The sequence below is a fragment of the Oncorhynchus keta genome, chromosome 25 (assembly GCF_023373465.1).
Source record: "Oncorhynchus keta strain PuntledgeMale-10-30-2019 chromosome 25, Oket_V2, whole genome shotgun sequence".
NCBI classification, from domain to species: domain Eukaryota; kingdom Metazoa; phylum Chordata; class Actinopteri; order Salmoniformes; family Salmonidae; genus Oncorhynchus; species Oncorhynchus keta.
In genome coordinates this window covers 46,878,386-47,022,564 of record NC_068445.1, presented here as the reverse complement: position 1 = coordinate 47,022,564, position 144,179 = coordinate 46,878,386, and the positions used below count along the sequence as shown (strand labels likewise).

The 144,179-nt window shown below is 46.1% G+C and overlaps 6 protein-coding genes across 14 annotated transcripts in view; 3 read left to right on the top strand and 3 right to left on the bottom strand.

Moving 5' to 3' along the window:
- Positions 1-9,411: 9,411 nt before the first annotated feature.
- On the bottom strand, positions 9,412-12,773 carry LOC118380480 (basic proline-rich protein-like). Its single transcript, XM_052479967.1, has 4 exons — positions 12,479-12,773; positions 10,497-12,397; positions 9,865-10,341; positions 9,412-9,687 (listed from the first exon to the last, which is right to left on the bottom strand). The coding sequence occupies exons 1-4, from the start codon at positions 12,771-12,773 to the stop codon at positions 9,412-9,414; spliced, it is 2,949 nt and encodes a 982-aa protein (XP_052335927.1).
- Positions 12,774-32,102: 19,329 nt separating this feature from the next.
- On the top strand, positions 32,103-44,948 carry LOC127911916 (uncharacterized). Its single transcript, XM_052479966.1, has 5 exons — positions 32,103-32,605; positions 43,184-43,618; positions 43,657-44,046; positions 44,406-44,495; positions 44,945-44,948. Exons 1-5 carry the CDS (start codon positions 32,103-32,105, stop codon positions 44,946-44,948), a joined length of 1,422 nt encoding a protein of 473 aa, XP_052335926.1.
- Positions 44,949-49,441: 4,493 nt separating this feature from the next.
- On the bottom strand, positions 49,442-54,372 carry LOC118376954 (activated RNA polymerase II transcriptional coactivator p15-like). 4 transcript variants are annotated; one of them, XM_052479745.1, is made up of 5 exons: positions 53,832-54,139; positions 53,590-53,665; positions 53,346-53,483; positions 52,349-52,457; positions 49,442-51,119 (listed from the first exon to the last, which is right to left on the bottom strand). In XM_052479745.1, the coding sequence occupies exons 1-5, from the start codon at positions 53,849-53,851 to the stop codon at positions 51,040-51,042; spliced, it is 423 nt and encodes a 140-aa protein (XP_052335705.1). In that variant the 5' UTR covers positions 53,852-54,139; the 3' UTR covers positions 49,442-51,039. The 4 variants fall into 4 exon arrangements, with proteins under 4 accessions (XP_052335705.1, XP_052335708.1, XP_052335707.1 ...); XM_052479748.1 differs by lacking the exon at positions 53,832-54,139 and adding an exon at positions 54,213-54,351 and having other exon boundaries at positions 49,448-51,119; XM_052479747.1 differs by having other exon boundaries at positions 49,449-51,119; positions 53,590-53,662; positions 53,832-54,135.
- Positions 54,373-60,519: 6,147 nt separating this feature from the next.
- LOC118376955 (zinc finger RNA-binding protein-like) lies at positions 60,520-108,318 on the top strand. Of its 5 annotated transcripts, none has more exons than XM_052479743.1 (21): positions 60,520-60,679; positions 60,884-60,965; positions 78,634-78,925; positions 79,659-79,839; positions 82,488-82,694; positions 83,294-83,445; positions 83,555-83,641; positions 86,664-86,867; positions 87,525-87,804; positions 93,556-93,731; positions 95,762-95,881; positions 97,773-97,918; positions 98,395-98,527; positions 98,952-99,166; positions 99,828-99,978; positions 100,442-100,601; positions 103,651-103,742; positions 104,677-104,772; positions 105,048-105,159; positions 106,080-106,177; positions 106,712-108,318. In XM_052479743.1, the coding sequence occupies exons 1-21, from the start codon at positions 60,643-60,645 to the stop codon at positions 106,901-106,903; spliced, it is 3,213 nt and encodes a 1,070-aa protein (XP_052335703.1). In that variant the 5' UTR covers positions 60,520-60,642; the 3' UTR covers positions 106,904-108,318. The 5 variants fall into 5 exon arrangements, 4 of the variants coding, with proteins under 4 accessions (XP_052335703.1, XP_052335701.1, XP_052335702.1 ...); XM_052479741.1 differs by having other exon boundaries at positions 60,521-60,679; positions 78,634-78,913; positions 98,395-98,569; XM_052479742.1 differs by having other exon boundaries at positions 60,521-60,679; positions 82,500-82,694; positions 98,395-98,569.
- Positions 108,319-118,624: 10,306 nt separating this feature from the next.
- Positions 118,625-121,160, bottom strand: LOC127911915 (putative protein TPRXL). The gene is made up of 4 exons (XM_052479965.1): positions 120,656-121,160; positions 120,129-120,154; positions 118,820-119,265; positions 118,625-118,643 (listed from the first exon to the last, which is right to left on the bottom strand). Exons 1-4 carry the CDS (start codon positions 121,158-121,160, stop codon positions 118,625-118,627), a joined length of 996 nt encoding a protein of 331 aa, XP_052335925.1.
- A 6,866-nt stretch (positions 121,161-128,026) lies between these two features.
- The window catches only part of LOC127911855 (Golgi phosphoprotein 3-like), a 47,519-nt gene continuing 31,366 nt past the window's right edge, over positions 128,027-144,179 (top strand). The window contains exon 1 of one of the 2 annotated variants that reach the window (XM_052479739.1): positions 128,027-128,542. In XM_052479739.1, the coding sequence (XP_052335699.1) occupies positions 128,321-128,542 (222 nt within the window). In that variant the 5' untranslated portion in view covers positions 128,027-128,320. The remainder of the gene's footprint in view (positions 128,543-144,179) is intronic. The other variant, XM_052479738.1, reaches the window with a different exon arrangement.

Below are 144,179 nucleotides of genomic sequence, written 5' to 3'. Positions count from 1 at the left end.
CTCCTATTGTAAGGGTCATGTACATTCCTCTCTCCAGAACCAGTAGAGAACCATGGTCTGGACTGAGAGGAGATAGTAGTGCAGGAGTTGTGGATGACTGTTTTCCTACCAGACAGACTGCTGGTGATGTGTTTGTCTGGACCAGAACAGACTGCTGGTGATGTGTTTGGTCTGGTCCAGAACAGAGGGCTGGTGATGTGTTTGGTCTGGTCCAGAACAGAGGGCTGGTGATGTGTTTGGTCTGGTCCAGAACAGAGGGCTGGTGATGTGTTTGTCTGGACCAGAACAGAGGGCTGGTGATGTGTTTGGTCTAGACCAGAACAGAGGGCTGGTGATGTGTTTGGTCTGGACCAGAACAGAGGGCTGGTGATGTGTTTGGTCTGGACCAGAACAGAGGGCTGGTGATGTGTTTGGTCTGGACCAGAACAGAGGGCTGGTGATGTGTTTGGTCTGGACCAGAACAGAGGGCTGGTGATGTGTTTGGTCTAGACCAGAACAGAGGGCTGGTGATGTGTTTGGTCTGGACCAGAACAGAGGGCTGGTGATGTGTTTGGTCTGGACCAGAACAGAGGGCTGGTGATGTGTTTGGTCTGGACCAGAACATAGGGCTGGTGATGTGTTTGGTCTAGACCAGAACAGGGGGCTGGTGATGTGTTTGTCTGGACCAGAACAGAGGGCTGGTGATGTGTTTGTCTGGACCAGAACAGAGGGCTGGTGATGTGTTTGTCTGGACCAGAACAGAGGGCTGGTGATGTGTTTGTCTGGACCAGAACAGAGGGCTGGTGATGTGTTTGTCTGGACCAGAACAGAGGGCTGGTGATGTGTTTGTCTAGACCAGAACAGATGTGTTTGTCTGGACCAGAACAGAGGGCTGGTGATGTGTTTGTCTAGACCAGAACAGAGGGCTGGTGATGTGTTTGTCTAGACCAGAACAGAGGGCTGGTGATGTGTTTGGTCTGGACCAGAACAGAGGGCTGGTGATGTGTTTGGTCTGGACCAGAACAGAGGGCTGGTGATGTGTTTGGTCTGGTCCAGAACAGAGGGCTGGTGATGTGTTTGTCTGGACCAGAACAGAGGGCTGGTGATGTTTTTGTCTGGACCAGAACAGAGGGCTGGTGATGTGTTTGGTCTGGACCAGAACAGAGGGCTGGTGATGTGTTTGTCTGGACCAGAACAGAGGGCTGGTGATGTGTTTGGTCTGGACCAGAACAGAGGGCTGGTGATGTGTTTGGTCTGGACCAGAACAGAGGGCTGGTGATGTGTTTGTCTGGACCAGAACAGAGGGCTGGTGATGTGTTTGTCTGGACCAGAACAGAGGGCTGGTGATGTGTTTGTCTGGACCAGAACAGAGGGCTGGTGATGTGTTTGTCTGGACCAGAACAGAGGGCTGGTGATGTGTTTGTCTGGACCAGAACAGAGGGCTGGTGATGTGTTGGTCTGGACCAGAACAGAGGGCTGGTGATGTGTTTGTCTAGACCAGAACAGAGGGCTGGTGATGTGTCTCTGTTAGATATCAGGGCATTCATTCTGCTATCTCTGTTAGTAAGCCTGGCATTCATTCTGCTATCTCTGTTAGATATCAGGAAATTCATTCTATTATCTCTGTTAGTTAGCTGGGCATTCATTCTACTGTCTCTGTTAGTTAGCAGGCCATTCATTCTACACTTTCTGTTAGTTAGCATGGCATTCATTCTACACTTTCTGTTAGTTAGCAAGGCATTCACTCTGTTATCTCTGATAGTTAGCCGGACATTCACTCTGTTATCTCTGTTAGTTAACATGGCATTCATTCTGTTATCTCTGTTAGTTAACCGGGCATTCATTCTGTTATCTCTGTTGGTTAACCGGGCATTAATTCTGTTATCTCTGTTAGTTAACTGGGCATTCATTCTGTTATCTCTGTTAGTTAACCGGGCATTCATTCTGCTATCTCTGTTAGTTAACCGGGCATTCATTCTGTTATCTCTGTTAGTTAACTGGGCATTCATTCTGCTATCTCTGATAGTTAACCGGGCATTCATTCTGCTATCTCTGTTAGTTAACCGGGCATTCATTCTGCTATCTCTGTTAGTTAACCGGGAATTCATTCTGTTATCTCTGTTAGTTAACCGGGCATTCACTCTGTTATCTCTGTTTGTTAACCGGGCATTCATTCTGTTATCTCTGTTAGTTAACTGGGCATTCATTCTGTTATCTCTGTTAGTTAACCGGGCATTCATTCTGTTATCTCTGTTAGTTAACCGGGCATTCATTCTGTTATCTCTGTTAGTTAACCGGGCATTCATTCTGTTATCTCTGTTAGTTAACCGGGCATTCATTCTGTTATCTCTGTTAGTTAACCGGGCATTCATTCTGTTATCTCTGTTAGTTAACCGGGCATTCATTCTACTGTCTCTGGTAGAAGTCAGTATCAAGAACACCTGAGAGAAGACCACATTACTGCGTACAAGGTTCCTCAGAGGACTTGTCCAACACTTTGAGGGACTCTTTCCATTTCTTCGTCAACCACCTAAAGAAAAGTGTACAATCCACAAAGTGTCCTTCTGTAGCTCAGTTGGTAGAGCATGGCGCTTGTAACGCCAGGGTAGTGGGTTCGATTCCCGGGATCACCCATACGTAGAATGTATGCACACATGACTGTAAGTCGCTTTGGATAAAAGCGTCAGCTAAATGGCATATATATTAATGTGCCTTTTCCTTGGGGCACATCACATAGCATACTGCAACTCCCTGTGTACTCGTGTATGCCCGTTTTGGGGAACACTGGCCTACTCTAATCTAAGTTAATACGTTGTCTGTCTCAACCGGTGTGAGACCATTAAGAGAGGAAAACGTCTCCGTCACAGACAGTGGTAACAGTAATAGTCGAACCTGGGGGCAGGCAGGCAGCCGTCAACACGGTGCAGCTATAATCATTGCCCTCCCTGTTCTATTCCCCAGCTCTATCTTTTTCCACTAATCAGGGAGTAGTGTGTTTCTTAGGGAGGGATGACGGCATGGAGTCTCGTGGAGGAATGTACTTTGCCTTCCACATCCCAGACAGTCCTCACCAGCACTGCTCCAGTGGTGCTGCGTTCACAGGGTCCAATTTGGCAAGAAACAAACAAAAAAAAATGTTTTGAGACGGTTTTGATGAAGATAGATTATTTATGACCTGTGACGATCTAATTGTAATAAGGTTACTGTTACTGTGAAGAAGACATTATTTCGCACAACAGCCTATATGGATCATTGGACTCACTGGCGTCGCTAAACTATTCTCGTCCCTCTCCTCAGCTCAGTCACATATATCCACGGGGCCTTGTTGTCTCTCTCCTCAGCTCAGTTACATATATCCACCGGGCCTTGTTGTCTCTCTCCTCAGCTCAGTCACATATATCCACCGGGCCTTGTTGTCTCTCTCCTCAGCTCAGTCACATGTATCCACCGGGCCTTGTTGTCTCTCTCCTCAGCTCAGTCACATATATCCACCGGGCCTTGTTGTCTCTCTCCTCAGCTCAGTCACATATATCCACCGGGCCTTGTTGTCTCTCTCCTCAGCTCAGTCACATATATCCACCGGGCCTTGTTGTCTCTCTCCTCAGCTCAGTCACATATATCCACCGGGCCTTGTTGTCTCTCTCCTCAGCTCAGTCACATATATCCACCGGGCCTTGTTGTCTCTCTCCTCAGCTCAGTCACATATATCCACCGGGCCTTGTTGTCTCTCTCCTCAGCTCAGTCACATATATCCACCGGGCCTTGTTGTCTCTCTCCTCAGCTCAGTCACATATATCCACCGGGCCTTGTCTCTCTCCTCAGCTCAGTCACATATATCCACCGGGCCTTGTTGTCTCTCTCCTCAGCTCAGTCACATATATCCACCGGGCCTTGTTGTCTCTCTCCTCAGCTCAGTCACATATATCCACCGGGCCTTGTTGTCTCTCTCCTCAGCTCAGTCACATATATCCACCGGGCCTTGTTGTCTCTCTCCTCAGCTCAGTCACATATATCCACCGGGCCTTGTTGTCTCTCTCCTCAGCTCAGTCACATATATCCACCGGGCCTTGTTGTCTCTCTCCTCAGCTCAGTCACATACAGCCACCAGGCTTTCTTCCTCTTCAACTTGGGCAGTGCACAGCGGAGAGAAAGGACACGTATTTCCAGCTACTGAGTGTGTTGGTTAGAGCTTTTTGCCAGTAACCAGCAGGAAGCCTAGTGGTTAGAATGTTGGACTAGTAACCAGGAAGAGAATGCCTAGTGGTTAGAGCGTGGGACTAGTAACCAGCAGGTAGCCTAGTGGCTAGAGCGTGGGACTAGTAACCAGCAGGTAGCCTAGTGGTTAGAGCGTTGGACTAGTAACCAGCAGGTAGCCTAGTTGGACTAGTAACCAGCAGGTAGCCTAGTGGTTAGAGTGTTGGACTGTTGGACTAGTAACCAGCAGGTAGCCTAGTGGTTAGAGTGTTGGACTAGTAACCAGCGGGTAGCCTAGTGGTTAGAGTGTTGGACTAGTAACCAGCAGGTAGCCTAGTGGTTAGAGTGTTGGACTAGTAACCAGCAGGTAGCCTAGTGGTTAGAGTGTTGGACTAGTAACCAGCAGGTAGCCTAGTGGTTAGAGTGTTGGACTAGTAACCAGCAGGTAGCCTAGTGGTTAGAGTGTTGGACTAGTAACCAGCAGGTAGCCGAGTGGTTAGAGCATTGGACTAGTAACCAGCAGGTAGCCAAGTGGTTAGAGCGTTGGGCCAGTAACCAGCAGGTAGCCTAGTGGTAAGAGCATTGGATTAGTAACCAGCAGGTAGCACAGTGGTTAGAATGTTGGGCCAGTAACCAGCAGGTAGCCTAGTGGTTAGAGCGTTGGACTAGTAACCAGCAGGTAGCCTAGTGGTTAGAGCGTTGGGCTAGAAACCAGCAGGTAGTCTAGTAGTTAGAGTGTTGGACTAGAAACCAGCAGGTAGCCAAGTGGTTAGAGCGTTGGGCTAGAAACCAGCAGGTAGCCAAGTGGTTAGAGCGTTGGACTAGTAACCAGCAGGTAGCCTAGTGGTTAGAGCGTTGGGCTAGAAACCAGCAGGTAGTCTAGTAGTTAGAGTGTTGGACTAGAAACCAGCAGGTAGCCAAGTGGTTAGAGCGTTGGGCTAGAAACCAGCAGGTAGCCAAGTGGTTAGAGCGTTGGGCTAGAAACCGGCAGGTAGTCTAGTGGTTAGAGCGTTGGGCTAGAAACCAGCAGGTAGTCTAGTGGTTAGAGCGTTGGGCTAGAAACCAGCAGGTAGTCTAGTAGTTAGAGCATTGGACGAGTAACCAGCATGTAGCCAAGTGGTTAGAGCGTTGGGCCAGTAACCAGCAGGTAGTCTAGTGGTAAGAGCATTGGATTAGTAACCAGCAGGTAGCCTAGTGGTTAGAGTGTTGGACTAGTAACCAGCAGGTAGCCTAGTGGTTAGAGTGTTGGACTAGTAACCAGCAGGTAGCACAGTGGTTAGAGTGTTGGACTAGTAACCAGCAGGTAGCCTAGTGGTTAGAGTGTTGGACTAGTAACCAGCAGGTAGACTAGTGGTTAGAGCGTTGGACTGGTAACCAGCAGGTAGCCTAGTGGTTAGTGTTGGACTGATAACCAGCAGGTAGCCTAGTGGTTAGAGCATTGGACTAGTAACCAGCAGGTAGCCTAGTGGTCAGAGTGTTGGGCCAGTAACCAGCAGGTAGCCTAGTGGTTAGAGCGTTGGACTAGTAACCAGCAGGTAGCCTAGTGGTTAGAGCGTTGGGCTAGAAACCAGCAGGTAGTCTAGTGCTTAGAGTGTTGGACTAGAAACCAGCAGGTAGCCAAGTGGTTAGAGCGTTGGGCTAGAAACCAGCAGGTAGCCAAGTGGTTAGAGCGTTGGGCTAGAAACCAGCAGGTAGCCTAGTGGTTAGAGCGTTGGGCTAGAAACCAGCAGGTAGTCTAGTAGTTAGAGTGTTGGTCTAGAAACCAGCAGGTAGCCAAGTGGTTAGAGCGTTGGGCTAGAAACCAGCAGGTAGCCAAGTGGTTAGAGCGTTGGGCTAGAAACCAGCAGGTAGCCAAGTGGTTAGAGCGTTGGGCTAGAAACCAGCAGGTAGTCTAGTGGTTAGAGCGTTGGACTAGAAACCAGCAGGTAGCCAAGTGGTTAGAGCGTTGGGCTAGAAACCAGCAGGTAGCCAAGTGGTTAGAGCGTTGGGCTAGAAACCGGCAGGTAGTCTAGTGGATAGAGCGTTGGGCTAGAAACCAGCAGGTAGTCTAGTAGTTAGAGCGTTGGACTAGAAACCAGCAGGTAGCCAAGTGGTTAGAGCGTTGGGCTAGAAACCAGCAGGTAGCCTAGTGGTTAGAGCGTTGGACTAGAAACCAGCAGGTAGCCAAGTGGTTAGAGCGTTGGGCTAGAAACCAGCAGGTAGCCTAGTGGTTAGAGCGTTGGGCTAGAAACCAGCAGGTGTATTTAGTCTCAGTGGATAGAGCGTTGGGCTAAAACCCCAAACAGAAACCAGCAGGTAGTCTAGTGGCTAGGAAAAGCGTTGGACCTAGAAACCAGCAGGTAGCCAAGTGGTTAGAGCTTCTGGGGCTAGAGAAACCAGCAGGTAGCCAGTGGTTAGAGCGTTGGACAGAAACCAGCAGGTAGCCATCAGTGGTTAGAGCGTTGGGCTCAGAAACCAGCAGGTAGCCATAGTGGTTAGAGTCCTCTTCTGGCTGTGGGGTGGAGATTATAACAGAACGTGGCCAAGTGTTCAAAATGTTCATAAATGACCAGCATGGTTGAATAATAGTAACAGAACAACTGGAGCAGCAAAAATCAGCAAAAAAAGAAACATCCCTTTTTCAGGACCCTGTCTTTCTAAGATAAAAATACAAATCCAAATAACTTGACAGATCTTCACTGTAAAGGGTTTAAACACTGTTTCCATTGCTTGTTCAATGAACCATTAACAATTAATGAACATGCACCTGTGGAACGGTCGTTAAGACACTAACAGCTTACAGACGGTAGGAAATTAAGGTCACAGTTATAAAACTTAGGACACTAAAGAGGCCTTTCTACTGACTCTGAAAAACACCAAAAGAAAGATGCCCAGGGTCCCTGCTCATCTGCGGAACGTGCCTTAGGCATGCTGGAAGGAGACATGAGGACTGCAGATGTGGCCAGGGCAATAAATTGCAATGTCCGTACTGTGAGACACCTAAGACAGCACTACAGGGAAACAAGATGGACAGCTGATCATCCTCGCAGTGGCAGACCACGTGTAACTGCACCTGCACAGGATCGGTAGATCCAAACATCACACCTGCGGGACAGGTACAGGATGGCAAAAACAACTGCCCGAGTTACACCAGGAATGCACAATCCCTCCATCAGTGCTCAGACTGTCCGCAATAGGCTGAGAGAGGCTGGACTGAGGGCTTGTAGGCCTATTGTAAGGCAGGTCCTCACCAGACATCACCAGCAACAATGTCGCCTATGGGCACAAACCCACCATCGCTGGACCAGACAGGACTGGCAAAAAGTGCTCTTCACTGCGAGTCACGGTTTTGTCTCACCAGGCGTGATGGTCGGATTCACGTTTATTGTCGAAGAAATGAGCATTACACTGAGGCCTGTACTCTGGAGCGGGATCGATTTGGAGGTGGAGGGTCCGTCACGGTCTGGGGCGGTGTATCACAGCGTCATCGGACTGAGCTTGTTGTCATTGCAGGCAATCTCAATGCTGTGTGTTACAGGGAAGACATCTTCCTCCCTCATGTGGTCTCCTTCCTGCAGACTCATCCTGACATGACCCTCCAGCATGACAATGCTGTGTGTTACAGGGAAGACATCCTCCTCCCTCATGTGGTCTCCTTCCTGCAGACTCATCCTGACATGACCCAGCCATACTGCCATAATGCCACCAGCCATACTGCTCGTTCTGTGCGTGATTTCCTGCAAGACAGGAATGTCAGTGTTCTATGGCCAGCGAAGAGCCCTGCTCTCAATCCCATTGAGCACGTCTGGGACCTTTTGAATCGGAGGGTGAGGGCTAGGGTCATTCCCCCACAGAAATGTCCGGGAACTTGCAGGTGCCTTGGTGGAACAGTGGGGTAACATCTCACAACAAGAACTGGCAAATCTGGTGCAGTCCATGAGGAGGAGATGCACTGCAGTACTTAATGCAGCTGGTGACCACACCAGATACTGACTGTTACTTTGGATTTTGACCCCCCCTTTGTTCAGGGACACATTATTCAATTTTTGTTAGTCACATGTCTGTCGAACTTGTTTAGTTTATGTCTCAGTTGTTGAATCTTGTTATGTTCATACAAATATTTACACATGTTAAGTTTGGGGTGAGGTGTGGTGTGAGAGGGAAGTGGGGTGAGGTGTGGGAGGGGAGGGGAGGGGAGGGGGATGGGGTGAGGTGAGGTGTGGCAGTGGAGAGAGAGCCAAGGCGGTCAACAAGCCCTCTACATTTCAATCCACACAGCTGTGACAAGGGCCAAAATCAACAGCAAGGCAGCCATGGAGAGGGGTTGAGAGAGAGAATGAGCGAGTGAGCGAGTGAGCGAGTGAGCGAGTGAGTGAGTGAGTGAGTGAGTGAGTGAGTGAGTGAGTGAGAGCGAGCGAGATGGAGAAAGAGAGAACTAGAGAGGAAGAGAGAGAGTCCCCATGGCTCTGCCCATTCTGGCAGGCTGGCAGCTCACCAGAATTACTGTGGACTGTGGGCCGGGGGCCTTGCTGCTGATGCCTCAGCCCACAGCGGGAGGAGCCACGCTGAGCCTCGGGGTTTGAGGTCTCCCCACAACCACCACATGTACCACTCGATGTACCACTGGGCCGTAGCTGGGCCGGAGCTGGGACGGAGCTGGGCCAGAGTAGGGCCAGGGGCTGGGCCAGAGGAGGGCCAGGGGCTGGGCCGGGGTAGGGCCAGGAGCTAGGCCGGAGTAGGGCCAGGGGCTGGGCCGGAGTAGGGCCAGGAGCTAGGCCGGAGTAGGGCCAGGGGCTGGGCCAGAGGAGGGCCAGGGGCTGGGCCGGGGTAGGGCCAGCAGCTAGGCCGGAGTAGGGCCAGGGGCTGGGCCAGAGGAGGGCCAGGGGCTGGGCCGGGGTAGGGCCAGGAGCTAGGCCGGAGTAGGGCCAGGGGCTGGGCCGGAGTAGGGCCAGGGGCTGGGCCAGAGGAGGGCCAGGGGCTGGGCCGGAGGAGGGCCAGGGGCTGGGCCGGAGGAGGGCCAGGGGCTGGGCCGGAGGAGGGCCAGGGGCTGGGCCGGGAGGAGCCATGCTGAGCCTCGGGGTTTGAGGTCTCCCCACAACCACCACATGTACCACTCGATGTACCACTGGGCCGTAGCTGGGCCGGAGCTGGGCCGGAGCTGGGCCGTAGCTGGGCCAGAGCTGGGCCGGAGCTGGGCCAGAGTAGGGCCAGGGGCTGGGCCAGATGAGGGCCAGGGGCTGGGCCGGGGTAGGGCCGGAGCTAGGCCGGAGTAGGGCCAGGAGCTAGGCCGGAGTAGGGCCAGGGGCTGGGCCGGAGGAGGGCCAGGGGCTGGGCCGGAGGAGGGCCAGGGGCTGGGCCGGAGGAGGGCCAGGGGCTGGGCCGGTATAGGGCCAGGGGCTCAGCCGGAGTAGGGCCAGGAGCTAGGCCGGAGTAGGGCCAGGGGCTGGGCCAGAGGAGGGCCAGGGGCTGGGCCAGAGGAGGGCCAGGGGCTGGGCCGGGGTAGGGCCAGGGGCTGGGCCGGGGTAGGGCCAGGAGCTAGGCCGGGGTAGGGCCAGGAGCTAGGCCAGAGTAGGGCCAGGGGCTGGGCCGGAGTAGGGCCAGGAGCTAGGCCGCAGCTGGGCCAGAGTAGGGCCAGGGGCTGGGCCAGAGGAGGGCCAGGGGCTGGGCCGGGGTAGGGCCGGAGCTAGGCCGGAGTAGGGCCAGGAGCTAGGCCGGAGTAGGGCCAGGGGCTGGGCCGGAGGAGGGCCAGGGGCTGGGCCGGAGGAGGGCCAGGGGCTGGGCCGGAGGAGGGCCAGGGGCTGGGCCGGAGGAGGGCCAGGGGCTGGGCCGGAGGAGGGCCAGGGGCTGGGCCGGTATAGGGCCAGGAGCTAGGCCGGAGTAGGGCCAGGAGCTAGGCCGGAGTAGGGCCAGGGGCTGGGCCAGAGGAGGGCCAGGGGCTGGGCCAGAGGAGGGCCAGGGGCTGGGCCGGGGTAGGGCCAGGGGCTGGGCCGGGGTAGGGCCAGGAGCTAGGCCGGGGTAGGGCCAGGAGCTAGGCCAGAGTAGGGCCAGGGGCTGGGCCGGAGTAGGGCCAGGAGCTAGGCCGGAGTAGGGCCAGGGGCTGGGCCGGAGTAGGGCCAGGGGCTGGGCCGGAGTAGGGCCAGGGGCTGGGCCGGAGGAGGGCCAGGGGCTGGGCCGGAGTAGGGCCAGGAGCTAGGCCGGAGTAGGGCCAGGGGCTGGGCCGGAGTAGGGCCAGGGGCTGGGCCGGAGGAGGGCCAGGGGCTGGGCCGGAGGAGGGCCAGGGGCTGGGCCGGTATAGGGCCAGGGGCTCAGCCGGAGTAGGGCCAGGAGCTAGGCCGGAGTAGGGCCAGGGGCTGGGCCAGAGGAGGGCCAGGGGCTGGGCCGGGGTAGGGCCAGGAGCTAGGCCAGAGTAGGGCCAGGGGCTGGGCCAGAGGAGGGCCAGGGGCTGGGCTGGGGTAGAGCCAGGAGCTAGGCCGGAGTAGGGCCAGGGGCTGGGCCGGAGTAGGGCCAGGGGCTGGGCCAGAGGAGGGCCAGGGGCTGGGCCGGAGGAGGGCCAGGGGCTGGGCCGGAGGAGGGCCAGGGGCTGGGCCGGGAGGAGCCATGCTGAGCCTCGGGGTTTGAGGTCTCCCCACAACCACCATATACATGTACCACTCGATGTACCACTGGGCAGTAGCTGGGCCGTAGCTGGGCCGGAGCTGGGCCGTAGCTGGGCCGTAGCTGGGCCGGAGCTGGGCCAGAGTAGGGCCAGGGGCTGGGCCAGAGGAGGGCCAGGAGCTAGGCCGGAGTAGGGCCAAGGGCTGGGCCAGAGGAGGGCCAGGGGCTGGCCAGAGGAGGGCAAGGGGCTGGGCCGGAGTAGGGCCAGGAGCTAGGCCGGAGTAGGGCCAGGGAATGGGCCAGAGGAGGGCCAGGGGCTGGGCCGGGGTAGGGCCAGGAGCAAGGCCGGAGTAGGGCCAGGAGCTAGGCCGGAGTAGGGCCAGGGGCTGGGCCGGAGTAGGGCCAGGGGCTGGGCCGGAGGAGGGCCAGGGGCTGGGCCGGAGGAGGGCCAGGGGCTGGGCCGGAGTAGGGCCAGAGGCTGGGCCAGAGGAGGGCCAGGGGCTGGGCCGGAGGAGGGCCGGGGGCTGGGCCGGAGGAGGGCCAGGGGCTGGGCCGGAGGAGGGCCGGAGCTGGGCCGGAGTAGGGCCAGGGGCTGGGCTGAAGGAGGGCCAGGGGCTGGGCCGGAGGAGGGCCAGGGGCTGGGCCGAAGGAGGACCGGAGCTGGGCCGGAGTAGGGCCATGGGCTGGGCCGGAGTAGAGCCAGGAGCTAGGCCGGAGTAGGCCCAGGGGCTGGGCCAGAGGAGGGCCAGGGGCTGGGCCGGGGTAGGGCCAGGAGCTAGGCCGGAGTAGGGCCAGGAGCTGGGCCGGAGTAGGGCCAGGAGCTGGGCCGGAGTAGGGCCAGGGGCTGGGCCGGAGGAGGGCCAGGGGCTGGGCCGGAGGAGGGCCAGGGGCTGGGCCGGAGGAGGGCCAGGGGCTGGGCCGGTGTAGGGCCAGGGGCTCAGCCGGAGGAGGGCCAGGGGCTGGGCCGGAGTAGGGCCAGGGGCTGGGCCGGAGTAGGGCCAGAGGCTGGGCCAGAGGAGGGCCAGGGGCTGGGCCGGAGGAGGGCCGGGGGCTGGGCCGGAGGAGGGCCAGGGGCTGGGCCGGAGGAGGGCCGGAGCTGGGCCGGGGAGTAGGGCCAGGGGCTGGGCCGGAGTAGGGCCAGGGGCTGGGCCGGAGGAGGGCCAGGGGCTGGGCCGGAGGAGGGCCAGGGGCTGGGCCGAAGGAGGACCGGAGCTGGGCCGGAGCAGGGCCATGGGCTGGGCCGGAGTAGAGCCAGGAGCTAGGCCGGAGTAGGCCCAGGGTCTGGGCCGGAGCTGGGCCAGGGTCTGGGCCGGAGGAGGGCCAGGGGCTGGGCCGGAGGAGGGCCGGAGCTGGGCCGGAGGAAGGCCAGGGGATGGGCCGGAGGAAGGCCAGGGGCTGGGCCGGAGGAGGGCCAGGGGCTGGGCCGGAGGAGGGCCAGGGGCTGGACCGGAGGAGGGCCAGGGGCTGGGCCGGAGGAGGGCCAGGGGCTGGGCCGGAGGAGGGCCATGGGCTGGGCCGGAGGAGGGCCAGGGGCTGGGCCGGAGGAGGGCCATGGGCTGGGCCGGAGGAGGGCCGGAGCTGGGCTGGAGGAGGGCCAGGGGCTGGGCTGGAGGAGGGCCAGGGGCTGGGCCGGAGCTGGGCCGGGGTAGGGCTGGAGGAGGGCCAGAGGAGGGCCAGGGGCTGGGCCGGGGTAGGGCCAGGAGCTAGGCCGGAGTAGGGCCAGGAGCTAGACCGGAGGAGGGCCAGGGGCTGGGCCGGAGGAGGGCCAGAGCTGGGCCGGAGGAGGACCGGAGCTGGGCCATGGGCTGGGCCGGAGTAGAGCCAGGAGCTAGGACGGAGTAGGGCCAGATGCTGGGCCGGAGCTGGGCCAGGGGCTGGGCTGGAGGAGGGCCAGAGGAGGGCCAGGGCTGGGCCGGGTAGGGCCAGGAGCTAGGCCGGAGTAGGGCCAGGAGCTGGCCGGAGGAGGGCCAGGGGCTGGGCCGGAGGAGGGCCAGAGCTGGGCCGGAGGAGGACCGGAGCTGGGCCATGGGCTGGGCCGGATTAGAGCTAGGCCGGAGTAGGGCCAGGTGCTGGGCCGGAGCTGGGCCAGGGGCTGGGCAGGAGGAGGGCCGGAGCTGGGCCGGAGGAGGGCCAGGGGCTGGGCCGGAGGAGGGCCGGAGCTGGGCCGGAGGAGGGCCAGGGGCTGGGCCGGAGGAGGGCCAGGGGCTGGGCCGGAGGAGGGCCAGGGGCTGGGCCGGAGGAGGGCCATGGGCTGGGCCGGAGGAGGGCCAGGGGCTGGGCCGGAGGAGGGCCAGGGGCTGGGCCGGAGGAGGGCCGGAGCTGGGCTGGAGGAGGGCCAGGGGCTGGGCTGGAGGACGGCCAGGGGCTGGGCCGGAGCTGGGCCGGGGTAGGGCTGGAGGAGGGCCAGAGGAGGGCCAGGGGCTGGGCCGGGGTAGGGCCAGGAGCTAGGCCGGAGTAGGGCCAGGAGCTAGGCCGGAGGAGGGTCAGGGGCTGGGCCGGAGGAGGGCCAGAGCTGGGCCGGAGGAGGACCGGAGCTGGGCCATGGGCTGGGCCGGAGTAGAGCCAGGAGCTAGGACGGAGTAGGGCCAGATGCTGGGCCGGAGCTGGGCCAGGGGCTGGGCTGGAGGAGGGCCAGAGGAGGGCCAGGGGCTGGGCCGGGGTAGGGCCAGGAGCTAGGCCGGAGTAGGGCCAGGAGCTAGGCCGGAGGAGGGCCAGGGGCTGGGCCGGAGGAGGGCCAGAGCTGGGCCGGAGGAGGACCGGAGCTGGGCCATGGGCTGGGCCGGATTAGAGCCAGGAGCTAGGCCGGAGTAGGGCCAGGTGCTGGGCCGGAGCTGGGCCAGGGGCTGGGCCGGAGGAGGGCCGGAGCTGGGCCGGAGGAGGGCCAGGGGCTGGGCCGGAGGAGGGCCGGAGCTGGGCCGGAGGAAGGCCAGGGGCTGGGCCGGAGGAGGGCCAGGGGCTGGGCCGGAGGAGGGCCAGGGGCTGGGCCGGAGGAGGGCCAGGGGCTGGGCCGGAGGAGGGCCAGGGGCTGGGCCGGAGGAGGGCCAGGGGCTGGGCCGGAGGAGGGCCGGAGCTGGGCCGGAGGAAGGCCAGGGGCTGGGCCGGAGGAAGGCCAGGGGCTGGGCCGGAGGAGGGCCAGGGGCTGGGCCGGAGCTGAGCCGGAGAAGGGCTGGAGGAGGGCCAGAGCTGGGCCGGAGCTGGGCCGGAGGAGGGCCAGGGGCTGGGCCGGAGGGCTAAAAACAACATATAAGATCCCTGGCTGACCCAACAACCTCCTAATACTGATGTGTGGTCACGCTCGGGGGAATGTGTTAGGTGTTCTGCCTGCACTGCAACTGGAGCCCCGAGTCCCTCGCTGATCCATGAAGGCCTCCGTGTGTGTGTGTGTGTGTGTGTGTGTGTGTGTGTGTGTGTGTGTGTGTGTGTGTGTGTGTGTGTGTGTGTGTGTAGTTGAGTTTAAGTTATCATTAGGTTTAATAATGTTAAGGCTCACCGAATGTGGATCTACCGTTTGTCTGCCAATCGCTCATCGTGTTTTAGAGCCGCTGTAGCTTGTGGGTTTCAGGTGGGTTTCAGGATGCTCGATGTGTGCAACACCCCTCATATACCAGTAGGAGTCACTGTTCAGGCAGGAATTGTTGGAATGTGACTTTTATACATTACCTCTTTATTTAGGTTGATGGCATGACGTTTGAACAATGACGTTGATGCAACAACCTGTCAGTCAGGTTTTACCCTAACTTAAAATTATTACAACGCTGGTTGAATTGAGATTTTTTTTTTTAAACAGTACCGGTTGATTTATTTTGTTGATTCCACGTCACAATACATTGACGAATTATGTTGAAACAACATTGATTCAACCAGTGTGTGCCCAGGGGTATGTTGCATGGATAGCATGTAAATCGATGTGACGGTGGGTGTTGAGCGGCGTGGGGAAAGCTAGCCACCACACAAACACCTCAGACAGGGTTGACTGGGGAATTTAACACAGTCGTGCAAAACAGAGACAAGCTCAGAGCTTCCTGTCACAGTAAATTCCACACTGGCCCACATGAAACACTCACAACACTTATCCAGCCAAACCATGACGGACTTATATGAAGTCAGGATGAACGTAATGCCCTCAGAAATGCCTCGGTTTCAATCATAAATAATAATAATTTTCCAGTTGTTTTATTCTGAACAGAACCATAAATAATTGTTCTGACCTGCAAAACAAAGTTCTGAACCGGTTCCAACCCCCAAAAAGTCCTTTATTTCCCTTTTTAAATCTCTAAAATCAACGTTTGACATTTTTTTACACCAATCAATGCGTATAGTGCAGCTTGCTATGGAGCAGGCCAGCTATAGTTGTTTTAACCTAGACAACCAGTAGAGCAGCTTGCTATGGAGCAGGCCAGCTATAGTTGTTTTAACCTAGACAACCAGTAGAGCAGCTTGCTATGAAGCGGGCCAGCTATAGTTGTTTTAACCTAGACAACCGGTAGAGCAGCTTGCTATGGAGCGGGCCAGCTATAGTTGTTTTAACCTAGACAACCAATAGAGCAGCTTGCTATGGAGCGGGCCAGCTATAGTTGTTTTAACCTAGACAACCAGTAGAGCAGCTTGCTATGGAGCGGGCCAGCTATAGTTGTTTTAACCTAGACAACCAGTAGAGCAGCTTGCTATGGAGCGGGCCAGCTATAGTTGTTTTAACCTAGACAACCAGTAGAGCAGCTTGCTATGGAGCGGGCCAGCTATAGTTGTTTTAACCTAGACAGCCAATAGAGCAGCTTGCTATGGAGCGGGCCAGCTATAGTTGTTTTAACCTAGACAACCAGTAGAGCAGCTTGCTATGGAGCGGACCAGCTATAGTTGTTTTAACCTAGACAACCAGTAGAGCAGCTTGCTATGGAGCGGGCCAGCTATAGTTGTTTTAACCTAGACAACCAGTAGAGCAGCTTGCTATGGAGCGGGCCAGCTATAGTTGTTTTAACCTAAACAACCGGTAGTGCAGCTTGCTATGAAGCGGGCCAGCTATAGTTGTTTTAAGCTAGACAACCAGTAGAGCAGCTTGCTATGAAGCAGGCCAGCTATAGTTGTTTTAACCTAAACAACCAATAGAGCAGCTTGCTATGGAGCAGGCCAGCTATAGTTGTTTTAACCTAGACAACCAGTAGAGCAGCTTGCTATGGAGCGGGCCAGCTATAGTTGTTTTAACCTAGACAACCAGTAGAGCAGCTTGCTATGGAGCGGGCCAGCTATAGTTGTTTTAACCTAGACAACCAGTAGAGCAGCTTGCTATGGAGCGGGCCAGCTATAGTTGTTTTAACCTAGACAACCGGTAGTGCATGGGCGCAATCGGTTGCCTAGGCTACAGTTGTTTACATGTGTGATTGACAGACAAGTGTAGGGTATGGGGTGGCAGGTAGCCTAGTGGTTATGGTGTTGGACTAGCAACCGGAAGGTTGCAAGATTGAATCCCCGAGCTGACAAAGTAGAAATCTGTCGTTCTGGCCCTGAACAACCCACTGTTCCTAAGCCGTCATTGAAAATAAGAATTTGTTCTTAACTGACTTGCCTAGTTAAATAAAAAAAAATAAAAAAATGACATGCGACTGAAATTTTTAGGGTGAGGGGAAAGAGGAGGCTTGATGCTCTGGGCATCTTGTTATGACATCATTATCTGAAAAAAAAAGGTCCACGGAGGAGCGGCTTCTATGGAGGAACCAGAACTAGAGTTGGACCAGAACTAGAGTTGGTTTATAGTTGGACCAGAACTAGAGTTGGACCAGAACTAGAGTTGGTTTATAGTTGGACCAGAACTAGAGTTGGTTTATGGTTGGACCAGAACTAGAGTTGGTTTATAGTTGGACCAGAACTAGAGATGGTTTATAGTTGGACCAGAACTAGAGTTGGTTTATAGTTGGACCAGAACTAGAGTTGGTTTATAGTTGGACCAGAACTAGAGTTGGTTTATAGTTGGACCAGAACTAGAGTTGGTTTATAGTTGGACCAGAACTAGAGTTGGTTTATAGTTGGACCAGAACTAGAGATGGTTTATAGTTGGACCAGAACTAGAGTTGGTTTATAGTTGGACCAGAACTAGAGTTGGTTTATAGTTGGACCAGAACTAGAGTTGGACCAGAATAGTTGGACCAGAACTAGAGTTGGTTTATAGTTGGACCAGAACTAGAGTTGGTTTATAGTTGGACCAGAACTAGAGATGGACCAGAACTATAGTTGGTTTATAGTTGGACCAGAACTAGAGTTGGTTTATAGATGGACCAGAACTAGAGTTGGTTTATAGTTGGACCAGAACTAGAGTTGGTTTATAGTTGGACCAGAACTAGAGTTGGTTTATAGTTGGACCAGAACTAGAGTTGGTTTATAGTTGGACCAGAACTAGAGATGGACCAGAACTATAGTTGGTTTATAGTTGGACCAGAACTAGAGTTGGTTTATAGTTGGACCAGAACTAGAGTTGGTTTATAGTTGGACCAGAACTAGAGTTGGTTTATAGTTGGACCAGAACTAGAGTTGGTTTATAGTTGGACCAGAACTAGAGTTGGTTTATAGTTGGACCAGAACTAGAGTTGGACCAGAACTAGAGTTGGTTTATAGTTGGACCAGAACTAGAGTTGGTTTATAGTTGGACCAGAACTAGAGTTGGTTTATAGTTGGACCAGAACTAGAGATGGACCAGAACTAGAGTTGGTTTATAGTTGGACCAGAACTAGAGTTGGTTTATAGTTGGACCAGAACTAGAGATGGACCAGAACTAGAGTTGGTTTATAGTTGGACCAGAACTAGAGTTGGTTTATAGATGGACCAGAACTAGAGTTGGTTTATAGTTGGACCAGAACTAGAGTTGGTTTATAGTTGGACCAGAACTAGAGTTGGTTTATAGTTGGACCAGAACTAGAGTTGGTTTATAGTTGGACCAGAACTAGAGTTGGTTTATAGTTGGACCAGAACTAGAGTTGGTTTATAGTTGGACCAGAACTAGAGTTGGTTTATAGTTGGACCAGAACTAGAGTTGGTTTATAGTTGGACCAGAACTAGAGTTGGTTTATAGTTGGACCAGAACTAGAGTTGGTTTATAGTTGGACCAGAACTAGAGTTGGTTTATAGTTGGACCAGAACTAGAGTTGGTTTATAGTTGGACCAGAACTAGAGTTGGACCAGAACTAGAGTTGGTTTATAGTTGGACCAGAACTAGAGTTGGTTTATAGTTGGACCAGAACTAGAGATGGACCAGAACTAGAGTTGGTTTATAGTTGGACCAGAACTAGAGTTGGTTTATAGTTGGACCAGAACTAGAGTTGGTTTATAGTTGGACCAGAACTAGAGTTGGTTTATAGTTGGACCAGAACTAGAGTTGGTTTATAGTTGGACCAGAACTAGAGTTGGTTTATAGTTGGACCAGAACTAGAGTTGGTTTATAGTTGGACCAGAACTAGAGTTGGTTTATAGTTGGACCAGAACTAGAGTTGGTTTATAGTTGGACCAGAACTAGAGTTGGTTTATAGTTGGACCAGAACTAGAGTTGGTTTATAGTTGGACCAGAACTAGAGTTGGTTTATAGTTGGACCAGAACTAGAGTTGGTTTATAGTTGGACCAGAACTAGAGTTGGTTTATAGTTGGACCAGAACTAGAGTTGGACCAGAACTAGAGTTGGTTTATAGTTGGACCAGAACTAGAGTTGGTTTATAGTTGGACCAGAACTAGAACCAGAACTAGAGTTGGTTTATAGTTGGACCAGAACTAGAGTTGGTTTATAGTTGGACCAGAACTAGAGTTGGTTTATAGTTGGACCAGAACTAGAGTTGGTTTATAGTTGGACCAGAACTAGAGTTGGTTTATAGTTGGACCAGAACTAGAGTTGGTTTATAGTTGGACCAGAACTAGAGTTGGTTTATAGTTGGACCAGAACTAGAGTTGGTTTATAGTTGGACCAGAACTAGAGTTGGTTTATAGTTGGACCAGAACTAGAGTTGGACCAGAACTAGAGTTGGTTTATAGTTGGACCAGAACTAGAGTTGGTTTATAGTTGGACCAGAACTAGAGATGGACCAGAACTAGAGATGGTTTATAGTTGGACCAGAACTAGAGTTGGTTTATAGTTGGACCAGAACTAGAGTTGGACCAGAACTAGAGTTGGTTTATAGTTGGACCAGAACTAGAGTTGGACCAGAACTAGAGATGGTTTATAGTTGGACCAGAACTAGAGTTGGTTTATAGTTGGACCAGAACTAGAGTTGGTTTTATGGACCAGAACTAGAGTTGGTTTTAGGACCAGAACTAGAGTTGGTTTATAGTTGGACCAGAACTAGAGTTGGTTTATAGTTGGACCAGAACTAGAGTTGGTTTATAGTTGGACCAGAACTAGAGTTGGACCAGAACTAGAGTTGGTTTATAGTTGGACCAGAACTAGAGTTGGTTTATAGTTGGACCAGAACTAGAGTTGGTTTATAGTTGGACCAGAACTAGAGTTGGTTTATAGTTGGACCAGAACTAGAGTTGGTTTATAGTTGGACCAGAACTAGAGTTGGTTTATAGTTGGACCAGAACTAGAGTTGGTTTATAGTTGGACCAGAACTAGAGTTGGACCAGAACTAGAGTTGGTTTATAGTTGGACCAGAACTAGAGTTGGTTTATAGTTGGACCAGAACTAGAGTTGGTTTAGATGGACCAGAACTAGAGTTGGTTTATAGTTGGACCAGAACTAGAGTTGGTTTATAGTTGGACCAGAACTAGAGTTGGTTTATAGTTGGACCAGAACTAGAGTTGGTTTATAGTTGGACCAGAACTAGAGTTGGTTTATAGTTGGACCAGAACTAGAGTTGGTTTATAGTTGGACCAGAACTAGAGTTGGTTTATAGTTGGACCAGAACTAGAGTTGGTTTATAGTTGGACCAGAACTAGAGTTGGTTTATAGTTGGACCAGAACTAGAGTTGGTTTATAGTTGGACCAGAACTAGAGTTGGTTTATAGTTGGACCAGAACTAGAGTTGGTTTATAGTTGGACCAGAACTAGAGTTGGTTTATAGTTGGACCAGAACTAGAGTTGGTTTATAGTTGGACCAGAACTAGAGTTGGACCAGAACTAGAGTTGGTTTATAGTTGGACCAGAACTAGAGTTGGTTTATAGTTGGACCAGAACTAGAGATGGACCAGAACTAGAGTTGGTTTATAGTTGGACCAGAACTAGAGTTGGTTTATAGTTGGACCAGAACTAGAGTTGGTTTATGGACCAGTTGGACCAGAACTAGAGTTGGTTTATAGTTGGACCAGAACTAGAGTTGGTTTATAGTTGGACCAGAACTAGAGTTGGTTTATAGTTGGACCAGAACTAGAGTTGGTTTATAGTTGGACCAGAACTAGAGTTGGTTTATAGTTGGACCAGAACTAGAGTTGGTTTATAGTTGGACCAGAACTAGAGATGGACCAGAACTAGAGTTGGTTTATAGTTGGACCAGAACTAGAGTTGGTTTATAGTTGGACCAGAACTAGAGATGGACCAGAACTAGAGATGGTTTATAGTTGGACCAGAACTAGAGTTGGTTTATAGTTGGACCAGAACTAGAGTTGGACCAGAACTAGAGTTGGTTTATAGTTGGACCAGAACTAGAGTTGGTTTATAGTTGGACCAGAACTAGAGATGGTTTATAGTTGGACCAGAACTAGAGTTGGTTTATAGTTGGACCAGAACTAGAGTTGGTTTATAGTTGGACCAGAACTAGAGTTGGTTTATAGTTGGACCAGAACTAGAGTTGGTTTATAGTTGGACCAGAACTAGAGTTGGTTTATAGTTGGACCAGAACTAGAGTTGGTTTATAGTTGGACCAGAACTAGAGTTGGTTTATAGTTGGACCAGAACTAGAGTTGGTTTATAGTTGGACCAGAACTAGAGTTGGTTTTATAGTTGGACCAGAACTAGAGTTGGTTTATAGTTGGACCAGAACTAGAGTTGATTTATAGTTGGACCAGAACTAGAGATGGACCAGAACTAGAGTTGGTTTATAGTTGGACCAGAACTAGAGTTGGTTTATAGTTGGACCAGAACTAGAGTTGGTATATAGTTGGACCAGAACTAGAGTTGGTTTATAGTTGGACCAGAACTAGAGTTGGTTTATAGTTGGACCAGAACTAGAGTTGGTTTATAGTTGGACCAGAACTAGAGATGGACCAGAACTAGAGTTGGTTTATAGTTGGACCAGAACTAGAGTTGGTTTATAGTTGGACCAGAACTAGAGTTGGTTTATAGTTGGACCAGAACTAGAGTTGGACCAGAACTAGAGATGGTTTATAGTTGGACCAGAACTAGAGTTGGTTTATAGTTGGACCAGAACTAGAGTTGGTTTATAGTTGGACCAGAACTAGAGTTGGTTTATAGTTGGACCAGAACTAGAGTTGGTTTATAGTTGGACCAGAACTAGAGTTGGTTTAAAGTTGGACCAGAACTAGAGATGGACCAGAACTAGAGTTGGTTTATAGTTGGACCAGAACTAGAGTTGGTTTATAGTTGGACCAGAACTAGAGTTGGTTTAAAGTTGGACCAGAACTAGAGTTGGTTTATAGTTGGACCAGAACTAGAGTTGATTTATAGTTGGACCAGAACTAGAGATGGACCAGAACTAGAGTTGGTTTATAGTTGGACCAGAACTAGAGATGGACCAGAACTAGAGTTGGTTTATAGTTGGACCAGAACTAGAGTTGGTTTATAGTTGGACCAGAACTAGAGTTGGTTTAAAGTTGGACCAGAACTAGAGTTGGTTTATAGTTGGACCAGAACTAGAGTTGATTTATAGTTGGACCAGAACTAGAGATGGAGCAGAACTAGAGTTGGTTTATAGTTGGACCAGAACTAGAGTTGGTTTATAGTTGGACCAGAACTAGAGTTGGTTTATAGTTGGACCAGAACTAGAGTTGGTTTATAGTTGGACCAGAACTAGAGTTGGTTTATAGTTGGACCAGAACTAGAGTTGGTTTATAGTTGGACCAGAACTAGAGTTGGTTTATAGTTGGACCAGAACTAGAGTTGGTTTATAGTTCGACCAGAACTAGAGATGGACCAGAACTAGAGTTGGTTTATAGTTGGACCAGAACTAGAGTTGGTTTATAGTTGGACCAGAACTAGAGTTGGCTTATAGTTGGACCAGAACTAGAGATGGTTTATAGTTGGACCAGAACTAGAGTTGGTTTATAGTTGGACCAGAACTAGAGATGGACCAGAACTAGAGTTGGTTTATAGTTGGACCAGAACTAGAGAGTTGGACCAGAACTAGAGTTGGTTTATAGTTGGACCAGAACTAGAGTTGGACCAGAACTAGAGTTGGTTTATAGTTGGACCAGAACTAGAGTTGGACCAGAACTAGAGTTGGTTTATAGTTGAACCAGAACTAGAGTTGGTTTATAGTTGGACCAGAACTAGAGTTGGTTTATAGTTGGACCAGAACTAGAGTTGGTTTATAGTTGGACCAGAACTAGAGTTGGTTTATAGTTGGACCAGAACTAGAGATGGTTTATAGTTGGACCAGAACTAGAGTTGGTTTATAGTTGGACCAGAACTAGAGTTGGTTTATAGTTGGACCAGAACTAGAGTTGGTTTATAGTTGGACCAGAACTAGAGTTGGTTTATAGTTGGACCAGAACTAGAGTTGGCTTATAGTTGGACCAGAACTAGAGATGGTTTATAGTTGGACCAGAACTAGAGTTGGTTTATAGTTGGACCAGAACTAGAGTTGGTTTATAGTTGGACCAGAACTAGAGATGGACCAGAACTAGAGTTGGTTTATAGTTGGACCAGAACTAGAGATGGTTTATAGTTGGACCAGAACTAGAGTTGGTTTATAGTTGGACCAGAACTAGAGTTGGCTTATAGTTGGACCAGAACTAGAGTTGGTTTATAGTTGGACCAGAACTAGAGTTGGCTTATAGTTGGACCAGAACTAGAGATGGTTTATAGTTGGACCAGAACTAGAGTTGCTTTATAGTTGGACCAGAACTAGAGATGGACCAGAACTAGAGTTGGTTTATAGTTGGACCAGAACTAGATTATAGTTGGACCAGAACTAGAGATGGTTTATAGTTGGACCAGAACTAGAGTTGGTTTATAGTTGGACCAGAACTAGAGATGGACCAGAACTAGAGTTGGTTTATAGTTGGACCAGAACTAGAGTTGGTTTATAGTTGGACCAGAACTAGAGTTGGTTTATAGTTGGACCAGAACTAGAGATGGACCAGAACTAGAGTTGGTTTATAGTTGGACCAGAACTAGAGATGGTTTATAGTTGGACCAGAACTAGAGATGGTTTATAGTTGGACCAGAACTAGAGTTGGTTTATAGTTGGACCAGAACTAGAGTTGGTTTATAGTTGGACCAGAACTAGAGTTGGTTTATAGTTGGACCAGAACTAGAGTTGGTTTATAGTTGGACCAGAACTAGAGTTGGCTTACAGTTGGACCAGAACTAGAGTTGGTTTATAGTTGGACCAGAACTAGAGTTGGTTTATAGTTGGACCAGAACTAGAGATGGTTTATAGTTGAACCAGAACTAGAGTTGGTTTATAGTTGGACCAGAACTAGAGATGGTTTATAGTTGGACCAGAACTAGAGATGGTTTATAGTTGGACCAGAACTAGAGATGGTTTATAGTTGGACCAGAACTAGAGTTGGCTTATAGTTGGACCAGAACTAGAGTTGGCTTATAGTTGGACCAGAACTAGAGTTGGTTTATAGTTGGACCAGAACTAGAGTTGGCTTATAGTTGGACCAGAACTAGAGTTGGTTTATAGTTGGACCAGAACTAGAGTTGGTTTATAGTTGGACCAGTTGGACAGTAGACTACAGCTACAGTATGTAACATCAGTAGACTACAGCTACGTAACATCAGTAGACTACAGTATGTAACTTCAGTAGACTACAGCTATGTAACATCAGTAGACTACAGTATGTAACATCAGTAGACTACAGCTATGTAACATCATTAGACTACAGTATGTAACATCAGTAGACTACAGCTATGTAACATCATTAGACTACAGCTACAGTATGTAACTTCAGTAGACTACAGCTATGTAACTTCAGTAGACTACAGCTACGTAACATCAGTAGACTACAGTATGTAACATCAGTAGACTACAGCTACAGTATGTAACTTCAGTAGACTACAGCTATGTAACATTAATAGACTACAGCATGTAACGTCAGTAGACTACAGCTACAGTATGTAACATCAGTAGACTACAGCTACAGTATGCAACATCAGTAGACTACAGCTACAGTATGTAACTTCAGTAGACTACAGCTACAGTATGTAACTTCAGTAGACTACAGCTACGTAACGTCAGTAGACTCCAGCTACAGTATGTAACTTCAGTAGACTACAGCTACAATATGTAACTTCAGTAGACTCCAGCTACAGTATGTAACGTCAGTAGACTACAGCTATGTAACATCAGTAGACTACAGCTACAGTATGTAACGTCAGTAGACTACAGCTACGTAACATCAATAGACTACAGCTACGTAACGTCAGTAGACTCCAGCTACAGTATGTAACTTCAGTAGACTACAGCTACAGTATGTAACATTAGTAGACTACAGCTACAGTATGTAACATTAGTAGACTACAGCTATGTAACATCAGTAGACTACAGCTATGTAACATCAGTAGACTACAGCTACAGTATGTAACGTCAGTAGACTACAGCTACGTAACATCAATAGACTACAGCTACGTAACGTCAGTAGACTCCAGCTACAGTATGTAACTTCAGTAGACTACAGCTACAGTATGTAACATTAGTAGACTACAGCTACAGTATGTAACATTAGTAGACTACAGCTATGTAACATCAGTAGACTACAGCTATGTAACATCAGTAGACTACAGCTATGTAACATCAGTAGACTACAGCTATGTAACATCAGTAGACTACAGCTACAGTATGTAACGTCAGTAGACTACAGCTACGTAACATCAATAGACTACAGCTACGTAACATCAGTAGACTACAGCTACGTAACATCAGTAGACTACAGCTACAGTATGTAACATCAGTAGACTACAGTATGTAACTTCAGTAGACTACAGCTTTGTAACATCAGTAGACTACAGCTACAGTATGTAACATCAGTAGACTACAGCTACAGTACGTAACATCAGTAGACTACAGTTACAGCTATGTAACATTAGTAGACTACAGTATGTAACGTCAGTAGACTACAGTATGTAACATTAGTAGACTACAGTATGTAACATCAGTAGACTACAGCTACGTAACATCAGTAGACTACAGTTACAGCTATGTAACGTCAGTAGACTACAGTATGTAACGTCAGTAGACTACAGTATGTAACGTCAGTAGACTACAGTATGTAACATCAGTAGACTACAGCTATGTAACGTCAGTAGACTACAGTATGTAACGTCAGTAGACTACAGTATGTAACGTCAGTAGACTACAGTATGTAACATCAGTAGACTACAGTATGTAACATCAGTAGACTACAGTATGTAACGTCAGTAGACTACAGTATGTAACGTCAGTAGACTACAGTATGTAACGTCAGTAGACTACAGCTATGTAACATCAGTAGACTACAGCTATGTAACGTCAGTAGACTACAGTATGTAACGTCAGTAGACTACAGTATGTAACATCAGTAGACTACAGTATGTAACATCAGTAGACTACAGCTATGTAACGTCAGTAGACTACAGTATGTAACATTAGTAGACTACAGCTACGTAACGTCAGTAGACTACAGCTATGTAACGACTACAGTAGACAGTAGACTACAGTATGTAACATCAGTAGACTACAGTATGTAACATCAGTAGACTACAGCTATGTAACATCAGTAGACTACAGTATGTAACGTCAGTAGACTACAGTATGTAACATCAGTAGACTACAGTATGTAACATCAGTAGACTACAGTATGTAACGTCAGTAGACTACAGCTATGTAACGTCAGTAGACTACAGCTACAGTATGTAACGTCAGTAGACTACAGCTATGTAACGTCAGTAGACTACAGTATGCAACGTCAGTAGACTACAGTATGTAACGTCAGTAGACTACAGCTATGTAACATCAGTAGACTACAGTATGTAACGTCAGTAGACTACAGCTATGTAACGTCAGTAGACTACAGTATGTAACGTCAGTAGACTACAGCTATGTAACATCAGTAGACTACAGCTATGTAACGTCAGTAGACTACAGTATGTAACGTCAGTAGACTACAGTATGTAACATCAGTAGACTACAGCTATGTAACGTCAGTAGACTACACTATGTAACATCAGTAGACTACAGTATGTAACGTCAGTAGACTACAGTATGTAACGTCAGTAGACTACAGTATGTAACGTCAGTAGACTACAGTATGTAACATCAGGTGATGACTGGTACAGCTATGTAAGGTCTTTAGTTCTAGACTACAGTTTTTGTAGACTACAGTTGTAGATGACTGGTCAGTAGACTACAGGGTTTTTAGTTGTAATGGTTTTCAGGGGAGGGGGTTGTAGATGACTACAGGTACGTCAGTAGACTACAGTATGTAACATCAGTTAGTATGTAACGTCAGTAAACTATGTAACATGTGACTTATGTAATCAGTGTCTGCATCTGGGTCTTATCCAGTAGAGTTCTGAGTATGTACAGTAGACTACAGGCCAGTGACTGTACCCAGCAGACTCAGACCAGCTACCGCAACACAGTAGATACACAGGAGTTTCTTCAAGGTCTTGTGTAGAAGGATTCAAGACCAGTATGTAACATCAGGTGTGACTGGTGGAAGGTCTTTACAGTTTTTACTGGAGTTGTAGATGACTGGTAGGGCTAGGGATTGTCTGTTGGGGGAGCCAGACATGACTGGTAACCTAGTTGTACAGGTAATTGTCATCTGGGTCTACCTGTTCTGATAGTAAATGACTGACCCAGCAGTAACCAGCTCCGCAAACGGCGTACAGAGTAAGGTCTTTGGAAGGATGTCAAGACCTGTCCATGGAAAAACAGCGACAGTAACCTAAGCCAGACATGACAGTAACCTTACAGGTGTCTACCTGTCCATTAAAACACGACAGTAACCTCAAAGCCCCTCAGTAACCCCACTTTGAGCAGCGTGTCTCTCCAGGCCACCCGAGAACCCCGCTTATCCCCTCCAGGACGCTTCGCGGGAGAGTCAGGAATCTGTCGGACATTTATCTCCCAGTGTTCCCTCATCTTCGAGTTGCAGCCCTCGTCCTTTCCCTCTGACCGCTCGAAAATAGCATACCTCATAACGCTGATGTCCGGGAGGGGCCCCGTCTGGGCTAAGGCGGTGCGGGAATAACAATCTGCTGTGTGCTTCAGTCCAGAGGAGTTTGTGGCTGAGGTGAAAAAGTGTTTTTTTTGTCCATTCTCTGCGAGAGAGGCTGCCCGGAAGTTACTCCAGCTTCATTAAGACTTTCGTAGTGTGGCAGACAATGCTGTTGACTTCCGCATGTTGGCTACCGAGAGTGCCTGGAACCCGGGTTCCCTGTTCAACACGTTTCTGCTCGGATTATCGGAGGAGGTTAAAGACGAGCTCCCAGCCCGGGAGCTGCCAACGGATCTCTACTCACTCATTGCATTGACCATCCGGATTGATGGTTGGCTACGGGAACGTAGGAGGGATCCCACCTCGCCTCCGAGGAATCCGAGGTCACCCGAGTTCCTCCGAGAGCCTCCGAGATCCGTCAACTCGCCTCTTCCGGAGCAGATGCAACTCAGCAGAGCTAGGTTGTCTCCAGCCCAACGTTTACGCAGACTTAACACCAAGAGTTGTCTGTATTGCAGGACTACAGGTGTCTACCTACGTGTCTACCTGTCCATTAAAAGTCATACAGAGAATTGTCCTTCTCTCCTTACTCACACCCCTCTCAAAGTCATCCTGCAGTGGGACGACCAGTAGAAATCTCTCCAGGTACACATTGACTCTGGGGCCGATGAGAGTTTCATGGACACAACCCTGGTGTTAGCGCTGGGCATCCCCACTCAACTCCTCTCCATTCCCATGGATGTTATCAACTCCTATCAACCTGCAAGTGTCAGGGAACCACAGTGAGACTATAGAGTTCATGCTCATCAAGTCTCCTCAGGCACCCGTGGTATTGGAGTTTTCATGGATCTTGCGTCACAATCCCCTCATAGACTGGACTGCTGGTGCTATCATGGGGTTGGAGCCCGTTCTGCCACACTCATTGCCTGAAGTTTGCGATGTAGCTGCTGCCACTCCGCTATGTAGCTGCTGCCCACTTCGCTATGAAGCTGCTGTCCACTCCGCTATGTAGCTGGTGCCACTACACTATGTAGCTGCTACCACTCCGCTATGTAGCTGCTACCCACTCCGCTATGTAGCTGCTACCCAGTCTGCTATGTAGCTGCTACCCAGTCTGCTATGTAGCTGCTACCCAGTCTGCTATGTAGCTGCTGCCCACTCTGCTATGTAGCTGCTGCCACTCCGCTATGTAGCTGCTACCCAGTCTGCTATGTAGCTGCTGCCCAGTCTGCTATGTAGCTGCTGCCCACTCTGCTATGTAGCTGCTGCCACTCTGCTATGTAGCTGCTGCCACTCCGCTATGTAGCTGCTGCCAAGTCTGCTATGTAGCTGCTACCCAGTCTGCTATGTAGCTGCTGCCCAGTCTGCTATGTAGCTGCTACCCAGTCTGCTATGTAGCTGCTGCCCACTCCGCTATGTCGCTGCTGCCCAGTCTGCTATGTAGCTGCTGCCACTACGCTATGTAGCTGGTGCCACTCCACTATGTAGCTGCTGCCCAGTCTGCTATGTAGCTGCTGCCACTCCGCTATGTAGCTGGTGTCACTCCACTATGTAGCTGCTGCCCAGTCTGCTATGTAGCTGCTGCCCACTCCGCTATGTAGCTGCTGCCACTACGCTATGTAGCTGGTGCCACTCCACTATGTAGCTGCTGCCCAGTCTGCTATGTAGCTGCTGCCACTCCGCTATGTAGCTGGTGTCCTCCGCTATGTAGCTACTACCCATTCTGCTATGTAGCTGCTGCCCACTCCGCTATGTAGCTGCTGCCACTACACTATGTAGCTGCAACCCACTCCGCTATGTAGCTGCTACCCAGTCAGCTATGTAGCTGCTGCCCAGTCTGCTATGTAGCTGCTACCACTCCGCTATGTAGCTGCTGCCAAGTCTGATATGTAGCTACTACCCACTCCGCTATGTAGCTGGTGCCCAGTCTGCTATGTAGCTGCTGCCACTCCGCTATGTAGCTGCTGCCCAGTCTGCTATGTAGCTGCTGCCCAGTCCGCTATGTAGCTGCTGCCCAGTCTGCTGTGTAGCTGCTGCCACTCCGCTATGTAGCTGCTGCCCAGTCTGCTGTGTAGCTGCTGCCACTCCGCTATGTAGCTGCTGCCCAGTCTGCTATGTAGCTGCTACCCACTCCGCTATGTGGCTGCTGCCCAATCTGCTGTGTAGCTGCTGCCACTCCGCTATGTAGCTGCTGCCCAGTCTGCTGTGTAGCTGCTGCCACTCCGCTATGTAGCTGGTGCCCAGTCTGCTATGTAGCTGCTGCCCAGTCTGCTATGTAGCTGCTGCCACTCCGCTATGTAGCTGGTGCCCATATGCAGCTATTTACATGTTGTACCCAGAAGACATGATCAACATGTTTGTACAAACTTGACTGTCTGTTGTAACAGTATTGCAAACATAAAAGACACAGACAGGCAGTCAACATAGTGATTTAACTATGTAGATTATCATCACCAATAGGAGACAGTCTAAAGCAGAATAACTATGTAGATTATCATCACCAATAGGAGACAGTCTAAAGCAGCATAACTATGTAGATTATCATCACCAATAGGAGACAGTCTAAAGCAGAATAACTACGTAGATTATCATCACCAATAGGAGACAGTCTAAAGCAGAATAACTATGTAGATTATCATCACCAATAGGAGACAGTCTAAAGCAGAATAACTATGTAGATTATCATCACCAATAGGAGACAGTCTAAAGCAGAATAACTATGTAGATTATCATCACCAATAGGAGACAGTCTAAAGCAGAATAACTATGTAGATTATCATCACCAATAGGAGACATAACAGAATAACTATGTAGATTATCATCACCAATAGGAGACAGTCTAAAGCAGCATAACTATGTAGATTATCATCACCAATAGGAGACAGTCTAAAGCAGAATAACTATGTAGATTATCATCACCAATAGGAGACAGTCTAAAGCAGCATAAATAACTCACCAATAGGAGACAGTCTAAAGCAGAATAACTATGTAGATTATCATCACCAATAGGAGACAGTCTAAAGCAGCATAACTATGTAGATTATCATCACCAATAGGAGACAGTCTAAAGCAGAATAACTATGTAGATTATCATCAACAATAGGAGACAGTCTAAAGCAGAATAACTATGTAGATTATCATCACCAATAGGAGACAGTCTAAAGCAGCATAACCTGGTAGATTATCATCACCAATAGGAGACAGTCTAAAGCAGCATAACTATGTAGATTATCATCACCAATAGGAGACAGTCTAAAGTAGCATAACTATGTAGATTATCATCACCAATAGGAGACAGTCTAAAGTAACAGATTAATTTAGTAGATTATCATGACCAATTGGAGACAGTCTAAAGCAGTTGTTGAGAAACGATGTAAGTAATGATAGCTCCAGCTAGCTACTTTTCAGGCAGATCTAGATTCAGTAGGATGATCACTGAGAGGCAAATTAGCAGTTATGGGGCCTGTGTGTGGAGAGTTACACGCAGCTATTTAGGCAGCATACGAAAACACAAGCAAGACACAGACATGCAGTCTAATTAGCGACAGTGTTTGACTTGGAGTGAAATAGGTGCCGGTATCCATTTTGGATGCCGGTACTGTTTATATTTAGGGGCAAGGAGCTCCACAACACTTTTGAGCTAATATTCTATCAGAGAAACGGGAACTCAAGCAGTGGAATATTTGAGGTGCCGGTACTCAGTTTCGGTGAGCTCCTGCCCAAGTCAAGCACTAATTCTGCTGCATTTGTGCAACGGCACTAGTGTTCTTTTTATATATTTTGGAACGTTTGTTTAACCTGCATCCTGCTTGTGCAACGGCTATATATATTTTGGGTTTTTTGTTTTTATTTTCAGCTGTTCAGAAATATATGAGGCAGAGACATAGGTTACATCATCGTGGTTCAGAAGAGAGTAAAGAGAGGAACGCGAAGGGAGGTGGAGTGTGAGCAGCAGCTAAATTAAAGAATTAATATGTGCATAAAATAGCATCCGGATTATTAGTGTTGAGAAAAGAGTGTTCCGGAAAGGGAGGGGGGGCTAAAACTCTGTATTCACAGCCACGGTCTACAATATTTTTCAAAAATCATTCATTGCTTTATTTTGCAGGTGTTGTTACACGTGGTCTGCCACTGCGAGGACAATCAGCTGCCCGTCCTGTCTCCCTATAGCGCTGTCTTAGGTGTCTCACAGTACGAACATTGCAATTTATTGCACTGGCCACATCTGCAGTCCTCATGCCTCCTTGCAGCATGCCTAAATCACGTTCGAGCAGATGAGCGGGGACCCTGGTCATCTTTCTTTTGGTGTTTTTCAGAGTCCGTAGAAAGGTCTCTTTAGTGTCCTAAGTTTTCATAACTGTGACCTTAATTGCCTACCGTCTGTAAGCTGTTAGTGTCTTAATGAACATTCACCTGTAGAATGGTCATTAATTGTTTATGGTTCATTGAACATGGGAAACAGTGTTTAAACCCTTTACAATGAAGATCGGTGAAGTTATTTGGATTTTTACAAATTATCTTTGAAAGACAGGGTCCTGAAAAAGAAACCACGTTTCTTTTTCTGTTGAGTTTAGAATGCTCCGTTTGTGGTTCTCCGATCAAACAGAATGCTCCATTTGTGGTTCTCTGATCAAACAGAATGCTCCGTTTGTGGTTCTCTGATCAAACAGAATGTTCCATTTGTGGTTCTCTGATCAAACAGAATGCTCCATTTGTGGTTCTCCGATCAAACAGAATGCTCCATTTGTGGTTCTCTGAACTAGTCAACCTGCAGCTTGCTGCTCCTCATTAGACTAACTATAAACAGCATCTCATCATCAGGAGGCATCAGGCCGGCTGCTCTCGCAGCTTGAGAGGAGTAACACTCATTAATAGTGAATGGAAGCTAGTTAGTTTCGATTGGTTGTCCACTATACTGGTGTACAGTACAGCCACTATACAGATGTTCTCTCGCTCTTTCAATCATTGTATAGGAACTTGGAAGAGAGTGTACAGCGAGTTATTGTACAGCGAGTTATTGTTCAGCACTTGAATAATCACTGTTCAAAAACCTAAAGGAATGTCATTGACAGAGATGTGGTGTCAGTTATCTGATGAGACGTGGTGTCTGACGGTATCTGATGAGACGTGGTGTCTGACGGTATCTGACGAGACGTGGTGTCTGACGGTATCTGATGAGACGTGGTGTCTGACGGTATCTGATGAGACGTGGTGTCTGACGGTATCTGATGAGACGTGGTGTCTGACGGTATCTGATGAGACGTGGTGTCTGACGGTATCTGATGAGACGTGGTGTCTGACGGTATCTGATGAGACGTGGTGTCTGACGGTATCTGATGAGACGTGGTGTCTGACGGTATCTGATGAGACGTGGTGTCTGACGGTATCTGATGAGACGTGGTGTCTGACGGTATCTGATGAGACGTGGTGTCTGACGGTATCTGATGAGACGTGGTGTCTGATTGTATCTGATGAGACGTGGTATCTGACGGTATCTGATGAGACGTGGTGTCTGACGGTATCTGATGAGACGTGGTGTCTGACGGTATCTGATGAGATATGGTATCTGATGAGACGTGGTGTCTGACGGTATCTGATGAGACGTGGTGTCTGACGGTATCTGATGAGACGTGGTGTCTGATGGTATCTGATGAGACGTGGTGTCTGACGGTATCTGATGAGACGTGGTGTCTGATGGTATCTGACGAGACGTGGTATCTGATGGTATCTGATGAGACGTGGTATCTGACGAGACGTGGTATCTGATGGTATCTGATGAGACGTGTTATCTGATGAGACATGGTATCTGCCGAGACGTGGTATCTGATGAGACGTGGTATCTGACGAGACGTGGTATCTGATGAGATGTGGTGTCTGACGGTGTCTGATGAGACGTGGTATCTGATGAGACGTGGTATCTGATGGTATCTGACGAGACGTGGTATCTGATGGGATCTGACGAGACGTGGTATCTGATGAGACGTGGTATCTGATGGTATCTGATGGTATCTGACGTGGTATCTGACGAGACGTGGTATCTGATGAGATGTGGTATCTGATGAGACGTGGTATCTGATGGTATCTGATGGTATCTGATGAGATGTGGTATCTGATGGTATCTGATGGTGTCTGACGAGACGTGGTATCTGACGAGACGTGGTATCTGATGAGACGTGGTATCTGATGGTATCTGATGAGATGTGGTATCTGATGGTATCTGATGGTGTCTGACGAGACGTGGTATCTGACGAGACGTGGTATCTGACGAGACGTGGTATCTGACGAGACGTGGTATCTGATGGTATCTGATGAGACGTGGTATCTGACGAGACGTGGTATCTGACGAGACGTGGTATCTGACGAGACGTGGTATCTGCCGAGACGTGGTATCTGAGGAGACGTGGTATCTCATGGTATCTGACGAGACGTGGTATCTGATGGTATCTGCCGAGACGTGGTGTCTGATGGTATCTGATGAGACGTGGTGTCTGATGAGACGTGGTATCTGATGAGACGTGGTATCTCGTGGTTAACTATTATGCTGCAGCTGTCGTCATAAAATATAATTTGTCTCCCACTGACAGACCAAAGATAAATGATTCCTTCTCTCTCTCCCCCATCTCTCTTTTTCTCTCCGGTGAAGTGATTTCTGGGCTGTTCATTTTCAGATATCATTTGTCCGTTGCTAAGATAATAAAAGTTAAGACAAATTGGCGCGCTGGAAGCAGCTAGTTAATAACCAAAGTGATTCGTGCCAGTAGCATCGGCGTCACAGACAGGAAACTGAAGGAGCCCCATAATCAATACGCACTTCACATCTCAATGGACCAACACATTCTTTCCAGGGAACCGGAGAGAGAGAGAGAGGGGCAGACAGGCCCTAACCTGGGTTTGAGGTAGCGAGTCTAGCGACTAGCAATGGAACACCAGTCATGGATGGAATCCTGGGGTCTGGAGTGACAGGAGCCTCTGCGGTCCAACAACCACAAGGAAGGCTGTAGATGATTCAGGGCGCGACGCACCGACCATCAGACTGCCTTATTTCAGGGAAGTTGAAGGGAAATGGAAGCAGATGTCGGTCAGGAAGTTTCACAGCTTCAGAGGCATTAGTGACCCTCCTTATTGGAGCGCACACCCTCCCGTCTCGCCTCTTTCTCTCTCTCTCTCGTTTTTTTTTTTTTTTTTGCCAGGATACACTTTGCAATGCCTCGATCCATCATAAAACCATCAAAGTGTTCTTACGGTTCGTTTGAGTGAGAAACGCAGCGTTTCCTGAGAGCCTACCTTTCCTCGCGGGCCAAGTCTAGTTTCTTCTAGCTCCCAGGTGCTGGTTGCACGGTCGACCGGTCCCCTCCAAACCACTTCCAGCTAGGAGTATCCCCTCCAGAAGATTGGATTTAAAGGGACACGTATTGCGTGTGTAACAGAAAACATCTCTTTTCCATTAGAACACAACTCCTGTTTTAATACTCCTGTTTTAATACTTCATAATGGCCATCATTTCCACAGCTGGAATGATTCAACCACATTGCTGCCACTGGAAACAAATGAACTACTTATATGTGCTGTTATCATGATAGTTTCCAAAAAAACAAACAGTTAAATACATACATTGTGTTTAAATAATGCCATGTCATTTATTTGTATTTATTTGTATGTGTGTGTGTGTGTGTGTGTGTAAGCAAATCAAAGTCAGCCTCAAATCTGAAACAAATTTGGGTAGCAGGTAGCCTAGTGGTTAAGAGGGTTGGACCAGTGATTGCAAAGTAGGTAGTTCAAATCCGCTGAGACGACAGGGCAGGGGGAAAAAAAAAAAATCTGTTGACGTGCCCCTTGACCAAGGCACATAACCCTAACCGTTGATAATGGCTGACTCTGGCTGTGACCCCACTCTCAGGGGGGAGTTGGGATATGCAAAACACACATCCATAAAATAAAACACTGGTACATGTGAGAAACTGGACAAATATAAAGTACCCACATTGCATTCTTCTAAAAATGTCCATTAGCCCTGCATAGAGGCGAGTTGATTATCTCTTATGTTATGTACTATCAGTGGAGCACAGTGTACTCTAGTACATGTACAAACAAATCAAATTTTATTTGTCACTGCACATGGTTAGCAGATGTTAAATGCGAGTGTGATTATCTCTAGTTATGCAGTGATTATCTACTATCCAAAACAGTCTTAGCACAGTGTAAGGGGTAAGGAACATGTACATGCATATATGAATCATGAGTGACGGTACAGAGCAGCATACAGTAGATTATCTCTTATGTTATGTACTATCAGTGTGTAGACAAAGTAAACAGTGCATAGTTAACTGGCTAGTACATGTTACACTGTAGCATATATACATATGCATATGAGATGAATAATGTAGGGTATTTGATTATAAGGTCTTATGTTATGATATATTTACATAATTCCCATCAACATTATTCTGGAGTTGGGTGGAAATGTGTGGCAGCAGCCACTCAATGTTGTACTCAGTCTGTACAGCTGTTTTTCAGTACACTGTACATGGATGATCAGCGGGGTGAACAGGCAGTGGTTCGGTGGTTGATGTATGATGATCTTTATCTTCCTGTAACAACGTGGTGGTGTAGGTGTCCTGGAGGGCAGGTAGTTTCTAGTAGCCACCTCACTGCTTTTACACCTGCATTGTTTGCTGATTGGGATGTTTTAGGTTTGTGAGTGTTTCTGTACAGCACTTTGAGATATCAGCTGTTTGTCTGTACGAACACAAAGGGCTATATAAATAAATTGCTGTTTTGAGTCCACAATCATCTCCTTAGTTTTTTACGTTGATGAGGTATTTTCCTGACACCACACTCCGAGGGCCCTCACCTCCTCCTCTGTAGGCCGTCACTTAAATAATGTATGCGTCTGGCCGTCTCGTCGTCTGTACACTGCATAGAGGCGAGTTGATTATCTCTTTTTTATATATCATGGCTATAATTTAACACATTTGCTGCTACAAACAAATGTGTTACTTTTTCCCTGTAGAAATGTGTTCAACATCCACCTAAACTGCTCGTAAGTTTACTAGATAGCAGATACAGTAGTTAACGTGCTAACCAAACAAACAGGCTTGCTAGTTGAGCTACTCAAACCACGACTCTAAATGTACTATTATGAAAATCAAATTCAACAACGTCAATGTTTTCAATTCGACATTTGCTTTCAAAAGCAGTTACAAATAGCTCATGTAAGAGTGAACTATAGCCATGGAATTCTACCTGATATACCGTGCATTATTGAAGCAATAAATGCCCGAGGGGGTAAACCACGGCTAAGGGCTGCGTCCAGGCACGACACAACGCCGAGTGCCCTTCAGCGGTGGGATATTGACCATATAACACAAAGCCTTATTGCTATTATAAACTGGTTACTGAAATTAGAGCAGTAAAAATACATGTTTTGTCATGCCGTCGAAGCTGGTGATTGGAGGAAATATTGGTACGGTTTGCCGACCCCCCCCCGACTTCGTCAAGGGACCTAACAACACCCGTGCCAATATATCCTCCAATCACCGGCGTTATCACTTAAATAATGTATGCTCTACAATGCCCTTCAAGCCAATCAGGAATGAGTATGCAACAACGCCATGGTATAAAAGAAGATTTCACCTCTATAGTCTGTGAATTATGACATTGATATCAGCCTCCATGCTGGATTTACTCATATTTAAGAGGTAACTTGGTCCCAATTGAATAAAGCTGCTTGGAGGAAGACAGAAGGCAAAGATGACAAACTGGTGCCATCTAGTGATTTAGTCCGTCTCTGTTACCATCTAGTGGTTTAGAGTGTCTGGTGCCATCTAGTGATTTAGAGTGTCTGTTACCATCTAGTGATTTAGTCAGTCTCTGTTACCATCTAGTGGTTTAGAGTGTCTGGTGCCATCTAGTGATTTAGAGTGTCTGGTGCCATCTAGTGATTTAGAGTGTCTGGTGCCATCTAGTGATTTAGAGTGTCTGTTACCATCTAGTGATTTAGTCAGTCTCTGTTACCATCTAGTGGTTTAGAGTGTCTGGTACCATCTAGTGATTTAGAGTGTCTGGTGCCATCTAGTGATTTAGAGTGTCTGTTACCATCTAGTGATTTAGTCAGTCTCTGTTACCATCTAGTGATTTAGAGTGTCTGTTACCATCTAGTGATTTAGTCAGTCTCTGTTACCATCTAGTGGTTTAGAGTGTCTGGTACCATCCTGTGATTTAGAGTGTCTGGTGCCATCTAGTGATTTAGAGTGTCTGGTGCCATCTAGTGATTTAGAGTGTCTGGTGCCATCTAGTGATTTAGTCAGTCTCTGTTACCATCCTGTAATTTAGAGTGTCTGGTGCCATCTAGTGATTTAGAGTGTCTGTTACCATCTAGTGATTTAGTCAGTCTCTGTTACCATCTAGTGGTTTAGAGTGTCTGGTACCATCCTGTAATTTAGAGTGTCTGGTGCCATCTAGTGATTTAGAGTGTCTGTTACCATCTAGTGATTTAGAGTGTCTGGTGCCATCTAGTGATTTAGTCAGTCTCTGTTACCATCTAGTGATTTAGAGTGTCTGGTGCCATCTAGTGATTTAGAGTGTCTGTTACCATCTAGTGGTTTAGAGTGTCTGGTGCCATCTAGTGATTTAGAGTGTCTGGTACCATCTAGTGATTTAGTTTAGAGTGTCTGGTACCATCTAGTGATTTAGAGTGTCTGGTGCCATCTAGTGATTTAGAGTGTCTGGTGCCATCTAGTGATTTAGAGTGTCTGGTACCATCTAGTGATTTAGAGTGTCTGGTGCCATCTAGTGATTTAGAGTGTCTGGTGCCATCTAGTGATTTAGTCAGTCTCTGGTACCATCTAGTGATTTAGAGTGTCTGGTACCATCTAGTGATTTAGTCAGTCTCTGGTACCATCTAGTGATTTAGAGTGTCTGGTACCATCTAGTGATTCAGGCAGTCTCTGGTACCATCTAGTGATTCAGGCAGTGTCTGGTACCATCTAGTGATTTAGAGTGTCTGGTGCCATCTAGTGATTTAGCAGTGTCTGGTGCCATCTAGTGATTTAGCAGTCTCTGGTGCCATCTAGTGATTCCAGTCTCTGGTACCATCTAGTGATTTAGAGTGTCTGGTGCCATCTAGTGATTTAGAGTCTCTGTTACCATCTAGTGATTTAGTCAGTCTCTGTTACCATCTAGTGATTTAGAGTGTCTGGTACCATCTAGTGATTTAGCGGTCTCTGGTACCATCTAGTGATTTAGAGTGTCTGGTACCATCTAGTGATTTAGGCAGTCTCTGGTACCATCTAGTGATTTAGAGTGTCTGTTACCATCTGTGATTTAGTCAGTCTCTGTTACCATCTAGTGATTTAGAGTGTCTGGTACCATCTAGTGATTTAGTCAGTCTCTGTTACCATCTTGTGTTTTAGAGTGTCTGGTACCATCTAGTGATTTAGAGTGTCTGGTACCATCTAGTGATTTAGAGTGTCTGGTACCATCTTGTGATTTAGTCAGTCTCTGTTACCATCTAGTGATTTAGAGTGTCTGTTACCATCTAGTGATTTAGAGTGTCTGGTACCATCTAGTGATTTAGTCAGTCTCTGGTACCATCTAGTGATTTAGAGTGTCTGGTACCATCCTGTAATTTAGAGTGTCTGGTACCATCTAGTGATTTAGAGTGTCTGTTGCCATCTAGTGATTTAGAGTGTCTGGTGCCATCTAGTGATTTAGTCAGTCTCTGTTACCATCCTGTGATTTAGAGTGTCTGGTACCATCTAGTGATTTAGAGTGTCTGTTACCATCTAGTGTTTAAGTCAGTCTCTGTTACCATCTAGTGATTTAGTCAGTCTCTGGTACCATCTAGTGATTTAGAGTGTCTGTTACCATCTAGTGATTAAGGCAGTCTCTGGTACCATCTAGTGATTAAGGCAGTCTCTGGTACCATCTAGTGATTCAGGCAGTCTCTGGTACCATCTAGTGATTTAGCAGTCTCTGTTACCATCTAGTGATTCAGGCAGTCTCTGGTACCATCTAGTGATTCAGGCAGTCTCTGGTACCATCTGTCTCTGTACCATCTAGTGATTCAGGCAGTCTCTGGTACCATCTAGTGATTCAGGCAGTCTCTGGTACCATCTAGTGATTCAGGCAGTCTCTGGTACCATCTAGTGATTCAGGCAGTCTCTGGTACCATCTAGTGATTCAGGCAGTCTCTGGTACCATCTAGTGATTCAGGCAGTCTCTGGTACCATCTAGTGATTCAGGCAGTCTCTGGTACCATCTAGTGATTCAGGCAGTCTCTGGTACCATCTAGTGATTCAGGCAGTCTCTGGTGCCATCTAGTGATTCAGGCAGTCCCTGTTACCATCTAGTGATTCGGGAAGTCTCTGGTACCATCTAGTGATTCAGGCAGTCTCTGGTACCATCTAGTGATTCAGGCAGTCTCTGGTACCATCTAGTGATTCAGGCAGTCTCTGGTACCATCTAGTGATTCAGGCAGTCTCTGGTGCCATCTAGTGATTTAGGCAGTCTCTGGTACCATCTAGTGATTTAGTCAGTCTCTGTTACCATCAAGTGATTTAGAGTGTCTGGTACCATCTAGTGATTAAGGCGGTCTCTGGTACCATCTAGTGGTTTAGAGTGTCTGGTACCATCCTGTAATTTAGAGTGTCTGGTACCATCTAGTGATTTAGCAGTCTCTGGTACCATCTAGTGATTTAGAGTGTCTGGTACCATCTAGTGATTTAGTCAGTCTCTGTTACCATCTAGTGATTTAGTCAGTCTCTGGTACCATCTAGTGATTTAGCAGTCTCTGGTACCATCTAGTGATTTAGGCAGTCTCTGGTACCATCTAGTGATTTAGGCAGTCTCTGGTACCATCTAGTGATTTAGCAGTCTCTGGTACCATCTAGTGATTTAGTCAGTCTCTGTTACCATCTAGTGATTCGGGAAGTCTCTGTACCATCTAGTGATTTAGAGTGTCTGTTACCATCTAGTGATTAAGGCAGTCTCTGGTACCATCTAGTGATTCAGGCAGTCTCTGGTACCATCTAGTGATTAAGGCAGTCTCTGGTACCATCTAGTGATTCAGGCAGTCTGGTACCATCTAGTGATTCAGGCAGTCTCTGTTACCATCTAGTGATTCAGGCAGTCTCTGGTGCCATCTAGTGATTCAGGCAGTCTGTTACCATCTAGTGATTCAGGCAGTCTCTGTTACCATCTAGTGATTCAGGCAGTCCCTGTTACCATCTAGTGATTCAGGCAGTCTCTTACCATCTAGTGATTCAGGCAGTCTCTGGTACCATCTAGTGATTTCAGGCAGTCTCTGGTACCATCTAGTGATTCAGGCAGTCTCTGGTACCATCTAGTGATTTAGTCAGTCTCTGGTACCATCTAGTGATTTAGTCAGTCTCTGGTACCATCTAGTGATTTAGAGTGTCTGGTACCATCATGTGATTTAGTCAGTCTCTGGTGCCATCTAGTGATTTAGACTGTCTGGTACCATCTAGTGATTTAGAGTGTCTGTTACCATCTAGTGATTCAGGCAGTCTCTGGTACCATCTAGTGATTTAGTCAGTCTCTGGTACCATCTAGTGATTTAGTCAGTCTCTGGTACCATCTAGTGATTTAGTCAGTCTCTGGTACCATCTAGTGATTCAGGCAGTCTCTGGTACCATCTAGTGATTCAGGCAGTCTCTGGTACCATCTAGTGATTCAGGCAGTCTCTGGTACCATCTAGTGATTCAGGCAGTCTCTGGTACCATCTAGTGATTCAGGCAGTCTCTGGTACCATCTAGTGATTCAGGCAGTCTCTGGTGCCATCTAGTGATTCAGGCAGTCTCTGGTACCATCTAGTGATTCAGGCAGTCTCTGGTACCATCTAGTGATTTAGTCAGTCTCTGGTACCATCTAGTGATTTAGTCAGTCTCTGTTACCATCTAGTGATTTAGAGTCTCTGGTACCATCTAGTGATTTAGGTCTCAGTCTCTAGAGTGTCTGGTACCATCTAGTGATTAAGGCAGTCTCTGGTACCATCTAGTGATTTGAGTGTCTGGTACCATCCTGTAATTTAGTCAGTCTCTGTTACCATCTAGTGATTTAGAGTGTCTGGTGCCATCTAGTGATTTAGGCAGTCTCTGTTACCATCTGTGATTTAGAGTGTCTGGTACCATCTAGTGATTTTCAGTTACCATCAGTCAGTCTGTTACCATCTAGTGATTTAGTCAGTCTCTGGTACCATCTAGTGATTTAGCAGTGTCTGTTACCATCTAGTGATTCAGGCAGTCTCTGGTACCATCTAGTGATTCAGGCAGTCTCTGGTACCATCTAGTGATTTAGAGTGTCTGGTACCATCTGTAATTTCAGGTACCATCCAGTACCATCTAGTGATTTAGGAGTGTCTGGTGCCATCTAGTGATTCAGGCAGTCTCTGTTACCATCTAGTGATTAGAGTGTCTGGTACCATCTGATTTAGAGTGTCTGTTACCATCTAGTGATTAAGGCAGTCTCTGGTACCATCTAGTGATTAAGGCAGTCTCTGGTACCATCTAGTGATTAAGGCAGTCTCTGGTACCATCTAGTGATTCAGGCAGTCTCTGGTACCATCTAGTGATTCAGGCAGTCTCTGTTACCATCTAGTGATTCAGGCAGTCTCTGGTACCATCTAGTGATTCAGGCAGTCTCTGTTACCATCTAGTGATTCAGGCAGTCTCTGGTACCATCTAGTGATTCAGGCAGTCTCTGGTACCATCTAGTGATTTAGTCAGTCTCTGTTACCATCTAGTGATTCAGGCAGTCTCTGTTACCATCTAGTGATTCAGGCAGTCTCTGTTACCATCTAGTGATTCAGGCAGTCTCTGGTACCATCTAGTGATTCAGGCAGTCTCTGGTACCATCTAGTGATTCAGGCAGTCTCTGGTACCATCTAGTGATTCAGGCAGTCTCTGGTACCATCTAGTGATTCAGGCAGTCTCTGGTGCCATCTAGACAGATTCAGGCAGTCTCTGGTACCATCTAGTGATTTAGGCAGTCTCTGGTACCATCTAGTGATTCAGGCAGTCTCTGGTACCAGACATCTACCATCTAGTGATTCAGGCAGAAGGTACCATCTATGATTAGTCTCTGGTGCCATCTAGTGATTCAGGCAGTGCCATCTAGGATTAGTCTCTGGTACCATCTAGTGATTTAGGCAGTCTCTGGTGCCATCTAGTGATTCAGGCAGTCCCTGTTACCATCTAGTGATTGGGAAGTCTCAGACCATCTAGTGATTCAGGCAGTTCTGGTACCAGAAGGTGACCAGACATCTAGTACCATCTAGACAGAAGGTAGGCAGTCTCTGGACATCTAGTGGATTCAGACAGAAGGTCTCAGTGCCATCTAGTGGTTTGGTACCATCAGAAGGTACCAGACATCTAGATTGGTTTGGTACCATCTAGAAGGCACCTGGTACCATCTAGTGGTTTGGTGCCATCTAGTGAAGGTACCAGACATCTAGGCAGTGGTACCATCAGAAGGCAGTCTCAGTACCATCTAGTGATTTAGCACAGTCTCTTACCATCTAGGTAGTCCAGACATCTAGTGATTCAGGCAGTCTCTGGTACCACTAGTGAAGGCAGTCTCTGACCATCTAGTTACCATCTAGTGATTCGGGAAGTCTCTTACCATCAGAAGGTACTCAGACATCTAGTGATTCAGGGTTTACCATCTAGTGATTCAGGCAGTCTCTGGTACCATCTAGTGATTTAGGCAGTCTCTGGTACCATCTAGTGAGGCATCTCTGGTGCCATCTAGTGATTAGACAGTCTCTGGTACCATCTAGTGATTCAGGCAGTCTCTGGTTCTAGTGATTCAGGAAGTACCAGTTACCATCTGATTGGTTTACCATCAGAAGGCAGTCTCTGGACCATCTAGTGATTAAGGCAGTTTAGCCATCTAGTGAAGGTAGTCTCAGACCATCTAGTGATTCGGGCAGTTCTGGTACCATCTAGTGAAGGCAGTCTCAGTACCATCTAGTGATTTAGTCAGAAGGTTCCATCAGACAGTCTCTGTTACCATCTAGTGACAGAAGGTCTCTGTTACCATCTAGTGATTCAGGGTCTTTACCATCAGAAGGTAGTCCAGACATCTAGTGGTTTACCACAGAAGGTACTCAGATCCATCTAGTGGTTTAGACAGAAGGTACCAGACATCTAGTGGTTTAGACAGAAGGTACCAGACATCTAGTGGTTTAGACAGAAGGTACCAGACATCTAGTGGTTTAGACAGAAGGTACCAGACATCTAGTGGTTTAGACAGAAGGTACCAGACATCTAGTGGTTTAGACAGAAGGTACCAGACATCTAGTGGTTTAGACAGAAGGTACCAGACATCTAGTGGTTTAGACAGAAGGTACCAGACATCTAGTGGTTTAGACAGAAGGTACCAGACATCTAGTGGTTTAGACAGAAGGTACCAGACATCTAGTGGTTTAGACAGAAGGTACCAGACATCTAGTGGTTTAGACAGAAGGTACCAGACATCTAGTGGTTTAGACAGAAGGTACCAGACATCTAGTGGTTTAGACAGAAGGTACCAGACATCTAGTGGTTTAGACAGAAGGTACCAGACATCTAGTGGTTTACCAGACATCAGTGAAGGTACCAGACATCTAGTGGTTTAGACAGAAGGTACCAGACATCTAGTGGTTTAGACAGAAGGTACCAGACATCTAGTGGTTTAGACAGAAGGTACCAGACATCTAGTGGTTTAGACAGAAGGTACCAGACATCTAGTGGTTTAGACAGAAGGTACCAGACATCTAGTGGTTTAGACAGAAGGTACCAGACATCTAGTGGTTTAGACAGAAGGTACCAGACATCTAGTGGTTTAGACAGAAGGTACCAGACATCTAGTGGTTTAGACAGAAGGTACCAGACATCTAGTGGTTTAGACAGAAGGTACCAGACATCTAGTGGTTTAGACAGAAGGTACCAGACATCTAGTGGTTTAGACAGAAGGTACCAGACATCTAGTGGTTTAGACAGAAGGTACCAGACATCTAGTGGTTTAGACAGTTTAAGGTACCAGACATCTAGTGGTTTAGACAGAAGGTACCAGACATCTAGTGGTTTAGACAGAAGGTACCAGACATCTAGTGGTTTAAACAGAATACCAGACATCTAGTGGTTTAGACAGAAGGTACCAGACATCTAGTGGTTTAGACAGAGCCACCAGTCATCAGTGGTTTGGACAGAAGGTACCAGACATCTAGTGTGTTTACAAGAAGGTACCAGACATCTAGATTTAGACATCAGAAGGTACCAGACATCTAGTGGTTTAGACAGAAGGTACCAGACATCTAGTGGTTTAGACAGAAGGTACCAGACATCTAGATCTTTGACAGAAGGTACCAGACATCTAGTGGTTTAGACAGAAGGTACCAGACATCTAGTGGTTTAGACAGAAGGTACCAGACATCTAGTGGTTTAGACAGAAGGTACCAGACATCTAGTGGTTTGGACAGAAGGTACCAGACATCTAGTGGTTTAGACAGAAGGTACCAGACATCTAGTGGTTTAGACAGAAGGTACCAGACATCTAGTGGTTTGGACAGAGGACCAGACATCTAGTGGTTTGACAGAAGGTACCAGACATCTAGTGGTTTAGACAGAAGGTACCAGCTGGTCTGGTTTAACAGAAGGTACCAGACATGGGGGTGGTTTAGGGGAAGGTACCAGACTGGTCTGGTTTAGACAGAAGGTACCAGACTTTCTGGGGGTGGTTTAGACAGGTGGTACCAGACATCTGGTCTGGTTTAGACAGAAGGTACCAGACATCTGAGGGGAGTTTAGACAGAAGGTACCAGACATCTAGTGGTTTATGACAGAAGGTACCAGACATCTAGTGGGATGGTCACGTGTCCCTCTTGTTTTCTGTTTATTAAAGATGAGTTTCAGAAGTTTGACTAGGGGGAGTGTCTGGACAAGACCAATGTCTACCAGCATGGTCTGATCTAATGTAACAGAACTTTCATTGTATCCCTTTGTAGTTTATACGGTGATATATGCAAGTATGTATATTGGGAAACAATTTCACTACAATACCTTATCCAGCTCAGTAGTGTCCTAGCCAGCAGCTTAAAAGAAATATATAAAGAAAACTCATAATGGATGTGTGGTTCAGCACGTCTCGCTCAGAGCCACCATGTCACCAGTGTGTGCTGTGGTCAGGGCTTTCCTGGCCAGGTGACTCAACAAAAAGCTCTGATTTGATTTAGACATCAAATGTTTGATGGGGGAAGGAATTGGGGTGCTACCAGCTGGTCTGGATCTAGATAACAGAACTTTGACTGGGGGAGGTTGGGGGGTGCTACCAGCTGGTCTGGATCTAGATAACAGAACTTTGACTGGGGGAGGTTGGGGGGTGCTACCAGCTGGTCTGGATCTAGATGACAGAACTTTGACTGGGGGAGGTTGGGGGTGCTACCAGCTGGTCTGGATCTAGATAACAGAACTTTGACTGGGGGAGGTTGGGGGTGCTACCAGCTGGTCTGGATCTAGATAACAGAACTTTGACTGGGGAGGTTGGGGGGGGTGCTACCAGCTGGTCTGGATCTAGATAACAGAACTTTGACTGGGGGAGGTTGGGGGGTGCTACCAGCTGGTCTGGATCTAGATAACAGAACTTTGACTGGGGGAGGTTGGGGGGTGCTACCAGCTGGTCTGGATCTAGATAACAGAACTTTGACTGGGGGAGGTTGGGGGGTGCTACCAGCTGGTCTGGATCTAGATGACAGAACTTTGACTGGGGGAGGTTGGGGGGCTACCAGCTGGTCTATCTAGATGACAGAACTTTGACTGGGGGAGGTTGGGGGGTGCTACCAGCTGGTCTGGATCTAGATGACAGAACTTTGACTGGGGGAGGTTGGGGGGTGCTACCAGCTGGTCTGGATCTAGATAACAGAACTTTGACTGGGGGAGGTTGGGGGGGTGCTACCAGCTGGTCTGGATCTAGATAACAGAACTTTGACTGGGGGAGGTTGGGGGGTGCTACCAGCTGGTCTGGATCTAGATGACAGAACTTTGACTGGGGGAGGTTGGGGGTGCTACCAGCTGGTCTGGATCTAGATGACAGAACTTTGACTGGGGGAGGTTGGGGGGGGTGCTACCAGCTGGTCTGGATCTAGATGACAGAACTTTGACTGGGGGAGGTTGGGGGGGTGCTACCAGCTGGTCTGGATCTAGATAACAGAACTTTGACTGGGGGAGGTTGGGGGGGTGCTACCAGCTGGTCTGGATCTAGATAACAGAACTTTGACTGGGGGAGGTTGGGGGTGCTACCAGCTGGTCTGGATCTAGATAACAGAACTTTGACTGGGGGAGGTTGGGGGGTGCTACCAGCTGGTCTGGATCTAGATGACAGAACTTTGACTGGGGGAGGTTGGGGGGTGCTACCAGCTGGTCTAGATAACAGAACTTTGACTGGGGGAGGTTGGGGGGGTGCTACCAGCTGGTCTGGATCTAGATGACAGAACTTTGACTGGGGGAGGTTGGGGGGTGCTACCAGCTGGTCTGGATCTAGATAACAGAACTTTGACTGGGGGAGGTTGGGGGGTGCTACCAGCTGGTCTGGATCTAGATGACAGAACTTTGACTGGGGGAGGTGGGGGGGTGCTACCAGCTGGTCTGGATCTAGATGACAGAACTTTGACTGGGGGAGGTTGGGGGTGCTACCAGCTGGTCTGGATCTAGATGACAGAACTTTGACTGGGGGGAGGTTGGGGGGTGCTACCAGCTGGTCTGGATCTAGATAACAGAACTTTGACTGGGGAGGTTGGGGGGTGCTACCAGCTGGTCTGGATCTAGATAACAGAACTTTGACTGGGGGAGGTTGGGGGGTGCTACCAGCTGGTCTGGATCTAGATAACAGAACTTTGACTGGGGGAGGTTGGGGGTGCTACCAGCTGGTCTGGATCTAGATGACAGAACTTTGACTGGGGGAGGTTGGGGGGGGGTGCTACCAGCTGGTCTGGATCTAGATGACAGAACTTTGACTGGGGGGAGGTTGGGGGGGGTGCTACCAGCTGGTCTGGATCTAGATAACAGAACTTTGACTGGGGGGAGGTTGGGGGGGGGGTGCTACCAGCTGGTCTGGATCTAGATAACAGAACTTTGACTGGGGGAGGTGGGGGGGGTGCTACCAGCTGGTCTGGATCTAGATAACAGAACTTTGACTGGGGGAGGTTGGGGGGTGCTACCAGCTGGTCTGGATCTAGATAACAGAACTTTGACTGGGGGAGGTTGGGGGGGTGCTACCAGCTGGTCTGGATCTAGATAACAGAACTTTGACTGGGGGAGGTTGGGGGTGCTACCAGCTGGTCTGGATCTAGATAACAGAACTTTGACTGGGGGAGGTTGGGGGTGCTACCAGCTGGTCTGGATCTAGATAACAGAACTTTGACTGGGGGGAGGTTGGGGGGGGGTGCTACCAGCTGGTCTGGATCTAGATAACAGAACTTTGACTGGGGAGGTTGGGGGGGTGCTACCAGCTGGTCTGGATCTAGATGACAGAACTTTGACTGGGGGAGGTTGGGGGGTGCTACCAGCTGGTCTGGATCTAGATAACAGAACTTTGACTGGGGGAGGTTGGGGGTGCTACCAGCTGGTCTGGATCTAGATGACAGAACTTTGACTGGGGGAGGTTGGGGGTGCTACCAGCTGGTCTGGATCTAGATGACAGAACTTTGACTGGGGGAGGTTGGGGGGGGTGCTACCAGCTGGTCTGGATCTAGATGACAGAACTTTGACTGGGGGAGGTTGGGGGGTGCTACCAGCTGGTCTGGATCTAGATAACAGAACTTTGACTGGGGGGAGGTTGGGGGGGGTGCTACCAGCTGGTCTGGATCTAGATAACAGAACTTTGACTGGGGAGGTTGGGGGGTGCTACCAGCTGGTCTGGATCTAGATAACAGAACTTTGACTGGGGGAGGTTGGGGGGTGCTACCAGCTGGTCTGGATCTAGATAACAGAACTTTGACTGGGGGAGGTTGGGGGGTGCTACCAGCTGGTCTGGATCTAGATAACAGAACTTTGACTGGGGGGAGGTGGGGGGGGTGCTACCAGCTGGTCTGGATCTAGATAACAGAACTTTGACTGGGGGGAGGTTGGGGGGTGCTACCAGCTGGTCTGGATCTAGATAACAGAACTTTGACTGGGGGGAGGTTGGGGGTGCTACCAGCTGGTCTGGATCTAGATGACAGAACTTTGACTGGGGGGAGGTGCTACTGCTAACAGTGGTGGTTTGGAAGCAACGGAGGTGGCTTGGTGAGTAGCTTCACTTTACCCAGAAACCCCAAGACTTGTTTTAGATCGATGTGTTAATGTTCAGCGGGCTAACAGTCTTGTGGAACCAGGATTCATTATCTGACCTTTGTAATACTGTCTAAAACTACACTGACCCTGAGGGGGTGAAAGTAAGAAAACACCATAGGTAGAGAGAATCATGAGAACTTTACATGGCTTTTAAATCATTTTCATACAACAACAAAAGGTTCAAAGGGTAGCCTAGTGGTTAGAGTGTAGAGGCGGCAGGGTAGCCTAGTGGTTAGAGTGTAGAGGCGGCAGGGTAGCCTAGTGGTTAGAGTGTAGAGGCGGCAGGGTAGCCTAGTGGTTAGAGTGTAGAGGCGGCAGGGTAGCCTGGTGGTTAGAGTGTAGAGGCGGCAGGGTAGCCTGGTGGTTAGAGTGTAGAGGCGGCAGGGTTGCCTGGTGGTTCACCGGAAGGTTGCAAGTTCAAACCCCGAGCTGACAAGGTCCAAAGGGTCTGCCTGAACAGGCAGGTAACCCACTGTTCCTAGACCAGTTAACCCACTGTTCCTGGTTAACCCACTGTTCCTAGACCAGTTAACCCACTGTTCCTAGACCAGTTAAAGTTCTAGACCAGTTAACCCCCCTAGACCAGTTAACCCACTGTTCCTAGACCAGTTAACCCACTGTTCTTAGGCCAGTTAACCCACTGTTCCTAGACCAGTTAACCCACTAGACCAGTTAACCCACTAGACCAGTTAACCCACTAGACCAGTTAACCCACTGTTCCTAGACCAGTTAACCCACTGTTCCTAGACCAGTTAACCCACTGTTCCTAGACCAGTTAACCCACTGATCCTAGACCAGTTAACCCACTGATCCTAGACCAGTTAACCCACTGATCCTAGACCAGTTAACCCACTGTTCCTAGACCAGTTAACCCACTGTTCCTAGACCAGTTAACCCACTGTTCCTAGACCAGTTAACCCACTGTTCCTAGACCAGTTAACCCACTGTTCCTAGACCAGTTAACCCACTGTTCCTAGACCAGTTAACCCACTGTTCCTAGACCAGTTAACCCACTAGACCAGTTAACCCACTAGACCAGTTAACCCACTAGACCAGTTAACCCACTGATCCTAGACCAGTTAACCCACTAGACCAGTTAACCCACTGTTCCTAGACCAGTTAACCCACTGTTCCTAGACCAGTTAACCCACTGTTCCTAGACCAGTTAACCCACTGTTCCTAGACCAGTTAACCCACTGTTCCGAGACCAGTTAACCCACTGTTCCGAGACCAGTTAACCCACTAGACCAGTTAACCCACTGTTCCTAGACCAGTTAACCCACTAGACCAGTTAACCCACTGTTCCTAGACCAGTTAACCCACTAGACCAGTTAACCCACTGTTCCTAGACCAGTTAACCCACTAGACCAGTTAACCCACTGTTCCTAGACCAGTTAACCCACTAGACCAGTTAACCCACTGTTCCTAGACCAGTTAACCCACTAGACCAGTTAACCCACTGTTCCTAGACCAGTTAACCCACTAGACCAGTTAACCCACTGTTCCTAGACCAGTTAACCCACTAGACCAGTTAACCCACTGTTCCTAGACCAGTTAACCCACTAGACCAGTTAACCCACTGTTCCTAGACCAGTTAACCCACTAGACCAGTTAACCCACTGTTCCTAGACCAGTTAACCCACTAGACCAGTTAACCCACTGTTCCTAGACCAGTTAACCCACTAGACCAGTTAACCCACTGTTCCTAGACCAGTTAACCCACTAGACCAGTTAACCCACTGTTCCTAGACCAGTTAACCCACTAGACCAGTTAACCCACTGTTCCTAGATCAGTTAACCCACTAGACCAGTTAACCCACTAGACCAGTTAACCCACTAGACCAGTTAACCCACTGTTCCTAGACCAGTTAACCCACTGTTCCTAGACCAGTTAACCCACTGTTCCTAGACCAGTTAACCCACTAGACCAGTTAACCCACTGTTCCTAGACCAGTTAACCCACTGTTCCTAGACCAGTTAACCCACTGTTCCTAGACCAGTTAACCCACTGTTCCTAGACCAGTTAACCCACTAGACCAGTTAACCCACTGTTCCTAGACCAGTTAACCCATTGAAAACAATGACTTGCGTAGTTAAATAAAAGGTAGGAAGAGAGAAAAAAGGAAGTCATATAACCAACCTAATATCAACCAATCAAACACACATTATCTTCACAGGTCAAAACACAAAGCAATTCTTGCACTGAACAAACTAAAACATCACATGCAAAATAACTAATTCAACAGAACAGCAAACTTAGAATTAATAAAATAATTCAGTCCTTACACAGGTTTTGGGAAAATCCAAATGGCACCGTATTCCCTATCTAGTGCACTACTTTAGACCAAGGCCCTATAGGGAATAGGGTGCACTACTTTCGACCAAGGCCCTATAGGGAATAGGGTGCACTACTTTAGACCAAGGCCCTATAGGGAATAGGGTTCCATAGGGCCTTGGTCTAAAGTAGTGCACTATATAGGGAATAGGGTTCCATAGGGCCTTGGTCTAAAGTAGTGCACTATATAGGGAATAGTGCTCCATAGGGCCGTGGTCTAAAGTAGTGCATTATATAGGGAATAGGGTGCCATGTGGGACTCATCCGAAACGTCAGTGGTGACATGAAGATCACTAGATAGTCAAGCTGGACTGTCAGCACCCTGGGAACGGTCATCATGTTCTCTTGATCGCGTCGTCAATCTCAGACATCTGGTCCTTCAGCTGGGTCCACTGCTCCGGGTTTAAGGAGATGCCTGGGGAGGGGAAAAAAATCAATAAAAATACACTAAGAAAAAAAACAGCCACAATAAAGACATTAGTCTTTCAGTTTTATACAAAACTTCCGGAGACACACAGAGGGGTTAGAGCAGAATCAATTGTATTTATAAAGCACTTCTTATTTCAGCTGATGTCTCAAAGTGCTGTACAGAAACCCAGCCTAAAACCCCAAACAGCAAGCAATGCAGATGTAGAAGCACGGTGGCTAGGAAAAACTCCCAAGAAAGGCCAAAACCTAGGAAGAAACCTAGAGAGGAACCAGGCTATGTGGGGTGGCCAGTCCTCTTCTGGCTGTGCCGGGTGGAGATTATAAACCTAGAGAGGAACCAGGCTATGAGGGGTGGCCAGTCCTCTTCTGGCTGTGCCGGGTGGAGATTATAAACCTAGAGAGGAACCAGGCTATGAGGGGTGGCCAGTCCTCTTCTGGCTGTACCGGGTGGAGATTATAAACCCAGAGAGGAACCAGGCTATGAGGGGTGGCCAGTCCTCTTCTGGCTGTGCCGGGTGGAGATTATAAACCTAGAGAGGAACCAGGCTATGAGGGGTGGCCAGTCCTCTTCTGGCTGTACCGGGTGGAGATTATAAACCTAGAGAGGAACCAGGCTATGAGGGGTGGCCAGTCCTCTTCTGGCTGTACCGGGTGGAGATTATAAACCTAGAGAGGAACCAGGCTATGAGGGGTGGCCAGTCCTCTTCTGGCTGTACCGGGTGGAGATTATAAACCCAGAGAGGAACCAGGCTATGAGGGGTGGCCAGTCCTCTTCTGGCTGTACCGGGTGGAGATTATAAACCTAGAGAGGAACCAGGCTATGAGGGGTGGCCAGTCCTCTTCTGGCTGTACCGGTGGAGATTATAAACCTAGAGAGGAACCAGGCTATGAGGGGTGGCCAGTCCTCTTCTGGCTGTACCGGGTGGAGATTATAAACCCAGAGAGGAACCAGGCTATGAGGGGTGGCCAGTCCTCTTCTGGCTGTACCGGGTGGAGATTATAAACCTAGAGAGGAACCAGGCTATGAGGGGTGGAGATTATAACAGAACAGGGCCATGGTACAATTACAGAAGAGGATGACACTGTAATAAACGGGCTTGAATATCTGTGTCACAGACAGGAAGTTGGCATGTTCAGTACCTCGGCGGCCTATTAAAATGACAACGGTTCAGTTTCCATGACTACCATTTGACAGCAGTTCTCTGGGTGTCGTACCTTTTTTGCCGGGCTTCATTTCCCCGTCCTGGTTCATCCAGTACTCTCTGATGTCAACTAAACACTTCCCTTTAAAGTCCCTCACACTGACGAATCGCATTCTCCCAATCTGGAACACACAAAACAGACCAATCAAGCTCACTCTTTTCTTCCCGGGGGACATGTGTTGCCGTATTGCTACCTGTTTTATGTGGCGCGACTGGCTAGTAATGTTGTCAGGCTAGAAGTCACGTGTGTTTTTTGCGACGGCAAAAAGGGCTCAGCTCAGTTGTGCAGACAGTGAGTCGAGATAGGGACGACACTACACTGCCAAGTAGGAACAGTGATGACATCACGTCTAAGGCCGACCCTGTAGCCGTGACAGCATTATCCTCGTCTTGTAACAGTCCGATCATGTAGCCGTAACAGCATTATCCTCGTCTTGTAACAGTCTGATCATGTAGCCGAACAGCATTATCCGCGTCTGTAACAGTCCGACCCTGTAGCTGTAGCAGCATTACCTGTGTCTGTAACAGTCAGATAATGTAGCCGTAGCGGCATTACCTGCGTATGTAACAGTCCGATGATGTAGCGTCTGTAACAGTCCGATAATGTAGCCGTAGCGGCATTACCTGCGTATGTAACAGTCCGATAATGTAGTGTCTGTAACAGTCCGATAATGTAGCCGTAGCAGCATTACCTGCGTCTGTAACAGTCCGATAATGTAGCCGTAGCAGCATTACATGCGTCTGTAACAGTCCGATGATGTAGCGTCTGTAACAGTCCGATAATGTAGCCGTAGCAGCATTACCTGCGTCTGTAACAGTCCGATAATGTAGCCGTAGCAGCATCTGTAACAGTCTGATAATGTAGCCATAGCAGTATCTGTAACAGTCCGATAATGTAGCCGTAGCAGTATCTGAAACAGTCCGATAATGTAGCCGTAGCAGCATCTGTAACAGTCCGATAATGTAGCCGTAGCAGCATTACCTGCGTCTGTAACCCAGAAATTACTAACCTGGAACATGCCATCCTCCGTTTTGCTGTCTGCAGCCTTAGAGGACCCTCCTGCGCCAGGTCGAGAGCCCTCTCCACTCAGCTTCGGTTTCTTGGCCTCGGGCTTCTCTGGCGGAGCACTGGCCTTCTTTCTCTTGGCCTGAAACACATGTCCAGTTATCGGGAGGAGGGCTTCGGTAGTCACAGCACAGGACACCATTTGTTTAATCTCAACCCACCCCTCCCCCCTTTCCCAAGGCACACACCTTGGTCTTCTCCACCTCACTGTCAGAGTCACTGCCAGATGTGGATGACACCACTTCCCTTGATTTGGGCATTCTGCTAGGAAACAAGGACATCGCCATTAGAGTAGCAGTCATGTGATGTATCCACATAGAGTACTGTGTATACCAACACTAAACACGTCATAGACACAGTGGTCTATAGCAGTATAGTTTGTAATGGCCGTCCATCTGTACATTACAGACTTATCAATCATATGACCTACCAAAAGGTTTGGGTTTTCATGGCCTTCGGAGGAATTTAAAAGTTCCCTTGCCTTGTTACTGCAGGTGAAAGCTTCAATCCCGACTAACCTCTATTAATGACCCAAAGGCTCGTATTTCTGTGTGCTATTATATTATAATTAGATTACTCGTGGGTGAAATAACAAGCTAACCTAGGTAGCTTTTTAAAAATGTCCTAACACGTTAACTAGCTAGTTAACGGGAATATAACTTAACAACTCAACACATGCACGAATGACCAGCTAGCTAGAGAACTAACGTCAGTGCCGACTGCCACCTCTCTTGCGGTTAACTAGCCAAAGACTTGAGCAGGTGTGTCTGTGCATTGTCATTTCTTGACCCGGTACAAAAATACAATTTACCTGATTTTTTTTTTTTAATGAATAAGAAGGATCAGTTGATACAGGCAGGCAGTATGGAGAGATGCTAAAGATTTATGGTTGGTTCATTTAGCAAGCGAGGTCCGGAAGCTTGTGCTTTTGATTAGCGCGAACCGATGCAGTTCTGGGAAATGTAGTTTCATTGTTTCCGGAGGACGAACGGACGGACGCATTGACTCTGAATGGTCACACTCACATCATGTATTAATAAATATATAAACAGTCAACATAATATATATATATATATATATATATATATATATATATATATATATATATATATATATATATATATATATATATATATATATATTTTTTTTTTTTATCATATTCGGATACATTTTTATGTATGTAGTGCAGTTGCATATTATAGAATATAATTGATTAAAATACAGACTCTATTGTCAATTTGAATACAACTTAAACTTAAACTAACAACATTCTGGCTGTTGAACCACCTATTTAGCTGACTGATCAATTAAAACAATGTCTTGGTTCAAACCTTAGTTTCCTGAGCTCCACTGAGCTAAAAGCTTTGGCACTCATCAAATGAGTTCATGAGTTAGACTTCACTCCCTTTTGTGCGTTCAGTTTCGATTCAACGTTTGCTACAGTGCGTGATGGTTTGTACTGAATGACACGTTTCCCCAAAACTGTACTTCAACTGCTGGTGATGTATTTGATACCATTCCATTGATTCCACTCCAGCCATTACCACGAGCCCGTCCTCCCCAATTAAGGTGCCACCAACCTCCTGTGCTGTACATATCATTCTTAGCTGATCTCAGCTCAGCTCCATACCCCCCGCAGCTTACATGCCCAAGCCTCCCCAGTTTCTCTTTCACCCAAATCCAGATAGATGTTCTGAAAGAGCTGCAAAACCTGGACCCGTACAAATCAGCTGGGCTAGACAATCTGGACCCTCTCTTTCTAAAATTATCCGTTGCCATTGTTGCAACCCCTGTTACTAGTCTGTTCAACCTCTCTTTTGTATCGTCTGAGATCCCCAAGGATTGGAAAGCTGCCACAGTCATCCCCCTCTTCAAAGGGGGAGACACTGTAGACCCAAACTGTTACAGACCTATTTCTATCCTACCCTGTCTTTATAAAGTCTTCGAAAGCCAAGTTAATAAACAGATCACAGATAATTTCGAATCCCACCGTACCTTTTCCGCTGTGCAATCTGGTTTCCGAGCCGGTCACGGGTGCACCTCAGCCACGCTCAAGGTCCTAAACGATATCTTAACCGGCATTGATAAACGACAGTACTGTGCAGCTGTCTTCATCGACCTGGCCAAGGCTTTCGACTCTGTCAAACACCATATCCTTATCGGCAGACTCAACAGCCTTGGTTTCTGAAATGACCAACTACTTCGCAGACAGGGTTCAGTCTGTCAAATCAGAGGGCCTGTTGTCCGGACCTCTGGCAGTCTCTATGGGGGCACCACAGGGTTCAATTCTCGGGCCGACTCTTTTCTCTGTATAAATCAACGATGTCGCTCTTGCTGCTGGCGATTCTCTGATCCACCTCTACCCAGAGATCACCATTCTGTATACTTCTGGCCCTTCTTTGGACACTGTGTTAACTAACCTCCAGACGAGATTCAATGCCATACAACTCTCCTTCCGTGGCCTCCAATTGCACTTAAATGCTAGTAAAACCAAATGCATGCTCTTCAACAGTTCACTGCCCACACCTGCCCGCCCGACTAGCATCACTATTCTGGACAGTTCTGACTTAGAATATGTGGACAACTACAAATACCTAGGTGTCTGGCAAGACTGTTAACTCTCCTTCCAGACTCATATTAAACATCTCCAATCCAAAATTAAATCTAGAATTGACATCCTATTTCGCAACAAAGCCTCTTTCATTCACGCCACCAAACATACCCTCGTAAAACTGACTATCCTAACGATCCTCGACTTCGCCGATGTCATTTACAAAATAGCTTCCAATACTCTGCTCAGCAAACTGGATGCAGTCTATCACAGTGCCATCCGTTTTGTCACCAAAGCCCATTATACCACCCACCACTGCGACCTGTATGCTCTAGTCGGCTGTCCCTCGCTACATATTCATCGCCAGAACCACTGGCTCCAGGTCATCTATAAGTCTATGCTAGGTAAAGCTCCGCCTTACCTCAGCTCACTGGTCACGATAGCAACACCCACCTGTAGCACACGCTTCAGCAGGTATATCTCACTGGTCATCCCCAAACACCTACTTTGGCCGCCATTCCTTCCAGTTTTCTGCTGCTATTGACTGGAACGAATTGCAAAAATCACTGAAGCTGGAGACTCATATCTCCCTCACTAACTTTAAGCATCAGCTGTCAGAGCAGCTCACAGATCACTGCACCTGTACATAGCCCATCTGTAAATAGCCCATCCAACTACCTCATCCCCATATTGTTATTTATTTCATTTATTGTTTTCTCCTTTACATCCCAGTATCTCTACTTGCACATTCATCTTCTGCACATCTATCACTCCAGTGTTTATTTGCTAAATTGTAATTATTTCACCACTATGGCCTATTTATTGCCTTACCTCCCTTATCTTACTACATTTGCACACACTGTACATAGATTTTTCTATTGTGTTATTGACTGTACGTTTGTTTATTCCATGTGTAACTCTGTGTTGTTTTTGTCGCACTGCTTTGCTTTATCTTGGCCAAGTCGCAATTGTAAATGAGAAATTGCTCTCAACTGGCCTACCTGGTTAAATAAAGGTGTTCTCAACTGGCCTACCTGGTTAAATAAAGGTGCTCTCAACTGGCCTACCTGGTTAAATAAAGGTGTTCTCAACTGGCCTACCTGGTTAAATAAAGGTGAATTTTTTTTTAAAAATAAAATAAAGTGCCACCAACCTCCTGTGCATATCATTCTGAGCTGATCTTGTGTAAATGTTCCTGGTGTTTATATACATATGCTATATGCTATATGCTATTTGCTATTTGCTATTTGCTATATGCTATATGCTATATGCTATTTGTGTTGTTAATTGGATTCGTCCTGATGTTCTTGATATCTTTTTTTTGTTTTTTGTAAACTTTTTATTTTATTTTTACATTTAAATGATTTCCTGTTTGACATTTTACTGTTAGGAGCCAATAAGCATTTCCCTGCACCCGCTATAACATCTGCTGAACTGTGTACGTGACCAATAAAGTTGGATTTGTTTTGACAGGGCTTTAGAGGAGCCGCTTGAGAGCTTCATGCTCCTCGATGTCCACATCACTAAGGACCTATCATGGTCCACACACATCAATACAGTCGAGGGCACGACAACGCCTCTTCCCCATAGGAGGTTGAAAAGATTTGGCGTGGGTCCTCAAATCCTGAAAAAGATCTACAGCTGTACCATTGAGAGCATCTTGACTGGCTGCATCACCGCCTGGTATGACATCTGCTTAAGCATCCTACCACACGGTGCGTACAGCCCAGTACATCACTGGGGCCGAGCTTCCGACCTTCCAGAACCTCTATACCAAGCGGGAGTCAGAGGAAGACTCTAAAAATGTTGAAAGACTCCAGCCACCCAAGTCATAGACTGTTCTCTCTGCTACTGCATGGCAAGCGGTACCGACGCACCAAGTTTAGAACCAACAGATTTTACCCACAAGCCGTTGGACTGCTAAATACTTAGTTAAATAGTTACCCAGACTATCTGCATTGACCCTTTTTGGACAACATAACTCATCACATACGTTGCTGCTGCCATTTATTATGTACATATTTACCTCAATTACCATGTACCCCTGCACATTGACTCAGTACTGGTACTCTGTGTATATAACCAAGTTATCATAGACTCAGTACTGGTACTCTGTGTATATAACCAAGTTATCATAGACTCAGTACTGGTACTCTGTGTATAAAACCAAGTTATCATTGACTCAGTACTGGTACTCTGTGTATATAACCAAGTTATCATAGACTCAGTACTGGTACTCTGTGTATAAAACCAAGTTATCATAGACTCAGTACTGGTCTCTGTGTATAAAACCAAGTTATCATAGACTCAGTACTGGTACTCTGTGTATAAAACCAAGTTATCATAGACTCAGTACTGGTACTCTGTGTATAAAACCAAGTTATCAAACTCGGTACTGGTACTCTGTGTATATAACCAAGTTATCATAGACTCAGTACTGGTACTCTGTGTATATAACCAAGTTATCATAGACTCAGTACTGGTACTCTGTGTATATAAATAACCAAGTTATCATTGACTCAGTACTGGTACTCTGTGTATATAACCAAGTTATCATAGACTCAGTACTGGTACTCTGTGTATATAACCAAGTTATCATAGACTCAGTACTGGTACTCTGTGTATATAACCAAGTTAGCATAGACTCAGTACTGGTACTCTGTGTATATAACCAAGTTATCATAGACTCAGTACTGGTACTCTGTGTATATAACCAAGTTATCATAGACTCAGTACTGGTACTCTGTGTATATAACCAAGTTATCATAGTACTGGTACTCTGTGTATAAAAGCAAGTTATCATAGACTCAGTATATTGCCTATATAAACCAAGTTATCATAGACTCAGTACTGGACTCAGTACTGGTACTCTGTGTATAAAACCAAGTTATCATAGACTCAGTACTGGTCGTCTGTGTATAAAACCAAGTTATCATAGACTCAGTACTGGTACTCTGTGTATATAACCAAGTTATCATAGACTCAGTACTGGTACTCTGTGTATATAACCAAGTTATCATAGACTCAGTACTGGTACTCTGTGTATATAACCAAGTTATCATAGACTCAGTACTGGTACTCTGTGTCTATAACCAAGTTATCATAGACTCAGTACTGGTACTCTGTGTATAAAACCAAGTTATCATAGACTCAGTACTGGTCGTCTGTGTATAAAACCAAGTTATCATAGACTCAGTACTGGTCGTCTGTGTATAAAACCAAGTTATCATAGACTCAGTACTGGTACTCTGTGTATAAAACCAAGTTACTCATTGTGTATTTATTATTACTTTAATATTTCTACTTTCTTTCTCTCTGTGTTGTTGGGAAGTTGGTAAGCATTTCCCTGTTAGTCTACAGCTGTTGTTTACCCAGCATTTCCCTGTTAGTCTACAGCTGTTGTTTACCAAGCATTTCACTGTTAGTCTACACCTGTTGTTTACCAAGCATTTCCCTGTTAGTCTACACCTGTTGTTTACCAAACATTTCACTGTTAGTCTACACCTGTTGTTTACCAAGCATTTCACTGTTAGTCTACACCTGTTGTTTACCAAGCATTTCACTGTTAGTCTACACCTGTTGTTTACCAAGCATTTTCCTGTTAGTCTACACCTGTTGCTTACCAAGCATTTCACTGTTAGTCTACACCTGTTGTTTACCAAGCAGTTCACTGTTAGTCTACACCTGTTGTTTACCAAGCATTTCACTGTTAGTCTACACCTGTTGTTGTTAGTCTATACCTGTTGTTTATGAAGCATTTCACTGTTCGTCTACACCTGTTGTTTACCAAACATTTCCCTGTTAGTCTACACTTGTTGCTTACCAAGCATGTTTTGAGCACACACCATACACAGTCTCCCTCTGTGCCACCATAGTCACACCTCTCTTCAACCCCAGGTTTCCTGCTATTCACATGAATCATTCATATGTTATTTTATAAAGCCCTTTTTTTTTTACATCAGCAGTTGTCACGAACGGGATTTACAGATACCCAGCCTAAAACCCCAAAGAACAAGTGTAACAGATTAACTTTAGACCGTACCCTCGCCCAAACCCGGGACCCTCTGCACACAACAACAGTCACCCACGAAGCATCGTTACCCATCGCTCCACAAAAAGCCCGCGGCCCTTGCAGAGCAAAGGGGGAACCACTACTTCAAGGTCTCAGAGCAAGTGACGTCACAGATTGAAACGTTATTTATCGCTGCACCACCGTTAACTAAGCTAGTTATTTCACATCCGTTACACAAGCAACACAGAAGCAGAAGTTCAGAAAAATCCCGGACCGTTATCCCACTGAGCTCAATCCGTCCTCTGCTCTCTGGCAAGGTTAATCATCATCATGCATGACTTCGAACCACGTATGTCATAAAAGCATCTGCGATGGCATATTATACTACTCTAAGAGAAAAATATAACGAATGAATGGTGTTACTTTTCCTTGTAACAGTTACTTAGACCCCAACGCATATAGACACATTTCCTATAAAGAGTCTATGATTTGATATAATTTTGTGGCACAGTCATCTGACCTTGAGGAAAACAAACGATTCGGCCTAGTAGAACTACAATTCCCATCATGTCCGTGTGTACAGCGCATGTGCGGATCCATTTCCTGGTCCGACCTTCTCATATAAAAACCATCCGCAGGGTTATGAGTCAGAGTTCGTAGTCTGAGAAACACGAACCAATGATTCCCATATGTCCAGTGGTCTCCTTCACCTATGGTGAGTAAATCTTTATGAAAAACAAATAAATATATTTAAAAAACTATTCATTTATTTATCATGTTTACGAGGAAAGCTTGGTTTTTGGGTCGGTGGGTGTTGGATTGAGGAGCTCTCTTTGCGCTAATGCGGGGGTATAGCTGTTTAACTAGCTAGCCAACCAGTACTAGCCTACCGTTTACCTTCCATATATCTATTCTGCAGTGCCCAGCCGGCTAGGTGAAGATGCTAAAATGGCTACCGGCAACTACTTTGGATTTACCCACGGTGCTGCCGCGCAGTACAGGTAAGAAACGACGCATTGGGAGATGCGATCCATCACCGTACGACACCAATTTACTGTCAGTTCAGATACCCCCCCAACCCATAGTTAGGTTGCTATTGTTTCAGGTTGGGGGAGGGGGTGATAATAGTAAGTATTCTGCGGAGCCAGTGGCTGGCTAGTTAATTAAGAACAAGGGTCTTTTATTCTCATTGACGAGGATTTCGAGAGGTATCGATTCTCGAGTGAATTGTAAGTTTCTCACGTCTCCTACGTTACGGCCGGAGGTTACACATGACACTCGTTCAACAGTCGCTACAGATTGTAGTACTGTATGTTATAACGAAATTCGGTGCTTTTTCCGGTACTAGAACAGAAATGGTTACTTCTGTGAAATGTCTTTACGTTATTGTACTGATTGAGTGGATCAAGTCTGCCTAGTAATTTGTCCGAATCTTCTGAAGGGGGTTAGTAAGCAACGTGTATATCAATCCTGGATTGCTGATGCTTTGTATTGGACATGAGAGGATTTGAAGGCCACTGGTCAGCCATATTGGCACTGTCCCGTAGGAGCAGTCATCCATAGTGATGAATGAAATTCTACACTATTACAATTTTTAAATATTTCAAGGATAAAAACTAACATGTATTTTTTTCTGTAGTTGATGTTAACATTGGTCATCAAAAATATATATACTTTAAGGAAAATGTTTTTATGCATCTTATGTTTTTTTTAACTCTAATTAAACATTTATTATTTGACTTTTTTATTTCAACAAGGAACATAGAATGAGACCACTGTCTCTTTTACAGCTGAGCCCTGCATATACATGTTTACACATATACAGTTTAGGTCCAATGATTTAAGAAACTACACAAGACAAACACAACCGTCACAGATAACACAAAAACATACAGCAACAGATTACATTTTACACATAGGGGAATAACCTGTTAGTAGAATAACCTAACAACACAAGAACTTGCATTACCCAAAACAAGTTACAAGCAATACGAAAATAAAAATCCTCCAATAAATATTTAAAATGGGCGACAGGGGGACAAGAGTCTCAGGTTTAAGTTTAGTCTGCAGGCTATTCCATAGGCAAGGAGTGTAACAGGAAAAGGCAGCCATACCCAACTCTGTGGAAACCACATGGGCCTCAAGTGGAATCCATGCTTGAGACCTGGTTTTAGGAATTCTAATATTGATGAGTGACGATAAATAAGAAGGTAGTTTATTCAGAATGATTCTTTATAGACAAACACTAGAGCATGTTGTTCTCGTCTCATGGACAGCGAAGTCCAACCCACATTTTGATATAATACACAGTGCTGAGTTCTGTAGCCAGCACCCATAATAAACCTGGAACAATATGGTGTCTAATTGAATGAAAGTAGACATTAAAAAATGCATTTCTATAGCGTCCCCATCATTCTAAACAATAGTTTGGGAGTGCAAAGATGGAGGCAGCCTGGTCTCATTGACTAGATGTAACATAGTAAACGTGATTCCGGGACACTCGTAATTAGTATGATGTTACGTTTTGGTATGGTTACTTAAGGCAGAAACCCAGGGTGGGTGAATGGATGGGTGTATATACTGAATGTCTAGTGAGTTAAAATCTTATCATGCACAACTTTAATATTTTAGCGAATTAGCCATTTTTCAACCACGAGCAACTACTTAGCATGTTCAGATAACAGTTAAGTTAACTCCTAAAAGTAACCCTAGCCTAGCTAGAAATAATAACATATGTTATTGGTTACATACACATGGTTAGCAGGTGTTATTGCGAGTGTAGCGAAATGCTTGTGCTTCTAGTTCCGACAGTGCATCAATATCTAACAATTCCACAACAAATACCTAATGGAGTAAGAATATATGGATGAGAAATGACAGAGCGGTATAGTCTAAGATGCAGTAGATGGTATAGAATACAGTATATACATAGGAGATGAGTAATGCAAGGTATGTAAACATCAAAGTGTCTAGTTTTTGGCCTTCCTGTGACATCTGGTGCTGTAGGTGTCCTGGAGGGCAGGTAGTTTGCCCCCGGTGATGCGTTGGGCAGACTGCACCACCTTCGGGAGAGCCGTGCAGTTGCCGTACCAGGCAGTGATACAGCCCAACAGGATGCTCTCAATTGTGCCTCTGTAAAAGTTTAGGTGACAAGCCAAATTACTTCAGCCTCCTGAGGTTGACGTAGCGCTCAGCACACTCTGTGTGGGTGGACCATTTCAGTTTGTCAGTGATGTGTATCCACATCCACAAGCTTCCCACAACACAGTTGAAGTTTACATACACCTTAGCCAAATACATTTAAACTCAGTTCACAATTCCTGACATTTGATCCTGGTAAAAAAAATATCTTTCTTAGGTCAGTTAGGATCACCACTTTATTTTAAGAATGTGAAATGTCAGAATAATAGTAGAGAATTATTTATTTCAGCTTTTAATTCTTTCATCACATTCCCAGTGGGTCAGAAGCTTACACTGAATTAGTATTTGGTAGCATTGCCTTTAAACTGTTTAACTTGGGTCAAATGTTTCAGGTAGCCTTCCATAAGCTCCTGACAGAGCTGGTGTAACTGAGTCAGGTTTGAAGGCCTCCTTGCTCGCACATTCTTTTTCAGTTCTGCTCACAAATGTTCTATAGGATTGAGGTCAGGGCTTTGTGATGGCCACTCCAATACCTTGACTTTGTTGTCCGTAAGCCATTTTGCCACAACTTTGGAAGTATGCTTGGGGTCATTGTCCATTTGGAAGACCCCTTTTTTCTCCAAACATAACGATGGTCATTATGGCCAAACAGTTCTATTTTTGTTTCATCAGACCAGAGGATGTTTTTCCAAAAGTATGATCTTTGTCCCCATGTGCAGTTGCAAACCGTAGTCTGGCTTTTTTATGGTGGTTTTGGAGCAGTGGCTTCTTCCTTGCTGAGCGGCCTTTCAGGTTAGGTTGATATAGGACTCGTTTTACTGTGGATATAGATACTTTTGTACCGGTTTCCTCCAGCATCTTCACAAGGTCCGTTGCTGCTGTTCTGGGATTGATTTGCACTTTTCACACCAAAGTACGTTCATCTCTAGGAGACGGAAAACGTCTCCTTCCTGAGCTGTATGATGGCTGTGTGGTCCCATGGTGTTTATTTGCGTACTATTGTTTGTACAGATGAAAGTGGTACCTTCAGGTGTTTGGAAATTGTTCCCAAGGATGAACCAAACTTGTGGAGGTCTACAATTTTTTTCTGAAGTCTTGGCTGAGTTCTTTTGATTTTACCATGATGTCAAGCAAAGAGGCACTGAGTTTGAAGGTAGGCCTTGAAATACATCCACAGGTACACCCCCAATTGACTCAAATGATGTCAATTAGCCTATCAGAAGCTTCTAAAGCCGTGACATCATCTTCTGGAATTTTCCAAGCTGTTTAAAGGCACAGTCAACTTAGTGTATGTAAACTTCTGACCCACTGGAATTGTGATACAGTGAAATAATCTGTCTGTAAACAATTGTTGGAAAAATTACTTGTGTCAAGCACAAAGTAGATCTCCTAACCGACTTGCCGAAACCATAGTTTGTTTAACAAAACATTTGTGGAGTGGTTGAAAAACCGAGTTTTAATAACTCCAACCTAAGTGTGTATTACGAGTGCAAAAATGACATGTTAATTAGTGGGTGATTTCATAACCAAAGTGGGTGGACAAATTTGATAGTGGTAGATGCCTAGTCTCCCTTATGGTTCAGTTGGGGACGGACAGATGCTGGCAGGTATTAATTTAGAATGGAAAATGGATGTGTGTATGCAACTATGTTAGAGCCGATTTGGACATATTTGTATAAAAGACCGAACATATGGAGCTCCATGTATATTTGTGTAAATATATTAAATATTCATGTAAATGATGAAATATTAGGTACGTACCTTTATGATTTATATTTACCCGATTGAGATACACTAACAACAAATTAATATAACTCGGCCATTTGGCCACCCCTCTTGCCTGTTCATTGTATTGTGTGTTAGGATAAAGGCAGGAAGTTGGGCCTTCGGGAGAGGGAGTCCTTGCTAGATGCGGGAGCGGTATAGTTTTTTGACCATACAGACATGTCATAATATGTATTTTCCATATCAAGTATTTTGTGCTTTAAGTTGATTGGAGACTCATTTATTTGTTAGATATAAGAAGAATAAACATTTTTGTTGCACCATATCCCTGGATGTCATGGAATGTTTGGCGGTTTGGAAACCTTGAGTGTGGACTGTATGCGTACCAAACAACCCCGCTTCAGGCTTGGGCAGTGGCTATGGTAAAGAGGAAAGGAAGCCACTACAAACATGTTAGTGCCTACCTGGTTAAATAAAGGTGAAATAAATAAATAAAAAACATGTCAGTGCATTGATTTGATTCTAATCAAACCAGAGTTGTTTCAAACTAAAACGTGTAGTCTCGGCGCCTGAGAATATCTGAACAAAAATATACATGTGGTGGGTCCCATGTTTGAGGAGCTGATATGAAAAAAATACCAGAGTTGTTCCATGCACACGGTGTGTTTCTCTTAAATTGTGCGCACATTTGTTTTACATTTCTTTTTTTTTTTTAGTGAGCGTTTCTCCTTCGCCAAGATAATCCGTCCACCTGACAGATGTGGCATATCAAGAAGCTGATTAAACGGCACGATCATTACACAGGTGCACCTTGTGCTGGGGACAATTTTAAAGGACCGTTTTAAAGTGCTGTTTTGTCACACAACTTAAATGTAAATGTTTCAAGTTGAGGGATTTTTGACATTTGGCTCACTGCAGCAATGTACGGCAGCAGTTTCTCTACCATAAGCTTCCGCCAACATCGTTTTATTTAGATAATTTGGCAGTATGTCCAACTGGCCACACCCGCAGACCATGGCAGCCCAGGACTTCAACATCTGACTTCTACACTTGCTGGATTGTCTGAGACCAGGCACCCGTACAGCTAATGAGACGGGGTTTGCACAACTGAAGAATTTCTGCACAAACTGTCTCAGGGAAGCTCATCTGCGTGCTCGTCATCCTTCTCAGGGTCTTGCCAATGAAGAGGAGGTGGGAAAACATTCCACAATCAACAGCCTGATCCGCTCTGTGAAGGAGATGCGTCTCGCTGCATGATGCAAATGGTGGTCACACCAGATACTGACTGGTTTTCTGATCCACGCCCCCTACCTTGTTATTAGGGTATCTGTGACCAACCGAAGCATATCTATATTCAGTCATGTGAAATCCATATATTGGGACTGAATTGGTTTAATTTCCTTATTTGAATTAACTCAGTAAAAATCTTTGAAATTGTTTCGTTTAATTTTATTTTATTTTACCTTTATTTAACCAGGCAAGTCAGTTAAGAACATATTCTTATTTTCAATGACGGCCTGGGAACAGTGGGTTAACTGCCTGTTCAGGGGCAGAACGACAGATTTTTACCTTGTCAGCTCGGGGGTTTGAACTCGCAACCTTCCGGTTACTAGTCCAACGCTCTACGCTGCCTAAGTTTAGATTTTGTGTAGATTTTGAAAGATGCACACCCATAGTTTACTATATATATATATATATATATATATATATATATATATATATATATATATATATATATATATATATCTATATCCTGATATAAAGTGTTCTAGACTGACCAGTATGGCCATTTACATTTACATTTAAGTCATTTAGCAGACGCTCTTATCCAGAGCGACTTACAAATTAGTGCATACACCTTATGACAACCAGTGGAACAGCCACTTGCATCTAAATCTTGTTGGGGGGGAGAAGGATTACCTACCCTTACTTACCCTATCCTAGGTATTCCTTGAAGAGGTGGGGTTTCAGGTGTCTCCGGAAGGTGGTGATTGACTCCGCTGTCCTGGCGTCGTGAGGGAGTTTGTTCCACCATTGGGGGCCAGAGCAGCGAACAGTTTTGACTGGGCTGAGCGGGAACTGTACTTCCTCAGTGGTAGGGAGGCGAGCAGGCCAGAGGTGGATGAACGCAGTGCCCTTGTTTGGGTGTAGGGCCTGATCAGAGCCTGGAGGTACTGAGGTGCCGTTCCCCTCACAGCTCCGTGGCGAGCACCATGGTCTTGTAGCGGATGCGAGCTTCAACTGGAAGCCAGTGGAGAGAGCGGAGGAGCGGGGTGACGTGAGAGAACTTGGGAAGGTTGAACACCAGACGGGCTGCGGCGTTCTGGATGAGTTGTAGGGTTTAATGGCACAGGCAGGGAGCCCAGCCAACAGCGAGTTGCAGTAATCAAGACGGGAGATGACAAGTGCCTGGATTAGGACCTGCGCCGCTTCCTGTGTGAGGCAGGGTCGTACTCTGCGGATGTTGTAGAGCATGAACCTACAGGAACGGGACACCGCCTTGATGTTAGTTGAGAACGTCAGGGTGTTGTCCAGGATCACGCCAAGGTTCTTAGCGCTCTGGGAGGAGGACACAATGGAGTTGTCAACCGTGATGGCGAGATCATGGAACGGGCAGTCCTTCCCGGGAGGAAGAGGAGCTCCGTCTTGCTGAGGTTCAGCTTGAGGTGGTGATCCGTCATCCACACTGATATGTCTGCCAGACATGCAGAGATGCGATTCGCCACCTGGTCATCAGAAGGGGAAAGGAGAAGATTAATTGTGTGTCGTCTGCATAGCAATGATAGGAGAGACCATGTGAGGTTATGACAGAGCCAAGTGACTTGGTGTATAGCGAGAATAAGAGAGGGCCTAGAACAGAGCCCTGGGGGACACCAGTGGTGAGAGCGCGTGGTGAGGAGACAGATTCTCGCCACGCCACCTGGTAGGAGCGACCTGTCAGGTAGGACGCAATCAAGCGTGGGCCGCGCCGGAGATGCCCAACTCGGAGAGGGTGGAGAGGAGGATCTGATGGTTCACAGTATCGAAGGCAGCCGATAGGTCTAGAAGGATGAGAGCAGAGGAGAGAGAGTTAGCTTTAGCAGTGCGGAGCGCCTCCGTGATACAGAGAAGAGCAGTCTCAGTTGAATGACTAGTCTTGAAACCTGACTGATTTGGATCAAGAAGGTCATTCTGAGAGAGATAGCGGTAGAGCTGGCCAAGGACGGCACGCTCAAGAGTTTTGGAGAGAAAGAGAGAAGGGATACTGGTCTGTAGTTGTTGACATCGGAGGGATCGAGTGTAGGTTTTTTCAGAAGGGGTGCAACTCTCGCTCTCTTGAAGACGGGAGGGACGTAGCCAGCGGTCAGGGATGAGTTGATGAGCGAGGTGAGGTAAGGGAGAAGGTCTCCGGAAATGGTCTGGAGAAGAGAGGAGGGGATAGGGTCAAGCGGGCAGGTTGTTGGGCGGCCGGCCGTCACAAGACGCGAGATTTCATCTGGAGAGAGAGGGAGAAAGAGGTCAGAGCATAGGGTAGGGCAGTGTGAGCAGAACCAGCGGTGTCGTTTGACTTAGCAAACGAGGATCGGATGTCATCGACCTTCTTTTCAAAATGGTTGACGAAGTCATCTGCAGAGAGGGAGGAGGGAGGGGGGAGGATTCAGGAGGGAGGAGAAGGTGGCAAAGAGCTTCCTAGGGTTAGAGGCAGATGCTTGGAACTTAGAATGGTAGAAAGTGGCTTTAGCAGCAGAGACAGAGGAGGAAAATGTAGAGAGGAGGGAGTGAAAGGATGCCAGGTCCGCAGGGAGGGCGAGTTTTCCTCCATTTCCGCTCGGCTGCCCGGAGCCCTGTTCTGTGAGCTCGCAATGAGTCGTCGAGCCACGGAGCGGGAGGGAGGACCGAGCCGGCCTGGAGGATAGGGGACATAGGGAGTCAAAGGATGCAGTAAGGGAGGAGAGGAGGGTTGAGGAGGCAGAATCAGGAGATAGGTTGGAGAAAGTTTGAGCAGAGGGAAGAAGATAGGATGGAAGAGGAGAGAGTAGCGGGGGAGAGAGAGCGAAGGTTGGGACGGCGCGATACCATCCAGTAGGGGCAGTGTGGGAAGTGTTGGATGAGAGCGAGAGGGAAAAGGATACAAGGTAGTGGTCGGAGACTTGGAGGAGTTGCAATGAGGTTAGTGGAAGAACAGCATCTAGTAAAGATGAGGTCAAGCGTATTGCCTGCCTTGTGAGTAGGGGGAAGGTGAGAGGGTGAGGTCAAAGAGGAGAGGAGTGGAAAGAAGGAGGCAGAGAGGAATGAGTCAAAGGTAGACGTGGGGAGGTTAAAGTCGCCCAGAACTGTGAGAGGTGAGCCGTCCTCAGGAAAGGAGCTTATCAAGGCATCAAGCTCATTGATGAACTCTCCGAGGAACCTGGAGGGCGATAAATGATAAGGATGTTAAGCTTGAAAGGGCTGGTAACTGTGACAGCATGGAATTCAAAGGAGGCAATAGACAGATGGGTAAGGGGAGAAAGAGAGAAAGACCACTTGGGAGAGATGAGGATCCCGGTGCCACCACCCCGCTGACCAGAAGCTCTCGGGGTGTGCGAGAACACGTGGGCGGACGAGGAGAGAGCAGTAGGAGTAGCAGTGTTATCTGTGGTGATCCATGTTTCCGTCAGTGCCAAGAAGTCAAGGGACTGGAGGGAGGCATAGGCTGAGATGAACTCTGCCTTGTTGGCCGCAGATTGGCAGTTCCAGAGGCTACCGGAGACCTGGAACTCCACGTGGGTCGTACGCGCTGGGACCACCAGGTTAGGGTGGTCGCGGCCACGCGGTGTGGAGCGTTTGTATGGTCTGTGCAGAGAGGAGAGAACAGGGATAGACAGACACATAGTTGACAGGCTACAGAAAAGGCTACGCTAATGCAAGGAAATTGGAATGACAAGCGGACTACACGTCTCGAATGTTCAGAAAGTTAGGCTTACGTAGCAAGAATCTTATTGACTAAAATGATTAAAATGATACAGTACTGCTAAAGTAGGCTAGCTGGCAGTAGCTGCGTTGTTGACACTACACTAATCAAGTCGTTCCGTTGAGTGTAATAATTTCTACAGTGCTGCTATTCGGGGGCTAGCTGGCTAGCTAGCAGTGTTGTTTACGTTACGTTGAGTTAAAAGAACGACAATAGCTGGCTAGCTAACCTAGGAAATCGCTCTAGACTACACAATTATCTTTGAAACAAAGACGGCTATGTAGCTAGCTATGTAGCTAGCTACGATCAAACAAATCAAACCGTTGTACTGTAATGAAATGAAAATGTGATACTACCTGTGAATGCGACCGGTTGAGTTCTATTCAGTAGACGTTGGCTAGCTGTTAGCTGTTGGCTAGCTAGCAGAGTCTCCTACGTTAAGGACGACAAATAGCTGGCTAGCGAACCTCAGTGAATTAAGATAATCACTCCAAGGCTACACACACTAAACTACACAATTATCTTGGAAACAAAGACAGCTATGTAGCTAGCTAACACTGAACTAATCAAGTCGTACAGTTGAGTGAATAGCACTACAGTGATGCTAATCTGTGTGCGTTAGCTAGCGTTGCTAGCTCCTGGGCGAATAGCAGTGAAGGCTACGTTAGGGCGACGAAATACGAAATACGATAATTATGCAATTATCTCTGATACAAGGACGGCTATGTAGCTAGCTAAGAAGAATGGCTAAGATTATGTAGCTAGCTAACAGTAAACTAATCAAGTCGTACAGTTGAGTGAATAGCACTACAGTGATGCTAATCTGTGTGCGTTAGCTAGCGTTAGCTAGCTCCTGGGCGAAATAGCAGTGAAGGCTACGTTAGGGCGACGAAATACGATAATTATGCAATTATCTCTGATACAAGGACGGCTATGTAGCTAGCTAAGAAGAATTGCTAAGATTAGACAAATCAACCGTTGTACTATAATGAAATGTAATGAAAAAGTTATACAACCTGCAGAGCGAAGTGCGAATGCGACCGCTCGCTCAACCGGCCATACAGTCTATTGGATTACATGTATTTTATAGCCACCCTGGAGTGCAGGTCATTGTTTTAAAAGTGCTATGAAATGTGAGTAATTCTCCAATGGACCAGAATTATATAGTTATGATTGTGTTCCTACACAATTTGACTGATTCTTACATGTGGCCCACTTAGACGTTAAATCATGGATAACATTTAGTATTTTACCCACTGAGAGAACAGACTTCCACCAAATTGACCATTTTCATGATTTATGTTTCTGGGGTTTGTATTCTCTTTTTGACATTTCATTCAATGAGAATAGCCTCTTTTTTTTGTTGTTGTTGTGGAGTTGCCATGTGATTTTAACTTATCAAATCAGACGGCAAATTATTCAGCTGACGGTCAACTTCTTTGCGTGCAGTTTACCTAGCGTGAGATGTTTACCTAGCGTGAGATGTTTACCTAGCGTGAGATGTTTACCTAGCGTGAGATGAGATGTTTACCTAGCGTGAGATGTTTACCTAGCGTGAGATGTTTACCTAGCGTGAGATGTTTACCTAGCGTGAGATGTTTACCTAGCGTGAGATGTTTACCTAGCGTGAGATGTTTACCTAGCGTGAGATGTTTACCTAGCGTGAGATGTTTACCTAGCGTGACAGCTGAAAAGATCTATTTGACACAATGTGTTTACAGTAACTAAGCAATTTCGCTATCTTGCTGTCACCCACTAAGCATCTTGCTGTCACCCACTAAGCTAGGTACTTGTCATATTTTCCTCTGAAAGTAAACTGTAAACATCTCAATGTTATATGGCCACCTTGAATTGGGTTTAGATCCACTTTATTGCCTTGAATTGGGTTTTCATCTTTTTAAGTAGGAGAACTTGCACAATTGGTGGCTGACTAAATACTTTTTTTGCCCCACTATATGTCGCTACTGCCATTCATTCCAATTTCCGATGCCTTTTGGATATCTCCCTGACCAAGATGGCTCCCATTCCGGAATGTTGAGTGTTTATGACATAGCTTCTCCAGTCATTTGAATAGGATCTCTGTGGTTGTCGCTTGGTTCCTTGATCTATAGGCTATGCATCAAAGTTGCATACTCTGCCTTGATAACCAAATATATATATATATAATCTCAGCAATTGTTCAAACAATAAACTTAACATTGTAGTCTTAGAAGAATCCACCAAATGGGTATTTCTGAAGTAATAGCTACTGATGCACCGTAAACACAGCTGGTGGACCGTGAGCCTTCTCTCTGTGATATCAGATTCAAATAGAACGTAATCCTATGGGAGTGACTACATTTGAAGCAGCATATCAAACTGGAATAATGTTGCAGGCTACGGGAATATTTGCCAGGGCTAGTTATTTTTATTAATCTTATTTCGCATGGGGAAGATCTGGGAAGCTTAAAGGCGACCGACCAGGCCCGGCGACCGACCAGGCCCGGCGACCGACCAGGCCCGGCGACCGACCAGGCCCGGCGACCGACCAGGCCCGGCGACCTTCAGGCAGGCACAAAAACAAGGCAATGTAATGAAAGTTCAGGTTGGATATACATGTAGGCCTAGCTAGTATTTAAATATGCAGTTCTTTCAAATTAGCTTAGTGGTAATGTTTTTACAGTTTCCCATCTGCCTACATCAAATGGGAAGACAGATCTCCCCCCCTGTAAGTACCTGTAAGCATTTGATTTTTACTGTTAGTGAAATATCATCTTTAAAAATATATATATATTTATTTTTTTAACAAATTGTCATAAATAAAATGTTATTGGGAGTCTAGAAATCCGCTGCTCAGACTCCACCCAAGCTCTCGCATGTATCTCTCTGCACGCAGAGCCTTTTGTCGGAAGCTTTTCCCCTGACCCAACCGACCTCTTAGTCTGCTGGTCATCAGAGCAAACGTCAAATGATTTTCCTGAATATTGCCTCTCTCTCTAATACGTCCAACACCTGTTTCCTCACTTTGATGTAGTGACGTCTCCTCTGCAAGTCACACGATGACAAGTTCCTGCCGACTCGGTGTTGTCAAAGATTCCTGTAGAAATGGTTCCCCTCTTAATAAACACGACGTCCTGCCATCACTACAGTGTTCTATTAGAATCTATGGGAGCATATAGGCTCGCTGTCATATATTAATATTTTTTTAAAGTGGGAAATTGAATGGTGGTTACGCATCTAGATATGGATTTCATACACATTTGACTTTTTGTTCTCGATTCCTATTTGATCCTGATGGTGTTCAGGAGCTGAGCTGCATCGGTCTCCTGTGTCTGCATCCTAATGCCTTTGAGTCCAGTCTGAAATCCACAGAGAAATGATTTAATACTTGACTCCGATTACATCTCAGATTTTTGAGTTGTGATATGGAGTAGAAAAACCACGGCTCTAAAATATAAATGACTGGAAGTATTGAGACGTGGTTATCACCAGGGTTTCCGTTAAGACTGGAATAGCCTGCGTTTGGATGATTTTAAATATTTACTTAACTGCCGTCGGCTAATTTTGTCTGGAGGGGGGGGTCCAACTGTAAGTGAATGCTGTTTAATTCATTGATGGAAATACCAGTCAATAGACATGCATTAGACCAGTCATGCTTATCGGTCAATAGGTTACTTTTGTATAATATAGTGGAATTAAATTGGTGTGTGGATTTTTGTTAGGCTTTGATAAACTACTATGAACTGAATCTCAGCGGCGCCCCAGCCTCTCTGACAGCGCCCCAGCCTCTCTGACAGCGCCCCAGCCTCTCTGACAGCGCCCCAGCCTCTCTGACAGCGCCCCAGCCTCTCTGACAGCGCCCCAGTCTCTCTGACAGCGCCCCAGTCTCTCTGACAGCGCCCCAGTCTCTCTGACAGCGCCCCAGCCTCTCTGACAGCGCCCCCGCCTCTCTGACAGCGCCCCCGCCTCTCTGACAGCGCCCCCGCCTCTCTGACAGCGGCTCCGCCCCTCTGACAGCGGCTCCGCTGATTTGAAAGTTATGCTTTTTATAAGCCCAATCATTGCGCAACAATTCTAAATGCAATTGTGTGTTAACAGTTTTGGATGGTTTAATGAACTATTTTTATTGCTCAATTGAAGCGTGGTTCCCATTGGCCATTAAAGTGCAATGGTAGGTAGGCTTCAGTGCATCACACCACTTTGCAATGAGCTGATGGCAGTAAACGGTGTATTCAGAACCCTTCGCATTGATGCTATGGACTGGCCTTCCCCAGACCTGAATCCAATTGAGCACATCTGGGACATCATGTCTTGCTCCATCCACCAACTGGACCACAGACTGTCCAGGAGTTGGCGGATGCTTTAGTCCAGGTCTGGGAGGAGATCCCTCAGGAGACCATCCGCCACCTCATCAGGAGCATGCCCATGTAACAGTATAACTTTAGACCGTCCCCTCGCCCATACCCGGGCGCGAACCAGGGACCCTCTGCACACATCAACAACAGTCACCCACGAAGCATCGTTACCCATCGCTCCACAAAAGCCGCGGCCCTTGCAGAGCAAAGGGGAACTACTACTTCAAGGTCTCGGAGCAAGTGACATCACCGACTAAAACGCTATGTAGCGCGCATCACCGCTGACTAGCTAGCCGTTTCACATCTGTTACACCCAGGCATTGTAGGGAGGTCATACAGGCACGTGGAGGCCACACACACTACTGAGCCTCATTTTGACTTGTTTTAAGGACATTACATCAAAGTTGGATCAGCCTGTAGTGTGATTTTCCACTTTTAATTTTGTGTGACTCCAAATCCAGACCTCCATGGGTTGATAAATTTGATTTCCATTGATAATTTGTGTGATTTTTGTTGTAAGCACATTCAACTATGTAAAGAGAAGTATTTAATAAGAATATTCCATTCATTCAGATCTAGGATGTGTTATTTTAGTGTTCCATTTATTTATTTTATATATATATATATATATATATATATTATATAGCCATTTTAGTGTTCCCTTGAATTTTTTTGAGCAGTGTATATTCTGGCAATCCGACCAATGGAACATGTGCGGTGATACTTAATGAATATGATGTCAGTTCGGTTGTCATCTGAGACATTCTCATCAATGATCAAATTACATAAACTCTACAGTGGAAAGTCTACACATCAGAGTTATCGGATTCACATGGAATTGGTGTTCAATTTAAATGTTTGAATATGAAATTATTCGTGATTGGATGAGAAGTGATTTTTAGCTTCTAAAATGTGAGATTTAGGTTTTCATAAGGTAGGGCTGTGCTCAATCAGTGGCCCGCCCCTGTGAAGGGACGTGGGCTATAAAACTTTTCAAACACACCCTCCTCTCCCTTCCTATATAAGCCCTTGACGACATAACTTCCTGTTCCGAGGATGTAGGATGACCGTCCTATGTCAGAATGGGTCAGATAATGACTACAGAACAAAGCTAACATCAGCGTGAGCTTTGGTTGCGAATGGTATGGACTTTGAACTCTTATTCACTACAGAAGTGATAGCTCCTAGCCGTTAGCAACAGCAGATGCAAACGAGGGTTTGGAAGGAACAGACAGAGTATCCCATCTATCACCCAACGATGTTACTACAACGTATCCAATTGACCACCAGAGACATTATACAAAGGACTCGGTTTGGCAACACTGTCTTCCATCTACCACCAACTTACTGAAGCGCAGCTCTGAGTAAATATTTATTGCATTTTCCTTTTCCAAATGGGCGGTAATTTAGAATGCATAAGATACTCTATTTACGATAGCACAGCTTCTCCCTGTGTCCCTCAGTCTTCCCGCTCTTTCACTCCAAACCAGACCTTTTTCCAGCTGTCATATCTGTTCCGCCCGCCAGGGACCTTTTCCTTTATGAAGTAATTTTGTAATCAAGTTATGATTTTAATTGTGACTATTTCGTAAATAAAATAATTAAACCTAATTTTTCTATTGCTGATTCAGCCAGGGTTCGTGCAGATAACCAAGAATTTACAACTTTCAGATGAGACTGAATTAAGATGACGATTGATGTAAAATATTACTAGGTCTTTAACCTCTTGGTCCTACCTGACACGCAGGCGTCCCATCTAGACATCTGGAAATGCAAATGCGCTACGCTAAATGCTAATAGTACTAGTTAAAACTCAAACGTTCATTAAAATACACATGCAGGGTATTGAATTAAAGCTACACTCGTTGTGAATCCAGGCAACAAGTCAGATTTTTTAAATGCTTTTCGGCGAAAGCATGAGAAGCTATTATCTGATAGCATGTAACACCCCAAAAGACCCGCAGGGGACGTAAACAAAATAATTAGCATAGTCGTCGCTACACAAACCGCACAAATAAAATATAAAACATTCATTACCTTTGACCATCTTATTTGTTGGCACTCCTAGATGTCCCATAATCACTATTGGGTCTTTTTTTCGATTAAATCGGTCCATATATAGCCTAGATATCGATCTATGAAGACTGTGATAAACGGGAAAAAATAGCGTCTTGTAACGTCATTTTTTTTAATTAAAAGTTGACGATAAACTTTCACAAAACACTTCGAAATACTTTTGTAATGCAACTTTAGGTATTATTAAACATTAATAAGCGATCAAATTGATCACGAGGCGAAGTTTATTCTTTAGCTGTCCGTCTGGAAAAAATGTCCAGGTATTTCTCAACCAAAATATCCGGTCGGAGACCGGAGGAAATGCGTTGCCTTGCGTCTGTTTGACCAAGAAACAAATGACAAGACTCTAGACAACGTTTGGAAGCTGTAGGTATTGCAACCTCAGCCCCATTAAATGTGGTTCACCTTTATCAATGGGTTCAAGTCGCGCATGGATATATATTTCCATTTTCAGTGATCAGATTTTCCTGCGCTTTTCGATGAAACGCACGTTCTGTTATAGTCACAGCCGTGATTTAACCAGTTTTATAAACGTCTGAGTGTTTTCTATCCACACATACTAATCATATGCATATACTATATTCCTGGCATGAGTAGCAGGGCGCTGAAATGTTGCGCGATTTTTTTTTTAACAGAATGTTTGATAAAGTAGGGGGGAGGATTAACAGGTTAAGAGTTTATTTCTGAAGATAACAGCTCTATAAATAGTATTTTGTCGTACCTGACTCTCTAATTACCTTTACATGATTGGCTCAATCAGGTTATATTAATTACGGATAAATTATTTTATAGAATAGCATGTCATATCACTTAATCCGGCATAGCCAAAGACACGACAGCAGTATGCATTAGTGCAGGTAGCGTTATCCTCGTATCCGCCAGACCCAGATCTTTCCGTGGCTGTCGGACTGCCAGATGGTGAAGCGTGATTCATCACTCCAGATAACGCGTTTCCACAGCTCCAGAATGGCGGCGAGCTTTACACCACTCCAGCCGGCGCTTGGATTTGGGCATGGTGATCTTAGGTTTGTGCGCGGCTGCTCGGCCATGGAAAACCATTTCATGAAGCTCCCGACGAACAGTTCTTGTGCTGACGTTGCTTCCAGAGGCAGTTTGCAACAGAGGACAGACTTTGCATCAGCATTCGGCTGTTCATCCTGTTCTTTTGAGCTTGTGTGGCCTACCACTTCACAGCTGAGCCGTTGTTGCTCCTAGACGTTTCCACTTCACAATAATGGCACAGTTGACTGGGGCAGCTCTAGCAGGACAGAAATTTGACGAACTGATTTGTTGGAAAGGTGGCATCCTATGATGGTGAGCTCTTAAGGCCAATGTTTGTCTATGGAGATTGCATGACTGTGAGCTTGTGTTTTTATACACCTGTTAGCAAACTTGTGTGGCTGAAATAGCCGAACCTACACATACTATTTGTGTGTATGAATTGCCACAATGATGATCTTCAAATGTATGCATTTCATTGTCTCTGCTGCTCTGGACACTTCAGAGTAAAGAAACCAATCAGTTGGTAGGGTTTCAGACCTGTCCGTCAATCACTGTGGGTGGGACTTTGAAGGAAGTTTGTCGATCCTATTTACATTTTGAGGCAGCAAAAAAAACTAAGGGGGTTCTGTCAATATGGATTTCCTGTTGAGAAACCATGTAGAATTGCAGGAAAAATGGTTTTAAAAATGCACACATTTTCAGGGAGGACCCCCCTACCCACCCCAACACCCACACAGATTATGCACCCCCACTTTTATACGACGTCAGTCGTAATAAACGGACGGGTTGGAGAATGAAGCAGGTGTTAAACATGGGCTTTGAATAGACCTCTGTGATGGATAGACTTCATTCAGTTCCACACCTGTTTACATATAAACCTAGTCCACACTCGCTGTTCACTCATCAAAGCGCAGTAAAATAGCCTTGGCGCCCAACTCGGTGGCTGTGTAGGCCTATGAAACATGCAAAAGGCCAATGAGTGTGCCACAAAAAACCATGTGGATTTTAAGTCATTACCACTTACATTTACGTGAGACGTGTAAATTCCCTCACCGGAGACTATGATGAAGCATAATGCTCTGTGAAAATACATTTGACTGCGGGCAACCACCGCGTACAACAAATAACACTGGTACCGAGGAGGCGGGACAGACTTGACAAACCAGCTCTTTTTCCCCCATGTCACCGCTGGCTTTGACTGACAGGTGCCTGTCCTATCAATAGATCACGAGAAGATGCGTATTGTTCATTCTAGCGGGAGAAGGGTTAAACAGACTTTTTCTGACACAGCGAATTGAAACAAAAAATGTAAAAGGAGGTTTTAATTTATGAAGTGGAAAAAGAAGCTCGCAGTGAGTCTCTGATTGGTCGTCTGCGCTTTATGGACCGCAGACATGACCTGCAATCAGAACTCTGGCCTATTGGCACGCAGCTGTTAATACTGCCCTCCTTTTTCTCCAGTCAGCAGCCGGGCGCGGTGGCCTACACCCACCCTACCACCGTGGCCAGCTACACAGTACACCAGGCACCGGTGGCGGCCCACACCGTGGCAGCAGCCTACGCTCCCACCGCTGCCTCGGTTGCTGTAGCCAGGCCCGCCCCAGTTGCCGTGGCAGCCGCAGCCACCGCCGCAGCCTACGGCGGGTACCAGCCGGCGCACGCCACCGCAGACTACGGCTACGCACAACGCCAGCCGGACGTCCCACCCCCGCCTCCCCCGGTCACCTCCCAGAACTACCAGGTGGGTTACCAGGTAACTAACTGCCCAACTCTGTTTTTAATTCAACACAATGTTTTGAGTGTTCATGAATTTTTAGGCTAAAGCGCTCTGAAATGTACCCTAGGTAAATGCACCCTGGGTAAATGCACCCTGACATGTACCCTGGGTAAATGTACCCTGGGTAAATGTACCCTGGGTAAATGCCCAAGGTGTTTAAACTGTCAGCTGTGATCAAAACTCCTTGCAATGTCTTCAATTAGGTCTACTATGCAGATGCTTCTGTGATATTCGATCGGGGATAATTTGTTAGAATAACTCTGTTACGGCCAAAGGAAGTTTATTATTTACAGTCCTGCACCATTTAACAAGGGTGGGGGAACTACCCCTAGTGGTTAGAGTGTTGGACTAGTAACCGAAAGGTTGCTAGATCGAATCCCTGAGCTGACAAGGTAAAAATCTGTCGTTCTGCCCTCTGAACAAGGCAGTTAATTAACCCACTGTTCCTAGGGCCGTCATTGTAAAATAAGAATTTGTTCTTAAGTGACTTGCCTGGTTAAATAAAGGTTAAAAAATGTTTTTAATCCATGAACGTAGCATTAGCATTAGCTAGCATTAGCTATTTTGAGAGAAGGTTAGAGAATCAGGATACTGTACTTAATCGCCTTGCTTCACATCTTTTATGTTTAAATTAATAATAATAATAAATATGGAAGGTGAAATTATTTTGTTTTCCCCTGACAAACTCCCCTGTGCTCTCCTCATTCAGGACTCCTACTCCTATGTACGGTCTACGGCCCCGGCGGTAACCTACGACCCTAAGCAGTACTACCAGCAGCCCGTAGCTAGCGCTGCGGTAGCCGTACAGCCCCAACCCACGGCCGAGTCCTACTACCAGACCGCCTCCCTTAACACCTCCTGGGACACCCCGTGGAAGAAATCCCTACCAGGTGATGGCGACTTTACACTTTTGCTACATATCGTCATTCCTTTTTTTTTGTGTTTTTCTTGGGGGGGACATTCAATTAGATTGACATCTCTCTTGTCCTTTAATAATCTCATCGTGTAGGCCAGGGGTCTCCAACATTTTCTAGCACGAGACTTTTATTTTTGTATTTTCAAATGGGCAAAGTCTTCTCCTCTACCCTACAACTCTTTCCCCGGGGTCCTTGGTTGTAAAATGTGTTTTCTGTCAATATATTTGGTAAAATAATAGTTAATTATTAACTCTCAAGACCCCATAACATATTTTATTTTTTTTTTATTTTTATTTTTCTGGTTTGGAATTTATTTTCAGTTTTTTACTCTCGGTGTTAATTATTCACGGACCAAATAATGAAATGAATGACTCAGAACAACGTCAATGCTTAAATCTCAACCGAAGAGGGTGGGACGGGGGACGGGGGGTGAATGTAAATTTCCCCCCTTTTTAATTGTGCTTTGTGTTTCTGCTGTTAGGACTGATGCTACACACTTAGCCAAACAATCGACACCCAATTCATACAAATAAATCATCATTATATAGTTCTGTCCAGTTTTAATTGAAAGGTTTTGGGCGGGAAAGTCGGTTTCCCCACAAGACTGCTGTCATTAGCATTGCTAACTGGTTATATACAGAGGGTTATAATGCCTCCACCTGACAGACCAGGACAGTATTGCTGGGAATTCATTGGTAGATATTGTGTTATGTTTGGCTTTTTTAATGTATAAAAATTAAGCCAATTGTGGCTAACCAGGGGTGGGATCATATCGATGTGTCTGATTGGATAGTAGCTGGGATCTTTGTTTATGACAGTTTGCGATGGAACGCATACAAACAAAATCTATGTGGTTCCAGAATTGATTGGCGAGATTCTCATAGGTGGGCTGGTAGTTACTAGATCAGCCTGTTGGGGACACTAGATCAGCCTGTTGGGGACACTAGATCAGCCTGTTGGGGACACTAGATCTGCCTGTTGGGGACACTAGATCGGCCTGTTGGGGGACACTAGATCGGCCTGTTGGGGACACTAGATCGGCCTGGTTGGGGGACACTAGATCTGCCTGTTGGGGACACTAGATCGGCCTGTTGGGGACACTAGATCGGCCTGTTGGGGACACTAGATCTGCCTGGTTGGGGACACTAGATCTGCCTGTTGGGGACACTAGATCGGCCTGTTGGGGGACACTAGATCGGCCTGTTGGGGACACTAGATCGGCCTGGTTGGGGGACACTAGATCTGCCTGTTGGGGACACTAGATCGGCCTGTTGGGGACACTAGATCTGCCTGTTGGGGACCTCTGTGGACACTAGATCTGTCTGGTTGGTGGACACTAGATCTGTCTGGTTGGTGGACACTAGATCTGCCTGGTTGGTGGACACTAGATCTGTCTGGTTGGTGGACACTAGATCTGCCTGTTGGGGACACTAGATCTGTCTGGTTGGTGGACACTAGATCTGTCTGGTTGGTGGACACTAGATCTGCCTGGTTGGTGGACACTAGATCTGCCTGGTTGGTGGACACTAGATCTGTCTGGTTGGTGGACACTAGATCTGCCTGGTTGGTGGACACTAGATCTGCCTGTTGGGGACACTAGATCTGTCTGGTTGGTGGACACTAGATCTGTCTGGTTGGTGGACACTAGATCTGCCTGGTTGGTGGACACTAGATCTGCCTGTTGGGGACACTAGATCTGTCTGGTTGGTGGACACTAGATCTGTCTGGTTGGTGGACACTAGATCTGTCTGGTTGGTGGACACTAGATCTGCCTGGTTGGTGGACACTAGATCTGCCTGGTTGGTGGACACTAGATCTGCCTGGTTGGTGGACACTAGATCTGCCTGGTTGGTGGACACTAGATCTGCCTGGTTGGTGGACACTAGATCTGCCTGGTTGGTGGACACTAGATCTGCCTGGTTGGTGGACACTAGATCTGTCTGGTTGGTGGACACTAGATCTGCCTGGTTGGTGGACACTAGATCTGCCTGGTTGGTGGACACTAGATCTGCCTGGTTGGTGGACACTAGATCTGCCTGGTTGGTGGACACTAGATCGGCCTGGTTGGGGGACACTAGATCTGCCTGGTTGGGGGACACTAGATCTGCCTGGTTGGGGGACACTAGATCTGCCTGTTGGGGACACTAGATCTGCCTGGTTGGTGGACACTAGATCTGCCTGTTGGGGACACTAGATCTGCCTGTTGGGGACACTAGATCTGCCTGGTTGGTGGACACTAGATCTGCCTGGTTGGTGGACACTAGATCTGTCTGGTTGGTGGACACTAGATCTGCCTGGTTGGTGGACACTAGATCTGCCTGGTTGGTGGACACTAGATCTGCCTGTTGGGGACACTAGATCTGCCTGGTTGGTGGACACTAGATCTGCCTGGTTGGTGGACACTAGATCTGCCTGGTTGGTGGACACTAGATCTGCCTGGTTGGTGGACACTAGATCTGCCTGGTTGGTGGACACTAGATCTGCCTGGTTGGTGGACACTAGATCTGCAAAAAGTCAATTTGATGGAAACGTATCTGTTGGGAAAATGTACCTGTTTTAATGTTTTATTTATTTATATTTGCACGGAAACTGTGCAAATATTCACGTCTCTGCTTCTGCAGCTTCTAAAACAGGCTACACCCAGACAAGTCTGGCCCCCTACACCCAGACCCAGCAGACCAGGCAGGTGACAGCCATCAAGCCTGCTGTGCCCTCCACCTTCTCCATCTACCCGGTCTCCTCCACCGTTCAGCCCGTAGCCGCCGCCTCTGTGGTCCCCTCCTACTCCCAGAGCCCTACCTACTCCACCAACGCGGTCACGTACTCTGGTAAGCACGACATGCAAGCCGTAACCAGCATGCACTACCTGCCAACTACCTACTCAACCAACGCAGTCACGTACTCCCAGAGCCCCACGTATAGTACCAACCCCGTCACCTACTCAGGTAAGCATTCAAATACACCTAGGGGTTGGAAAATTGGGCACATCTCCCCCACCCCTCCAAATTCCCTCCCAGGATTCCAGAAATCGCAAGATTTCTGGAAAACCTCTCTGAATTTTGGGATTGTTACTGTAATTAACTTCACCACTGCCTACCCAACTGTCTGACTTCTGGCCTGTCCTCTTAACCTCCTCTCCTCTTATCCCTGGTGTGTGGTCTTAACCTCCTCTCCTCTTATCCCTGGTGTGTCCTCTTAACCTCCTCTCCTCTTATCCCTGGTGTGTCCTCTTAACCTCCTCTCCTCTTATCCCTGGTGTGTCCTCTTAACCTCCTCTCCTCTTATCCCTGGTGTGTCCTCTTAACCTCCTCTCCTCTTATCCCTGGTGTGTCCTCTTAACCTCCTCTCCTCTTATCCCTGGTGTGTCCTCTTAACCTCCTCTCCTCTTATCCCTGGTGTGTCCTCTTATCAATGCCCCCCCCCCAAGGCACCTCGTATTCTGGCTACGAAGCAGCGGTGTACTCTGCTGCCTCAACCTACTACCAGCAACAGCAGCAGCAGCAGAAACAGGCGGTGGCGGCTGTAGCAGCTTCAGCAGCCTGGACAGGCAGTTCCTTCACCAAGAAACCTCCCTTCCAGGTCATACTTCTATTAGTGTTTTCTTACTGTTTTAAGGATATATCTTTTTGGTATCTCAACTGCTTTTATTGTTAAGATTCAAATGAATTATTTACCCCCCCCCTTCCAGAGCAAGCAGCTGAAACCCAAGCAGCCCCCCAAACCACCACAGATCCACTACTGTGATGTCTGCAAGATCAGCTGTGCAGGACCCCAGGTGAGTTTAGTGAACTCCTCTAGCCAGGACCCCAGGTGAGCTTAGAGAACACCTCTAGCCCTCTCTCTAGCCAGGACCCCAGGTGAGCTTAGAGAACACCTCTCGCCCTCTCTCTAGCCAGGACCCCAGGTGAGCTTAGAGAACACCTCTACCCTCTCTCTAGCCAGGACCCCAGGTGAGCTTAGAGAACACCTCTCGCCCTCTCTCTAGCCAGGACCCCAGGTGAGCTTAGAGAACACCTCTAGCCCTCTCTCTAGCCAGGACCCCAGGTGAGCTTAGAGAACACCTCTAGCCCTCTCTCTAGCCAGGACCCCAGGTGAGCTTAGAGAACACCTCTAGCCCTCTCTCTAGCCAGGACCCCAGGTGAGCTTAGAGAACACCTCTAGCCCTCTCTCTAGCCAGGACCCCAGGTGAGCTTAGAGAACACCTCTAGCCGGGACCCCAGGTGAGCTTAGAGAACACCTCTAGCCGGGACCCCAGGTGAGCTTAGAGAACACCTCTAGCCAGGACCCCAGGTGAGCTTAGAGAACACCTCTAGCCTGGACCCCAGGTGAGCTTAGAGAACACCTCTAGCCAGGACCCCAGGTGAGCTTAGAGAACACCTCTAGCCAGGACCCCAGGTGAGCTTAGAGAACACCTCTAGCCAGGACCCCAGGTGAGCTTAGAGAACACCTCTAGCCGGGACCCCAGGTGAGCTTAGAGAACACCTCTAGCCTGGACCCCAGGTGAGCTTAGAGAACACCTCTAGCCGGGACCCCAGGTGAGCTTAGAGAACACCTCTAGCCGGGACCCCAGGTGAGCTTAGAGAACACCTCTAGCCGGGACCCCAGGTGAGCTTAGAGAACACCTCTAGCCGGGACCCCAGGTGAGCTTAGAGAACATCTCTAGCCAGGACCCCAGGTGAGCTTAGAGAACACCTCTAGCCAGGACCCCAGGTGAGCTTAGAGAACACCTTTAGCCGGGACCCCAGGTGAGCTTAGAGAACACCTTTAGCCGGGACCCCAGGTGAGCTTAGAGAACACCTCTGGCCAGGACCCCAGGTGAGCTTAGAGAACACCTCTAGCCGGGACCCCAGGTGAGCTTAGAGAACACCTCTAGCCAGGACCCCAGGTGAGCTTAGAGAACACCTTTAGCCGGGACCCCAGGTGAGCTTAGAGAACACCTCTAGCCAGGACCCCAGGTGAGCTTAGAGAACACCTCTAGCCAGGACCCCAGGTGAGCTTAGAGAACACCTCTAGCCAGGACCCCAGGTGAGCTTAGAGAACACCTCTAGCCAGGACCCCAGGTGAGCTTAGAGAACACCTTTAGCCGGGACCCCAGGTGAGCTTAGAGAACACCTCTAGCCAGGACCCCAGGTGAGCTTAGAGAACACCTCTAGCCGGGACCCCAGGTGAGCTTAGAGAACACCTCTAGCCAGGACCCCAGGTGAGCTTAGAGAACACCTTTAGCCGGGACCCCAGGTGAGCTTAGAGAACACCTCTAGCCAGGACCCCAGGTGAGCTTAGAGAACACCTTTAGCCGGGACCCCAGGTGAGCTTAGAGAACACCTCTAGCCAGGACCCCAGGTGAGCTTAGAGAACACCTTTAGCCGGGACCCCAGGTGAGCTTAGAGAACACCTCTAGCCAGGACCCCAGGTGAGCTTAGAGAACACCTCTAGCCGGGACCCCAGGTGAGCTTAGAGAACACCTCTAGCCGGGACCCCAGGTGAGCTTAGAGAACACCTCTAGCCGGGACCCCAGGTGAGCTTAGAGAACACCTCTAGCCGGGACCCCAGGTGAGCTTAGAGAACACCTCTAGCCGGGACCCCAGGTGAGCTTAGAGAACACCTCTAGCCGGGACCCCAGGTGAGCTTAGAGAACACCTCTAGCCGGGACCCCAGGTGAGCTTAGAGAACACCTCTAGCCTGGACCCCAGGTGAGCTTAGAGAACACCTCTAGCCAGGACCCCAGGTGAGCTTAGAGAACACCTCTAGCCGGGACCCCAGGTGAGCTTAGAGAACACCTCTAGCCAGGACCCCAGGTGAGCTTAGAGAACACCTCTAGCCAGGACCCCAGGTGAGCTTAGAGAACACCTTTAGCCGGGACCCCAGGTGAGCTTAGAGAACACCTTTAGCCGGGACCCCAGGTGAGCTTAGAGAACACCTCTGGCCAGGACCCCAGGTGAGCTTAGAGAACACCTCTAGCCGGGACCCCAGGTGAGCTTAGAGAACACCTCTAGCCAGGACCCCAGGTGAGCTTAGAGAACACCTTTAGCCGGGACCCCAGGTGAGCTTAGAGAACACCTCTAGCCAGGACCCCAGGTGAGCTTAGAGAACACCTCTAGCCAGGACCCCAGGTGAGCTTAGAGAACACCTCTAGCCAGGACCCCAGGTGAGCTTAGAGAACACCTCTAGCCAGGACCCCAGGTGAGCTTAGAGAACACCTTTAGCCGGGACCCCAGGTGAGCTTAGAGAACACCTCTAGCCAGGACCCCAGGTGAGCTTAGAGAACACCTCTAGCCAGGACCCCAGGTGAGCTTAGAGAACACCTCTAGCCAGGACCCCAGGTGAGCTTAGAGAACACCTCTAGCCGGGACCCCAGGTGAGCTTAGAGAACACCTTTAGCCGGGACCCCAGGTGAGCTTAGAGAACACCTCTAGCCAGGACCCCAGGTGAGCTTAGAGAACACCTTTAGCCGGGACCCCAGGTAAGCTTAGAGAACACCTCTAGCCAGGACCCCAGGTGAGCTTAGAGAACACCTCTAGCCAGGACCCCAGGTGAGCTTAGAGAACACCTCTAGCCGGGACCCCAGGTGAGCTTAGAGAACACCTCTAGCCGGGACCCCAGGTGAGCTTAGAGAACACCTCTAGCCGGGACCCCAGGTGAGCTTAGAGAAGCCTTAGTAAGCCCTTGATGATTTTTGTCATTGTTGAACACACCCCTCCTTTCCATTGTGTGCTGAAGCGCGAAGGCCCACCTGAACTCTGAGCTAAAAACGATCTAGAGAACCAGATTTTTACATGTCTCCCCGACCTCCCACCCAGACCTACAAGGAGCACCTGGAGGGCCAGAAGCACAAGAAGAAGGAGGTGGCCCTGAAAGTCTCCCAGAGCAGCAGCAGCAGTAGTGGAGGTGGAGGAGGCTCAGCCCGGGGGACTCAGAACCAGCTCCGCTGTGAGCTCTGTGACATCTCCTGCACCGGGGCAGATGCATACGCTGCACACATCCGAGGAGCCAAGCACCAGAAGGTAGGCTACCTGCTTTAAAAAATGCTTGTTTGAAGCAGTTGTCACAGTTCTTTACATTGTTACATGGACCCAAAGAACCAGACTCTGAGAGGAGTTCCACAATTACAGAGTCATAGTACTTAGCTGTCTGGTATCGTTAGTGTCTAAGCTATCTGCTTAATGGGTCAACAACTCCTATCAAATACTTCCAGGCCTCAGGGCCAGTCTAGGAGGGGAGAAGGATACCACATGATGTTTGGTCACCCAATGAGCACTCGATCTATGACTACATCACTCATCCGGTCAGGTTCCCCTGCTCAGACGTCGCACTGTTTCAACCAATGGTTGCGTGCCACGTCGTTGTCGACTGTGTTCTGTCACCACGTTGCTGACACGTGTGACTCGCTCCGTTAAAATACCTATCCAGGCGTTGTAAGAGCTGGCATGTTTCGGAAACGCCTCCATCTTACAAGTGCCATTTTGGTCACATCCTCTAATATATTCATCCCGATCCAAGTCAACATATATTTTTAGTTTTAAAACTGCTGGGGTTGCATATCAGGGATGTTCTGTGCTGAAGCCCCACTGAAAAGCTTTACATTTACATTTTCCCCGGACTCTCTGAAATGTTTACGGTTGAGAAGTACCGCTAAAATGTCTCTTGTTCCCTGTGTAAAGGTGGTGAAACTCCACACCAAGCTGGGGAAGCCCATCCCCTCTACAGAACCCAATGTCGTGACCCAGACCCCTACGTCAACCACGGCCTCCTCCAAGACCCCTGCTTCCTCTTCTTCCACCCTCACAGGCTCCACGTCCAACTCTTCCTACCTGAAACCGGTCAACATCGTCAGCCAGGGTGGTGTTGGGATTGGCTCAGGTCCAGTTGTCAACAACCTATCAGCAGCCAATGCCACCACAGCCGTCAAGAAGGTCAACACCCCCAAGATCAACTTTGTTGGTAAGAAGGGGCCGTCTTGTCTGTTACATATCTTAAAATATATATATATAATGGGAAGTACTGAAAGACTTGGAGAATCTTTTCCCTTCCAAAAAACTATAAGATATTAAAAAATAAATAATGATATGACTGTTTTGCCCCCTACTGAAATAAGCTTTGCAATGTGGAACATGGTCCCTATTGAATGACAAGGGGCTTGGTCTAGACTAGGTTAGTCTGGTGTTGTGTTGGCAGTAGGGCTTCCCGACCCCACGCCAAAAAATAAAAACAAATATTGGTCGACCGACAGTCCGTTCTTTTGACCAATTGATTGGTTGACCAATTGAAAAATGTTTAAACGTCTATTTTTCCATACACACACACCCTATGTTTTAATAAAATCAACTATATGTAGGCCATTGAGCTTGTCTGTAGCTTTTTTTTTTTTTAAGTGCTTTGATCAAATCATTATGACACACAAATTACTAACGGGGGAAGCCTGACCCTTCCCCTCCTCCCGCCGCTACTGGCCAGATTCTACCGTTTACGCTTCTGAAGTTACCGGTAACGGGCTACACCAGCGATCGGAAACCCTCTTCCATATGGAAGAGTATCTTACCGTTTCTACTGATCTGTGTGCCAGTTGTGATTTTTCATATGCAGATTTTTGTGGAATAGTTTTAAGTCTTCATATCTCAATCATTGTCACGTTTTTAAATCAAAATGATATGAAAATGATAACTTTTAGATTTGTAGCTTCCATTGCCAATATGTTGGTAGTAATGTCACTGCCACTAATAACAACCACAGCACCAGTCAAATTTGTAAGTCGCTCTGGATAAGAGCGTCTGCTAAATGACTTAAATGTAAATGTAATGTCAAAATGGCCAACAATACAGTGCCTTGCGAAAGTATTTCGGCCCCCTTGAACTTTGCGACCTTTTGCCACATTTCAGGCTTCAAACATAAAGATATAAAACTGTTTTTTTTTTTGTGAAGAATCAACAACGAGTGGGACACAATCATGAAGTGGAACGACATTTATTGGATATTTCAAACTTTTTTTTAACAAATCAAAAACGGAAAAATTGGGCGTGCAAAATTATTCATCCCCCTTAAGTTAATACTTTGTAGCGCCACCTTTTGCTGCGATTACAGCTGTAAGTCGCTTGGGGTATGTCTCTATCAGTTTTGCACATCGAGAGACTGACATTTTTTCCCATTCCTCCTTGCAAAACAGCTCGAGCTCAGTGAGGTTGGATGGAGAGCATTTGTGAACAGCAGTTTTCAGTTCTTTCCACAGATTCTCGATTGGATTCAGGTCTGGACATTGACTTGACCATTCTAACACCTGGATATGTTTATTTTTTAACCGTTCCATTGTAGATTTTGCTTTATGTTTTGGATCATTGTCTTGTTGGAAGACAAATCTCCGTCCCAGTCTCAGGTCTTTTGCAGACTCCATCAGGTTTTCTTCCAGAATGGTCCTGTATTTGGCTCCATCCATCTTCCCATCAATTTTAACCATCTTCCCTGTCCCTGCTGAAGAAAAGCAGGCCCAAAGCTGTGTTGCTTTTATGCCAAACATAATGTTTTGCATTGTTGCCGAAAAGTTCAATTTTGGTTTCATCTGACCAGAGCACTTTCTTCCACATGTTTGGTGTGTCTCCCAGGTGGCTTGTGGCAAACTTTAAACAACACTTTTTATGGATATCTTTAAGAAATGGCTTTCTTCTTGCAACTCTTCCATAAAGGCCAGATTTGTGCAATATACGACTGATTGTCGTCCTATGGACAGAGTCTCCCACCTCAGCTGTAGATCTCTGCAGTTCATCCAGAGTGATCATGGACCTCTTGGCTGCATCTCTGATCAGTCTTCTCCTTGTATGAGCTCAAAGTTTAGAGGGACGGCCAGGTCTTGGTAGATTTGCAGTGGTCTGATACTCCTTCCATTTCAATATTATCGCTTGCACAGTGCTCCTTGGGATGTTTAAAGCTTGGGAAATCTTATTGTATCCAAATCCGGCTTTAAACTTCTTCACAACAGTATCTCGGACCTGCCTGGTGTGTTCCTTGTTCTTCATGATGCTCTCTGCGCTTTTAACGGACCTCTGAGACTATCACAGTGCAGGTGCATTTATATGGAGACTTGATTACACAGGTGGATTGTATCATTAGTCATTTAGGTCAACATTGGATCATTCAGAGATCCTCACTGAACTTCTGGAGAGAGTTTGCTGCACTGAAAGTAAAGGGGCTGAATAATTTTGCACGCCCAATTGTTCAGTTTTTGATTTGTTAAAGTTTGAATAAATGTTAAAAATATCCAATAAATGTCGTTCCACTTCATGATTGTGTCCCACTTGTTGTTGATTCTTCACAAAAAAATACAGTTTTATATCTTTATGTTTGAAGCCTGAAATGTGGCAAAAGGTCGCAAAGTTCAAGGGGGCCGAAATACTTTCGCAAGGCACTGTTCATAAAGCCAACAAATAAAAACATTGCAGCCTGCAGGTAGAAAATATCCTGATTTTTAAAAATAAATATCCTATAAAACACATTGTGTGCATGACCTGTCTGCAAGGAACTGAACATTGTACTGACCTGACCTTCGGGCTAGCAAACTTGCAACGTTGTATAAAATATTCTAGGCCCTTGGTTCCTCTCACCAGTAATCTCCGGACAGCTAAGAAATAATCAGGTAGACCTAATTTATGACATTTTTTATGACATTTCCATCGGAGCCTGACACCCCCCCTCCCCCCCGAATGGGAGCGTGCTGGACAGATTTTTGAAATAGGCTACGTTGAGGAACAGTCAGTCTAAATGGATGTAAATTTATTTTTAAACAGACTTTGTTCACTTGCTGTTTTGAGGCATATAAATAATTACTTTGAGAAGCTCCACAGTGAGTTAAGAGAATCAGAATGAGTATAACACCCCCCTTTATAGGACTACATTAATGTGCAGGCCAGGTAGCCTAGGCCTGCTGCTAATGGTAATCAGGTGTGTGTCCTTACTCAAGATTGACATGTGCGGTTCAAACAAAACACTATGAATGTTTTCTCTCTTTTATTCTTGGATTTATGACCATTTCAAACTGAGTTGTAGGTAAGAGTCCTATCAGATGTACCAAAAAATGCATATAATTGAATTCTCATGCTTTATCTACTGGAGGAATTTATTAACTATTTGAATGAATTGACTGGACATGAAGTTTCTTGCCATTACCACAGCTGTCAGGTGGATGGATTATCTTGGCGAAAGGAGAAATGCTCTCTAACAAGGATGTAAACACATTTTGTGAATTTAGCTTGTTTTGTGCAGATGAATTACAGAGTATTTGAACTCAAACCTGGTCAACTGCTTGGAAGATGGCTATGCTCACAAGTATACCACCAACACTCACGTGATTCACTGTGGCCTGGCACAAATCGACCTGTCAATCCCGTCAATCCCGTCAATCCCGTCAATCCCGTCAATCCTGTCAATCCAAATCCTCACCGTCATTGCTGGCGACTGCAAAACAATGTCTTTGTGGAACATTTCAGATTTGTCTTTATTTCATTCATTTTATTTTTTTTATTTTCATTGGACCTTCACTTTACATGTTGCATTTTTATGTATTTCTTCAGTGTAGAACATTCCTACTACATAGTGTGAATGACAATTTTAATGTTTGTTTTCAGATAATCATGCATTTACATTCCAATAGGGCCTCTTTTGAAAACCGCTCTTGAACCGAACTAACATCTGAGACCTGTTGGATCAGAGGGTGAGGGCTAGGGCCACCCCTCAAAATCCCCCCTCAAAATCAAAAGTAACAGTCAGTATCTGGTGTGGTCACCAGCTGCATTAAGTACTGCAGTGCATCTCCTCCTCGTGGACTGAACTAGATTTGCCAGTTCTTGCTGTGAGATGTTACCCCACTCTTCCACCAAGGCACCTGCAAGTTCCCGGACATTTCTGGGGGGAATGGCCCTAGCCCTCACCCTCCGATCCAACAGGTCCCAGACATGCTCAATGGGATTAAGATCCGGTCTCTTCACTGGCCATGGCAGAACACTGACATTCCTGTCTTGCAGGAAATCACGCACAGAACGAGCAGTATGGCTGGTGGCATTGTCATGCTGGAGGGTCATGTCAGGATGAGCCTGCAGGAAGGGTACCACGTGAGGGAGGAGCATGTCTTCCCTGTAACGCACAGCATTGAGATTGCCTGCAATGACAACCAGCTCAGTCCGATGATGCTGTGACACACCGCCCCAGACCGTGACGGACCCTCCACCTCCAAATCGATCCCGCTCCAGAGTACAGGCCTCTGTGTAATGCTCATTCCTTCAGAGTTAAACGCGGATCTGACAAAACAGCGACTCATCAGTGAAGATGTGCCAGTCCTGTCTCGTTCAGCGATGGTGGGTTTGTACCCATGGCCTACATTGTTGCCGGTGATGTCTGGTGAGGACCTGCCTTACAACAGGCCTACAAGCCCTCAGTCCAGCCTCTCTCAGCCTATTGCGGACAGTCTGAGCACTGATGGAGGGATTGTGCGTTCCTGGTGTAACTCGGGCAGTTGTTGTTGCCATCCTGTACCTGTCCCGCAGGTGTGATGTTCAGATGTACCGGTCCTGTGCAGGTGTTGTTAGACGTGGTCTGCCACTGCGAGGATGATCAGCTGTCCGTCCTGTCTCCCTGTAGCGCTGTCTTAGGCGTCTCACATTGCAATTTATTGCCCTGGCAATTTATTGCCCTGGCCACATCTGCAGTCCTCATGTCTCCTTACAGCATGCCTAAGGCACGTTCCGCAGATGAGCAGGGACCCTGGGCATCTTTCTTTTGGTGTTTTTCAGAGTCAGTAGAAAGGCCTCTTTAGTGTCCTACATTTTATAACTGTGACCTTACTTGCCTTCCGTCTGTAAGCTGTTAGTTTCTTAACGACCGTTCCACAGGTGCATGTTCATTAATTGTTTATGGTTCATTGAACAAGCATGGGAAACAGTGTTTAAACCCTTTACAATGAAGATCTGTGAAGTTATTTGGATTTTTACAAATCAAAGATCTGAAGTTTTGGGGGATTTTTACGAAGTACCCTTGAAAGACTGGGTCCTGAAAAAGAGATGTTTTACATTGTTTTTTTTTGCTACACCAAGCAGACAACGCCGTAATCTTAATCGTTAGCATTCCCAAACCTTTTCACTAAGCAACTACTGACTTATATCTGCTCTGTGGCTGAAAAATTCCTATGTTTTTGTTAGAGGATAGCTCTCTGACAGGAATAGATTACAATTTACGACTCTTTGACATCTGGGTCATTCAACTTCAAAGCACCAGAAAGATGCCAATCTCAGATCATTCTGAAATCGTTTCTGGAGTTGGTAACCAACACAATTTAGCGTTCTTGAAATATTTGATCTCTGAGAAATTAAGCTAATTGATTGCACCCAAATTGGCTTTTTTAAATTACATTTTTATACGTTTTTAGATAAAATGTTGTCTGATTGTTGGGTGCGATGCAAAGTTTGGTCCAAATCGGATATTAAATTAAAATAGTAAATTTGGTTGCAATCAATTAGCTCAATTAGCTTAATTTAACCTAAATTAACTAAATGTTTCAGGAATGCTAAACCTACAGGTTTCTAACTAGAAATGATTTCAAAACGATCTGAGATCGTGGGTGTAATGGTATTGCTGAAATGTATATGGGATGACATCTGTTTCCTGTAAAGCTGCAACTCATTGGTGGTTCTCATTCTGGAATTCTTCTTCTCCCAGGAGGAAACAAGCTTCAGACTACCGGGAAAGTGACAGAGGAGGCCAAACCTCCTCTGCCCTCATTGGTCCCCCAGGTTCAGGAGTCCAAGAACGAGTCCTCTGATTCCCTGTCTGCGTCCACCCTGGCTGCCCTGCAGAGTGATGTGCAGCCTGTTGGACATGACTATGTGGAAGAGGTACGGTTGACATCTAGAACAACTGAATGACTGACAGGTGTAGTAGAATGTCCTATTTAAAACACAATAGGTGCTTATTAGAGACATGCTTCTATTTGGCTGTCTATTTCTCTAATGCACACAGCTTTTTGCTCATTTGCATAATTTAATTCCAGCATTTACTGCTAGCATTTAAATACATTTCTTCATTTCCTGCACTACCATTTACCATTTATTTTGTCTTAGTATTACTCTACAATTTTTTATAATAATAATAATTAATAATAATAATAAGTAAGGACTTTAATAATAATTATTCTCACTGTGCATTTGAGCCATTTCTTACTTTCGATCGACTGCTTTCTGGGGTTCTGTACTGAAATGTTTGTCGTTGCCCGGGCTGTTAAAATGGACAGGAGGCTATTTGAGACTCACGGTTTTTAGTTTCTCACCTTTTCTGTTCGTTTCCGTTTAAGAAATGTTTATTAACATAATTGGTGGAATGAATACACCCGATCACACAAACACAGTTCACTTTCATAGCAGCCACGTTGTATTCCTTCTCACCTTTTCCCTTTGCTTTGTGGTCTTCAATGCAGAACACATCAGCTGTATGTGACAAGGAGAGAACCTTTCCAAGCCAATCCGTTACACACAGCCTACATCGTTGTCCCCATATTAGATAACATAACGTCATAGTCAGCACAGCTAATAGAACTAATGTGTTAGTAAACCCTGCATTTTATGCAGTGCTAGCTGAAGCTTATGCTTTCAGTACTAGGTTCCTTATTTTGATTGGGTGGACAACATGTCAGTTCATGCTGCAAGAGTTGGAGGATATCCTCCGGAAGTTGTCATAATTACTGTGTAAGTCTATGGAAGAAGGTGAGAACCATGAGCCTCCTAGGTTTTGTATTGGAGTCAGTGTACCCAGAGGAGGTTGGAAACTAGCTGTCCTCCGTTTACACCATGGTGCTACCCTGCAGAGTGCTGTTGAGGCTACTGTAGACCTTCATTACAAAACAGTGTGTTTTAATCAGTTATTTGGTCACGCGATTATATTTAGTTTAATTTGGGGCGGTATGTGGTTAGTGTTGGGCCAGTAACCGAAAAGTTGCTGGATCGAATCCCTCGAGCTGACAAGGTAAAAAAATCTGTCATTCTGCCCCTTAACCCACTGTTCCTAGGCCGTCATTGAAAATAAGAATTTGTTCTTAACCGACTTGCCTAGTTAAATAAAGAAGAGAATGTAAAATAATGTGTGTGAAATTCAGAGGATGGTCCTCCTCTGAGGAGCCTCCACTGCTGCCCTGACCTCATCCCCAATCGAACACCTTTTGGGATGAACACCGACTATGAGCCGGGCCTAATCGCCCAACACCAGTGTTCCAACATCTAGTGGAAAGCCTTCCCAGAAGAGTGGAGACTGTTCCAACATCTAGTGGAAAGCCTTCCCAGAAGAGTGGAGACTGTTCCAACATCTAGTGGAAAGCCTTCCCAGGAGAGTGGAGGCTGTTATAGCAGCAATGTTCCAACATCTAGTGGAAAGCCTTCCCAGAAGAGTGGAGGCTGTTATAGCAGCAATGTTCCAACATCTAGTGGAAAGCCTTCCCAGGAGAGTGGAGGCTGTTATAGCAGCAATGTTCCAACATCTAGTGGAAAGCCTTCCCAGGAGAGTGGAGGCTGTTATAGCAGCAATGTTCCAACATCTAGTGGAAAGCCTTCCCAGGAGAGTGGAGGCTGTTATAGCAGCAATGTTCTATCATCTAGTGGAAAACCTTCCCAGGAGAGTGGAGGCTGTTCCACCAAAGGGGGGACCAACTCTATATTAATGCTCTTGATTTTGGAATTCGATGTTTGAAGAGCAGGTGTCCACACATTTTTATTTGGTCGTGTGTGGATAGGGGGGGGGAGGGGATGTTTTGTATACAGGGCACATTTTGAAAAAGAGACCTAGGTCTTCACTGTTGAATAATGAAAGCAGTATCTGAAACACGACTAACTTCTATAGCCTTAAAAAAAAAATGTTTTCATGTATTTCCTATCTGTAGGTGCGTAACGATGAAGGCAAGGTGATCCGTTTCCACTGTAAGCTGTGTGAATGCAGCTTCAACGATCCCAACGCCAAAGAGATGCATCTGAAGGGCAGGAGACACCGCCTGCAGTACAAGGTTAGTGGAGTCACTGAAGGGCAGGAGACACCGCCTGCAGTATGAAGTTAGTGGAGTCACTGAAGGGCAGGAGACACCGCCTGCAGTATGAAGTTAGTGGAGTCACTGAATGGCAGGAGACACCGCCTGCAGTATGAAGTTAGTGGAGTCACTGAAGGGCAGGAGACACCGCCTGCAGTATGAAGTTAGTGGAGTCACTGAATGGCAGGAGACACCGCCTGCCGTATGAAGTTAGTGGAGTCACTGAAGGGCAGGAGACACCGCCTGCAGTATGAAGTTAGTGGAGTCACTGAAGGGCAGGAGACACCGCCTGCAGTATGAAGTTAGTGGAGTCACTGAAGGGCAGGAGACACCGCCTGCAGTATGAAGTTAGTGGAGTCACTGAAGGGCAGGAGACACCGCCTGCAGTATGAAGTTAGTGGAGTCACTGAATGGCAGGAGACACCGCCTGCAGTATGAAGTTAGTGGAGTCACTGAATGGCAGGAGACACCTCCTGCAGTATTAAGTTAGTCGAGTCACTGAAGGGCAGGAGACACCGCCTGCAGTATGAAGTTAGTGGAGTCACTGAGGGGCAGGAGACACCGCCTGCAGTATGAAGTTAGTGGAGTCACTGAAGGGCAGGAGACACCGCCTGCAGTATGAAGTTAGTGGAGTCACTGAAGGGCAGGAGACACCGCCTGCAGTATGAAGTTAGTGTTGTGAAGGGCAGGAGACACCGCCTGCAGTATGAAGTTAGTGGAGTCACTGAGGGGCAGGAGACACCGCCTGCAGTATGAAGTTAGTGGAGTCACTGAGGGGCAGGAGACACCGCCTGCAGTATGAAGTTAGTGGAGTCACTGAAGGGCAGGAGACACCGCCTGCAGTATGAAGTTAGTGGAGTCACTGAAGGGCAGGAGACACCGCCTGCAGTATGAAGTTAGTGGAGTCACTGAAGGGCAGGAGACACCGCCTGCAGTATGAAGTTAGTGGAGTCACTGAAGGGCAGGAGACACCGCCTGCAGTATGAAGTTAGTGGAGTCACTGAGGGGCAGGAGACACCGCCTGCAGTATGAAGTTAGTGGAGTCACTGAGGGGCAGGAGACACCGCCTGCAGTATGAAGTTAGTGGAGTCACTGAAGGGCAGGAGACACCGCCTGCAGTATGAAGTTAGTGGAGTCACTGAAGGGCAGGAGACACCGCCTGCAGTACAAGGTTAGTGGAGTCACTGAAGGGCAGGAGACACCGCCTGCAGTACAAGGTTAGTAGAGTCACTGAAGGGCAGGAGACACCGCTTGCAGTATTTTAACAGGTCGACTCTGTTGCCCACTGTCATGAAACCACAAGTGTTTGGATATCCAGTCAGTCACATTGGTATTTGAAGGTGTGCCTGTCTATCCAGGCCATTTCGGATGACTCTTTTTGGGTAACCCGTAAATGAGACGTTACAGGTGAAAGCCCTCTATCAGAGCTGAGATCAAATCCAATTTTATTCATCACATGCTGACAGTGCATTCGAAAAGTATAAATACATAAATAAAATAAAAACACCACCTCCCTTGAATTTAGCCGACGTTCTGTCCTGCTGTTTGCGTAGGAGAAAAAAAAAACAGCTAGATGTGTTGTCTTGTCCTCGTTAAGCCACCACTCTGAAACAGGATGTGTTGTCCTCGTTAAGCCACCACGCCCTGAAACAGGATGTGTTGTCCTCGTTAAGCCACGCCTCTGAAACAGGATGTGTTGTCCTCGTTAAGCCACGCCTCTGAAACAGGATATTAGTTCTTCAGATCCCGTTGCTAGGATAGTCTCCAACGGAGCTCATTAATTGGTCACAAGCCCCTTAAACGGTTGCTATGCAACGCAGCGCCATTCTCAACAGCACGTGTGTGTCCCCCCCCCCCTCCCTTCCTGTAGAAAAAGGTGAACCCGGAGCTTCAGGTGGAGGTGAAGCCCTCTATCAGAGCCAGGAAGATCCAGGAAGAGAAGATGAGGAAACAGATGCAGAAGGAGGAGTACTGGAGGAGGAGAGAGGAAGAGGAGAGATGGAGGATGGAGATGAGGTACGGGGGGGGGGGGGGGACACGTCACTAAAGCCTGTCGCTTCCCAATTGAAAACGTTCACACTCATATTATGATAAAATTGTGCCTTTTTTTTGTTTTTGTAGTTCGACAGGTTTTTTTTTTCTGTCTGTATGTGCGAAGTCTAAAGTTCGATAGCTGAAGTATACACACCCTTCAGGGGTACTAGTCAACAGTACTACTCCTAGTAGTACAGGGCCCCCCGGCCTGGTGTACGGAGGGCCCCCCGGCCTGGTGTACGGAGGGCCCCCCGGCCTGGTGTACGGAGGGCCTGGTGGACGGAGGGCCCCCCGGCCTGGTGTACGGAGGGCCCCCCGGCCTGGTGGACGGAGGGCCCCCCGGCCTGGTGGACGGACGAACCTCCCTAGCTAACCCTCTTATGTTAACTGAGTGAACACTAAAGGGGGAAAGGTGGAGAAACTGACTCTTTCTCTTGTGTGTGTGTGTGTCGCTCTAGACGTTATGAGGAGGACATGTACTGGCGTTGTATGGAGGAGCAGCACCACTGGGACGAGAGACGTGGGGGGCCCAGGATGCCAGGGGACGGACCATACCTCCAGGGGCCTCCTGGCCCACCTGGACTACTGGGGGTTCGGCCTGGCATGCCCATCTCTCAGCCACAAGGACCTGTGGTAGCATATCTACCAGTCCACACACATACACAGATCCACACACGTAGATCCACACACAATCCACCATGCCCATCTCTCAGCCACAAGGACCTGTGGTAGCATATCTACCAGTCCACACACATACACAGATCCACACACGTAGATCCACACACAATCCACCATGCCCATCTCTCAGCTACAGGGACCTGTGGTAGGAAACAACCCCACACACACACACTAGATGTAATTGCTGCATGATCTAGTGAAAATGCACTGGGGACTATAAGAGGCATCAATCCAGTCCAAGGTGGCATTTTAATTGGCCCAAACCCCGTGATGTTTTTATTTTTTACTATACAGACTATTTGAGCCGTTTTTTTTGTTTTTTGTGTTCTCTTGACAGCCTCCCCGTCGCCCGGACTCGTCAGACGATCGCTACGTGATGACGAAGCACACGGCCATCTACCCTTCCGAGGAGGAGCTGCAGGCCGTCCAGAAGATCGTCTCCATCACGGAGAGAGCCCTCAAACTGGTCTCGGACATCACAGATCAGGAGAAGACTAAGGAGACGACTGGGGAGGAGAAAGAGAAGGAGGTCCCAAAGACTGCCCAAGACAGGTGAGGTGTCCATCTGAGCCACGTTCTATTGATTCCCTGTGTCATTTCTTTTTTTCCCCCGTGTGAAATCTGAGCTGTTTGCCTTTGGCTTAACCTGGTCCTACTCTGTTCAGACAAGCCCAGCAAGACCCTGCCCTGCGTCACTGCATAGCGGAACGTCTACGTCAAGCATAGACCTCTGTCGGCTGCTCTGTTTCAAACGTTAATGAACACCTCCCTCCTGTAGAGCTCTGAAGGGGATGTTGTCTGAAGGACTGCTGCTCTGTTTCAGTCTGTTTTCTAACGTTAGATACTTAATGAACACCTCCCTCCTGTAGAGCTCTGAAGGGGATGTTGTCTGAAGGACTGCTGCTCTGTTTCAGTCTGTTTTCTAACGTTAGATACCTAATGAACACCTCCTTCCTGTAGAGCTCTGAAGGGGATGTTGTCTGAAGGACTGCTGCTCTGTTTCAGTCTGTTTTCTAACGTTTACCTAATGAACACCTCCCTCCTGTAGACTGAAGGGATGTTGTCTGAAGGATCGGTCTGTTTTCTAACGTTAGATACTTAATGAACACCTCCCTCCTGTAGAGCTCTGAAGGGGATGTTGTCTGAAGGACTGCTGCTCTGTTTCAGTCTGTTTTCTAACGTTAGATACCTAATGAACACCTCCTTCCTGTAGAGCTCTGAAGGGGGTGATGCGGGTGGGGGTGCTGGCTAAAGGCCTGCTGCTCCGCGGAGACAAGAATGTCAACCTGGTCCTGCTCTGTTCAGAGAAGCCCACCAAGACCCTGCTGAGCTGCATAGTGGAACACCTGCCCAAACAGCTGGTGGTACGCACATACATGCACGCACACACACACCCACACATACACATACACACACACGCACACAGTCCACCCTGCACATACAGACATACACACACACAGTCCACACAGTCCACCCTGCACAGCGTCTCTCTTACAGACACACACATACACACACAGTCCACACAGCGTCTCTCTTACAGACATACAGACATACACACATACACACACACACACGCACACAGTCCACCCTGCACAGCGTCTCTCTTACAGACACAGACACACACATACACACACACCACCCTGCACAGCGTCTCTCTTACAGACACAGACACACATACACACACACAGTCCACCCTGCACAGCGTCTCTCTTAGACACAGACACACACACACACACACCACTCTGCGTGCACACACACACACACAGTCCACTCTGCACAGCGTCACACACTTCCTTCCTGTGAGCCAGCTGTTGATTTGATTGACAGCTGGTGACCCCAGAGAAGTACGAGGTGAAGGGTTCCATGGAGGACTGTTCCATTATCCTGACGTCAGAGGCCGACCCCAAAATGACAGTCACCGTCACCCTGACCTCCCCCAGCATCCGAGAGGAGGAGACCCCTGCCACACCCCCGCCACGGGACGGAGGTTGGAAAGACATCGCCCTCCTCCTCTCAGCCCTTCCTTCTCTCAGCCCTTCTCTCCTCCTCCTCTCAGCCCTTCCCCTCCCTCTTCTCTCAGCCCTTCTCTCCTCCTCCTCTCAGCCCTTCCCCTCCCTCTTCTCTCTGCCACCTAGCTAGGGGTGCGTTAGTTTAGTTTGTCCAGGAGCGCTGGATGTGTGGAGTTGACATGTTTTGGGCTATTTCAATAGTCCTAATGTGAAATCTCTGCTCACCTGGGGCCGCTGGGCAAGCCCAAATAAATGTACCCTGTAAGATAAATTCCTTTATGTTGATTGATCCTGAAGAGACCTACCCTGGTGGCACTTTAAAAGTGACTTTCTAGTTTGCCCTGGCCACTAAGTGGATTTAATCTATTGGGCATCCAAGCTTCTCGTCTCAAGATTTTTTTTTTTTTTATATTATTTTTTTAGTCTTTTAGAAACGCTAGTTGTTGTTTAAACTTTTAACCAAGGAGGTGCTGGAGCATGTCATGACAGGAGAAGCTGGTTGGTTCATTCTCAAAAACAGTACTCGTGCTTAGCATGTCCTATAAACCTTGAGGTAGACATTCTAATTTAGCGAAGTGTTTTATTTTTAATTTTATTTTTAACTCTCGATATGGAAAATAATACAAGGAAATACCATTCGGTCGAGAATTCAGACGCAACACTTTTTATTTTGAGTTCGAGAAGCCATCTTTTTTATTTAAAAAAAATCATAAAAAATCTGATCTGTGCCGTAAAGGGAAATCTGCATCAAAGACTCGTCATTGGAGGGATAAAAACCCTTCCCTCTAGTCATGGTTAGCTCAGCACTCCTTGTGAAGTTCAGATCCTGTTGTAATAGTGCCAGCAGAGTAGATCTTAGATCTCCAACTCTGCTTCGGTGCCTTATTGAAAAGCTGTCCCCTTTACAAACAAAGCATGAGCAGTGTTTGACAACGCAGTCTTTTTTTAAAATCTTTTTTTGTTCACAGGTAAGATACATTTTTTTGTTTCGGGGTTGTTGGTTTTGTTTTTACAGTTGCCAGGGGACTGACTTTCCTACCGGGTCAATCGTTATTTAGCTCAGAACTTCACACATCAGAGAAATGTTTTTTTTTTTTATCTCTACAGAGGATACCATTTGGACAGGGAAGTGGTGGGCTCACTGAAATGAACTCAAATCGTTCATAGATTGATGTCACCGGGGAGATTTTCAGCAAAAAAAAAAAAAGTTTAGTTTATTTTAGTGGGATTTGGGATTTTGCCCAAATGACTAGTGTAGAAAGAAAAGGTTTACAGAACAGACCGTTTTCTAAAAACAAACAGGAAGTAGGATCACACGTCCCCCACAGGAAACAAATCATACACTTTTTTTTTTTTTTTTTTGTCTGGCAGTGAGGTAGTTGTGAAGTACTCTCTGAGTGAACTGGTGTCCCCCTTCATACCAAAGCCTCGTGTTCAGAACGATGGCACTCCATCTCCTTATTGGAGCTAATCCTTCTGTCAGACTTAAAGCCCTTTTCGATCACATTATTTTTTCCCATTTGTTGACAACGGAGGGTTGAAGTAGTGAGTGTTGCCAGGCTGAAATGGACCTTTTTTGTTTGTTTGTTTTACGTCCGTCTCAACAATGAAACACTCGTGTATCTAGCACGCATGTTTTTGTGGTGTCAAATGTTCCGCCTTTTCCAGAAGTGTACACTTGTGCACTCTTGTCAATGGATTTGAAAAGCTTTGGGATTGGTGTTCTGTCCCCGAGACGACCATTTCCCTGATTATCCACCAGTGGCAAATCCAGTGTCCAGAAATTGAGCAAGTGCACACTTCACGAGAAAAAGTTGCACAACATGGGGACGTGGCCCACCTCCGGTAGGCCAGGGATGAAGGCTTTTGGCAGAGGACTCTTGTGGTTGGACCCGAGTTAGTAGGAGTAGTATCAGTAGTATCTGCCAACCTATCAGCCAGGTATGACTCACCCCAGCCATGCATGCAGTGATGTCCAATCTAACCATTATTTTTGCTGCTGGGGGAGCATGTTGTGTTTGCTTTACAATACGCTGCTGTCACCGTAATTTCCCATCTTTCTAACTGGTCCAGCCCCAAAGCCCTCTGAAATGTATGAGAGGGTTCCAACCCCAGCCAACCAGCTCCTGCGGAAGGATTTTTGACCAAGGTCCCCTCCCCCCCAAACAGCTAAACACTCTGCCACACCTACCATTGCCACACCACTTGCTGTTAGTAGCAACTCCGTTCACACGCCAAGCAACAAGTCATTACTGTTCACAGATAAGACTTCAGATTCTGTGTCTCCTTTGTTTGTTCTACTTATATATATTTTATTTACTTATATATTTATTTACACCATGACCCATTGGAATCCACCTACACTGTCAACTCGGTAGAGGATAGTAAGACTGAAATTGACTAATGATTGGCGTATCATTGCTTACATTAACGAGTAAACTTCTCCGTTTCCCCCCAAAGATTTTAAACTTCTCTGTCAGGTGTTGCATTTCAACACATTAGCAATATATTACAGTTGAGGTTGTTGTTTTTGGGGCTATATGATCACTGTTGGGACAACTAGGTCAGCCTTCACACAAGACCTAAGCAAGAGTTGTCTGATAATTCTCTGGCTGTTGTAGCTCTGTGGTTGAACTCATCCTGCTTCTATTTTGGTCAGCATTTTACGCCAGTCCCATAATTGACAATCCCCCTAACCTAACATAACCAAACACCTCACACCAATGTGAATCTAATGTTACATTCATGACACTACATCTCCAATCCCTAGTAATATCGAGGTGAGTTCAGGTTGCTGGTCGTTCATTTGGTTCATTTGGCAGAAAATAAATCAAAGAGTAGTTAAATTCCTAGTTCCTTCCTGAAACCCTGAAACTTGGTATGTGTGGCAATGTGTTTGTGTCTTTAAGCCCAATGAGTCTTGCTTTACCTGGTCAAACACCCGTTCCTCCTCCTCCTCCCTCTTCCTCACCACAACCACCAACCCAACCGACCACCATTTTGACAATTGGACTCATCCGTTTTTAGATGTAACCTTGGTGAAAGACCCAGAGGACGTCTTGGACAGGCTAAAATGCCTTGCCGCTCTGGCGGCTCTGCGGCACGCTAAGTGGTTCCAGGTTCGGACACATCCATCTTACTTTCTTATTGTAGCCTTATGAGATGCATTTATTTTTTATTTACCTTTGGTTTGTAATTATTTTTTTGAAGGAATTATTTAATAATGAATTTTAAGCATCAACAAAACTGATTTTCCATTTATAAATACAAAATATTCAAGGATGCCACCCTTGTAATTATGTTTTTTGACCAGATTTGACTATTTAATCTTTATGATATTTATTCAGTTGAACTTTAGAATAGTTTAATTTTCTGGTCCAAAATTTTTTTGAATAAATGGCATTCCTTAGTTTTTCCCCGTGGCTCTATAACAGACTGTTTTCTTAGTGTTAGCACATTATTCCATAAGGCTGCAGAGATATCTTTGTCATCTGATAAGAGCTTCCATGTTGAGCATTTGTAGCTTTTTATTTTCTGTTAGTAGAATGATGGGGATTGAGAGAAGGGACATCTGATTAGTTTACTGTGTCGCTGCTATGTCCGAAAAGCAAACACACAGGCAAAGTAAAGCAGATTCCCTCCACACTCTCTGTCCCCTAGATCTTCTTTAGTACCGGCCTGTCTGAAACACCTGGAACAACCTGAGAAGTCAAAGTTTATAAGATGACGAGGAAACTAAACCTACATTTTTCTTGTTTCATCTTGCAAACTGTGAACTCTCTCTCTCTCTCTCTTCACTAACGTTACGAAGAGGTGAAATACTCCTGGAAATGGCAGCTGATTCCCAACCAATTACGGCCATTTTTAACAATGCTTCAATCAATCAACCAATCACAAGCTTCCATTGTGCACAGTAGTATTTGGACCTCTGACAGACCTGTTGTAATGTGTGTGTGTGTACCGGTGTATATATATATATAGTGTACTATGATTCCTTGTTGTCTGCTCCAGTCTCTTACTGTCACTAAACTAAACGTGTCGTTGCACCGCAAGGCTAGGGCCAACGGACTCCAGTCCTGCGTGATTGTTATTCGAATCCTGCGTGACCTCTGTCAGAGGGTCCCCACGTGGTCCTCCTTCCCCAGCTGGGTGAGTTCGTTGTCAGGCTGATATTTCTCTTTATCTTCAACGTTATAAAGTGATGGCGGTGTTCCCTCCTAATGTTTTTTTGAAGCAGAGGGAGCGTAAATAGAAATGACTTCTTTTCTCGTCCCTAGTCTTTCCAGACTGGAATTAAAAGCCAGAAGGACCTTTTGAAATGCTTTACTGACCTGTACATTATCATCTCCTGTGATTGGTGTACATTATCCTCTCCTGTGATTGGTGTACATTATCCTCTCCTGTGATTGGTGTCTTTTCTCCAGGCCATGGAGCTGCTGGTAGAGAAGACCATTAGCAGTGCCTCTGGCCCCTTGAGCCCAGGCGACGCACTCAGACGAGTCTTCGAATGTATTTCGTCTGGGATTCTGCTCCCCGGTAACCATGACAATGTTGTATTTATTTATTTTTTTGACTGATTGTGATAGACTATTTTGACCAGGGTCTAACATGTACTTTCTGGTCCACTAGTCACTGTGGCTGGTAGATTTTAAACCATTTACTAGCTAAATTTAGTTTCTGCTATAATTGCATAAAATGTGCTTTGTAATGTTTCTAAATCAAGAAATGTATTCGAGAATTAGTCGTATAAAGGCTACATTTCATAATCGTTTTTTTGTGACCTCTGTCTTTTCAACAAAAATACAAAGACACAAATGTTCAGCTGTCCCTTTAAGGGGTAGGAGGTTGCCGTGGTAACGTAGCCATTTGAGTCACCTGTCACCTGTGGGGATATGACTAGGGCGTCTCTTCGCGATCAGTTGACGCAGCAGACTCAAACTAACAAACTAACATTGATAAACAAGCAAGTTTGCGAACAAAACAAATGTAAATAGCAAAGAAATATGAGGACGGTCTCATTTTTGTAGACTTCAGTGTAAATTAGACTTATGCCGGTGTGCAGCACCTCCACTATTTCACACAGTGCGGGAGAAGTTGCTGCGCGAGGCTGGATATATAGGATTCGTATTTCTTTGTGCAATTAGCAGCTATGAAACAACCGCAGGAAAACGTTGAAAATGGCTACTATAGCATTCTAACCTTAATGTGCTCACGCTTGACTAATATTCTCTAGTGTAACGCCCCGGTGTAACGGACGCACTGTAGAGCCCTTCAAAATGAACCACCTGTGGTATAGACATTCTTACCTGTCAGTACCAGTGTTTATCTTTATTTTATACCTGGATTTTGACCATCATGGCCGACTATTTTTGACGATCCTGATAGACACCCCCCCTCCCCCCCTCCGGTGTTGTGGGGTTAGCAGAATGCTGATGGGTGTCGGTCTGTCCTCCTAGGTGGTCCGGGATTGGTCGACCCGTGTGAGAAGAACCCCACTGACACCCTGACAACCATGGAGGAACAGCACAGAGAGGACATCACCTCAAGTGCCCAGGTACTTGTACTGATATAGAATAAATCCTATATAATGTACACGTTATAATAGCCCCCAGAAAGGATCATTTTGAGCCGTCAATAGAAGGTACTGGCCATCCAACATGCATTGTAATGGTTTTTTCCTTAAAGGTTTTGAGACTTGTTGGAAAGCAGTATAAACTCATCGTCTAAATAAAATGGTCGTACTTGATACCGCTGCCAAATAATTTTATATAAACCATAATGACCATGAATATAGTCTTCATTTAACCTTTATTTAACTAGGCAAGTCAGTTAAAAACAAATTCTTATTTACTTACTTATATTTACTTATTTATTTACAATGACCAAAAGGCCTCCTGTGGGGACGAGAGCCTGGGATTAAAAATAAAATGGTGTCTGATTTGTAATCCTGTGGTACTGATCCTCCAGAAGCACCTATTGATTTGTCTCTATATACACGATAACGGCGCAACAACAGATCCTTGAGGTACACCATAAATATAATGTACTGTGTGTAGTTACTAGGCTGACTCGATGTGTCTCTGTCCAGTTTGCTCTGCGGCTGCTAGCCTTCCGTCAGATCCACAAGGTGCTGGGCATGGACCCACTGCCCCAGATGAACCCTCGCTTCAACGTCCACAACAACAACAACAACCGCAAGCGTCGCCGCGACATCGACGGAGCGGACGGCTTCGAGGGCGAAGGGAAGAAGGACAAGAAGGATTTCGACAGTAGTTACTAGGACCTGTCCCTCCCAGTCACCCCTTGTTCATTTAACGTAGTCTGTGGCCACGTTCCAGACAGACTACATTGCAGTCACCTGCCAGATCTCACAACACCTGGATAGGTGTTTTAAAAATTTGAGTTAACCGCATCGTATGATATGATATGCAATGTTCTGATGCCAGTTTGCGCAGTCACACACCGTCATTGGTTGATTCCCGTAGAAAGACTGCCATGTAGTCAGCCTGAAACGCTTGCCTATATGTACCTTTTTTATTCTGTTGTCTCTGATATTAACAAAGGGGTTTGTTTAGAATTTAAAGACCACATCGGATAGGGCCTGGTCCTGTCAGCCATATAGACTAGCTACGCGTTCATTAGGGCACACGTTTTTAAATGTTTTGCAACGGAAAAAACGGACAATTTTCTTTTTTTTAATTCGGACAATTTTCAAACAAATGTGAGTCTGTTTTCTTCCGTTTGTTGCCTAATAAATAAGACCCTATTTTGTTCTGCAGCTCACTGTATAGGCTTACTGCAGCACCCAGTTTGTCCACGATGTTTCTGTTTTGGCTAGCGATTGATACGACCTGTGGTTGGGACCTAAAACTTCTTCTTCCAAGCTGATACTACTTGTACCCTCTCTGCTTCTCCATGACAACGGGGCCTCCTCAGCATCTACTCCCTTTTTTGACCCCCCCCCTCTCTTATTTTCGTGACCGACTTCCCAGGTTGAAGTTATGAAAAAGACTCATCTATTTGTTAATAAATCCGGAGGATCATGATACATGTTACTACCTAACATGTATGTTATTTCTAGTTGCATACAGTCAGTGTTGGTTGTTAGTGAGAGTTTAATACCTCGTTGTGAAGCCCATAATTCGCCAGTAACGTTTTATTTTCCTAATAAGCTGTCATTTTGAATATGGTTTCTTTTTTTTTAAGTGGCATAAAGTGGTGTAAAATCTATCGTCTTGTCCTCAATAAGGCCAGACTGCAATGTGTTCTAATGTTTAACACAGGCCCCCGTTATACTACATTATCTGAAGAAAAGACTGATTTCTTATTCGTTGTTTAGTAATGCAGTTATTCTCTAAACATATGCCTTTAATAATCAATGTTTGGTTTGTTGAAGAGCGCGCATGGCTGTGTTTTCAGACTTTTGTTTTATGGCTTTTAACAAGTTTTGGTTTTTACAGATTAATTACAATGGGATATGTAATGGCTTGCCCCTAATCTTGGTTTAATGTTGTATACATATAGTTTAATTTGAATAATCTATAGAAAATGAAAAAAAACAGTTGAGTAAAAATAAAGTGTAACGTTGATGCTGTAATTGAGGTTTAAATGTAGAGCCACTCTTTGATGCCTGACTGTCAGCCTCTCTGTCTCAGTACCTGCTTTACCATGGGCAGAATAAAGACATTTCCTCAATGAAGGACTCGTGGTGAAGTTTGTTTTTTGCTCTCTGTTCAACAGTCCACCACACAGCAGGTCTCATTTTAGTACAAGGACTTGAGAGTAAAGGTAAGCTCTGAGACAATAAGCTAAATAGTCTCTGCTCGATTTATTTCATCTTTCTCTAGTAAACTGTTCTAGTGGGGCTTTCCTTTTGACTGATTGGTCAGATCCTACAGGCCTTAGTTTTGTTGCACCTGGTCTGTTCAGTCGCGTGGTCAAGTGCCACAAAAAAAGGACTTCTGAGTTGTCTCAGAACAGGGCAGTACCACTGGTCCTTGGATGTACACAGAGCTAATATTAATAATATGCATGTCAGTCTCTCCTGGCTGAAAGTGGAGAGATTGACTTCATCACTACTTTTATGAGGGGTATTGACATGTTGAATGCACCGAGCTGTCTGTTTGAACTACTGGCACACAGCTTGGACACTCCTGCGTACCCCACAAGACATGCCACCAGAGGTCTCTTCACAGTCCCCAACACTATGGGAGGCACACACAGTACTACATAGAGCCATGACTACATAGAACACCTATTCCACAGTACTACATAGAGCCATGACTACATAGAACACCTATTCCACAGTACTACATAGAGCCATGACTACATAGAACACCTATTCCACAGTACTACATAGAGCCATGACTACATAGAACACCTATTCCACAGTACTACATAGAGCCATGACTACATAGAACACCTATTCCACAGTACTACATAGAGCCATGACTACATAGAACACCTATTCCACAGTACTACATAGAGCCATGACTACATAGAACACCTATTCCACAGTACTACATAGAGCCATGACTACATAGAACACCTATTCCACAGTACTACATAGAGCCATGACTACATAGAACACCTATTCCACAGTACTACATAGAGCCATGACTACATAGAACACCTATTCCACAGTACTACATAGAGCCATGACTACATGTAACTATTCCACAGTACTACATAGAGCAATGACTACATAGAACACCTATTCCACAGTACTACATAGAGCCATGACTACATAGAGCCATGACTACATAGAGCCATGACTACATAGAACACCTATTCCACAGTACTACATAGATCCATACCTACATGGAACTCTATTCCACAGTACTACATAGAGCCATTACTACATGGAACTCTATTCCACAGTACTACATAGAGCCATGCCTACATAGAACACCTATTCCACAGTACTACATAGAGCCATGAGTACATAGAACACCTATTCCACAGTACTACATAGAGCCATGACTACATAGAACACCTATTCCACAGTACTACATAGAGCCATGACTACATAGAACACCTATTCCACAGTACTACATAGAGACATGACTACATAGAACACCTATTCCACAGTACTACATAGAGCCATGACTACATAGAACACCTATTCCACAGTACTACATAGAGCCATGACTACATAGAACACCTATTCCACAGTACTACATAGAGCCATGACTACATAGAACACCTATTCCACAGTACTACATAGAGCCATGACTACATAGAACACCTATTCCACAGTACTACATAGAGCCATGACTACATAGAACACCTATTCCACAGTACTACATAGAGCCATGACTACATAGAACACCTATTCCACAGTACTACATAGAGCTATGACTACATAGAACTGATGCACCTCATGGGACAGAAGCAACACAAAGGTACAGACACATGCATGAATACACACACTATAACATACGCACTATACACACACTATAACATACGCACTATACACACACTATAACATACGCACTATACACACACTATAACATACGCACTATACACACACTATAACATACGCACTATACACACACTATAACATACGCACTATACACACACTATAACATACGCACTATACACACACTATAACATACGCACTGTACACACTATAACATATAACATACACACTATAACATACACACACTATAACATACGCACTATACACACACTATAACATACGCACTATACACACACTATAACATACGCACTATACACACACTATAACATACGCACTATACACACACTATAACATACGCACTATACACACACTATAACATACGCACTATACACACACTATAACATACGCACTATACACACACTATAACATACGCACTATACACACACTATAACATACGCACTGTACACACACTATAACATACGCACTGTACACACACTATAACATACGCACTATACACACACTATAACATACGCACTATACACACACTATAACATACGCACTATACACACACTATAACATACGCACTATACACACACTATAACATACGCACTATACACACACTATAACATACGCACTATACACACACTATAACATACGCACTATACACACACTATAACATACTATAACACTATACACACACTATAACATACGCACTATAACATACGCACTAACATACACACACTATAACATACGCACTATACACACACTATAACATACGCACTATACACACACTATAACATACGCACTATACACACACTATAACATACGCACTATACACACACTATAACATACGCACTATACACACACTATAACATACGCACTATACACACACTATAACATACGCACTATACACACACTATAACATACGCACTATACACACACTATAACATACGCACTATACACACACTATAACATACGCACTATACACACACTATAACATACGCACTATACACACACTATAACATACGCACTATACACACACTATAACATACGCACTATACACACACTATAACATACGCACTATACACACGCTATAACATACGCACTAACACACGCTATATACACACGCTATAACATACGCACTATACACACACTATAACATACGCACTATACACACGCTATAACATACGCACTATACACACGCTATAACATACGCACTATACACACGCTATAACATACGCACTATACACACGCTATAACATACGCACTATACACACGCTATAACATACGCACTATACACACGCTACACTATAACATACGCACTATACACACACTATAACATACGCACTATACACACACTATAACATACGCACTATACACACACTATAACATACGCACTATACACACACTATAACACATACACACTATAACACACACTATAACATACGCACTATACACACACTATAACATACGCACTATACACACACACTATAACATACGCACTATACACACACTATAACATACGCACTATACACACACTATAACATACGCACTATACACACACTATAACATACGCACTATACTATAACATACACTATACACACACTATAACATACGCACTATACACACACTATAACATACGCACTATACACACACTATAACATACGCACTATACACACACTATAACATACGCACTATACACACACTATAACATACGCACTATACACACACTATAACATACGCACTATACACACACTATAACATACGCACTATACACACACTATAACATACGCACTATACACACACTATAACATACGCACTATACACACACTATAACATACGCACTATACACACTATAACATACGCACTATACACACACTATAACATACGCACTATACACACACTATAACATACGCACTATACACACACTATAACATACGCACGGATTTAGACCTGTAGATATGTGGTGGTGTAGGGGCCCGAGGGCACACAGTGTGTTGTAAAATCTGTGAATGTTCTTAAAATGGCATAAACGTCCTTAATTTTAATGGACCCCAGGGAGAGCGCTAATGGGGAACCATAATAAATACAAACACAGACTGGTTGTTTAGCAACAACCTACAGATGGGTTGGTTGTTTAACAACAAAACTGACGCGAGCACAACTTATGGGGCAAAACACACGGTTGGCTTGACAACTTATCAACTATTTTAGTCTCAATGTTTATTGGTACCGTACATTTACACAATGAGCACTTTGTATCAAACGCATTAGTTGGTTAGCTCGTGAATTTTTTTGGGACATATTAGCATAGAAATCTATATGATACAAAATGACATGTTTTCAATAACGAGCTGAAACGAGCCACCTATACGATTACCCACATGGCAGAAGCATGTTGTTGCTCGCGGTCTGACCGTTCAGAATCATAATGCACGTGTTCCGTCCTCATCAATGCGCCTTTTGTGCCATTGTCAGCCATGTCTATAAGTAATAGGCAAAATAATAATATTGATCCCTGCGAAAAAAAAAGCCAGTTCACAGCATAAGGTCATATCAGTTTTGTCTTACCTTAAAATATCGGAGGAATCCACACACCGGAACGACTAGAGCCTGCTGACAGGCCCATGAAACCATACTAGTATTGTATTTGCAGCAATAAACAAATGTTTGTTCAATGTTTGGAAGGTGTAGGCTACTGTAGGCTTGCTGCATCTAAATGACAACCCATGATCAAGTTCGTATTCAATATCGACATTGGCCAAAGAGCACTATTTTCATTTCATCTGACTAAAGCACCGGCTCTAATACAAGTGCCAGTGCTGTTTGGCAAATTCCAGGGTATTTTATTAGGATCCCCATTAGCTGTTGCAAAAGCAGCAGCTACTCTTCCTGGGGTCCATACAGAACATCATTAGACAAGAACAGCTCAAGGACAGAACTACATACATTTTTTAAAAGGCACAAGTAGCCTACATATCAATGCATACAAACTATCTAGGTCAAATAGGGGAGAGGTGTTGCTTCATCTGTTTGCTGTTTATTTGAGCAATATGAGATGGGAGGAACATCCATGCAATAATGTCTCTATATAATAGTGTACGATTTTCTTGAATTTGTTTTGGATTTGGGGACTGTGAAAAGATCCCTGGTGACATGTCTGGTGGGATGAGTATGTGTGTCAGAGCTGTGTGTAAGTTGACTAGGCAAACAATTTGGGATTTTCCACACGTTCATGTTTGTTATCAAAAGAAGTGATGCAATCAGTCTCTCCTCAACTCTTAGCCAAGAGAGACTGGCATGCATAGTATTTATATCAGCCCTCTGATTACAATTAAGAGCAAAACGTGCCTCTCTGTTCTGGACCAGCTGCAGCTTAACTAGGTCTTTCCTTGCAGCACTGGACCACACGACTGGACAATAATCAAGAATAGACCAAACTATTGCTTTTTGGAGTGTGGGGTCAAAAAAGCAGAGCATCTCTTTATTACGACTAGACCTCTCCCCATCTTTACAACCATTGACCATGACAGTTTACAATCTAAGGTAACGGCAAGTAATTTAGTCTCCTCAACTTGTTCAGCAGCCACACCATTCATTACCAGATTCAACTGGAGGTCTAGAACTTAAGGAATGATTTGTACCAAATGCAATACTCTTAGACAGACTGCAACTCTTTGTTAAGTGTTTCAGTGACTTCATTATCTGTGGTTGCTGATGCGTATATGGTTGAATCATCAGTATACATGGACACACAGGCTTTGTTTAATGCCAGTGGCAGGTCATTGGTAAAAAATTGAAAAAAGTAGAGGTCCTAGAGTGAGGCCCTGTGGTACACCTGTGGTACACCACACTTTACATGTTTGACATTAGAGACGCTTCCATTAAAGAAAACCCTTTGAGTTCTTTAGATAGACAGCTCTGAGTTCACAATATTGCAGAGGATGAAAAGCCATAGCACCTAAGTTTTTTCAACAACAGGTTATGGTCAATAATATTAAAGGCTGCACTGAAATCTAACAGTACAGCTCCCACAATCTTCTTATCAATTTCTTTCAACCAATCATAAGTCATTTGTGTCAGTGCAGTACATATTGAGTGCCCTTCTCTATAAGCATGCTGAAAATCTGTTAATTTGTTTACAGAGAAATAGCATTGTATATGGTATTCGAAACCAATACTGTCATACTTAAACTCTGTGGAATGGTATTCGAAACCAATACTGTCATACTTAAACTCTGTGGAATGGTATTCGAAACCAATACTGTCATACTTAAACTCTGTGGAATGGTATTCGAAACCAATACTGTCATACTTAAACTCTATGGAATGGAATTCGAAACCAATAATGTCATACTTAAACTCTGTGGAATGGTATTTAAAACCAAGAGTGTCATACTGACCGCGCAGGTAGCTGTTATTGATGATAGTACGGCTCAGGACACGAGAAGAAGGCCTGGTAAGGTCTCTTTCCGGAGATTGAACCTTCTGGCCTGCATTTAGTCTACTGTCAGTCACTCACTCAGTCACTCACTCAGTCATTCGGTCACTCACTCAGTCACTCATTTCCACCGCACTATGTCCAACCTTACATTAGTTACTGCGGTAATTGGATAAGGACTAATAATAATCGCTAATGTGCTCTTTGAATCCTTTTCTGTAACAGTCTGCCTTCTACTTCGTATGGCATTAACAGTCTGCCGTTGTTTTAATATATACAGGTATTACAATACAGCCCATATAGCTTCAGTTGTTTTAATATATACAGTTATTACAATACAGCCCATATAGCTTCAGTTGTTTTAATATATACAGGTATTACAATACAGCCCATATAGCTTCAGTTGTTTTAATATATACAGTTATTACAATGCAGCCCAAATAGCTTCAGTTGTTTTAATATATACAGGTATTACAATACAGCCCATATAGCTTCAGTTGTTTTAATATATACAGTTATTACAATACAGCCCATATAGCTTCAGTTGTTTTAATATATACAGGTATTACAATACAGCCCATATAGCTTCAGTTGTTTTAATATATACAGTTATTACAATACAGCCCATATAGCTTCAGTTGTTTTAATATATACAGGTATTACAATACAGCCCATATAGCTTCAGTTGTTTTAATATATACGGGTATTACAATACAGCCCATATAGCTTCAGTTGTTTTAATATATACAGTTATTACAATACAGCCCATATAGCTTCAGTTGTTTTAATATATACAGGTATTACAATACAGCCCATATAGCTTCAGTTGTTTTAATATATACAGTTATTACAATACAGCCCATATAGCTTCAGTTGTTTTAATATATACAGTTATTACAATACAGCCCATATAGCTTCAGTTGTTTTAATATATACAGGTATTACAATACAGCCCATATAGCTTCAGTTGTTTTAATATATACGGGTATTACAATACAGCCCATATAGCTTCAGTTGTTTTAATATATACAGTTATTACAATACAGCCCATATAGCTTCAGTTGTTTTAATATATACAGGTATTACAATACAGCCCATATAGCTTCAGTTGTTTTAATATATACAGTTATTACAATACAGCCCATATAGCTTCAGTTGTTTTAATATATACAGGTATTACAATACAGCCCATATAGCTTCAGTTGTTTTAATATATACAGTTATTACAATGCAGCCCAAATAGCTTCAGTTGTTTTAATATATACAGGTATTACAATACAGCCCATATAGCTTCAGTTGTTTTAATATATACAGGTATTGCAATACAGCCCATATAGCTTCAGTTGTTTTAATATATACAGGTATTGCAATACAGCCCATATAGCTTCAGTTGTTTTAATATATACAGGTATTGCAATACAGCCCATATAGCTTCAGTTGTTTTAATATATACAGTTATTACAATGCAGCCCAAATAGCTTCAGTTGTTTTAATATATACAGGTATTACAATACAGCCCATATAGCTTCAGTTGTTTTAATATATACAGGTATTGCAATACAGCCCATATAGCTTCAGTTGTTTTAATATATACAGGTATTGCAATACAGCCCATATAGCTTCAGTTGTTTTAATATATACAGGTATTGCAATACAGCCCATATAGCTTCAGTTGTTTTAATATATACAGGTATTGCAATACAGCCCATATAGCTTCAGTTGTTTTAATATATACAGGTATTGCAAATACAGCCCATATAGCTTCAGTTGTTTTAATATATACAGGTATTGCAATACCACATAGTTTGATGACTGTGTTGTTCTGGGCTTGATGACTGTGTTGTTCTGGGCTTGATGACTGTGTTGTTCTGGGCTTGATGACTGTGTTGTTCTGGGCTTGATGACTGTGTTGTTCTGGGTTTGATGACTGTGTTGTTCTGGGCTTGATGACTGTGTTGTTATGGGCTTGATGACTGTATTGTTCTGGGCTTGATGACTGTGATGTTCTGGGCTTGATGACGGTGTTGTTCTGGGCTTGATGACTGTGTTGTTCTGGGCTTGATGACGTTGTTGTTCTGGGCTTGATGACTGTGTTGTTCTGGGCTTGATGACGGTGTTGTTCTGGGCTTGATGACTGTGTTGTTCTGGGCTTGATGACTGTATTGTTCTGGGCTTGATGACGGTGTTGTTCTGGGCTTGATGACTGTATTGTTCTGGGTTTAATGACCGTATTGTTCTGGGCTTGATGACTGTGTTGTTCTGGGCTTGATGACTGTATTGTTCTGGGCTTGATGACTGTATTGTTCTGGGCTTGATGACTGTGTTGTTCTGGGCTTGATGACTGTGTTGTTCTGGGTTTAATGACCGTATTGTTCTGGGCTTGATGACTGTGTTGTTCTGGGCTTGATGACTGTGTTGTTTTGGGTTTAATGACCGTATTGTTCTGGGCTTGATGACTGTGTTGTTCTGGGTTTAATGACCGTATTGTTCTGGGCTTGATGACTGTGTTGTTCTGGGCTTGATGACTGTATTGTTCTGGGCTTGATGACTGTATTGTTCTGGGCTTGATGACTGTGTTGTTCTGGGTTTAATGACCGTATTGTTCTGGGCTTGATGACTGTGTTGTTCTGGGTTTGATGACTGTGTTGTTCTGGGCTTGATGACTGTGTTGTTCTGGGTTTGATGACTCTACTGCTCTATAGGCTGGTTTGATGATTTCCTCTTCAGGAAAATGTACAGTAAGTTTGGTTATTATTGCAATGCATCACCCTCTGCTGGTGACTAGAATAATTGCGCTCTGTAAAGTCAGGAGGAAGCAGCATTGTATTCGCCCACACAGTAGAAAAGCTTGACTGAAAATGGTCAGCTCTGGAAAACTCTAGTGGCCGCACAACTAAGATGAGAATCTTAACTGTTAATGGCAAAATTCTGTTCATTTTTACGAGAATTATAATTTGATTTGAAGGTTGGGATGTGGCAATAAATGGTGGTTGAAGTATATTGAAACTGATGCCCAAATATTGATGTCCTGTAAATGTGCATATTGATACATTTGACATTTGATCCATTTATCATGTATAGCGTGTCCTTTTCAAGGAAGCATTGATAATGTCCTGTGCCCACAATCTGCATGTTTATCATGTATAGCGTGTCCTTTTCAAGGAAGCATTGATAATGTCCTGTGCCCACAATCTGCATGTTTACCGTAGTTATGAAGCGATTTAGAAAATATGAAAACTTTAATTTTCTTATGGACCATCCTGTACTGCTGCCTACTTTTTAACGAAATTAAAACCTGTGAATCCTTAAATGGTGAAACTGCCACGTCTGTTTCTGATGTTACAACAACAAAGAAGTTACTGCCAAATATGTTTTTCCCCCTCGGACATTATTGCATGAGCGATAGAACAGCAGCATATAGTACTACTGTTTATTATGCGGTGTGACGCTCCTCAGCTCGACAACAACAGTAACAACGGTGGCGCTGGTTCCCCCTCCGGCAGATTCCAGAGAGCACTGAAATACAGAAAGAAATAAGATATTTGCTACTGAAATGAGTCGCTTTCTATTTTCCTTGCACTTATGGCGGAAATTGTCACACCTAAATTGTCACCCCTAAATTGTCACACCTAAATTGTCACCCCTAAATTGTCACACCCAAATTGTCACCCCTAAATTGTCACCCCTAAATTGTCACACCTAAATTGTCACACCTAAATTGTCACACCTAAATTGTCACCCCTAAATTGTCACCCCTAAATTGTCACACCTAAATTGTCACCCCTAAATTGTCACCCCTAAATTGTCACCCCTAAATTGTCACCCCTAAATTGTCACACCTAAATTGTCACACCTAAATTGTCACACCTAAATTGTCACCCCTAAATTGTCACACCTAAATTGTCACCCCTAAATTGTCACACCTAAATTGTCACACCTAAATTGCACATTGTATCCCTGTCTGATACTGTAAACATACCTAACTTGTCAGATGATCCATGTGTCTCTCTACAAAATGTTAAAATAATCATTTAATTACATACATACAAAATCAAAAGGTTAATAATGAATTGAATAATATGTTTTTTGTTTAATACTCTGAATCTGGAATAGATTTTATAGTTTTTTTAGGATCCTGATTAGCTGTTGTGACTCTTCCTGGGGTCCACACAAAAACATGAAACATGACTTAGTACAGAACATTAACAGACAAGAACAGAATTACATCCATTTAAAAGTGGCACACGTAGCCTGCTTGGGGAGAGGCGTTGTGCCGCGAGGCGTTGTGCCGCGAGGCGTTGTGCCGCGAGGCGTTGTGCCGCGAGGCGTTGTGCCGTGAGGTGTTGTGCCGCGAGGCGTTGTGCCGCGAGGCGTTGTGCTGCGAGGTGTTGTGCTGCGAGGCGTTGTGCTGCGAGGCGCGAGGTGCCGCGAGGCGTTGTGCCGCGAGGCGTTGTGCCGCGAGGTGCCGCGAGGCGCTGTCAGCCGCGAGGCGTTGTGCCGCGAGGCGTTGTGCCGCGAGGCGTTGTGGCAGCCGCGAGGTTGTGCCGCGAGGCGTTGTGCCGCGAGGCGTTGTGCGCGAGGTGAGGCAATGTGCCGCGAGGAGGCAATGTGCGAGGCGCGAGGCAATGTGCCGCGAGGCAATGTGCCGCGAGGCGTTGTGCCGCGAGGCGTTGTGCCGCGAGGCGTTGTGCCGCGAGGCGTTGTGCCGCGAGGCGTTGTGCCGCGAGGCGTTGTGCCGTGAGGTGTTGTGCCGCGAGGCGTTGTGCCGCGAGGCGTTGTGCTGCGAGGTGTTGCTTTATCTGTTTTTATAAAACCAGGTTTGCTGTTTATTTGAGCAATATGAGATGGAAGGGAGTTCCATGCAATATTGTCTCTATATAATACCGTATGTTTTCTTGAAATTGTTCTGGATTTGGGGACTGTGAAAAGACCCCTGGTGGCATGTCTGGTGGGGTAAGTGTGTGTGTCAGAGCTGTGTGTAAGTTGACCATGCAAACAATTTGGGATTTTCAACACATTAATATTTCTTATAAATAAAAAAAAAGTGATGCAGTCAGTCTCTCTTCTTAGCCAAGAGAGGATCCTCCCGGACACCCTAGACCCCCTCCAATTCGCATACCGCCCCAAGAGATCCACAGATGACGCAATCTCAATCACACTCCATACCGCCCTTTTTCACCTGGACAAAAGGAACACCTACGTGAGAATGCTGTTCATTGACCACAAAGCTCATCACTAAGCTAAGGACTCTGGGATTAAACACCTCCCTCTGCAACTGGATCCTGGACTTCCTGACAGGCCGCTCCCAGGTGGTAAGAGTAGGCAACAACACGTCTGCCACGCTGATCCTTAACACTGGGGCCCCTCAGGGGTGTGTACTTAGTCCCCTCCTGTATTCCCTGTTCACCTGGTTTGATCCCTCACCTCAATCAGTGCCTCTCTCCCTGCTGCTGCCTAATACCTCAGTGGCTCTACACTCTTAACTTTACTCTCCCACCTTGTCTCAGTCCACATCCACAATCCACACTTAACACTGGGGCCCCTCAGGGGTGTGTCTCAGTCCACATCTTCAAAGTGATGTCCACCTGTTTGTTTTTTTCAGGATGTCTCATCGCTGTGTAGAGGCTGAGAACAAAGGTGTACAGTTTGTTGTAAGATGCCAAAGTGACCTGTGGAAGCATCAGACACAACCAGGTTCAATGTGTGAGACCCACATGGCTCCAATAGAGCTCTTGGATTCATTTCCAGGAGTCTGGCTTGGACATCTTGGACATTTTTATTGCCTTTCCCGTTGGCCCCTTTATCATAAGACTGTCCTCTGCAGTCCTCAAAATTTGAGAAGGGGGATGAATACATATACACTCACCGCTTTACGGGGGAGGGGGGTTTGTAGAATTTTTGGGATAATTTCTTTTTTTTTTTAAACAATTTTGACTATTTTGTGTATGTCCGTTACATCCCAATGAAAATACAGTTCAATTACAGGTTGTGTAATGCAACGAAAAAGGAAAAATGCCAAGGGGATGAATGCTTTTGCAAGGCACTGTGTACACCCTGTAATAATACAAATCGTTGTTACTTACAATATGGAAACTTAAAAACTTTGCAAATTATTTATTTACACACACGTGTGTGTACACACACACACACACACACACACACACACACACCTGAAGAATCCTGCTGTGGAGAAGCGGAAGCAAATGGGTCTTCATCCTCATCCTCAGACAACATTTGTGAAGAGGCCTGTGTGGTTGAGGAGGTGGATGGCTCCTCATCCTCAGGCTCAGACAACATTTGTGAAGAGGCCTGTGTGGTTGAGGAGGTGGATGGCTCCTCATCCTCAGGCTCAGACAACATTTGTGAAGAGGCCTGTGTGGTTGAGGAGGTGGATGACTCCTCATCCTGAGGCTCCGAGATGATTTGTGAAGAGGCCTGTGTGGTTGAGGAGGTGGATGGCTCCTCATCTTGAGGCTCCGAGATGATTTGAGAAGAGGCCTGTGTGGTTGAGGAGGTGGATGGCTCCTCATCCTCAGGCTCAGACAACATTTGTGAAGAGGCCTGTGTGGTTGAGGAGGTGGATGGCTCCTCATCCTCAGGCTCAGACAACATTTGTGAAGAGGCCTGTGTGGTTGAGGAGGTGGATGGCTCCTCATCCTCAGGCTCAGACAACATTTGTGAAGAGGCCTGTGTGGTTGAGGAGGTAGATGGCTCCTTATCCTAGCCAGTTTAATTTAAATGTTTAATTTGACCTTTATTTTACTAGGCAAGTCAGTTAAGAACAAATTCTTATTTTCAATGACGGCCTAGGAACAGTGGGTTAACTGCCTGTTCAGGGCTAGAACGACAGATTTGTACCAAATCTTGTCAGCTCGGGGTTTGAACTTGCAACCTTCCGGTTACTAGTCCAACGCTCTAACCACTAGGCTACCCTGCCGCCCTTATCCTAGCCAGTACCAGAGGGCACTCCATAATATTTCAGAAGTGCCCCCTGAATGTGCATTGAAATACAGTATATGAGTCTGACACCCTAAATACATTTATTGTACACATAAATATAGATGTCATTATGAAAAATGTATTAAACTGTCAGAATAGGAACCAAATGAACCATACAACCTCCTTGACTAATTATACACGTAAGATGGCGTGGACATTTTCTTATCCATTTGTGTTGATTTGGCACTCGAGCATCAATACATTACCCATCCCCCAACACTGTCCTTCAGCTCAAGAGTGGCGCACGCCAGAGTAGTGGGTTCAATCCCCGGGACCACCCAACGTAGAATGTATGCACACATGACTGTAAGTCGCTTTGGATAAAAGCGACTAAATGGCATATATTATTATTTATTATTATTTATTATTATTAAGAGTCAAGACTACATTACCCATCCCCCAACACTGTCAACCAAGAGTCAAGACTACATTACCCATCCCCCAACACTGTCAACCAAGAGTCAAGACTACATTACCCATCCCCCAACACTGTCAACCAAGAGGCAAGACTACATTACCCATCCCCCAACACTGTCAACCAAGAGTCAAGACTACATTACCCATCCCCCAACACTGTCAACCAAGAGTCAAGACTACATTACCCATCCCCCAACACTGTCAACCAAGAGTCAAGACTACATTACCCATCCCCCAACACTGTCAACCAAGAGTCAAGACTACATTACCCATCCCCCAACACTGTCAACCAAGAGTCAAGACTACATTACCCATCCCCCAACACTGTCAACCAAGAGTCAAGACTACATTACCCATCCCCCAACACTGTCAACCAAGAGGCAAGACTACATTACCCATCCCCCAACAGTGTCAACCAAGAGTCAAGACTACATTACCCATCCTCCCAACACTGTCAACCAAGAGTCAAGACTACATTACCCATCCCCCAACACTGTCAACCAAGAGGCAAGACTACATTACCCATCCCCCAACAGTGTCAACCAAGAGTCAAGACTACATTACCCATCCTCCCAACACTGTCAACCAAGAGTCAAGACTACATTACCCATCCCCCAACACTGTCAACCAAGAGTCAAGACTACATTACCCATCCCCCAACACTGTCAACTAAGAGTCAAGACTACATTACCCATCCCCAACACTGTCAACCAAGAGTCAAGACTACACCAGTTCACCTTGGTGGTGTGCAGACTGGTTTTATATTATTCTTAACGATTTCGCACAAACCAGAAAAAAAAATGCAACAATATGTCTGTCAGAACTATATATTCACAGTATTATGACTGAATTGGGGTTTATTTGGAAGCATTTCGTAGAGCAGGGCTGCCCGACTGTCTTCCTGGAGATCTACTGTCCTGTGCGTTTTCAGTCCAACCCTCTTCCTGGAGATCTACTGTCCTGTGCGTTTTCAGTCCAACCCTCTTCCTGGAGATCTACTGTCCTGTGCGTTTTCAGTCCAACCCTCTTCCTGGAGATCTACTGTCCTGTGCGTTTTCAGTCCAACCCTCTTCCTGGAGATCTACTGTCCTGTGCGTTTTCCAGATCTACTGTCCCGTTTTCAGTCCAACCCTCTTCCTGGAGATCAGTCCAACCCTTATTTAACACACCTGATTCTACTAATTAGCTGTTCAACAAGACCTTAACGAGCTGAATCAGATACAGTAATTAGGGTTTGACTGAACCTACAGGACAGTAGATCTCCAGGAAGAGGGTTGGACTGAACCTACAGGACAGTAGATCTCCAGGAAGAGGTTTGGGCAGCCCTGTCGTAGTGTGACTGATTTTACTAACTGCATTAGAACTGTACAAAGTTAGAGGCACGCTATTTGATAGATCCCCCCCTACCTCGGGATTCCAGTGGGGAGACCTGAGGTCAACCTACCCCCACCCCCCTACCTCGGGCTTCCAGTGGGGAGACCTGAGGTCAACCTACCCCCGCCCTCCTACCTTAGGCTTCCAGAGGGGAGACCTGAGGTCAACCTACCCCCGTCCCCCTACCTCGGGCTTCCAGTGGGGAGACCTGAGGTCAACCTACCCCGCCATGTCGCTGATACCTAAATCTACCACTGCACATAGAAAGCTCTGTGGTTGCAATTTGAGAATGAAATGTAAAAAGAAGGGGTAATTTGATCAGGATTAGGCCAGTGTGGAATTGCAATCCCGAAGAGGACTAGCTGGGCCTTCAATCTGTCACAATACTGGAGTCATATAAACTCTGGACCAACAAAAAAAAGTGATCTCATCAAATGTTAATTATGTGCAAAATGTGTCTATGGCTCAAGACTGCTTACTTACTTACTTACTTAGGCTTACTGCGTAAACATATCACACTCAGACTGCAGTCAAATAGTTGAGGGTTCATGGTTTGAGAGATGTTTTGTCTTGGGCCTCATTCAGGAACAAATCTTAATGTTGTCTCATCATACAGGTGTTTGTCCATGTTGTCCCAGGGACTTCATGTAGGCATACGGTGTCCCAGTAGGGACCATATTCAGGAATACCCCTTTTGCCCTCAGAACAGCCTCAATTCGTCAGGGCATGGACTGACTTTACAAGGTGTCCAAAGCGTTCCACAGGGATGCTGGCCCATGTTGAGTCCAATGCTTCCCACAGTTGTGTCAAGTTGTCTGGATGTCCTTTGGGTGGTGGACCATTCTTGATACACACAGGAAACTGTTGAGTGTGAAAAAAACAGCAGCGTTTCAGTTCTTGACTCAAACCGGTGCACCTGGCTACTACCATAACCCAATTAAAGACATTTTGTCTTGTCCATTCACCCTCTGAATGGCACACATACACAATCCATGTCTCAAATGTCTCAAGGCGGGGCCTCCCGGGTGGCGCAGTGGTTAAGGGCGCTGTGCCACCTCCCGGTCACAACCATCCGCGACCGGGAGGTCCGTGGGATGACGCACAATTGGCCTAGCGTCGTCCAGGTTAGGGAGCTTGGCCGGTAGGGATATCCTTGTCTCATCGCGCACCAGCGACTCCTGTGGCAGGCCGGGCGCAGTGCACGCTAACGAAGGTTGCCAAGTACACAGTGTTTCCTCCGACACATTGGTGCGGCTGGCTTCCGGGTTGGATGCGCGCTGTGTTAAGAAGCAGTGCGGCTGGGTTCCGGGTTGGATGCGCGCTGTGTTAAGAAGCAGTGCGGCTGGCTTCCGGGTTGGATGCGCGCTGTGTTAAGAAGCAGTGCGGCTTGTTTGGGTTGTGTATCGGAGGACTTTCAACCTTCGTCTCTCCCGTACGGGAGTTGTAGCGACGAGACAAGATAGTAGCTACTAAAACTTCATTTTAAGGGGTAAAATTAAAATCAAATAAAATGTCTCAAGGCTTAAAAATCCTTCTTTAACATGGCTCATCTGCACCAATTGATGTGGATTTAACAAGTGACATCAATAAGGGATCATAGCTGCTGTGACCATGTTTAGTTGAGTTAGGAGTTTGTAGGCGCTCGGAAGGAGACGGAGGACGCTTGGAGAAGTCAGAGATGGCCAGACTTGTAAAGTGGGCTAAGGAACAGAAGTTGGGCTTTGGAGAAACACTATCAGTGTGTGCTGTGCAAGCAATGCAGCGGATGAAGGCGTGGCACTGGTGAACAGATAGATGTGGTTATGGACAACGAGAAAGAAGATGATCCGAGTGTAGTGGGAAGATGTGTTTTGAGGAAGAATGACATGATAAAGAAGAACCTGGGCGAGTGACATTTTTTGGAGAACGTGGACCCTTGCCTTTTAACCGATCCATGTGGTTTCAGGCTGGGTGAGAAAGGAGTTGGGTGTAGTTGAATCAGTGAAGGTAACCTCGGTAACCTGTAGTGGACTTCTGTTATTTGTTTTTGTTACTTCTGACCAGAGTGAGAAGACGCTTCGTGTCACACAACTTGAGTCAAGATCTGTTTCTTGCTTTGCTCTTAGGAACAGTGAGTCAGTGAAAGGAGGGGTTTCTGGGGTAGTGTTACGTGTGGTGGCGGAGCAATTGAAATTCCTGGTGTTTGTGAAGCCCGCTGTCAGTCCTTTAGAGTTTTGAGTCAGACTCTCTATCAGACAAAGTCATATTAGGATATATCAGTTATCCCTCACTAACTTAAGCATCAGATGTACATAGCCCATCTGTAAATAGCCCACCCAACTACCTTTAGGTTTTTTTTTGTTGCTCCTCTGCACCCCAGTATCTCTACTTACTATCTATCACGTCAGTGTTTAATTGCTCAATTGTAATTATTTCGCCACTATGGCCTATTTATTATTATTATTTTTTTTCATTTGACCTTTATTTATTTAACTAGGCAAGTCAGTTAAGAACAAATTCTTATTTTCAATGACGGCCTAGGAACAGTGGGTTAACTGCCTGTTCAGGGTAGAACGACAGATTTGTACCGTGTCAGCTCGGGGGGTTTGAACTTGCAACCTTCCGGTTACTAGTCCAACGCTCTAACCACTAGGCTACCCTACCGCCCCCTCCCTTATCTTAACTCATTTGCACTCACTGTATATAGATTTTTCTACTGTATTATTGACTGTATGTTTGTTTTACTCCATGTGTAACTCTGTGTTGTTGTATGTGTCGAACTGCTTTGCTTTATCTTGGCCAGGTCACAGTTGTAAATGAGAACTTGTTCTCAACTGGCCTACCTGGTTAAATAAAGGTGAAATATATATATATATTTTTTTAAATCCTGATTTTGAGCCGAATCCACTGCGCTGTTTCAGGTGCCACGTTCATGGTCATGTTGCAGCAGGGTGTAGGTTCATGGTCATGTTGCAGCAGGGTGTAGGTTCATGGTCATGTTGCAGCAGGGTGTAGGTTCATGGTCATGTTGCAGCAGGGTGTAGGTTCATGGTCATGTTGCAGCAGGGTGTAGGTTCATGGTCATGTAGCAGCAGGGTGTAGGTTCATGGTCATGTTGCAGCAGGGTGTAGGTTCATGGTCATGTTGCAGCAGGGTGTAGGTTCATGGTCATGTTGCAGCAGGGTGTAGGTTCATGGTCATGTTGCAGCAGGGTGTAGGTTCATGGTCATGTAGCAGCAGGGTGTAGGTTCATGGTCATGTAGCAGCAGGGTGTAGGTTCATGGTCATGTAGCAGCAGGGTGTAGGTTCATGGTCATGTTGCAGCATGGTGTAGGTTCATGGTCATGTTGCAGCAGGGTGTAGGTTCATGGTCATGTTGCAGCAGGGTGTAGGTTCATGGTCATGTTGCAGCAGGGTGTAGGTTCATGGTCATGTTGCAGCAGGGTGTAGGTTCATGGTCATGTTGCAGCAGGGTGTAGGTTCATGGTCATGTTGCAGCAGGGTGTAGGTTCATGGTCATGTTGCAGCAGGGTGTAGGTTCATGGTCATGTTGCAGCAGGGTGTAGGTTCATGGTCATGTTGCAGCAGGGTGTAGGTTCATGGTCATGTTGCAGCAGGGTGTAGGTTCATGGTCATGTTGCAGCAGGGTGTAAGTTCATGGTCATGTTGCAGCAGGGTGTAGGTTCATGGTCATGTAGCAGCAGGGTGTAGGAGGGAAATTCCAAGATGTGGGAAGTGTGCGGAGGGCAATGGGACAGAGGATTGTGTTGTTTCAGTGGATGAAGTTGTGTGTGTCAATTGTCGGGGTGCTCATGTTGCTGGGGATCAGAAGTGGTCCTTCTGTAGCTCAGTTGGTAGAGCATGGTGCTTGTAACGCCAGGGTAGTGGGTTTGATTCCCGGGACCACCCATACGTAGAATGTATGCACACATGACTGTAAGTCACTTTGGATAAAAGCGTCTGCTAAATGGCATATATATTATATATATAAGTGTCCGGTTCAAGAAAGGCAGATTGTGGCCATAGTCAGAGTAGTGCAGTATGCTGAGGCAGTGAAGAAAGTGAAGGAGGATGGGTCAAGGGTGAGGGGATCCTGAGAGGATTTGTGCCAGCACAGAGGGATAGGGTAATGAGTGAGTTATGCTTCAGTAAGGTTGGCTTCTTAGCATTCATAGCAATAGTTATCAACTGTACCACAAAAACTGGAAAGTAGGTAAATCACAGAGAATAGATGTTGTGGTGGCAGCTGCAGGGAAGTATTTGGGTGTATACCAGATTTGACTCCAGAAGAGTGACAGGGTGTGCTGAGAGGTGGCATCCCGTAGGCTATTAGCATGGGCAGGCACAGATCGGTGGAATGAGGTGGTGGGTTTTAATTGAGTGTAGGGTTGAAACTGCAGAGAAGTACCTGGGTGTATGAGATTTTACTGCAGCAGAGTTAATAGGGTGGGGATTTTTATGAAATAGTGGTATATAGGTGTAGGCCTAGTGGCTGGTGAAATTAATTATTTTAGGAACAGGAATAATGAAGAGAATTCAGGTATGCCCCCATATCTGTTGCGCCAGGCCAGGGCCATACCTGTAGGTTGACCTAGGAACATCATACCTGAAAGTGTTCAAAACTGTCGTCAGCCAAATGGGAATCTGTCCCCTGTTATTGACATCTACTTTTCTCCTCCCCTGTCTTTACCTGTGGGACGCGCCAACAAGCTCAACTCAAGTACCACATCCACTGCTCTCGTCATCGCTCACCGCCATATTGGATGAACTACCAGTGGACGGCGGGGTGGGGTGGGGGGGAGAGTGGAGGCTGAGGGAAACACTGAAATATTGCTTATATGTCGCTAAATTGGTTGTGGTATAGTTGTCATTTCCCAGATATAAAAAATAAATAAAAATAATAATAATTTTAAAAAAATAATAATAATTGGGAGTCCGTAGCTGTATGTATCGGAGGGGGGAAATTTAAAGTGGTTTTCAAAAATCACGGCAGGGTAGTGAGAGACCGAGTCGAGCCGGGTGTTTTTTTCCCCCTTCCCCTCCGTTGCTTGTTGGAACTTGTAGACATGACTTCCCTGATACAGCGGAGCTCGGGCCTAGTGCAGAGACGGACCGAGGCCTCTCGTACGGCTGCCGCCGACAAGGACCGAGGGTCCGGGGATGACGACTTCGAGCCCCGCCGCCGCTGCAGCGGGGAAGAACAAGAGGAACCGGACAAAGGAGACTCCAAAGAAACTCGACTCACCTTGATGGAAGAAGTACTACTCTTGGGATTAAAGGACCGCGAGGTATAATTGTGTATTTATTTTGTAACTAAAACTATATTTAGCTGGTTAGGTAACGTTAATTCAAAGACGTCAAAATAACATGTACTAATAGGCGATAGCTAACGTCAACTCGATAGATTTGGTCAATATAATTATTGCTAGTTAACTGTGCCGTTAACTAGTATTAACGATGTACCTAATTTAGTTATGTTTATATTGACTTGCTGGCTACATTGACAAGGGTTTTAGATAGGTAGTTTAGCGCCAAAAAGAGACTTTGATGATCAAGGTTTTGTAAGCATAAGGAACTTTCATAATATCAGCGATAATAAAATATATTTAAAAAAAAAATGAATAAAACCTAGATGTTAACTTGATACCTTTTTAAAGATACACACGGCGAGGCATGGTTTCATTTCACCACGCCCCCGTGTAAAGTACAGCTAATCGGGTACTCTCATTGTAATCACCCTTGTTTTTTGGCGGTATCCTAAGCAGACTATTGTTTCTATGAACGTTTTCAATAGTCCCAAGTGTCATTATAAAAACTTATTTGCATGGTAGTTAATTCTGCCACTCGGGAAGTTGTTACTCGACCTGCTGACATTGACAGTGAAAATAGTAAAGCTGTCGCAGCAGATCTACGTCACGGTTTGTTTACCCCCCAAAATATTTTTTGTTTGTTTTGCCAGTAAACTGAAGTTAGTTAGCTGGCTGGCTGGCGAGAGAAGTTAATATCGTTATTTTTCGCCATTCTTAGATATGTCTCGTTATTACTTTCAGTCTTTTCGCTAACCTTGAACCTTATAGGTATTTAGAAAAGTTTATTTGTTGTTGACTTGCCCTCCTGTCTGTCTGTCTGTCTGTCTGTCTGTCTGTCTGTCTGTCTGTCTGTCTGTCTGTCCTCTGTCTGTCTGTCTGAGGTTCTGTCTAACTGGGGTCTTGGGCAGTTGATGAGGTTCTTCTAACTGGGTCCCTTGGCTGGTAAAAGAGGTTCTTCTAACTGGGGTCTTGGGCAGTTGATGAGGTTCTTCTAACTGGGTCCTTTGGCTGGTGATGAGGTTCTTCTAACTGGGTCCTTTGGCTGGTGATGAGGTTCTTCTAACTGGGTCCTTTGGCTGTTGATGAGGTTCTTCTAACTGGGGTCTTGGGCAGTTGATGAGGTTCTTCTAACTGGGTCCTTTGGCTGGTGATGAGGTTCTTCTAACTGGGTCCTTTGGCTGGTGATGAGGTTCTTCTAACTGGGTCCTTTGGCTGTTGATGAGGTTCTTCTAACTGGGTCCTTTGGCTGTTGATGAGGTTCTTCTAACTGGGTCCTTTGGCTGGTGATGAGGTTCTTCTAACTGGGTCCTTTGGCTGGTGATGAGGTTCTTCTAACTGGGTCCTTTGGCTGTTGATGAGGTTCTTCTAACTGGGTCCTTTGGCTGGTGATGAGGTTCTTCTAACTGGGTCCTTTGGCTGTTGATGAGGTTCTTCTTAGGGCTGGCTCTGACTACATGTGTGGGTATGGATATGCAGACCTGTGAGCCCCCATCAAAGTTGCCAAACTTGCTCTAATTTGAATGCTTGTTCTGGTCTCCTGTTGTCATTGTTTTAGTCAGGATATGTTTCTCATTATTTCCAAGTTTCCATGGCTTCTAAAGTCCGGATTTAAGAAATACTTTCAGTGGAGATTCTCCATTGAGCATATATTTTATATATTTTAGTTCTGGACGAGGCTTAATTTGTGTCCTGGAAATGCTTCAGGCTTGATGCTCTGGGTATGAGATTCACTGGAGCAAATGCATTTCCATCTGAATATAATAAATCACAGAGTGTGGCAGAAAGGAGTGACATCTCTCGCTGTAACTAGCTGAGGCGGCTCTGCTGTGAAAGAGAAGTGTCGTGATGCATATTTCAAAGTTACACCCCCCTCCCAATGCTGCGCTGAAGTCCGTCTTATACTAGGAAACATGTCTTATTCAGCAACTATCATATGATTGTGTCTCTGACTGTAGCTGAGCCCACACGCTGCAGTAGAGCACAGTAAAGATCTGAACCAGAGGCTCAATGCATTGACAGGTGACAGGTGACAGTCCATTAGTCCATCAGCTTTGGATGCATCTCGCCAGTGGAGTACGTGGTGTGTTGAGTTGAAGACATCCCACTTGTCTTAACAGGCAGCATGAGATGGACACATCCCACTAGTCTAACAGGCAGCATGAGATGAACACATCCCACTTGTCTTAACAGGCAGCATGAGATGGACACATCCCACTAGTCTAACAGGCAGCATGAGATGAACACATCCCACTAGTCTTAACAGGCAGCATGAGATGGACACATCCCACTTGTCTTAACAGGCAGCATGAGATGGACACATCCCACTATCTAACATGAGATGAACACATCCCAGTCTAACAGGCAGCATGAGATGGACACATCCCACTAGTCTAACAGGCAGCATGAGATGAACACATCCCACTTGTCTTAACAGGCAGCATGAGATGGACACATCCCACTAGTCTAACAGGCAGCATGAGATGAACACATCCCACTAGTCTTAACAGGCAGCATGAGATGGACACATCCCACTAGTCTAACATGAGATGGCAGCATGAGATGGACACATCCCACTAGTCCAGCATCCCACTAGTCTAACATGAGATGGACACATCCCACTAGCATGAGATGGACACATCCCACTAGTCTAACAGAACACATCCCACAGTCTAACATGAGATGAACACATCCCACTTGTCTTAACAGGCAGCATGAGATGGACACATCCCACTTGTCTTAACAGGCAGCATGAGATGGACACATCCCACTAGTCTAACATGAGATGGACACATCCCACTAGTCATGAGATAACATGAGATGGACACATCCCACTAGTCTAACAGGCAGCATGAGATGGACACATCCCACTAGTCTAACATGAGATGGACACATCCCACTAGTCTAACATGAGATGGACACATCCCACTAGTCTAACATGAGATGGACACATCCCACTAGTCTAACATGAGATGGACACATCCCACTAGTCTAACATGAGATGGACACATCCCACTAGTCTAACATGAGATGGACACATCCCACTAGTCTAACATGAGATGGACACATCCCACTAGTCTAACATGAGATGGACACATCCCACTAGTCTAACATGAGATGGACACATCCCACTAGTCTAACATGAGATGGACACATCCCACTAGTCTAACATGAGATGGACACATCCCACTAGTCTAACATGAGATGGACACATCCCACTAGTCTAACATGAGATGGACACATCCCACTACACATGGACCCACTAGTCTAACATGAGATGGACACATCCCACTAGTCTAACATGAGATGGACACATCCCACTAGTCTAACATGAGATGGACACATCCCACTAGTCTAACATGAGATGGACACATCCCACTAGTCTAACATGAGATGGACACATCCCACTAGTCTAACATGAGATGGACACATCCCACTAGTCTAACATGAGATGGACACATCCCACTAGTCTAACATGAGATGGACACATCCCACTAGTCTAACATGAGATGGACACATCCCACTAGTCTAACATGAGATGAACACATCCCACTAGTCTAACATGAGATGGACACATCCCACTAGTCTAACAGGCAGTCTAACATGAGATGGACACATCCCACTAGTCTAACAGGCAGCATGAGATGGACACATCCCACTAGTCTAACATGAGATGGACACATCCCACTAGTCTAACATGAGATGGACACATCCCACTAGTCTAACATGAGATGGACACATCCCACTAGTCTAACATGAGATGGACACATCCCACTAGTCTAACAGGCAGCATGAGATGGACACATCCCACTAGTCTAACATGAGAGATGAACACATCCCACTAGTCTAACATGAGATGGACACATCCCACTAGTCTAACATGAGATGGACACATCCCACTAGTCTAACATGAGATGGACACATCCCACTAGTCTAACAGGCAGTCTAACATGAGATGGACACATCCCACTAGATGAGAACACATCCCACTAGTCTAACATGAGATGGACACATCCCACTAGTCTAACATGAGATGGACACATCCCACTAGTCTAACATGAGATGGACACATCCCACTAGTCTAACATGAGATGGACACATCCCACTAGTCTAACATGAGATGGACACATCCCACTAGTCTAACATGAGAGATGAGGACACATCCCACTAGTCTAACATGAGATGGACACATCCCACTAGTCTAACATGAGATGGACACATCCCACTAGTCTAACATGAGATGGACACATCCCACTAGTCTAACATGAGATGGACACATCCCACTAGTCTAACATGAGATGGACACATCCCACTAGTCTAACATGAGATGGACACATCCCACTAGTCTAACATGAGATGGACACATCCCACTAGTCTAACATGAGATGAGATGAACACATCCCACTAGTCTAACATGAGATGGACACATCCCACTAGTCTAACATGAGATGGACACATCCCACTAGTCTAACATGAGATGGACACATCCCACTAGTCTAACATGAGATGGACACATCCCACTAGTCTAACATGAGATGGACACATCCCACTAGTCTAACATGAGATGGACACATCCCACTAGTCTAACATGAGATGGACACATCCCACTAGTCTAACATGAGATGGACACATCCCACTAGTCTAACATGAGATGGACACATCCCACTAGTCTAACATGAGATGGACACATCCCACTAGTCTAACATGAGATGGACACATCCCACTAGTCTAACATGAGATGGACACATCCCACTAGTCTAACATGAGATGAACACATCCCACTAGTCTAACATGAGAGATGATCCCACAGTCTAACATGAGATCCCACTAGTCTAACATGAGATGGACACATCCCACTAGTCTAACAGGCAGCATGAGATGGACACATCCCACTAGTCTAACATGAGATGAACACATCCCACTAGTCTAACATGAGATGGACACATCCCACTAGTCTAACATGAGATGGACACATGAGATGGACACATCCCACTAGTCTAACATGAGATGGACACATCCCACTAGTCTAACATGAGATGAACACATCCCACTAGTCTAACATGAGCATGAGATGGACACATCCCACTAGTCTAACATGAGATGGACACATCCCACTAGTCTAACATGAGATGGACACATCCCACTAGTCTAACATGAGATGGACACATCCCACTAGTCTAACATGAGATGGACACATCCCACTAGTCTAACATGAGATGGACACATCCCACTAGTCTAACATGAGATGGACACATCCCACTAGTCTAACAGGCAGCTAACATGAGATGGACACATCCCACTAGTCTAACATGAGATGGACACATCCCACTAGTCTAACAGGCAGCATGAGATGGACACATCCCACTAGTCTAACATGAGATGGACACATCCCACTAGTCTAACATGAGATGGACACATCCCACTAGTCTAACATGAGATGAACACATCCCACTAGTCTAACATGAGATGGACACATCCCACTAGTCTAACATGAGATGGACACATCCCACTAGTCTAACATGAGATGGACACATCCCACTAGTCTAACATGAGAGGCAACATGAGATGGACACATCCACTAGTCACATGAGATGGACACACAGGCAACATGAGATGGACACATCCCACTAGTCTAACAGGCAGCATGAGATGAACACATCCCACTAGTCTAACATGAGATGGACACATCCCACTAGTCTAACATGAGATGGACACATCCCACCCTAACATGAGATACACATCCCACTAGTAACATGAGATGGACACATCCCACTAGTCTAACATGAGATGGACACATCCCACTAGTCTAACAGGCAGTCTAACATGAGATGGACACATCCCACTAGTCTAACATGAGATGAACACATCCCACTAGTCTAACATGAGATGAACACATCCCACTAGTCTAACATGAGATGAGATGAGATGGACACATCCCACTAGTCTAACATGAGATGGACACATCCCACTAGTCTAACATGAGATGGACACATCCCACTAGTCTAACATGAGATGGACACATCCCACTAGTCTAACATGAGATGGACACATCCCACTAGTCTAACATGAGATGGACACATCCCACTAGTCTAACATGAGATGGACACATCCCACTAGTCTAACATGAGATGGACACATCCCACTAGTCTAACAGGCAGCATGAGATGAACACATCCCACTAGTCTAACATGAGATGGACACATCCCACTAGTCTAACATGAGATGAAGTCTAACATGAGATGGACACATCCCACTAGTCTAACATGAGATGGACACATCCCACTAGTCTAACATGAGATGGACACATCCCACTAGTCTAACATGAGATGGACACATCCCACTAGTCTAACATGAGATGGACACATCCCACTAGTCTAACATGAGATGGACACATCCCACTAGTCTAACATGAGATGGACACATCCCACTAGTCTAACATGAGATGGACACATCCCACTATCTAACATGAGATCACTAGTCTAACATGAGATGGACACATCCCACTAGTCTAACATGAGATGGACACATCCCACTAGTCTAACATGAGATGGACACATCCCACTAGTCTAACATGAGATGGACACATCCCACTAGTCTAACATGAGATGGACACATCCCACTAGTCTAACATGAGATGGACACATCCATGAGATGGACACTAGTCTAACATGAGATGGACACATCCCACTAGTCTAACATGAGATGGACACATCCCACTAGTCTAACATGAGATGATGGACACATCCCACTAGTCTAACAGGCAGCATGAGATGGACACATCCCACTAGTCTAACATGAGATGAACACATCCCACTAGTCTAACATGAGATGGACACATCCCACTAGTCTAACATGAGATGGACACATCCCACTAGTCTAACATGAGATGGACACATCCCACTAGTCTAACAGGCAGCATGGATGGACACATCCCACTAGTCTAACATAACATGAGATGACACATCCCACTAGTCTAACATGAGATGGACACATCCCACTAGTCTAACATGAGATGGACACATCCCACTAGTCTAACATGAGATGGACACACATAGTCTAACATGAGATGGACACATCCCACTAGTCTAACATGAGATGGACACATCCCACTAGTCTAACATGAGATGGACACATCCCACTAGTCTAACATGAGATGGACACATCCCACTAGTCTAACATGAGATGGACACATCCCACTAGTCTAACATGAGATGGACACATCCCACTAGTCTAACATGAGATGGACACATCCCACTAGTCTAACATGAGATGGACACATCCCACTAGTCTAACATGAGATGGACACATCCCACTAGTCTAACATGAGATGGACACATCCCACTAACAGTCTAACATGAGATGGACACATCCCACTAGTCTAACATGAGATGGACACATCCCACTAGTCTAACATGAGATGGACACATCCCACTAGTCTAACATGAGATGGACACATCCCACTAGTCTAACATGAGATGGACACATCCCACTAGTCTAACATGAGATGGACTAACATGGACACATCCCACTAGTCTAACATGAGATGGACACATCCCACTAGATCTAGTCTAACATGAGATGGACACATCCCACTAGTCTAACATGAGATGGACACATCCCACTAGTCTAACATGAGATGGACACATCCCACTAGTCTAACATGAGATGGACACATCCCACTAGTCTAACATGAGATGGACACATCCCACTAGTCTAACATGAGATGGACACATCCCACTAGTCTAACATGAGATGAACACATCCCACTAGTCTAACATGAGATGGACACATCCCACTAGTCTAACATGAGATGGACACATCCCACTAGCATGAGATGGACACATCCCACTAGTCTAACATGAGAGGCTAGTCTAACATGAGATGGACACATCCCACTAGTCTAACATGAGATGGACACATCCCACTAGTCTAACATGAGATGGACACATCCCACTAGTCTAACATGAGATGAACACATCCCACTAGTCTAACAGGCAGCATGAGATGGACACATCCCACTAGTCTAACATGAGATGAACACATCCCACTAGTCTAACATGAGATGGACACATCCCACTAGTCTAACATGAGATGGACACATCCCACTAGTCTAACATGAGATGGACACATCCCACTAGTCTAACATGAGATGGACACATCCCACTAGTCTAACAGGCAGCATGAGATGGACACATCCCACTAGTCTAACATGAGATGGACACATCCCACTAGTCTAACATGAGATGGACACATCCCACAGCATGAGATGGACACATCCCACTAGTCTAACATGAGATGGACACATCCCACTAGTCTAACATGAGATGGCAGTCTAACATGAGATGGACACATCCCACTAGTCTAACATGAGATGGACACATCCCACTAGTCTAACATGAGATGGACACATCCCACTAGTCTAACATGAGATGGACACATCCCACTAGTCTAACATGAGATGGACACATCCCACTAGTCTAACATGAGAGATGATGGACACATCCCACTAGTCTAACATGAGATGGGCAAGTCTAACATGAGATGGACACATCCCACTAGTCTAACATGAGATGGACACATCCCACTAACAGGCAAGCTAACATGAGATGGACACATCCCATAGTCTAACATGAGATGGACACATCCCACTAGTCTAACATGAGATGGACACATCCCACTAGTCTAACATGAGATGGACACATCCCACTAGTCTAACATGAGATGGACACATCCCACTAGTCTAACATGAGATGGACACACATCCCACTGAGATGGTCTAACATGAGAGGCAGTCTAACATGAGATGGACACATCCCACTAGTCTAACATGAGATGAACACATCCCACTAGTCTAACATGAGATGATGGACACATCCCACTAGTCTAACATGAGATGAGACACATCCCACTAGTCTAACATGAGAGATGTCTAACATGAGATGGACACATCCCACTAGTCTAACATGAGATGGACACATCCCACTAGTCTAACATGAGATGGACACATCCCACTAGTCTAACATGAGATGGACACATCCCACTAGTCTAACATGAGATGGACACATCCCACTAGTCTAACAGATGCAACATGAGATGGACACATCCCACTAGTCTAACATGAGATGGACACATCCCACTAGTCTAACATGAGATGAACACATAGTCTCCCACTAGTCTAACATGAGATGGACACATCCCACTAGTCTAACATGAGATGGACACATCCCACTAGTCTAAACATGAGATGGACACATCCCACTAGTCTAACATGAGATGGACACATCCCACTAGTCTAGGCAGCATGAGATGGACACATCCCACTAGTCTCTAACATGAGATGGACACATCCCACTAGTCTAACATGAGAGACACATCCCACTAGTCTAACAGGCAGCATGAGATGGACACATCCCACTAGTCTAACATGGACACATCCCACTAGTCTAACATGAGATGGACACATCCCACTAGTCTAACATGAGATGGACACATCCCACTAGTCTAACATGAGATGGACACATCCCACTAGTCTAACATGAGATGGACACATCCCACTAGTCTAACATGAGATGGACACATCCCACTAGTCTAACATGAGATGGACACATCCCACTAGTCTAACATGAGATGGACACATCCCACTAGTCTAACATGAGATGGACACATCCCACTAGTCTAACATGAGATGACACATCCCACTAGTCTAACATGAGATGGACACATCCCACTAGTCTAACATGAGATGGACACACATCCCAGATAGTTTAACTAACATGAGATGGACACATCCCACTAGTCTAACATGAGATGGACACATCCCACTAGTCTAACATGAGATGGACACATCCCACTAGTCTAACATGAGATGGACACATCCCACTAGTCTAACATGAGATGGACACATCCCACTAGTCTTAACATGAGATGCAGCATGAGATGGACACATCCCACTAGTCTAACATGAGATGGACACATCCCACTAGTCTAACATGAGATGGACACATCCCACTAGTCTAACATGAGATGGACACATCCCACTAGTCTAACATGAGATGGACACATCCCACTAGTCTAACATAGATCATCCCACTAACATGAGGGACACATCCCACAGTCTAACATGAGATGGACACATCCCACTAGTCTAACATGAGATGGACACATCCCACTAGTCATGAGATAACAGGCAGCATGAGATGGACACATCCCACCTAACATGAGATGGACACATCCCACTAGTCTAACATGAGATGGACACATCCCACTAGTCTAACATGAGAGCATGAGATGGACACATCCCACTAGTCTAACATGAGATGGACACTAGTCTAACATGAGATGGACACTAGTCTAACATGAGATGGACACATCCCACTAGTCTAACATGAGAGACACATCTAACATGAGATGGACACATGAGATGGACCCATCCCACTAGTCTAACATGAGATGAACACATCCCACTAGTCTAACATGAACATGAGATGGACACATCCCACTAGTCTAACATGAGATGGACACATCCCACTAGTCTAACATGAGATGGACACATCCCACTAGTCTAACATGAGATGGACACATCCCACTAGTCTAACATGAGATGGACACATCCCACTAGTCTAACATGAGATGGACACATCCCACTAGTCTAACATGAGATGGACACATCCCACTAGTCTAACATGAGATGGACACATCCCACTAGTCTAACATGAGATGGACACATCCCACTAGTCTAACATGAGATGGACACATCCCACTAGTCTAACATGAGATGGACACATCCCACTAGTCTAACATGAGATGGACACATCCCACTAGTCTAACATGAGATGGACACATCCCACTAGTCTAACATGAGATGGACACATCCCACTAGTCTAACATGAGATGGACACATCCCACTAGTCTAACATGAGATGGACACATCCCACTAGTCTAACATGAGATGGACACATCCCACTAGTCTAACATGAGATGGACACATCCCACTAGTCTAACATGAGATGGACACATCCCACTAGTCTAACATGAGATGGACACATCCCACTAGTCTAACATGAGATGAACACATCCCACTAGTCTAACAGGCAGCATGAGATGGACACATCCCACTTGTCTTAACAGGCAGCATGAGATGGACACATCCCACTAGTCTAACATGAGATGGACACATCCCACTTGTCTTAACAGGCAGCATGAGATGGACACATCCCACTAGTCTAACATGAGATGGACACATCCCACTTGTCTTAACAGGCAGCATGAGATGGACACATCCCACTAGTCTAACATGAGATGGACACATCCCACTAGTCTAACATGAGATGAACACATCCCACTAGTCTAACATGAGATGGACACATCCCACTAGTCTTAACAGGCAGCATGAGATGGACACATCCCACTAGTCTAACATGAGATGGACACATCCCACTAGTCTAACATGAGATGGACACATCCCACTAGTCTAACATGAGATGGACACATCCCACTAGTCTAACATGAGATGGACACATCCCACTAGTCTAACATGAGATGGACACATCTCACTAGTCTTAACAGGCAGCATGAGATGGACACATCCCTAGTCTAACATGAGATGTCTTAACAGGCAGCATGAGATGGACACATCCCACTTGTCTTAACAGGCAGCATGAGATGGACACATCCCACTAGTCTTAACAGGCAGCATGAGATGGACACATCCCACTTGTCTTAACAGGCAGCATGAGATGGACACATCCCACTTGTCTTAACAGGCAGCATGAGATGGACACATCCCACTAGTCTTAACAGGCAGCATGAGATGGACACATCCCACTTGTCTTAACAGGCAGCATGAGATGGACACATCCCACTAGTCTAACATGAGATGAACACATCCCACTTGTCTTAACAGGCAGCATGAGATGGACACATCCCACTAGTCTACTCTAACAGGCAGCATGAGATGGACACATCCCACTAGTCTAACATGAGATGGACACATCCCACTAGTCTAACATGAGATGAACACATCCCACTAGTCTAACATGAGATGGACACATCCCACTAGTCTAACATGAGATGGACACATCCCACTAGTCTAACATGAGATGGACACATCCCACTAGTCTAACATGAGATGGACACATCCCACTAGTCTAACATGAGATGGACACATCCCACTAGTCTAACATGAGATGGACACATCCCACTAGTCTAACATGAGATGGACACATCCCACTAGTCTAACATGAGATGAACACATCCCACTAGTCTAACATGAGATGGACACATCCCACTAGTCTAACATGAGATGAACACATCCCACTAGTCTAACATGAGATGAACACATCCCACTAGTCTAACATGAGATGGACACATCCCACTAGTCTATCATGAGATGGACACATCCCACTAGTCTAACATGAGATGGACACATCCCACTAGTCTATCATGAGATGGACACATCCCACTAGTCTAACATGAGATGGACACATCCCACTAGTCTAACATGAGATGGACATCCCACTAGTCTAACATGAGATGGACACATCCCACTAGTCTAACATGAGATGGACACATCCCACTAGTCTAACATGAGAGATGGACACATCCCACTAGTCTAACATGAGATGGACATCCCACTAGTCTAACATGAGATGGACACATCCCACTAGTCTAACATGAGATGAGAACACATCCCACTAGTCTAACAGGCAGCATGAGATGGACACATCCCACTAGTCTAACAGGCAGCATGAGATGGACACATCCCACTAGTCTAACATGAGATGGACACAGTCCAGTTGTCTAACACAGGGGTTCCCAAACCTTTTCACTTTTCACCCCCCCTTCCGGCATTGGAGAACATCACAACAAAATGTATGGGCTCGTTGATCTGGACATATCTCACATATTATAAATATCTCTAAGGTCTGCAATGACAAGAGGAACTGGTTATGTGCTACCTCATTTCCAAATTGCACCTTGTGCATTCTACACTGCTGATTTTGCAGGTTTTCCTACTTACAAAGCATGTAGAGGTCTGTCTTTTTTTTTTTCAACTGTGAGAAACGCAATCTAAAACAAAAATCCAGAATTTTTAAAAGTAATTTATTTACATTTTAGTGCATGACATAAGTATTTGATACATCATAAAAGCAGAACTTAATATTTGGTACAGAAACCTTTGTTTGCAATTACAGAGAGGGGGGACCTGTTTGACCCCTTGCGCTTTCTAAGCTTTAATGCTCTAATACCGTAGAACACTCATGGCTGCATTTTAAAGGGCCTCATTCAGCAGTATGCTGAGTGGTAGTTAGTGAAGTACAGCTCTTTGCTCTGATCAACTCCATAGCCCCCTCTCCTTACTCCATTCAGACCCCCGACCCCCCTCTGAATTCTCCAGTCCCCCGACACAGAGGGAGGGAATGGTAACCAGCTGTCTTTGCTGGGTATCGGTGGTGGTGTCGACCATCTTGTTTTTCCTTTAATGACAGAGTAGTCTTAGATGATGTTGATGCCGCGTTTCCCTGAGTTCCGCCCCAAGCCGAGCCCAATGGGCTCCCTAGTTTGATGTTGAATTGAAACCATGTGGCTGTCGGGGAAGCAAGCAGTGAATCATGTGTAAATCTAACAGTATGTAGAATCATTCTCCTGTTTCAGGAAAATGGATGGATATGAGAACTAGTCAGCTAAGCGCTGAAGGACTGAAGGCGCTGAAGGACTGAAGGCGCTGAAGGACTGAAGGCGCTGAAGGACTGAAGGCGCTGAAGGACTGAAGGCGCTGAAGGACTGAAGGCGCTGAAGGACTGAAGGCGCTGAAGGACTGAAGGACTGAAGGCGCTGAAGGACTGAAGGCGCTGAAGGACTGAAGGCGCTGAAGGACTGAAGGCGCTGAAGGACTGAAGGCGCTGAAGGACTGAAGGCGCTGAAGGACTGAAGGCGCTGAAGGACTGAAGGCGCTGAAGGACTGAAGGCGCTGAAGGACTGAAGGCGCTGAAGGACTGAAGGCGCTGAAGGACTGAAGGCGCTGAAGGACTGAAGGCGCTGAAGGACTGAAGGCGCTGAAGGACTGAAGGCGCTGAAGGACTGAAGGCGCTGAAGGACTGAAGGCGCTGAAGGACTGAAGGCGCTGAAGGCACTGAAGGACTGAAGGCGCTGAAGGCGCTGAAGGACTGAAGGCGCTGAAGGACTGAAGGCGCTGAAGGACTGAAGGACTGAAGGCGCTGAAGGACTGAAGGCGCTGAAGGACTGAAGGCGCTGAAGGACTGAAGGCGCTGAAGGACTGAAGGCGCTGAAGGACTGAAGGCGCTGAAGGACTGAAGGCGCTGAAGGACTGAAGGCGCTAAAGGACTTCTCAGACAAGCATCTTCTTATTTTTTGTTGTTTACACTTTTATCTCCCCAATTTTCGTGGCGTCCAATTGTTTTTTAGTAGCTACTATCTTGTCTCATCGCTACAACTCCCGTACGGGCTCGGGAGAGACGAAGGTTGAAAGTCACGCCGTCCTCCGATACACAACCCAACCAAGCCGCACGGCTTCTTAACACAGCGCGCATCCAACCCGGAGGCCAGGCGCACCAATGTGTCGGAGGAAACACCGTGCACCTGTCAACCTTGGTTAGCGCGCACTGCGCCCGGCCCGCCACAGGAGTCACTGGTGCACGAAGAGACACAGATATCCCTACCGGCCAAGCCCTCCCTTACCCGGACGACGCTAGGCCAATTGTGCATCGCCCCACGGACCTCCCGGTCGCGACAGAGCCTGGGCGCGAACCAAGGGTCTCTGCGCCACCCGGGAGGCCTAGGATAGCACCTTCTTTTGATCCTATTATTTCTAATACAATAGAGAATTTTAGGAAGGTTGAGAAGTGTAACTGGAAATGACATCTCCGTACCTCTCTGTGGCATAGCAAGGCTGTTACTTCAGGAAATGACATCGCCGTACCTCTCTGTGGCATAGCAAGGCTGTTACTTCAGGAAATGACATCGCCGTACCTCTCTGTGGCATAGCAAGGCTGTTACTTCAGGAAATGACATCTCCGTACCTCTCTGTGGCATAGCAAGGATGTTACTTCAGGAAATTAAGAACGACAGTAAGCCTCATAACGTGACTGGCTCAACTGTTCTGGAGAACGACAGTAAGCCTCATAACGTGACTGGCTCAACTGTTCTGGAGAACGACAGTAAGCCTCATAACGTGACTGGCTCAACTGTTCTGGAGAACGACAGTAAGCCTCATAACGTGACTGGCTCAACTGTTCTGGAGAACGACAGTAAGCCTCATAACGTGACAGGCTCAACTGTTCTGGAGAACGACAGTAAGCCTCATAAAGTGACTGGCTCAACTGTTCTGGAGAACGACAGTAAGCCTCATAATGTGACTGGCTCAACTGTTCTGGAGAACGACAGTAAGCCTCATAAAGTGACAGGCTCAACTGTTCTGGAGAACGACAGTAAGCCTCATAACGTGACTGGCTCAACTGTTCTGGAGAACGACAGTAAGCCTCATAACGTGACTGGCTCAACTGTTCTGGAGAACGACAGTAAGCCTCATAAAGTGACTGGCTCAACTGTTCTGGAGAACGACAGTAAGCCTCATAATGTGACTGGCTCAACTGTTCTGGAG

Excerpts from the sequence above, each read along its gene's own strand:
- LOC118380480 (XM_052479967.1), bottom strand. The coding sequence starts at position 12,773 with ATGGCCCAGCTCCGGTCCTCCTCCGGCCCAGCTCTGGCCCTCCTCCGG. Across the intron at positions 12,398-12,478 it reads CAGCCCCTGGCCCTCCTCCG|CCCTACCCCGGCCCAGCTCC; the intron begins GTCTAGCTCCTG and ends GCCCTCCTCCAG. Across the intron at positions 9,688-9,864 it reads CAGCCCCTGGCCCTACTCCG|CTCCTGGCCCTACCCCGGCC; the intron begins GCCTAGCTCCTG and ends ACCCCGGCCTAG.
- LOC127911916 (XM_052479966.1), top strand. The coding sequence starts at position 32,103 with ATGTCATTGACAGAGATGTGGTGTCAGTTATCTGATGAGACGTGGTGT. Across the intron at positions 32,606-43,183 it reads ACGGTATCTGATGAGATATG|TGGTTTAGACAGAAGGTACC; the intron begins GTATCTGATGAG and ends AGATCCATCTAG. Across the intron at positions 44,047-44,405 it reads TCTAGTGGTTTAGACAGAAG|GTACCAGACATCTAGTGGTT; the intron begins GTACCAGACATC and ends CTTTGACAGAAG.
- LOC118376954 (XM_052479745.1), bottom strand. The coding sequence starts at position 53,851 with ATGAAAACCCAAACCTTTTG. Across the intron at positions 52,458-53,345 it reads CGGAGGATGGCATGTTCCAG|ATTGGGAGAATGCGATTCGT; the intron begins GTTAGTAATTTC and ends TGTGTGTTCCAG. Across the intron at positions 51,120-52,348 it reads AATGAAGCCCGGCAAAAAAG|GCATCTCCTTAAACCCGGAG; the intron begins GTACGACACCCA and ends TCCCCTCCCCAG.
- LOC118376955 (XM_052479740.1), top strand. The coding sequence starts at position 60,643 with ATGATTCCCATATGTCCAGTGGTCTCCTTCACCTATG. Across the intron at positions 82,695-83,293 it reads CAACGCGGTCACGTACTCTG|GCACCTCGTATTCTGGCTAC; the intron begins GTAAGCACGACA and ends CCCCCCCCCAAG. Across the intron at positions 103,743-104,676 it reads GGCACGCTAAGTGGTTCCAG|GCTAGGGCCAACGGACTCCA; the intron begins GTTCGGACACAT and ends TTGCACCGCAAG.
- LOC127911915 (XM_052479965.1), bottom strand. The coding sequence starts at position 121,160 with ATGTTGTCTGAGCCTGAGGATGAGGAGCCATCCACCTCCTCAACCACA. Across the intron at positions 120,155-120,655 it reads TCCACAGCAGGATTCTTCAG|GTCACTTTGGCATCTTACAA; the intron begins GTGTGTGTGTGT and ends ATGCTTCCACAG. Across the intron at positions 119,266-120,128 it reads TTGGCATCTTACAACAAACT|CACAACGCCTCGCGGCACAA; the intron begins GTACACCTTTGT and ends AACACCTCGCAG.